Below are 123,209 nucleotides of genomic sequence, written 5' to 3'. Positions count from 1 at the left end.
GAGTTAAAGAAAATGTCTCAAAATATTTTTGTTAAAAAACTAGAAGCCTTTTTATTGGGTATAGTGGGTGAAGAGATACCAAGGGAAGATAAAAGACTGTTTATGTACGCAACAACTGCGGCAAGAATTCTCTTAGCCCCAAAATGGAAACAACAAGAAATACCAGTGAAAGAAGAATGGCAGGTGAAGATGATGGACTTTGCAGAACTGGCGAAGCTGACAGGAAAAATCCGAAACCAGCAAGATCAAGCATTCCAAAAGGACGAGTAAATTCATATGATATCTGAAAGATTATTGTAAGCAATTAACATCACTAGCAGGGGTGTCTGAAGACTTGCAATGAGAAATTTTCTACCTTTCTATATTTATTTAAAGTTTGAGTTATTTTGTCATGAGTGTAATTAGAATTGGAAAATATACAAAATGCAATGATATAAAGGTTAATTTTGAAAGCCATGAGGTGGGAGGGAAGGAAGTTGATAGGCTCTAAAGAGCCAGGGTGTGTGTGTGAGAGAGCGGGCAAATTGATGGAGGAGAGAGCTATTAATGGCTGCTAGTCATGATTGGCTAGGCTCTTTCTCCATAGTCAGAAGCAGGAATGTTTCTGCATGGCAGTTGCTGGATACCACAGGAGGGCCTTGCTTGCTGTTTTTCCACTGGCACATGTTTGACCACTGTGAGAAGAGGATGCTGGATTAGATGGGCCATTGGCCTGATTCAGCTAGGGCTCTCCTTATACTGTATTCTGACAAATGCCAGTTCCTTCGGCCTGAAAAGCAAGATAAGCGCCACGCCCCATCGTCCCCTCTGACTGGACTTAACCGTCCAGGGGTCCTTTACCTTTACCTTACCTATGTTCTTAATTCTGGCAGCATAACCAAAGGGCCTGCCATCCTACTGTACACTTCCTACAGAGCAGGGATTACTTTGTTTAAATAGAAGAAATCAACAGCATTGCCAGCAAGGGAGGATTGGGGTCAAAGGTTCAGGGCCCCAAATGCAGCAGAGCTGGTTTACCGTACTTTGAAGTGAACTAGGAAACATCTTGAAAAGGCAAGGATGGGAGTCCAAGATTACCCAGCAGCAACACAGGAAATCAAGTAGCAGCAGCTTTTCTGATAAGATATGGTTTCAGACTGGAGCTAAGGGATTGTATATCTGAGTGTTTTCCCTGTGCATATGCCTGAATCCACACACACTCGCATAAAATACTCTGTACATGGAGAAATCTAGCACATAACGGTGAGGGTTTCTATGCTAGCTTTCTGTGTGCATGAAGCTTTGTTTCTGGAGGGCTACATCCCAGCCCCTCGCTTGCAATTTCCTGACTTGTTACCCTTATCCGAGAAAAGTTTATCAGTCAATTCTGTTGAGTCAACCAGGTGTGTATGTCTCTCAGAGCTCTACCTTAGTAAACCTGTTTAGCAGACTGCGTTGACGGTGTTGATAAAGCGTGTGCTGCTGAGTCTGTACAGAGTGCACTCCTGCAACCACCGGGATGAAAAGTCGCCCTCTCCAGTCGGGCTCACGTTCCCCAAGCAGGTGAAAATGCATGCTGCAGCCAATCCCAGGCGAGAGTCGCCTGCTCCAACCCAACTTCTGAACCATGCTAGCAACCATCTGCCAAAGGGCAGGCAGCTGCCCAGCCACTCGCAGCATAATACTGTACAGAGTGTACTACAGCACCCGCCCCAAAGGGAGACGAACCTGCTCAGTCCAGCATGTTGGCAGACAACTGTCCAAGTGCACGGAGCCTTTGAGCATGTGCAAAGTGCACTCCGGCAGCTACCCCCAAGGGAGTGTGACCTGCTCAGTCCAGCTCCACTTCTGAGCGTGCAGGCAAGCCGGCTGCCCAGGATCGCCCAGCCTCTGAGCATGTGCAGAGTTCCAGCATAGCTTTCTGGCCACCCCGCCCCTTTGCTTTTTGCACTGCATGGCACCTCGCCAGGCTAAGGCGCTCGCGGGGAGGAACAGGTGGGAGAGCGGGAGCCTTAGAATGCAGAGAGCGAAGCATGATCGACGGGGGAACGCCCGCCCAATCAGGAACGAGATATTGGTCCCGCCTCCCGCGGCGCGACACTGGCCAATCGCCTGCAGGGACCGGGCCGACGCTCCCGCCCTTTGCTCTCGGCACTTCGGCGGCGGCCAACGACAACCGAGCGAAGGTGCCTCCCTCCCTCCAATGGGAGGCGCCCGTGTTAGTAACGGCACCACCAATGGTAGCGAGAGTCGGAGTCCCTGGTAACGGAGCCGGGACTGCGCCCGGCTGCCTCCAAAACATGTGGAGCTGCGGGGGGCGCCGGCGGCGGCGTCTCTTCGCGGGCGCCTTCCTGGCGGTGTTGGCCATCGTCGTGCTGAGCAGGTGAGGAGGAGCTGCTGAGGAGAAAGGGGCGGGGCCTGGACGCGGTATGCTAATCTGGCCCCGCCTCCTGTCGACCGAGCCCCGCCCTTCTCCGAGGAGGGCTCCGCCCATGCCCATATATGGTCAAAAAGACTCCCCCCATTCCATCCACCCTTTGGAGCGCCCATGGACCCTTCATTCCTCTTCCTCCCAGCCCCATTCTAGTGGGAGGGGGTTAAATCCAGGATTCTCCTCTTTTACTCCTAGGGTGCCCCCCCCCACCTTTAATGGAACATGTTTTCACCATGGTCCTCTGCCCCCCATTTTTGCCTCCCCCCACCTTTCCAAATTTTATACAGCATAAGGTTGCTTTAGGTATAAAGAGTGTGAAATGTTTTTAAGCAGGACTTTTAGCAAATCCCCCCTCAGCCACAAATCCCATTGGGTGATTTTGGGTCCGCCACCAGTTCTCAGACCTAATCTACCTCGCAAGGTTGTTCATAGAATCATAGAATTGGACAAGTTGGAATGGAACCAGGGGGTCATCTAGTCCAGCCCCTGCACAACTAGATCATCCATGAGAGATGGCCATGCAACCTCTGCTTAAAAACCTTTCAGTGAAGGGGAGGCTGCCACCTCCAAAGGGAGTCTGTTTGTTCCACCATCGAACAGCTCTTCCCGCCAGAAAGTTCTTCCTGATGTTTAGTGGGAATCTCCTTTCTTGTAACTTGAAGCCATTGGTTCAGGTCCTACCCTTCGGAGCCGGAGAAAACAAGCTAGCTCCATCTTCCATGTGACAGCCCTTTAGGTATTTGAAGATGGCTATCATGAAGCTTTTCCTGTTCACATGATCTGTCTCTGCAAATCAAACTGCTCTAATGATCTTAGAGATAGGGGGGGGGGAAATAGCACCCCAAGTTGCAGGGCCTGTTTTGTAGAACTCCTCTAAGGAGATATGCAAGTCTAGTTCCCCTCAGAATTGTACACAACCATATTAATTGACAGGTACGTTTCTCAACTGACTAGAAATGACCAGCTGGTTGGTTCAAAAATCAGCAGTTCTCTCCAATGGTCCCTATTCAACAGAGACTGAAGGGTTAGGTCAGTCAGTAGAGCAGCAGACTCTTAATCTCAGGGTTGTTGGTTTGAGTGCCAGGTTGGCCAAATATATTACATTTGCCCATGCCAGCTAGGTCAGTGGTGAAGAACAATGGGAGTTGATTTTACAGGTGACTTATTAAAAACATGGTATACTAAACTGCATTTTAAAAAATGTCTGAGAAGGTCCATTTGCAATTTTTCAAGCTTGCTGCCTGCACCCTGGTCTCTAAACATTAAATCTTTGAACTGGGGCATGTGTCGTCACTCCAGGGCACATACATAGACAGGAAGGTGCTCTTTTTGAGAATCATAGGAGAGAGAACTCAAGCTTTCTAGTAGTATATCTTTAACCAAAATGAGAAACTTCCTCCGTCCTCTTAAATCTGAGTCAGATGGGCAGTTCCAAGGTAAACAAGTTCAGAGAGGAAGAAGGAACTCTTAGCAATATGCAGAAGGGTGGGTGAGTGTTAACAATACGAGTGTGTCCCTGTTCTCATCTGAAATATTGGAACATTTGCAAGCAGCCTGGCTTGATTGATTGATTGATTGTGCCTTTCTAGGCAGTTTGCCCCTGATTGTGCTTTTCTAGGCAGTTTGCCCCTGCAGCCCTCCATCAAAGATTCACATTACCTCTCTCCTTAGCTCAAAACCAAGGCACTTAAAGCACATCCCAACCCCCAAGCAATCCTGGGAACTGTAGTTTCTTAAGGGTGCTGGCAAGTTGTAGTACTGTGAAGGGTAAGCTGCATTTCCCAGGATTTTTGGGGTGGGTGAGGGATGTGCTTTAAATGTACAGCATGTACACAGCTCAAGAGTTTACAGGACACAAATTCAGTCTTAAGAACTCTGAGAAGTTGTAAATCATTCTAACAGGAAGATAGTGAGCCATGTTTACACATGACACATGTACAGCACTGAACATATGAGGGAGTCTGGGATTGTGCCCACTGGCCAAGCAAGAAAGGGTCTTATGCATACACAGCTCTTCCTTGTGTTCAGTCAAGAAACAACCTGACTGCCCAAAGGCTCTTGGCGTGCATGGATGTAGGAAGAGCCTTTTCTCTCTAATGCTATTTGGGTGAGTTCCTCCCAGTTCCTCACTTAGATTACTACCAATGCAATTCTTGATTTTAAAAAAAGTTTTCCAGTAACCTCCCACTTTTACAAGGTGCAAGACCCTTATGCAGCCTTGAAAGGAAACCCACAAAAGTTACTAGCCATATATATATATTCACTAGCCTGAGAAGAGACTAATAGCCTGCATTTCCATAGAAAAGGGGAAGCACATTCATACCTTCTGAGGCTAGCATGGAAATGTAGACTAGTGGCTTCTTAGGTAAAGGTAAAGGGACCCCTGACCATTAGGTCCAGTCGTGACCGACTCTGGGGTTGCGTGCTCATCTCGCATTATTGGCCGAGGGAGCCGGCGTATAGCTTCCAGGTCATGTGGCCAGCATGACAAAGCCGCTTCTGGCAAACCAGAGCAGCACATGGAAACGCCGTTTACCTTCCCCGCTGTAGCGGTTCCTATTTATCTACTTGCATTTTGACGTGCTTTTGAACTGCTAGGTTGGCAGGAGCTGGGACCAAGCAACGGGAGCTCACCCCGTCACAGGGATTCGAACCGCCGACCTTCTGATCAGCAAGCCCTAGGCTCAGTGGTTTAACCACAGCGCCACCTGGGTCCCCAGTGGCTTCTTAGCAAGCTAGTAAAAACATTGCCTTCTAAGCAGACTGGCCTTCAGAGAACTCCTTGTCACCTATGGCTATCAGGTTCATTGTTAGATAAAAGGCTGGCTTTCATTGTTACGAGACACTTGCTTCCATACAGCAACCTGGAGTTGCCACAGTGCAGCCCAGAGATCCTGTTGCTTTTAAACATTAAAGGCGGTGCTCAACTAATTAGCTGTGCATTTGCAAGAATCACCATTACCGTAGTTCAATTAGACTTCCCTTGTCTCTCCCTCCCTGTCCCAGCATTACCCCTGCATGTCCCCTCCACCCAGATCTGCTATCCAGGGCTGGGGGAAACTCATAATAGATTCAGGCCTAGGGAAGAGAGAGGGGGAATGTTCTGTTGTGCACTGAGAAATCCTAGCATTGATGAAACCAACAACTTAGTGCTACTTTTGGCTACAACCCCCAGAACATAAGAAGAATCTTGCTGGATCAGGTCAGTGGCTGATATTGTCCGGCATCCTTTTCTAACAGTGACCAACCAGATGCCTGTGGGAAACCTGAATAACAACAGCACTCTTCCTACTGGTGATTCCCAACAATGTATTTAGAAGCATACTGTCTCCGACAGTGGAGGTAGAACATAGCTTTTGTGAGGCTAGTAGACATTGATAGCCATTATACTCCATGAATTTATCCAATCCTCTTTGGTCTCTAATCTCCTCTTTTGACTACAGTATATTCCTCACATTGATCCTGCACTGGCCTTTTATCCCACTCTCCTCTCCTGTCTGGTGTAACAAGTACCGGTAGGACTTCAGTTCTATCAACAGTAGGCAGGGAAGGAAGGTGAGCAAAGGGACTGGTGAAAGGTTCCGCATCTCAGCAGGTTTATATCCTTCCGGTGCATCAGCATGTTTAAAGAGACAAGCAATATTTCTCAAGTGGTTGTCTGGCAGCCAATGAGAGGAAATGTACTGGTTTATTGTACCTGAATGCATTTTTCTTTTTAGGTCATGAATAACTGCATTTTGGGGTTTACACGATCACTTACTGTGCCACTATAAAACTTGCAGCACAAACCTAAACATGTTTACTTAGCACAGTGGTGGGGAACCTGTGGCTGTCGATGCGCTGTTGGACTCTGACTCCCATCCTTCGCCTTGTTGACTGAGGCTAAGGGGAATTGGGGACCAAGAACATCCGGACGACCACAGGTTCCCCATGCGTGAGGTTCGAGAAATGGAGCTTACACTTCAAGTGTGTCTAGGATTGCAGCTTTGGTCAGCTTTAACCCAAGCCAAACCTAGAAAAATTCCACAGAAGCAAGACATATACAATTCAGGCTGATTTTCTAGAAACTGCCAACTAGGTACTGCAAGCAGTCAGTTTCTCCTGGTGTGTGTCTCAAATTAAATACACTTCAAATGTTACTGCTGTTCCATTTTGATGATCACAGTGGGGAATAGGAGAGGATTTCCCCTTCCCTCTCTTTCAGATCATGCTTATAGAGTGTGACTCTAAGCAACATTATTAGGTTATGGTGGTAGGTATTCTGCCTTAAATTAACCTGAAGGATGTGATTGTGTATGTGGCTCCAAAGAGACAGCCCCCCCCATTACCATTTTGGCTGTGGGAGAAAAGACTGCTGATTGAGGGGTGTATTTGCTTGCCTAATGATCTGATAGTTTATGCTCATTTGTTGTTTTATGTGGGCACACAATGTTCAGTGCTAGCAGTGAACCAACATGGTCGAGATTTTATAACTTTCCAGGTAGCAGAGGTGATAGAAACAAATCTGTGTACTGAAAGACTGCTGCTTGCTCTTTATTTTGAAACATTGGTATACTGGGGCCCTGTGTCATCCGGTTTTTTCTGGTATCCTTTCAGTAGTGCCCCCCCCCCGCCTCCCCATGATGTCCCTTTCACCTGCTGTTGCTTGACAGACACAAACAATCTTTTTTGTATGACTTGGCGTCTGGTTTTACAAAATGCCAAAACTAAAGTGTAATTCAGTCCTTGGATAAAGCTATGGACAGTTGGAGAATGCTTGTAAGCTTTCTGTTTCCTTTGGGATACTGTTCACAGGACAAGCAAGCTATGGTTTATACTGAAGACACAGTTGGATGGATTGGCATGTGACACATCCCTTTGGGTTTCCCATAATATATCCCATTTCCCTTCCTTGTTTTATACATGTTCTGCCAGATGAACAATTCTATGTGATTTATAAAACTTTCATTTTAAAATAAGTAACAGCCTTGTAAATGGGACCACAAATTATCTTGCTAAGAGACGGGTAGCTTGTGTTGGCAACCAGCATAGAAAGGCAGCATCTTAGCAGGCTCTTAAACAATGTGTCTTCTACCGAAAGGATGGATAGAGGAGGGATGGAATGACCTGTCCCTCCTGCACCAGCCCACTCAGTCACCCTATGTGGAATTTCTGGTCACCTGCAGATGAGTTGCTAAATAGGAGGCTGGTCCACTACAAAGTAGAGGCTAGTATTGTTCTTTGGAGCTCTGACTCTGGCAGATTTGGTGCTGTTCAGGACCCACATGTTTTAATTACTCTCCCAGCCACCATCAAAAGCCTAGCAAGAGAAGTGGTAATGTAATGTCTTTAATTTGTTATCGCTTTGTGATGTACAAACAAAGCACTACCTTCTCCACCAAGGTGTAGACAATATCTATCATTGACCCTGCACAGTGCAAACAAAGCAACAAAGCAAGCATGAAGGAATCTAGGAAACAGGGCATGCACAAAGAAACAAAGAGCTATTCTAAAACAAACAATCCTGTGATTTTATGAAGTAGCAGATAGCCTTTCTAAACCTGCCATCTGCTACCAGAAAAGGGCAGAATTGAGCCTGAGGCAAAATAGGCTGATGCTGATTTAGTTCCATCAATGTAGATGGGGGTTTGCAAAGTGATAAAAGCAGAAAAAGTTAGGTTCCTGTCCATTACTCCAGCTTTCTGGGCTGCACAGTGTTGCCCTACCCTCATTTCTGGGTGAAAGCATTAAACTGCATTTATCCTTCCAGTTCTCCCCACCCCTTTTTATTAAAATAATTTGCTAGCTGTCTCCTGTTTTAAGACTTGGAGACTCATGGGACCTGGCTGCTGGCTAGAGAGGTTTATTGGTCACAAGCAGAATGGGAACATAGAGAGGGGCTGCTAGCAATCCAATCTAGCACATGGCATTTTCTGATCTACTGCGGTTTCCCCAAGAACTTTACATCAGTAGGATCTGTGCAAGATGCCATTGTGTGAGCACAGTAGTTGCTTGAGATCATTGGTGGGAATGCACATTTGAACTTTCATAAGAGTCTGCTTACCATTCAGAGCAATATAGCGTGGATGGGTCATATCCCAGGGTGGGGAACCTGTGTCTCTTCAGATGTCCCTGGTCTCCCAACTCCCACCAGCCTCTTCAGCCAGAATGATTGGTAGTCAAGGATGATGGGAGTTGTAGTCCAGCAACATCTGGAGGGCCACAAGTTCCTCACCAATGCTGCAACCTCATTCAGGTACATATGCAGAGGTGCACACCTGATTAATGCCTCCTGCTCCTGATTCAGCAAGGGATCTGTGAGCATAAATCTGCTTACGCAGATGCCCCTCCTTAGGGAGATTGGCTGGTGTGCGTGTGTACAAATATCAGCGCATATTTCTTCCTGCACGAGCCAGCTCTGTCCTGCTTCTTAATTCTTCCTCTTCCAGAATCACCTTCCAACCAGCTCAGATTCTTTCTTGTCTGCCTGTCGTCATCTATTGCTTGTAGATTCACTCTCCTCCAAAGAATGCTGTCACAGCTATTCTTACCTGTGACCTCCTGTTAAAGTTGAATAATAAACATAGCCCTGAGGTCAGTGGGGATATCATAGAATCATAGAATCATAGAATCATAGAGTTGGAAGAGACCACAAGGGCCTTCCAGTCCAACCCCCTGCCGAGCAGGAAACACCATCAAAGCATTCTTGACAGATGGCTGTCAAGCCTCTGCTTAAAGACCTCCAAAGAAGGAGACTCCACCACACTCCTTGGCAGCAAATTCCACTGCCGAACAGCTCTTACTGTCAGGAAGTTCTTCCTAATGTTTAGGTGGAATTTTCTTTCTTGTAGTTTGAATCCGTTGCTCCGTGTCCGCTTCTCTGGAGCAGCAGAAAACAACCGTTCTCCCTCCTCTATATGACATCCTTTTATATATTTGAACATGGTTATCATATCACCCCTTAACCTTCTCTTCTCCAGGCTAAACATACCCAGCTCCCTAAGCCGTTCCTCATAAGGCATCGTTTCCAGGCCTTTGACCATTTTGGTTGCCCTCTTCTGGACACGTTCCAGCTTGTCAGTATCCTTCTTGAACTGTGGTGCCCAGAACTGGACACAATACTCCAGGTGAGGTCTGACCAGAGCAGAATACAGTGGTACTATTACTTCCCTTGATCTAGATGCTATACTCCTATTGATGCAGCCCAGAATTGCATTGGCTTTTTTAGCTGCTGCATCACACTGCTGACTCATGTCAAGTTTGTGGTCAACCAAAACTCCTAGATCCTTTTCACATGTACTGCTCTCAAGACAGGTGTCTCCCATCCTGTATTTGTGCCTTTCATTTTTTTTGCCCAAGTGTAGTACTTTACATTTCTCCTTGTTAAAATTCATCTTGTTTGCTTTGGCCCAGTTGTCTAATCTGTTAAGGTCATTCTGAAGTGTGATCCTGTCCTCTGGGGTGTTAGCCACCCCTCCCAATTTGGTGTCATCTGCAAACTTGCTCAGGATTCCCTCAAGCCCATCATCCAAGTCATTGATAAAGATGTTGAACAAGACTGGGCCCAAGACAGAACCCTGTGGCACCCCACTAGTCACTACTCTCCAGGATGAGGAGGAGCCATTGATGAGCACCCTTTGGGTTCGGTCAGTAAGCCAGCTACAAATCCACTGAATGGTAGCATTGTCTAGCCCACATTTTACCAGCTTCTTTACAAGAATACCATGGGGCACTTTGTCAAAGGCCTTGCTGAAATCAAGATAGGCTACATCCACAGCGTTCCCTTCATCTACCAGGCTTGTAATTCTGTCAAAAAATGAGATCAGATTAGTCTGACATGACTTATTTTTCAGGAACCCATGCTGACTTTTAGTGATCACAGAGTTTCTTTCTAGGTGCTCACAGACTGTTTGCTTAATGATCTGCTCTAGAATCTTTCCTGGTATTGATGTCAGGCTGACTGGGCGGTAATTGTTTGGGTCCTCTCTTTTTTTTAAATAAGGCCTTTAAATGTAATGTATATTCTGGTCAAGATTTACCAGAGTTTAAGTAAGAATTAATCTGTGATGTTATGCCCCGGGGCCGGGTGTGTGTGTGTGTGTGTGTGGATCCACTGCAGAGTATTAGGGCCCATCCATATCTTAGCTCAATGTGGCTTGTGAACCCCTCAAAGTCCCCTTCAATTCATCCCCACCTATGTGACATTCTGCTCCTACTGCTGTCACACACTTTCCCCTCTTCCTATCCTTTTAAACTCCGAAAATCCGATTGCATGCCACATTACTCACTATCAGGCCAACCTACCCCACAGGGTTGTCATGAGGATAGAATGGGGAGGAGGAGAACTATGTATGCTGTCTTGAGCTCTTTGGAGGAAAGGGAGGGATATCAACGCAATAGCATAAAAATAATAATCCATAAATACAGATTAAAGATGATATGGGAGAGATGACAAGAGACTGGTTTGGGGATGTTCATATGTCTCTGAGGGTGTTTTACCCAGTAAGAGCTGAGATCTCATAGCACAGAAACAAAGAAAAAGCCAGAATTTTGCTGAGGCAGTCACTGCCAGGGGAAATTTTTCCCAAGCAGGCTTCAAGCGGGGTGGCTGCAGCAGTTGGGGGGGGGGGCTTACTGGAGAGTGATGCCATATCTAGCGGGATATGATTTAAAGGCTTTAAAATAAGCGTTACACATAATACAACCACTCCTTGTCTATCATAAAAAGTAATGTGCAAGGAAAGATGGATCGCCAGAGCTATAAATCAGTTCCTGTGTCAGGCTAATAGTAGCTCATATCAGCCTTGGTGCTGGTAGTGTGTTGGGTGGGGGATTGTTTTGCTTTTAGATATATATCCATCAAAGCTCTGATGGATGACAAGCCTGTCCCCATAACTCATTCTGGATCCTGGATCCCACCTGACTTTGAAGCCTGTCTTTGCAGGTGTATCTTTTTAGCTCTCCTGTGGGTGTTTCATCTCTGCAGGGATTTTTGGGTGTCTGTTCTTATGGGGCTCAGAATATTTGGGAAACTTTAACTCTTATAACAGTGGGAAAACCATATTGCCCCCCCCCCCGGCTTCCAAACACTTGCAATATGTGTGTGTGTGTGTGTGTGTGTGTGTGATGTGATATATATATATATATATATATATATATATATATATATATATATATATATGGTTTGATGTGCTTTAATTGTGCTGAGATTCTGCTGCTTCATGTTTATTTTTGCTCTGTGTCTCCTGGAAGGTGAGCAGAAGCCTTTATAAAACCCACATTTCTGCTAAATGCTCCCTCACGTAAGTAGAAAGCAGAAGTCAGTCGCTTTAGAGGATACAGAGAGTTTCTTGTTCATAGTAACAATTGATTAAGTTTATATCTGTGCTGTGTGGTTCTTCCCTTTGCATTGTACACAGTGGGAGTGGCCTGCTGAGGGTAGGCGTGGTCCTATAAAAGGGATACCCCATTAGACCTGTTCATATTTTTGGAAACAGACTTGCCCTGCCTGACTTTTTTTAAAACAAGTGTTCAAAGCACTTGTTTGAACAGTGGGCAGTTTGTTCTGACCACAACCTTGATTAAAACTCAGCTAGGACCACTTGGTAGATCTTGGATCCAGTCTGCAAGCTGCTATTTGACCATCCCAGCTTAAAATCTGCTGTATATTTTGGAAAGTTGCTTGCATGTTCCGTATGCATCCATATACCTCTTAAAGATACTATAACCAACTTTTCAATGATGGTTCTTGGGACTGAGGAGCAGGTTCGCATCTTTGTTTGGATACAACTAGAGGCCATTTTGAATCAAGATGGTGGGCTCAGCCTTTCCAAACTGCACTGAGTTTTACCCCGGATGTCAAAACCTCACTGATTCTTTTTGTTTGTTTCTGAAAATTCCCAAACAATACCAGGTAGGAGGTTGCTAATAGTAGTACAAGAACAAAACAGCACCACCAAACCAGGTTGCTGCCCCAGGGAACTTCAAATCTAAAAGTTTTCAAAAGACAGTAGAAAGAGAGTAAAATAGGATAGGAAAGGCTAACTATTACATTTATTTCAGCTGGGGGCAGTTCTAAATCAGGCAATATAGTGCGCAAAACAGAAGGGGATAAGGAAATTTTTTAACAAAAAACAAATTAGACTAGTGGTGTTGCTTTGTGGCTATATGATCAGCTTATTTTTTGTACATCTGACTTAAATGATTTTTCCTCATGCCCTGCTTGCATAGCAATCACGTCTTGTCCAATGAAACATTATGGAGAATGGGACTTAAGTGCCATTTATTTCCGTGCATCTCCTCTAAACATGACTAAGTTTGGATCCAGCCCATTGTTTCTAATGCTTTGGCAGAGGCCCCAGCCTGAACTTGAACTGGCAAACTTATTTAGTTATTTATTTGTTTATTTAATATAGTCCGTGGGCTGTTTTTCTGCACGTGCACCCTCTGGCATTTTTGGTAAAACAAATCGGTTAGGAACGGCAGCCAGACAATCAATAAAACCAACACTGAAAGGCAGCAGCAGGGTGAGTGGCGAGGCAAATGCATTAAAACGACAAAATGCCTGTGTACATAAAAGCATTTCGACAGCTTCTCTGCAAATGCATCAAGAAGGTGTCTGCTGAATGCATCAAGAAGGTGTCTGCTGCACCACCGATGAAACAATCCCCTTTAAAAGGAAAGCCGCAAAATCTGTAGCACTGGGAATGCTGGACTTTAAAATTATCACCGGGGAATGCTAGCTTGTCATTTCTTGCTGGACCTCCCAATTCAGACATGCCATATTTAATGAGAACTTCTTTTTCCAGGTATATCCCCTGCCTGCCTGTTGTTTCGGTGGCCTGCAGGGATGAGGAGGTTCAGAGGTACTATCCCTGCTATCTGTGTGGTCAGGATTTCCAGTTTCAGATTTAGTTTCATTGATGCTGTGTTGTAGTTCAGAACTCATATCCCTTCCTCAACCAAAGGCTTCTTTTTTACTGTTTGCTAGTCTCCTTTCGCTAGACTGTGCCAGCAAGAGAGAGGCTTCTTCCCCTTTACCCTGAATTGTGACCCCATGTGTTTAGCCTAGAAACGGTATTTATATATCGCCCAGGGTCTAGCACTGTATGGTGTAGTAGCTTGTTCCTGTTGTGGGTGTTCAACTTGAGATCCTGAGATTTAAGAGGCCAGATAAAGCTTTATGTGTAGGTCTTCCTTTCCCTCTGTCTGGAAAGAGGATCCCAACCCATGCAGTCACCACTGTAAATAATCCCTCTATGGCTTCTCCTACAACTGGTGGGAAAGCATTTTGGAATCTGTCCAATTCAGTTTTCATTTGCCCTTTGTAGTAGAGTTGGGGACGTTGTTGGACTCCAACTCCCATAATATCTGACTCTTGGCCATGCTTGCTGGGGCTGACCGGAGTTGGAGTTCAAAAACATCTGGAGGGCCACAGGTTCCCCATACCTGGCTTATAGTCAGCAAGCATGCTTGACGATGCTTCCCACCATCACTTGGGAGGTAACATTCAAGGAACTAAACTGTGAGTGGAGAGGAGTGGGAAACCCACACAAGCAGTCCAGTTATGAAGGGGGCTCTGTGATTTCCATTGATCTCAGTGAGGGTTGGGTGGTAGGAAGCCCCTGGTTCAAATCTCAGCTCCACCACAAACATAAATTTCTTCACTGTGGGGAGAATCTGAATGCCCTACTTTGTTGTAGGGCATTGTGAGGACTCCCAGTGAGAATCCACTGCATACTTAAGGAAAGTGCTTGTATAAACACCTTGAGCTGCATTGGATGGCAATCTGGTGGGTTCTCTCAGAAGATATTTTCCAGAGAGCATCTGATGCTGTGGTATCATACAGGGAAGCCTGTATGGAGCCCTCAGGATCCCTGCTTAGCTATACTATTACAGCTAGGCAGTTTTTTTGTTTCAATATCCAAGTTCTTTCTTAGCTATCTAATATTGTCTCATGAAGTAGGTGTGAGGAGAAGCAAACTTTTCAGTTGTATGAACATTGCAGAACTCAAACTCCTGCCACCCACTCTGTATTTTCATGGGTTGGCAGTGCTAGATTCTTGACCTACAGTGGTACCTCTACTTACGAATTTAATGCATTCCGAACGCAGATTCGTAAGTCGGAAAAAATTGTAAGTAGAATCCCATAGGAATGCATTGGGAGAAAAAATTCGTAAGTCGAAGCAACCCTATCTAAAAATCCGTAAGTAAAAAATATCCTATCTAAACCGCATCCAAGATGGCGGACGGAGCTCCATTCGTAAGTAGAAACATTCGTAAGTAGAGATATTCGTAAGTAGAGGAACCACTGTATGTAGATCACTGAAACATCTGGGGTCCGAAAACAATGTTCCCATTAACCTGCTTGAAAAGGCCTGTCATTTTGAAAACTGTCTTCCTGTTCCATGGGCTGCAAGTTGCCTTTCTCAATGTTTCTGGAGCCTGGATAGATGGTACTCCTACAACTGCAAGCTGCCTTTTATTATTATTATTACAGCTTGGAGATGATGGTCTTCTGACCTGGTGGGAGTTGCAGCCAAAACCAGCTGGAGGGCACTATGTTTGGGAAATGCTTTCATAGGCTGTATCATAAAAAGTTGTTTTCTAGTTAGTAATGAGTGCACAGCGAAAAATAAAACAAAGGTTCCTTGCATCTATGAAATGGGAAGAAGGTGACGGGCAAGATGGGAGAAACTGGGCAACTTGCTTCGTGAACTGGGAGGCCAGTGGGCAGGGTGGCATGGATAAGATGTGGGCAGATAAGGCAAATAAGAAGGCAAAAAGGAAAGCAGGTGAGCAGTGACCAAAGTGGTGAGAAAACATTGTGGCCATGGTCAAACCATGCATTTAAAGCATTCAGAAATTCTGGTATTCGCCCAATAATCCTGGGAACTATAGTTTGTTAAGCATGCTGAGAGTTTTTAGGGGACCTCTTTATTCCCTTCGTAGAGCTACCAAGAGTCAGTGTGGTTTAACAATCAGTCCCTCTTTCCAAGAAACTCTGGGAGTTGTAGCTCTTGAAGTAGTAGCTCTAGGAGGAGCCTGGAGGGCCTTCTAACAACTCACATCACACTTAATAAACTGTACCTCCCAGAATTCTTTGTGGGTAGCCATGATTGTTTAAAGTGGTATCACAGTGCTTTAAATACATGGTGTGAATGTGACCTGTGTGAGGAATTCTCATGCCAATTTAACTAGTCCTCAGCCAGCCAGGGTCATTGTTAGGGGGTTTGCAACAGGCCCTCCTGCACCTGTTTTCACACTTTAATAAACCAACAACTGCAAAAATGTTGCTTTTATGGCTACTGGGTGTGCTGCAAAAGACCACTCTAGTGAGATGCCAGCCACCCATCATCTTAATTTCCCAGAGGCATATTTACATATAAATTTGCATTTATGCCAATTTGTATCATGGAGTGACCCGAGTCCTTTAATTTATCTTGCAACGCCCATGTCCTCAGAAGTCCCCCCACCCCTGTTGCATAGAGCCCATCTCTTCTATGTAGCAAGGACTCTGCACATCTTTGTTCTGCTGAGTAATACTAGAGTATCTCCTGCTTGAGGCAGTATAGGTGCACACAACTGCATTATGCTCTGTGATGCCGTGCCCATTAAATCTACCTGCATTTAAGAGTAATAAGCCACACTGCCTAATTAGACCACCAGGTTACATAAGTAATACCGCCACCCCAAAGCTGGACACCATTCACTAAGGGTTCAGAAAAGCTTCTATTTTGGATTCTTGAAAAGATGGGGAGGGGTGTGTGTGTCCAGCCCTTGGTGGACCAGTGTTGTACCATGTTAGATGCTTCCTTAGCTATGGAACCCACTGGGTTACCTATGGCCAGACACTATCTTTCACTGTAATGTAGTTCACAGGATTGTCAGGATAAGGCAGGGTCACTGCCATAACCTTTTTGGAGGAACATGTGGGTAACAATCTGACTGACTGATGGGTCACAGATTGTTCAAACTTAGACTTGGGTGCTTCTTCTTCTTCTTCTTCTTCTTCTTCTTCTTCTTCTTCTTCTTCTTCTTCTTCTTCTTCTTCTTCTTCTTCTTCTTCTTCTTCTTCTTCTTCATACAACAGGGTTGGTGAACCCATGACACACACCCCAGATGTAGCTATCCAAGGCACTTACAGCCTGCCCAATTCTAGCAAAATCTCCCTCTGCAAAGGCACCTCTTCTCCCTCTGCTCTTAGACTTCCTAGCAATGGTGTCTCCCTAGGGAGAAGAGGACCCTTACAGAGTGGATTGGGCTTTCCTCTCCATTGCAGCACTGAGATGGCAGGAACCTTTTCCTTCTGCTTCATTTTTGCTTTCATCGCAGTGCTGAGATAGGAGAAGGGGGAAAACCCAGTACTGCGCTTTGGGGCAAATGCAGCAGAGAGTGTGGTTTCCCTTCCCAGTTCTGGACTAGGAGGTGAGAAACCTCTCTTCCCAGCCCAGTGTTGCCGTGGGGAGGAAACTTTTCCACTCATCTGCTGATTGGCTGTCTAAGTGTGTGTGTGTGTGTGTGTGTGTGTGTGTGTGTGTGTGTTTGCCTGTCTGTATATATCTTGGCCACACACCTTGCTGGCATTCCATCCTTGGAGGTCTAACTATCTATGTGAGCCTTGGACCAAAGGTTTAGCCAGCCCCACCTGCCATACTGTATAATTATTTATACATAGAAAACCAGCATATAAGGGACAAGTGTTATTTCCTGATCTTTCTGAAGAGCTAGTTTTTAAACATGCAGTTCAAAGTAGCATGGCCCAGGCACAGCCTTGCCATATCAGTAAGAACTATACTGAAGAGTGCCTAAAAGACCCACACTACCCCTCTCTGTTATCTGACTCGGTAGTGTTCCCCAGCTCACTTTGACAAGAAGTCAAACTGGCTGTCACTTTCCAGGAAGTCTCCATTTCTTGACTTTGACCCCTGAACTTATTTCCCCATTCTAGGTTTAACTGGAGTGGCCTGGTCCCCATGCGCTTGCGGGGCAGGATCCATGGCTTGCAGGCCAGGAATTCTAAGTTCTTGCTGGAGGGCAAGGAGTTTCGTATCTTTGGAGGCTCGATGCACTATTTCCGCATCCCCCGTGAATACTGGAAAGACCGCTTGGTTAAGATGAAGGCCTGCGGCTTGAACACCCTCACGACGTAAGTTGCCCTTGCAGTCCAGTTTGTAGCTGCTGACTTCATGGGAACATGATAGGCAGCTGCCTTAACACAGAAGGGGATGGTTAAACAATCCAATCTTTGTGAATTCCAAAACAAAACAGTTCATAGTTTTTTAACTGATCAGAGATGAGCTGTCCGTTGGAGTTTGCACTTCTCCAAATGTTGTGATGCTGTTCTTGGCAGTTATACAAAAAGTATGTATTTTAACAGGTATTCTGAAAGAAATATGCCTACAAACATGTACTGAATACATACTTTGAGAGGATTCAAAAAATACCAACATACTACAGAGTTATGGGTAAAAATCTGCAACACAGAGTAGAAATGGATAGATTCACTCATCATTCTTCAGTGATAAATATTATTTGCCTGTTAAGCCTTCCTTGGGGACAAATGATTTATGAACTTGGGGCTAATAAGTCATTCTGTGTGCACCTTTTGACATTTCCCTTGTCTTGATTTCCATACTAAAAGTTGATGTCACCTGGTGTTAAGGACATAACAGCTTCTTCAAGTGGGTTGCGTGTATATTGCATATAAAATTCATAGGAGAGTAATGTTTATGTTTCTTACAACTTTATCACTGGTTTTCTTTTCCAAATGAGCCAAACTGTTGGCAAACTTTTTACCACACTTTATTATTATTATTATTATTATTATTATTATTATTATTATTACTATTACTATTTGCAAAGACTCCAGCAGCCAGATAAAATTGCTTTGGGGCCCCCAATCCACCTCAAACACCATCAGTTGGCTATTGTTGCTCTAAAAGATTTATGGGATGAGAAGTGGGGGTAGTCAGCTGATTTCCTTGCTTTGTCATCTTGACCCCCGAAACCAGCGTTGAAACGGGCTAATACATTCTGTCTTCCAGGTATGTAGCATGGAATCTTCACGAGGAAGTAAGAGGGAAATTTGACTTCCACGGAAACCTGGATCTGAGGTACCTATCCAGATCTGAAGTATGGATCTCATGGTCCATGGCTGAAACAAACCCACACACAAGTAAATTCTGCAACCTGAGAAATAAAATTTATTGTAAACAAATAATGTTATTCAGTTGGGACAATTTCTCTGGCTTTAGTTGCCCCCGGCTGCAGAATATTGGAGCAGGGTTGGTAGTTTACAGAACATTAGACATTTGGGGGGGGAGTGTTGTTTGGGTTAGTAATGCTAGAAGAAGATCGGGGGGGGGGAGAGAGACTGGGAGGGAGCTGTGCTCTATCCCTTTAGAAGAGGAAATTTTTCAAAGCTCAATTTGTGAAGACACAAATTAAGCTGAGAGGGAGGATCTTCAGGGAGCAGTATTAATAGTTTCCCTCAAGCTCTATGAGTTAAAGATGAGTTAATAAGGAGATTCTTGCCCTGCAATTCTGCAGGCTTATGCCCTGCATAGCAATCTTTTGTTTCTCTACTCCATTTGACAATAAAGCTTGTTCAGAGTCTGCCAACCCTATCCATAAGGGACTGAGTAAGAGGAAGAAAGATATGGTGAGTCAGCAATTGCTAATAACAGGTGCTGAATTGTCTCTGTGCCGGATAAAGCCTGCTTAAGACTCAGTGTTCATTCCTTTCCAGCTCAGACCAAAGCTCCGTCTATCTCAATTCTTTTTACATTTTTTAAAATTAACTTAATTTTCTTTACAATCACAAATAATAAATTATAATTTAATGCTTTTTAAAAGCTCCTATTCATTCCCATGTGTAATATCTAGCAGTAGTCATAGAATATCCAGCAGTATTAATAGAGTATTACTCTTACTCTTAAGTAACATGAGCCCACCATTGTTAGTGGAATGTGACTTGGTTGGATATTACTGTGTATTTTCCAAATCATAATCTGTACAATTTCATATAGTTTTGCAACATTTCAGTTAAGTACAGTGGTACCTTGGTTGTCGAATGGCTTGGCTTCCGAACAAATCGGCTCCCGAACGGCGCAAACCTGGAAGTAAGTCTTCTGGTTTGCGAACGTTTTTTGGAACGTTCCCCCACTGAGTGCGGGAAGCTCCTGCAACCAACCGGAAGCTGCGCTTTGGTTTTCAAACGGTTCCGGGAGTCAAACAGACTCCCGAAACGGCTTAAGTTTGACAACCAAGGTACCACTGTATCTATAGTTGTGCAATGGAACTTCCCTCTCCTTCTGCTGCTTCTTTCCCCCGCCCTGCCATGCATTCTGTGACCTCCCCAAATCTTCTGCAAAGTGTTGGGGAAAACCCAACAGATTTAGGGGGCATACTGGGGAAGGAAAAAATCCTTGTGCTAACAGAGAAACATATCTGGGGCTACTTTGGATAGAAGCCCAAGAATAGAATGCTTGAGTCCTCATTATTTCCAGTTTCTGTCAGTCTGAAATTTTGATTGCATCCTTGGCAAGAGCATGTCCACATTTCTGACGATTGATACTCCCAACTTTGAGTGACTGTAGGCTGAACTGAGTTCATGGTGTATAGCCTGTACCATTGTTTTGCAGTTGGCCCAAATCACAGGTGATGTTCTAGGGGATGTGACTTTCCATCACATCAATGGCACCAGACCTGGGATGTGTTTGTGGTGGTGTGATAAAAAACAACAACTGGGGAGGAACAGAGATTTGAGCATGCGGTTAAAGTGTGACAAAGCCATTGGATGGCTGTTGTTGTTGTTGTTGTTTAGTCGTTTAGTCGTGTCCGACTCTTCGTGACCCCATGGACCAAAGCATGCCAGGCACTCCTGTCTTCCACTGCTTCCCGCAGTTTGGTCAGATTCATGTTGGTAGCTTCTAGAACACTATCCAACCATCTCGTCCTCTGTTGTCTCCTTCTTCTAGTGCCCTCAATCTTTCCCAACATCAGGGTCTTTTCCAGGGAGTCTTCTCTTCTCATGAGGTGGCCAAAGTATTGGAGCCTCAGCTTCAGGATTTGTCCTTCCAGTGAGCACTCAGGGCTGATTTCCTTCAGAATGGATAGGTTTGATCTTCTTGCAGGCCATGGGACTCTCAAGAGTCTCCTCCAGCACCATAATTCAAAAGCATCAATTCTTCAGCTTTCTTTATGGTCCAGCTCTTACTTCCATACATCACTACTGGGAAAACCATAGCTTTAACTATACGGAGCTTTGTCGGCAAGCTGATGTCTCTGCTTTTTAAGATGCTGTCTAGCTTTGTCATTGCTTTTCTCCCAAGAAGCAGGCGTCTTTTAATTTCGTGACTGCTGTCACCATCTGCAGTGTTCATGGAACCCAAGAAAGTAAAATTTCTCACTGCCTCCATTTCTTCCCCTTCTATTTGCCAGGAGGTGACGGGACCAGTGGCCATGATCTTGGTTTTTTTTTATGTTGAGCTTCAGACCATATTTTGCGCTCTCCTCTTTTATCCTCATTAAAAGGTTCTTTAATTCCTCCTCACTTTCTGCCATCAGGGTTGTGACATCAGCATAATGGTGCAAGTACAGCATTGGATGGCTGTACTTGCACCATATTTCCTGCCCACTTAGTTGTTTCCTTACCAAGTGTTTGGGAAAAGGGTCTTCTCTTGCATCTGAGCTCCCAAGGCATTTGTCTGGTATTTGTCTGGCCTCTTCTAGAGGCAGAATGCAAAACATATGGGCTCATCTGATGGTTGATGTCCAGAGAGGATAAACTGCTGCTGTTCATTTGCAGTTTAACTACATTTTAATGTGCTACGCATCTAAGGGATTTTGTGGTAGTAGTGAAGCCTTGGGCTGTAATTGGCTGAGATGCTCCAATGTCACAGACAAACTGGCCAGTGGGAAGAGAGGCAAAGACAAGCATGAAGTTTTGAAATGTAGTGGGCTAGCAGATGGGAGAAGCGGAAGTAGTCATTAGAAAGAAGGGGAAGAAGAAAAAGTAAAGGTGAGAGCGGAATGGGAGAGAGAACATGTAGAGAAGGGAGTCGGTGTTGCAGAAACATGGAGTGACATTCTCACATATTGATTTGAAGCATCCAGTTTTATCACTGGCTCTGCTTGCTCTTAGTACTGCATTATGGCCATTCCTCCCCCCCCCCCCCATTGCCAATGCTTTTATCACTACAGCTTGTGGGATCTTTCTAGATCAATGTTCTCCAGATCTGTAAGCTTTGCTAGTAGCTGTTCCTTACAACATCTCCTGACAGCTTTGCAGTTCCCTCACTCTGCCTAACACTGTTTCCTTCTCCAGGGCTTTCCTTAGGACAGCCGAAGAAGTTGGGCTGTGGGTGATTCTGCGTCCAGGACCTTATATTTGCTCCGAGTGGGACCTTGGTGGTCTGCCCAGGTAAGTTTAGATAGTTTTGGTTGTCTTTTAGAATGGCAGTCAACCTTAGCTCTGTGGCTCTTTATTCCTACTGCCCACCAGGACGTCAGGGAACAGACCCTTAATTAGGAGAATGCAGAAAGGCTGGTGATTCTGAAATGGCTAGTTGTGGTCCAAAATACAGGGCAGCTGGTTGCTGAATGCTGGCATAGAATGCACACTTCCCTCCTGTACTTCCTTTGTTGGCCCTGGGAAACTGGGTTTCTACCGCTTATTTTTGAACACCGTTTGAATATTAAGAATAATAATAAAGATGGGTAGGAACAATTTCATGTAAAGGTAAAGGGACCCCTGACCGTTAGGTCCAGTTGCGGACGACTTTGGGGTTGCACCGCTCATCTCGCTCTATAGGCCGAGGGAGCCGGCGTACAGCTTCTGGGTCATGTGGCGAGCACGACAAAGCTGCTTCTGGCGAACCAGAGCACTGCACGGGAACGCCGTTTATCTTCCCGCTGGAGTGGTACCTATTTATCTACTTGCACTTTGATGTGCTTTTGAACTGCTAGGTTGGCAGGAGCAGGGACCAAACAACAGGAGCTCACCCCAACACGGTGATTCGAACATCCAACCTTCTGATTGGCTAGCTCTAGGCTCAGTGGTTTAACCCACAGCGCCACCCGCGCCCCCACTTTCATGTAGTTACTTCAAATATAGTTTGGTTTTGCATATTTGATCTGAAGAGCTTTGCTTCAACTGAATCTGTAAGCTGTGTCAGACAGCAGGAGAGACAGGGTACACAAATATTTTAAATAAATAAAAGATGCAGCAGCATCAAAATGGACAGAAATGTCTCATGACGGTTTACCACAAAGGGGGAGAGAAGGCGTGAGATCAGAATGAAGATTGGCTACCCAAAAGTTTCTCTCCGGAGGCTAAACCTCTGGTGGGAAAGATGACTGGAGGAAATAAATAGGTGGGGACCGGTTTGTGCCAGCAGCTCCCTCGAGATCTGGTAACCAGGAGAGGATCCCAGCGGCTATGCTGCGCTCTTGAAACCTCTCATTTATGGTCCCGTTTGCATCAACAGGAGGTTCCCACGGGGTGAGGTAGGAGATGAAGAAAGTCCACATGCAAAGCAAACCTAGAAAACAGCCCGAGGATGTTGGAGATTAGCTCCTGCACATGGGGAGGCTGAGAGAGGCACCTTGAGGCTAAAGCAGGGCCCAGGGTAAAGTCAGCCCAGGGTTCCTTGCTGAATTCCCTGACTTAGTACATGGCAATATTCCTACACGGATGGTATTTTACATAGGAAACAGAAACAGAGTCGGAAGGACCTTCAAAGGTCAACTCGTCCAACCCCCTTCCAATGCAGAAAATCTGAACAGTGACGGGGATTTCATGCATCAGCAGCAGGGTGAATGGACTAGCTGATTTTAAAATAAATACTATTATTATATTTAAATAAAATCTTTCCTCCACAGAGTTCAGGGCACTGTGTACGGTTCTCCTCTTCCTCACCCTCAACTAGGACATTCATAATAAAGCATGCAGGATTATGCCAAAAACCCACAAAGTGTCATATGTGTGGCAATTATTGCTTTGCACCCTTTATTATTTTGCAGAGAAGAGAGGAGGAAAACGCTTAGTGTTCAGAGCAAGGCATTTTTTTCTTTCCTCTTTTTGATGCAAAGTGTGAACAAATGTGCCTTGTTTGCGCTGCTTCCTCTTATGGGTGCCTATACCCATTTTCTCTGGAATGCTATCAACTGCTTTTGTGCATAATGCTGGGGGGGGGTTGCAAATTCTTTCCCTGTGAATAACTGAAACCAGAAGACTCCACAAACAAATGTTCCTTTTATTCCTGGTGGTGACAGAAACACTCTGACATTAGACTCCTTCTTACTGACTCCACTCTGCATCAGCTTATCTACTGTCGCATCCCCGTTCTCGCCCCCTGCCCAGTCCCATTGCCTCGTCCACTACTAATTCTTGTCTCCATGACTCTCATTATGTCTCTAACAATACCTGTGACAACCTTTCCTTCTCCATTCCTCATACCCACCTCCTCTACATTCTAAAAGGTTTTGTAAGGAGGAGGAACCTCCAAACTGCCTTTCATAAGGAAGCCTTTCCCCAACCCGGTGCCCTTTGGATGTTGTTGGACTACAACTCCCATCATCCCTTACCCTTGGCCATGCAGGCTGGGGCTGATGGGAATTGGAGTCTGACAACATCCAAAGGGCACCAGGATAGGGCTGGGAATCCTTACCATCCCTAGCCCCTCTCCCCTGAACTACCAACCCCAGGGCTCAGTGGGGAGAGAAGATATCTGTTAAACCCATTTAGATTCTGCAAAACACCTTAAGCCATGGGAAGGCTAGCAGTTTTCAAATATTATTCTTAATTTCCCCCACTTGGACCTGCTCCACTCATTCCCTGTCAGGGAAAAAGGCAGGATATAAGTAAATATTAAATAGTAATAATTTAAATACTTATCCATCCCTTTGTGCTCTGTCCTACCTGCATGTGATCCTCCCCTGCATGCCACCTCCTGCTCCCAACAGGCCTTGCCACTTGTGCTCTCCATCCTTAAGTTTAACAACTTGTCCCTCTTCTGCGCTCTAGGTTGTAGAGCAGAGGTGGGGAAACCTTAAGCCTGGGGGCCAAATGTGGCCTATCCTGCTTTTGGGCTTCCCAAAGATACCTGATTGGCTATGGGGAAGAACAGATGTTCCTTTGGTCTGTTCCAGCACGGCTCTTCTTACCTTCTCACAAGCTCTGGTCCTTTTCCCTCCTTAGCTGGTTGCTCCAAGACCCCGAAATGCAACTGAGGACAACATACAAAGGCTTCACAGAGGCTGTGGATGAATACTTTGATCGCCTGATGCGTGAGATAGTCCATCTTCAGGTAAATCAGATCATGGGTCATGCTGCTGCTGCTGCTGCTAAGCCACTTGCATTTTTAGACCAGGGTTACCAGGGTTGGTGCCAAGTCAGAGATAGCCCTTGTGGGGTGGGCTGACCTGGAAACAGTGATTGGGGTCTGGGAAGCTCCCTCTGCCATTCTGATTTTCTGGCCATGCTTGGGAACAGCCTTCCCTAACCTGGTGTGCTCCAGACCTTTTGGACTGGAACTCCCAACAGCATCAACAAACACAGCCAGTGGTCAAGGATGATGGAAGTTGTAGTCTAACAGCCTCTGACTAGCACCAGTTTGGTAAAGGCTGCTCTGGGGTGATGCTGTGTCAGGCACTATGGGGTATTGTGCAGAGATCAAAAGGCAGGTGCGTCCCAGCTGCTTCCACCATAATAAGCCATGGGAGCAAACAGCATAAGCAAGGTTGTCCTAAAGTTCTGTGCTGTTTTGTGCTTGAAACGCCTTTGCAATCAATGAAACTGTGCTACCTATAAGTTTAATATTGTTCAATAACTTCTAAATGTGCAATGCTCTGATGCTTTTAATTTTCTTCATAACCTGCCTAACTCACACTTGGAGAACCTTGGCTGGGGGAATATGATTTTTCCAAAGCTACTGTAAGTGTTCATAGCTGAGCTGAGCTACTTTTGCTGTAGCTGTCTTTGCTTGCTATTCATGTGAAGTAGGTAGTTAATTCATGGACATCTAGAGGCAGGGCCCATGCAACTTACCCTGTGCCGACAGGGTTGGGACAAGAGCATAGTTCCATTCCCAGATAATCACCTGATGCCCTTTTCACACAAGTAAGATGAGGTGAAACAGGCTCTGTAGAAGCTTCAGTTGTGTGAGACTTTCATTTCTTCATTCTCACAACAAGCCTGGGAGGTAGCCAAGCACTTTGTACTCCTCTGTGCATTAAACTCAGCAGCCCAGCAGGGGAGACTGTTAAGGGAGTCTCATTCAATTGCAGATAGGGAACCAAGGCAGAGATACAGTTGATCAGTCCACAACCATCTTATCATTCATGGCAGAGAGCCAGCTTACACATTCAGGAAAGGCATGTAGTGCAGCTCTTCTGTGACACACCACTTGAGCATGGCATGTTTGGATTTTTCCCATGTCTAAAGTTCTTTGCATGTAGAAGGATAATACAGAGAGGATGCACTTCTCTGGGATGTGCTAGGTGTGTGTGTGTGTGTGTGTGTGTGTGTGTTCGTTCAAGGAGGGTTTTTTTGAGACTTAAGGGGTGTTCAGATATGCATTTTCCTCCTCTAATCTGGTTTGAAGTTCCAGTTCAGAGCCAATCTAGCCAGTGGACCAAACCGATAAGCAAGGTCCTTAACAGTTATCTGCAGACCAACACGGCTAACTACCTGTAACTAGAACTATGGAACTAGAACTATGGAAGGCACCACATTGAGCCGCATGAAATGGAAGTCCATCGTATCTGAAGAAGTGCGCATGCACACGAAAGCTCATACCAAAATATAAACTTAGTTGGTCTTTAAGGTGCTACTGAAGGAATTTTTTTATTTAGTTATCTGCAAGTTCTCTTTCTCAATAAATCTTTATAGTTGGATTAGACCCACCAGAGACAGATGGATACCTTAGGAGTAGCAAACATGATGCCCTCCAGATGCTGTTGGACTCCACTTCCTGTCAGCTCCAGCCAGGATGACCAGTAGTCAGGGATGATGGGAGTTGTGGTCAAAGAACATCTGGAGCACACCATGTTGGCTACCTCTGTCTTATGTGTTCTCTCCTCCTCCTCCTCTCTTTTGGTAGTACAAGAATGGAGGACCAATCATTGCCTTCCAAGTAGAGAATGAATATGGCTCCTACGCTGTAGACCCAGATTACATGAAGTACGTCAAACAGGTAAAGTGCTCCCTCTGCCTCATTTTTATGTGTATTTTTGATGTTCCTGCCTGTACTGTGAACCACCCTGAGATCTACAGGTACATAGGGCGGTATACAAAATTTTAATAACAACAACAACACATAATAAATAGTAATACATTGTACCTTCTCCCCTCCCTCCCTCCCTCCCTCCTTTCTTCCTCTGTGCTTTGCAAGCATGAGCTGAAAAATTAGAAGCTTTGGCTATAGATTCCCCATCTCTGCCATTAGTCCTGCCTGATTCACTTCAATCCTTTCCTTTATCATCTTTCCTCCTAAATAAGTGATACAGGGTTGCAGCTGTATTGCTATACACCAGGGGTCACACCCTTCAGTGGATCTGCTTTGAACCCTGAATGAACTTGCCTGGCTGGAGTGTGGCCCTGAACTTTGATAATGCCTCTTGCTTGTCTGGTTGGAGGGTAGAGAGGAGTGTGGGACTTGCCCACCACTGCCATCTGGCCCTCGCAATATGCCTAGAAGGGAATGTGGCCACCCAGCGGGTGGCACTGTGGGTTAAACCACAGAGCCTAAGGCTTGCTGATCAGAAGGTCGGCGGTTCGAATCCCCGCAACGGGGTGAGCTCCCGTTGCTCGGTCCCTGCTCCTGCCAACCTAGCAGTTCAAAAGCATGTCAAAGTGCAAGTATATAACTAGGTACCACTCCAGCGGGAAGGTAAACGGCGTTTCTGTGCGCTGCTCTGGTTCGCCATAAGTGGCTTAGTCATGCTGGCCACATAACCTGGAAGCTGTACGCCGGCTCCTTCGGGCAATAAAGCAAGATGAGTGCCGCAACCCCAGAGTCATCAACGACTGGACCTAAAGGTCAGGGGTCCCTTTACCTTTACCTTTGCTATATCCACTTATCTGTTGAACTTACTTCTGAGTAAGCACGGATAAGGTTTCACTGTGAACTTGCATTGGAGCAAAGGAGGGTGGGGAGTCCTGTGGCCTTCCAAGTGTTAATAGAAGTATTTGCATTGAAAATAATACATTTTCTAAACAAATAGTGATATTGTGTTGAATAAAATCAGGGTGTCTTTTAAATCAAACAGAATTATTTGTTTTTAGTGACTAAACTATCCAACTGTGTTGTACCCCCCAAAATAACAGAGCTAATTTTATTTTTAAAATGTCTGTGCTGCCTCTCTATCAGTTTGAGATGGGTCACAGCTATCCATTTTAAATGCAGTGCTAATACAGTCAATACAATTGAACAATTCAAACACTGTGTGTGTGTGTGGCCAGGGGAAGCTGCTGTAGCACAAGGCATTCCCTGCCCCCTTTCATTTATCCTAGTTGGTATCTGTACTGGATTTGAATCAATTTTACATATGTGTTATTGATGTTTTTGTAGATGTGTGTAACAACTTGTGTATATATAAAACGTGTGCATGTTGGGACCAGTTTACCTATGAAATCGCCTACCCCATATGTGCCCACTTGACTGCTTCAGTTAGTGGAATTGGAACCTCTGGAGGTGCCTAATTATACTCCTTCCACATTTGTAAGAACTCCGTCATTTAGTCCAGCAGCAGCTGCACTTTGGAACTCCCTGCCCATTGAGATCAAGCAGGCTCCTTCACTGCACTCTTTTCTACACCTGCTAAAAGCATTCCTGTTTAGACAAGTCTACTCAGATGCTTAAAATTTTTATTTTGTTTAGTGTTTTAACTTGTATGTTTTAAAGCAGGGGTGTGAATTTTTCTTGGATTTTCTTGTTTTAATCTTTTTGTAAACCGCTTTGAGGTTTCTTACAGTTGGGTGGGGTATAAACTTTATGAAACAAATGAAGCACACGCACATACACGTGCCTTAGGTGTTTTTCAATATGCAATTGTTCTGTATATGTTTTTATTGCACTTTAAATTGCTTTGGGATCTCTCATGGGACGTGATTTATAAATGGAAATAAATGATAATAGTACTGAAAGTTAGAACGTGGGGAGCTCACAAAGTCCAAGTGAAACAAAATTAAAAGGGGTGGATAAGCCCCTTATTTAAGAGGCTTTGTATAGTGGATGCACCCCCCCCCCACTTCCCTTCCTGAGAGCAGAAAGCAGTGAAATGAGCGTTTGGCACTGTGGACAAATTTAGGGCTTTTCCTTGCAAGAGATTATTTTGCCTGTCAGACCTAGACTGCTTTGTAAACCCCTGTAATCTGAAGCTCAGCCCAGGGCAGGCTAATTTTACTAATGCTTCCCTCTGTTGCCTCGTCCAGCACGGATCTTTCCACAGGCCCTGCCTGCAATCTGGGCAAGCACCGGAGTTGGCAGGCACCCAGAGAAGACCATTTTTAGCTTGGCAAATCCTCTCTGAGCCGCACCCAGCTTTCTCTCTTCGGCTGGCTCCGATGCAGCACCGCAGCAGAAGGTTAATTGCCAGAGGCCTTGTTAAGGTCACTGCCAGTTTTTTTATTTTATTTCTTTACCGAGCATTGTCTCAGGGAAACAATGGCTGCTTTGGGCGCGAGAGAGCTGCTCGAGGGAGCTGTCTGCTGAACATTCTGCCACTGTCGTAAGCAGAAGCAGCTTAGGCCTGTCTGATATTGTTACCCTGAGCGAGGTGGGATGAAGGCGGCTCGTTCCACCTCCTTCAGTTCCATAATCCATGGACAAAGACCACAAAAACCAAAAAAGGAAACACTGCTTAGCTCTAAGAAACTTGAATGCCAAAAAAAAGGGGGGTATGGCATAAGTCAATACAATGATGATAGTTTTCACATCAAAATACACTGAACCATAGCAATGCAATTACTTACGTATTGACAGCCAGTCCTAATCAGTTTTGACATCCCTTGTGTGTTTTGACTCTGATGGTCTTCCTCAGAGGTGTACTCAGCGGCAACCCTTTTGAGCAGGGATAGCCACCATGGTGCCCTCCAGATGTTGTTGAATGACAGCTCCTATCACCTCTGACCATCAGTCATGCTGGGTGGAGCTGATGGCAGTTGGAGTCCAACATCAGGAGGCCACCATGCTGGCTACTCCTGATTTTGTGTGACCACCTTTTCATTTTTAGACTTGCCAGCTGCCCCAAAGACACCTGTTATCTTTAAGAGATTCAACCTCTTGATACATGTTCCCGTTCCGGAGTCCCTTGGACCTCTGATACATCCCTCCTGTTCAGTGTCCCATTTAACAGTCTTTCCCCACATTTTGCAGGAGCGGATCCAGGTTTCCTGCTGCATCACATGTCAAAAGGCTGTTAAACTAGAACTCATCCTTGGAACAAGTGGGAGCCACAGCCAATCCTGGTCTCCTAATAAGTGCATGTACACACAGGTTCCACTATCCAAACACACGTTATACAAAAATTCACTTATCCAAACACAAGGAAATTGTACCTGCAGACCTCACAATACACGCCTCAGATTCAGTTACCCAAACAGCCAGACTTGCGTGTAGTGCTATAAACAAATAAGCAGTAAGCCTTACATTTTGTGTTTTGCTGGTCTGCTGCAGCTGTGGTAAAAGGGAGGGAGGAAGAAGGAGAGCTAGGATGAATAAGAGTGCATTTTTCCTTCCTTGTTTGCTTTTTGCAAGGTTTCAGATGGTTTTTCTGGGTTTTTTCAACATTTTCCAGCCAAAATTCCATAGTCAGGAATGCATTAGAAATCAAGGGAAATTGTCAGCTCCTTACGCGTGAACTGTTGCACACACACACACACACACACACACACACACACACACACACACACACAAATATGCAATGCATGAATCAGCCTTCACTGATTGAGCCTACCAAAATCCTGGGGTTTTAGTATCTTCCCTCCTGACCAGCTTAGGTGTCGTGACACTAAAAGGCCCCTGGACAATTAGATCTGGTTGAAATCACCTTCTCTCTCCCTCCCAACTAGACAGTCAAGGAGTCACGCAGCGAGGCTCCTAATCCTCTTTCTTGTAATTCCACCATGGTCTGACTGGGGAAAGTTGCATAGGAGGAGTGATGTGGCTCCCAATCTCTCCCACTCAGCATCAGATGCTGTTACATCCTATATCCTATTTTGTTCACTGCTGGAGAAAGGAGAGACCTTAACTGAGATGGCTCCTCTGCTGTAGAACTGCAGGCTGTTGTCTGTGGTTCATAGTTGAAGACTAGTGACCCAGCATGTAAATACTTTGCCTGAAATGACCACTCAAAGTATTTTTGGTGTTCATGGAGTTGTCTATCCCCGCCTTCTCTCTCTCTCTCTCTCTGCATGGAGCTAAATAGTGATGAAGGATCTGTCAGTTTTGGTTCTCTCAGTTTCTCATCCCCCCCCCCCAATTTTAAATTCAGTTCCCTGAATTTCTGTAGCAATTTGTTTGTGTATTATTATTATTTTAAAAAAGAAACATCCATGAAAATTCACCATTTTAATGCACATTTCTCTAAATAAACACATTTTTGTATGCGGTCTTTACTAACACACACATTTTTGCAAAGCATTTCCACTAATCTTACGCATTTTTGTGTTTATTTTCAGTAATATATCTTCATTTTCATGTGCTCATCCCCTAATACATGTATTTTTTGGCTGGAGAACTGCATCGTAACATTTGTACAAATGCAAATTTTGAAGGATGGCTGTGCTTTGGTTCTCAAACTATTTGCCTTTAAAACTTTTTGTAAACTGCTTTGAAGATTTTAACAATCAAGCATTATAGAAATTTTATGAAATAATTCAATTAGAATAAATGTGAACTAAACTGAGCTCCTCCCCCACTCCTCCCACATGGTGGGCCAAAGAGCATTCATCTGAACACAACAGCATGCTGTGTCTGCACCAGGTATTTTTCACATAATCTGGTCCTGATATTCTCGGTTTCTGGATCTCTTGGCCTCTCTCTAGCTGAGATCTCTTGCTGCCACCTACACCTTGCAGAAGATATGCGAGCAAGCATTCAAATCAACTTCCCAATAGGTTGATTAGAGCTTGCACACACCTGGACCCTCTTGCCTGTTCCTATTTTTGTTTTCCTTGCATCGCCTTGCAAGCCAAGTATGTGTTGAAGCCTACAGTTCTTTACTCCCGATAATGACATGAATACAGCACTCCTGTGTGTTAATGCTTCACTTCTTTTAACTAATAGAATTTGCTCATGGCTATATCTTATTGTGAGCCCTGCAAGACCTGCTCACTGCTGATCTGGTCCATGCCTACCTGGCCTGAGAGAGCAGGGCCCTTGGCTGACTCCAGCGACAAGGGATGCTTCTGCAGTTCAGGATGTCTAGAGACCATCAAGAATGGGATATTGCTTAGAGGTTATTGCTTGGAGTCAGAATTTATTCTTGGAGTTGCATCTATTTCGCTATTCATCTAGACGTATGTTCTTGCATTTGTATTGTTAGACTTTTATTACAGTTATCAGCAGATTGTTTAATTTTGCTGTGCATTTATTCGCGTGAAATGTTTTTAAAAATTTATTGTTTATACGACTAATTAAATTTTGCTGGGTCTTTTAATTGAAAACGTAAAACTTTTTGATGTGAGCCCCCTTGAGCAGGGCTTACTATATCTCACTTTAGCCTCATAATAACAACCCTGTGAGGTGGGCCTGGCTCAGGTAGCAGCCCGCTTCACATGTCACATTAAACTATAGTGTAAAACAAACTATGGTTTAATGTGTATGAGCAGTGTGGCGCTCAGAAGTTCCAGTGCCATTCCACCCCCACTTCTGCTGCGGCTGCAGTGCAGTGCAGTGAAAACAAAACAGAGCCTGGCTTGTACTGTCTGAACTTGGCCTTGTGGTTTGTTTTGGTCAAACCACAAGTGTTATCTATGGTTTGTTATTAGGCAAAGCAAACGATCAGGTTCAGGAATGTGAACCTAAGCTTGTCAAGCCAATGGCCACCTTGCTAACTACAATGTTATGATGTGGCTTTCAGTTGAGTCTGATAGATTGGATATTATGCTGTGTATGTGCTCAACACAGCTGTCTGCATTTTTGGACTCTCCTAGGGGCTGTGACTATGAGGACCACCATTACAACCTCTAGCACCAAGACTTACCACTCCACCATTGGCTGTACCTCTGTGGTTTCCAGTCTGTGTTCCAAGAGGCCCAGCTAGCTGCAAACCCCTCACCATAGATCATTTTACGGCACAGCCTTATGCAAGCCTACTTGGACATACGTCCCACTGAGTGCAAAGGGTTGCATACAGCATTAGTTTCTCACCCCCTCTTTCAACTACATTCCCCTAGCAGATGAGGGTAGAAAGATTCTGTCTCTCTCTTGCCTCCCCCTGTGTTAAATGCCCCTGATGGGCCATGTTACTATTTAGGAGATTTAATAGCTTGGTCAACCTGTCTCAACAACCATGGGTTCCATGATCCTTGCGAGATGACGCGGAGGTGTTTGCTCACTAATGCACCCCCTCAGCCATTTCTTTCCTTGGACCAAAGTGGTGCAATGCAGCAAATATGCAAAGGACTCCTCCCGTGGCAGCAGGTGGATGCTTCGCTTGATTTTAAGCCTGGAGGCTGAGTGGTGTGCAATATAAGCTGCTCGGATGAGGTGGGAAGAGCCTGGCGTTTTAACACAGAGCCAGCAGCTCTTGTCGTGACTTTGCATTGTCTGATGCTCTCACTCTCATACCTGCAGAAAATAATAATGAACTGGAGTGTCAGGTTGCCCAGAACTTTATTGAAAGTGTGGGCGGATAAATTTGGTAAAAATCAGTGGTTGGTAGCAGCCTTCCCCAGCCTGGCAATCTCTAGAAGCGGTCTACAACATCATCAGCCAGCTGGGGCTGATGAGTTTGCACTTCGACAGCATCTGGAGGGCACTAGGTTCGGGAAGGCTGGTTTATAGGCAGCCGTATAATTGTCACCTGTTAGGATAACAATGGTGTCTGGTTGCACAGGAGCAGATTATTCTTTAGAAGTTGCAGATAACATCTTGACTCAATATGTTGTAATCCCCTAGTGAAAATTAAAATCTATACTAATCCTGTATCAGCTGTCTGGTGTTAGCAAGTTTTCTTTTTATATTCTTTTGTTAAGTATGTGTGTATTTGCTTTTGTAAGTAAATAAGAAGGTGGCACTGAAGGTGGGTGTATGTGTGAGCAATATCAGCACCAGCCATTGACACAATTTGCAGGGCGAGGTATCAGTATCTCTTGGTCAACAGAGAATGCCCTGCCTGCTGCAATGTTGGCTGGGGCCAATGGGGCATCCTGGCAGAAGCTCAGAAGGAATATCTGATCCTGACACTTGTTAAGAAACTTATCAAATGTCAAAGAATCTTATCTTGTGTTTATGCACATCTGGGCAAAATGTGACACACTCGCTCAGTTTAGAGCTGCAGGTTTAAGCAAGTGTAAGAAGTGATTGGGTAAAAGTCATACGTTTTTTCTTAAATGAGATTTGGTCATATGAAAGAGTTTAAAATGGTCATAAAAATAAACAGAAATATATATATATATATATATATATATATATATATATATATATATATATATTCAGATGCCCAGAAGATTTGGCTATGCTGATCCACTGATAATATAAACCACTTGGTCTTTTTAATGCCTTTTCCCCTATATCATTTACTACTACTGTACTACTACTACTACTACTACTACTATGGCTTGGGTCATCAAAAGCAGGAATTGGCCCTGGCATCTCAGGATCTCTGGTGAGCACCTGCCACCTACAGCAACTAACCCCAACTAACCTACAGCAACTAACCCCAAGGACTTCAAATCGGAGTCCCGTTCAGCTCCAGGGTCAGGAACACCAAGAGCCCTGGCCTGCCCGCCAAGCTGAGCTCAGAAGAAACCCTGCTGGATCTGACCAAAGGCCTACCTAGTCCAGCATTCTGTTCACAAACAGATGCCCATGGGAAGCTCAGAGCCCTCTCCTGCTGTTGTTCCCCAGTGAATGGTATCCGGAAGCATACCGTCTCTGATACTGGAAGGGCTATACAGTCATTGCTGCCTTATCCATCATGAAAGCTCCCTTCTGTACATCAGTGTTGACTCCCAACATAATGTGTGTGTTTTCTTCCTCTCCATGTGCAGGCCATGTTAAAAAGGAAGATTGTGGAGCTGTTGATGACCTCTGACAATAAAGATGGGCTGGCCTCTGGCGCTGTGTCAGGAGGTACGTGGCTTTGTGGTGTGTTGGAATGGGTAGACTAGAGCACACCAGGGGGGGGGGGCTCAAATGGGCAGTGTATGTTGTGTCAACTGAATCTTTAGCAGGGTCTCCTTCCCACCCCTCATCCCCAGCCATAGGTAATAGAGCAAGTTCTGCAAATAGGGAATGGGAATCAGATCAAGCTTTCTCTGTCTGTTGGTGTGTGTTATTAGCAGCTGGGCAGCACTTAGCTGTCAATTGCACTTGAGTAGGGGGAATGACTTCAGGTGTTACTTTATTCTAGGAACGGGCAACTTTGTGGGGAGAAAAGTCGCAATGGCAAGATAGAGAGGCCTGCATTTATCGTCCTCTTTGGGGTTGGACTGTGTATTGCACATTATAATGATAATAATAATTTATTATTTATACCCCGCCCATCTGGACGGGTCTCCCCCGCCACAAAATACATTAAAATATCACAGACTAAAACTTCCCTAAACAGGGCTGCCTTTAGGTATTTCTAAATGTCAGGTAGTTGTGGCCTGGGAGTGCTTTGGATTTTTAGCTCTTTGTGGGGGGCGGGGAGCATGTTTTGAGAGTGATGGCCTGTTGCACCTCTTGCTTCAAGGCTATCTAATCCCCGCACTCGATATCTCTTGAATTCCACTTTGGCTCATTTTCCAGCTTCCTTCCCCAGCTCTGGACTGCTCGGATACCTCTCTGGTCCTCTCCATCTTCTTCAGCCTCCAGTTCTTAGTGTATCGTGCCTCCTAACTTTGCTTTTTCATACTGACTGCAAACTCTGTGGTTTTTATTGTTTTACCTCTCATGGCCATCAGTCTCCTTCACAGTTTCAGCTTTGCTGAATTTCAGAGATCTTCAGTGGGACAGTGCATGTTCCATAAACTTGAGTCTGGTGAGCTGGTGAGAATCAGCTGACACAGCCTTTCTTGCTTCCCGCTTTTGTGGGAATAGGGTGAGGGTGTGTGTAAATGCTAGCTCTCTAGAATCCCAATGGTGTGGCCTAGACATTTGTATAGCTGAGCTCACATTATATGAAGGAACGTGACAGGTTTTTATGGAGTTCTTAAGTTTTGTTTTTGTCAAAGACAGTGTCTAGTCCTCATTGTGGTAGAAGAGGCTTGCAAGCCTCAAGACCCAAGTCAGTGTAAGGCAGGCATCCATCCCCAAACTTCGGCCCTCCAGATGTTTTGGACTACAATTCCCATCATCCCTGACCACTGGTCCGGTTAGCTAGGGATCATGGGAGTTGTAGGCCAAAACATCTGGAGGGCCGCAGTTTGGGGGTGCCTGGTGTAAGGCTTAAAAGGCAGAGAGAATTTGCGTATAGCTATTAGGGCCCAAATCCTCAGCTAGTGGACTGTGAGCCCCATCCTGCCATCTCAATGCTATGTGCATTGCCTGCTGCCCCCAGTGGCTTCTGACCCTACATTCCCACTGCTCATCTTTCCTTAGATTAATGTGCATGTGTATGAAAGCTGAACATATCATTTATATTTTCCGGCTCCATAATGTGGGCTTCCATTTTTTAAAAAGGTAGTTATTTATTAAATGTACTTCTCTCCATTAGCATGCTCACGGCACCTAACTCAATCAGAATTGCAGAAACCACTTAACACTAAATCAAATCAAAACGCTAAACATCTTATGATAACGAGTCATGGCAGTCTGATACAAGGTTGAGAGCCTCTGTCAACAGCTGGCGGTTGCTGATGTTGAGTGGCAGGGCAGGTCCAATGGGAGGCTGTGCTCGGCCCCCTCTGAGGGCATTGGCTTGGCAGTATCACTGTGCCAAAGTGTGTCTCAGAGGTAGCCATATTGGAGGCCTCCAGGTGTCATTGACCTTCAGCTCCAATTATCCTGAGCCAACTTAGCCAGTGGTTCGGAATGATGGTTGTCATAGGACATCTGAAGGCCGCCACTTTGGCTATCCCTGGTGTAACACTTCTGTATGTTTTGTCAGCCATTGCATGCCTATGATTTGGACAACTTATTTCTGCTTAAAACAGGGGTGGGAAACCTGTGGCCCTTGAGACTACTGGCCAGGCTGGCTGGGGCTGATGGGAGTTTGGACTTCATCAACATCTGGAGGGCTGCAAGTTCTCTATCCCTTACCCTTTGGGGAGGAAGCCATTTGAATCATTCAACCATATAGAATAAGGCCTAAGGTTATTGCTGCTCCCCATTCATGCCCCCTTGGAAACTGAGGATCAAGGTGGGTGGGAATGCTGGGAGTCACTGAATGGCTGGAGCATATTGGCATTCACCGCCACAGTCTTGTGATTGGCCTAGAAGAATCAGATGGAGGAACAGAGACATTTTTTTTCAGTGGGGAGCGGGGGGCGGGATAAGCTATAAGCTACAGTTTCCAGAATTCTTTGGGAGGGGAGCACCATGCTTTGAATGTGTAGTGTGGTACACAACCCTAGCCATGTCATTTGGGCATCCTGGTATTGGGATTCTGGGAAAGCGGAAGGGCATTTTAAGGGGAGTGAAGTGTCTAGTTTTATGAGGACACATTGGGGACAAGGGGGATTAAATTAGATAGACTATTTTGGAACACAAATACTTTTATTATACTGTTATGTTTCAGATAACAAACTATGGTGTGCATGTGTTTTTTAAAAGTATTTTAATGTTGTCTTATCCAAACACAAGCTGTATCTGCATCTCATGCTAATTCTTAGTGGTGCAACCAAAGTACTCAAAGCCTCTCAGGATTAAGTTTAATGGGCTGAAATGGCTTTTTGTATTTTAAAATCAAAACTGTTTTCCTCATGTACAAGCCACTTAGCTGGTTCCCCCTGTTTCCTTTTTTGTAACAACTCAGTGCACCCTTTCAATATTAAATTGAAGCTTATAAACCAGAAGGCTTAATTAAAGTTGTGCAAGCAAATTGCAGGTCAACCCCCCCCCCCCCCGTTTTAAATGGCGTTTAAAGTGAAGGCAGAATGCCACTAGGACAGCAAAAGAGGGAAGGTCATTCATAGAGGTGGAGTTGTAAGTTTTTGACTTCCCTCTTGGAAAAGGGCTTGATCCAGTTGTTTATGGTGAGCAGGATAACATCCTGTGGCCCCCAGCACATTACCCCCAAGGAAGTGTGTCCCTCAACACATGAAAGGTTCTAATTAGGGCTGTCCACAGGTCCCCGGCTCTGATCTGTGGTCCAACCCAAATGCTTCAGAGGGGCTCTGCTCCATGACTGCTCCTGATCCAGGCCCTAAACTGATTTGGATTTTTTTGGGGGGGGGAGAAGGAGGAGATGGAAACATGACCTTTCTCCCTGTTGCCCCTTGACCATATATTTAAGCAGGGTTTTAACTCCTAATTAAACATGTGGTTTGGTGGATAGAGAAGGAAATACACAAGGGTGTGTGCGTGTTTCCTTCTCTGCACCCTCCTGTCAGAAGACACAACCCCCCCCCCCCCGACAACCTCAGGTTGCTCCAGGTGGACCAATCCAACCCAGGGCGATCTGGGGCTGCCTCAACGCGATCTGTCCAGATCCCAGGACTCAGATTGACCTGATTCAGTTTTGGGGGCACACCTCTAGTTCTAATTTTTTTTTTTTTTTGCGGATGTGAAGATGTGTTTGCTGCTCATTGATCTTTTGCAATTACTCTTTGCAACTCTTATTGGAGTACAGTATTTGCCCTTTTAAAATCCAGGTACATATAACCTTCATGCGATGTTATTTTTGTGGAAACTGTATTAAATTTTATTTAATTGTTTAAAAATACAAATACAAGTACAGGTGGCACAGCTTGTCCCTGGGAATTGGTTAGCATACTGTTGCATCCCATCCAGGCTTGACACCTTCTTGTTAAATGACAGAACTTCCCAGCCCTGTCCACACGGGGTCACTCTCTCCCTGCCAGTGGGAAATGGGGATCAGTGGTGTGTGTGTGTGTAAGGAAGGGGAGGGGGAGATCAGTTCAGCTTTGCTCTGCCTCCTGCGCAAATGTGTTTACTGCCTGAGAGCGCACTCGTTTCTCTTGTTTGGAGTTGTCTCCTCCATCGGGCTCATGTGACAAGCACGCCTTGATCCCAGCTCATGCTTCGGATGTCACAACAATCTGCTCATTAGAGTCAACATGTCAAGTAATCAGGAGTGCGGAATAACTAGGGCTCTGAGTGATGCGGCAGAGGCAAGGTGGCTGTGAGAACACACAAAGAGCAGCGGTAATAAAAAGCATGCTTGGAAGATGAAAGAAAAGGGGGGTGTCTGTCTCTGCTTGCCTGCAGGTGAAAAAAGGACCCTGGCTTTTCTGTCCTCCTGATGATTCCCATTGACACCGTAGAATTTGCAGACCAGACCATCTTCTGACAGAGTCCTGAGTTTTTGAACCATAGTTGTCCTAAAAAAGCAACTTTCTTAACAATCAGCATTTGCTTGTTTTTTGTTTTATTTAAAGAGCAAGCTGCTAGACCTTTGTAATTTACTTACCCAAGAAGACATTTGGTATATATGGAGATATTATCCTGGTTTGTGGATCAGACCTTTAGTTCATCTGGCTGAGTTGCTATCTATTTCAGCTGCCAGTGGTTTGCTCAGTTGGGCAGAGCATGATGAGACTCTTAATCTCTGAGCTATGGGTCCAAACCCCACCAAAATATTCCTGCATTGGAGGTGGTTGGACTAGACGATCCTCGTGGTCTCCTCCAACTCTATGATTCTTTTATCACCACCATAGTGCAAAAGCCCTCTGTGAGGGGGCAGAGCAGTTCTGATCAGGGGTGTAGCTGGAGGCAGGGCGTGTGACGAATACTGAGGGCCAGGCAGAGAGGTCTGGAGGGCTGCCCATACCTTAGCCCAGGGTGCCCCCCACCCTTGCGCCATAGTCTCTGCTCAGTTCTGTTTTTGCAGCCCTGTTAACATGGAATCTTTTCACTGACAATGTCAGCAATTGAACCTGGAACCCTTTTACATGCAAAACATGTGTCCTGTGATGGCCTCCTCCATGCATCACATCCCACCATAGCTGCCAAGTCTCCCGTATTCCCCAGGAAACCCCCATTTTTCCAGCTGAAAAAAAGGATTTTTTTGTTTTTTCCGGTTTATTCTGGCGCGGCGGCCATTTTGGAACTGGGCGGAGCATGCTCAGAAGCGACTTTTGATGCAGCTCTGCCCAGTTCCAAAATGGCTGCAGTGCGACTTCTGGGGCAGCAGCCATTTTGGAACTGGGCAAAGCAGCATCAAAAGTCGCTTCTGAGCATGCTCTGCCCAGTTCCAAAATGGCGGCAGCGCCACTTCCGGTCTGCTAATTCCGGTCCGGTCCCTTATTTCTCTGACAGGAACTTGGCAGGTATGCATCCCACACATCGTGCATGACTCATTCAAAGAGAAGCCGCACACCCTTCCATGAGCTGCTGCCATTGTGCAACCAATTTGTGGCTGTAAAGGAGATAACACTGGAATCCATTCCCACCAACTTGGATGGCTTTAAAAGAGGATTGGACTAAATTGTGGAGGATAAGGCCTATCAGTGGCTACTAGTCACGATGGCTATAGTCTGCCTCTGCTGCCAGAGGCAGGAATGCTTCTGAATGCCAGTTTCTGGAAACAGCAGGAGTGCAGAGTGCTGTTGAGTTTAGGTCCTGCTTGTGGGTTTCTGCTTGGTCACTGAGAACAGGATGCTGGACTAGATGGAACACTGGCCTGATCCAGCAGGCTCTTCTCGTTATGCATATGGGGCAAGGGCAGTCAAACATGCGATGAACCAATCCATTCTCTTTTTCTCCCCGCCCTCCCCTGTGCTTCTAGGGACTGTCACAATTATGTGGTGGGATTCAATCACATACCAGCAAATTCAGGTTGCGCAGTATTTGGTGCTCTTATGGAACAAACCAATTTCTCCACCCAAATTGAATGTTTCATGATAAGAAAAGAGATGGGGAAGTGCGGGGTTCTGCTTGCTTGATGCAAAGTCGTATAAGCTCCCTGCAGACCTGTCAGAATGAACACTCAGTAAGTGGCCATCTTCACCTGGCTTCCCCACACACACCGGTCAGGATGAATGCTCAACAAACGGGTCTCCTGGAAGCAACCTAGGAGAACTGGCCAGTTCATTCCTGTTCCAGTTTTCCATCTGCTTCCTGCTGCTGAGGCTAGGAAGGGCCTTGCCCTTGGAGACAGGCCTCGCAACGGGATGCAACTTCAAATGCTACTGGCGGCTTTGGTGTGCGGCCTTTTATCTCAGCACCCCTAATTGCTCTGCTAGTGCTAATTAAGCCTTGGGACATCCCCTTTTTTCTACAACCACCACCCGGTCTGTGAAGCGGGTGGGGTGGAGGTGGGGGTGTTGTAATAGTACAAGTGTTTGAAGCTAGAATTGTAAGGACTTTAATGAAAACTCAAAGCAGTTTAATAGTAATTTCCTTTCCATAAATGAACCCTGGGAAGAGTGTTGGGGGGGGGGGGAGAAGAGGAGGAATCTGTAACAGATTTGTCAGCACCTTCACCAATAAATTAATAAGATTAGGAGTGGGGCAGGAAGAGAGTAAACTGGATTAAACTGAATTTATTTGGGGCTTGTTTTTTTACACATGTATCCTGTAATTCTTCCACCTTGGTACCCAAGTCAGCCTACAGGTGGCTCTCAGGCAGTCTCCCATCCAGGCACTGACCAGATCCAAACCTGCTTAGCTTCACCAGGGCAGTGGCCTCTTTTGCCTTTTGACCATAAGTCCCATCTCTTAGGCAAAGCGCATTTCATTTTTGCTTAAAACTCTCCAGTGGGAAGTTCCTACAAGTATAGCATGAGGACTGGCAGCTTGTTGTGTGAGACTGGATACTGCTGGTGCTTGTTATCCCCTCAGGCCCAGTGATGGTTCCTGCTCCTGGTCAAACAAGTGCATAGTGGCCAAGTGATGCATGTGTGAACTGGATGTGGATGAAAATGAGCAGGACGCACCCAGGGCAGAATTCCATCCCGCGGTTCATGCCAACCCGAGTGTCTGTGCTAGGCTGGGAGGCAAGTTTTGAATCGAAGCCGCAATTTGAACCTACCTGAAATCTCCTTATCTTTTTCTGTCTCCCTCCTTGCTTAGCTCTGGCCACTGTTAACTTTCAGAGGATGGACCCGGGTATCCTGTCGTACCTTGACACAATGCAGGTAAGGAAGAAGCATCCAAAGAATAGACATGCTATTCTTCTGCCCTTGTATGTGGTGCTTCAGGGCTCTGAAAAAGAGTGCTGGAAAACCAGAGAGGAAGCCTCCTTGTCTGTGAAAACCTGGCTATTGAGTATACATTGGTACCTTGGTTGTCGAACTTAATCCGTTCCGGGAGTCCGTTTGACTCCCGGAACCATTTGAAAACCAAGGTGCGGCTTCCGATTGGCTGCAGGAGCTTCCTGCACTCAATCGGAAGCCGCCTAAGCCACGTCAGAAGTTCGGCTTCCGAAAAACGTTCACAAACCAGAACACTTAATTCCAGGTTTGTGGCTTTCAGTCAAGCTGTTCAGGAGTCAAGCCGTTCGACAACCAAGGTACCATTGTAATGCATTTGGAAGGGAAATAATACTTCTCCGGCACTCTTTAGGCACAGCCTGCTTGAGTTGGAATATTTTGAGTTGTGCCTAAGAGTTTCCTTGAAGAAGCTGGTTTTGTCCTTCAAAGCCTTTATACCAGGGGTAGGGAACCTTAAGTCCCAGGGGTTGAATGTGGTCCTCCCATCCTCTATCTGGCCCTCCAAACTATAGAGGTGTGTACACAGAAACTAGTATACTGCACAAAGGTAAAATTTGCATTTGTTGCTCCACCCACTTTTTCTTCTCACACCGCCCACCATCAGGATGTGGCCCCAAAAAGGCTGCCCAGAAGGGAATGTGGCTGAAGAAGACAGTCCCTCACTCCTGTCTTCAACAGTCTTTCTGCTTGTTGCTACCAAGACGCCATCAAGAACCTGATTTAAAAGCTGACTGGCCCAGCTTGTGAGTGTTGGACCTGGTGCTGGGATACTTCAGCTCAGATCCTATTTGCAGAGGATTCATTGGAACAAAACCAGAGCCCTCCCTTCCTCCTTTCCCTTCTCTCACCTCCATTTCTTCTCTATTAAAAAAAAGGAAGAGCCCCGCCTAACCCACACAGCAACTCTGTAAGCACACCAGACAAAGCGCTTTGCACACCAGAAAAACCGTAAAACCTTCAGTTGTAAAAGCCAGCTCCCATTATTCTATGCAACTTTCCCAACCAACTTTTTATCATGACCAAAAATCAGTGGTGGTTGCTGTAATAGTCGTGCGCTTGGGGTAAGGATAGGACCTACCTACTGCTGACACTCCTTTGTTTGGCTTTCACCAATGTGAGTTCCAGAAGTTCTGAGTATGTGAGTTTGTGTGGTTTTCCCCCCTCCTGCATGCATGAAATGTACCTCTAAGCCAGAGTTGCCAACCTGGTGCCATCCAAGTTTTCTGCAACTACAACTCCCATCTTCCCCAGCTAGCATGGGCAGTGGTCAAAAACAATGGCCGTTGTGGTGCAGCAACTCCTGCTCTAAGCACAAGTGTGTAAACACCCCCCCCCCCACACACACACCCTCAATTCCTATCATATGCAAGGTCGCTATCAGGTTGTTGTGCCCTGCAGACTAACGGTCCTGGTAGCAGCATGCACATTAGGGTGGCTCAGGCATGTGGGTCGTAAGTGTGTTCGGGCCCCTTCTGAGCAATTTGCACAGCAGGGAGAGGTTCGACCTAGTATGTCTGTCTCTCAGCGGTGCAGGGGGAACAGTAGGAATGCAGAGCGCCAACCTCTTCATGGTAGATTGGCATTGTCACAAAGCCACCAGCAAGGTGTGATTAAATCATTCCCCTCGCCTGAATCGGATCTGCAGCATGAGGTCTGTGCTTGTCTATCCTTTTTAGTGCCTAACATATCTGAATGGCTGGTAATTCCTTTTCTAATATTGAGCAATCGATTAAGCAATTAAAGGGAACAAGACTTGGCAGGAGGAGGCCAGGCAATGCGGTTTCCGTTTTCTGGCAGGTGGGTCCTTCCTAGCCTAGCTTGTTTATTTTGTGGGGTGGCAGGGGGATGTTCTGGGGGCAGGGAGGAGGCAGAGCGGGCCATTCCAAAGCCTGTCACTGGCAATCTTTCTCTTCTGCACTGGAGGCTGCAATTTAATTATTCCAGCCCCAGGTTTCTCCACTCCCATTATTCCTCCTGCTCGGCTCAGTTCATTGTCTTAGCCACAGACCATAACAGTCTTTGCCGTGATTGATCCACAGCCAGAGGAAAGCCACTGCAGTGCAGGAGATCTTGTTTATAAAATAAAACTAATAATTAAAAACAAAATTGCAAAGTACAACAAAAATACTTCATTGTAGATTGTGTTGGCTGCAAACAACAACCATTATTCTGCCGGTAAAGGCCTGAGTAAAAAGAGAGATGTCTAAAGCACATGGTCATAGGTGCTTGTCCATTTGGCAAGGGTGCAAGAGTTCTACAGTGTTGGTGCAGCCACAATGAAGGCCCTGTTGATGGTAGCCTACAGGCTGAACACATGGCACCATCAGTAATGCCTCATCAGCTCAGCACAGGGACTAGGCAGGGATCTAGTGGACAATGAGGTCTATAAGATAACCTAGTCTTGAGTTGTTTAGGGCTTTATAAACTAAGACCTTGGCCCAGTAAAAGTAAAGGTGGCTCAGTTGCACATATGCTAGCTGTATATTTGAGGTTGGTGGGGATCCCGGTAGCCAGGCAAGTTGGCAAGCCAGAGGCAGGTAGGGCAAGGAGCAGGCCCGATAAAAGTTGTGTTGGCTGGAGCTACCAAGGAAGAACCAGGTCACCTTCCCCAGCAACTAATGGGTCACACTTGAGGCAAGTCACCAGATCTACAAGGTTTTTTAAAAATATTTGGCAGACCCTGATTGGCCCTTAATCATCACCTGACTTCCCAGGCCCTGGGGATCACAGAATGGTTTCCACTTCACTTCACCAACCAGGAGCCTCAGTGGTGCGTTGAGCCAATGTTGAATCTTGCAGCAGGTGACACCCCATGTGTACTGAAGTCTCTGGCTGCTTGTAGCAGTTCTTGTAACCTGCCAGGGGGGCCTGTTCCAGCCTTCGCAGCAGGGACTCACCTTACCAAGATGAGGTGGCCACTAGCTTTCACGACTTTGCTGTGCGTGTGTGTCTGTGTGTGTGTGTCTGTGTGTGTGTGCAGGAATTAAAGTCATGAAGGATAAGTCTGTCCACTGCAGACATTAACTAAACAGCTAAGAAAAGCCTCTGTGCCGAGCAATCATAGAAGGCCACTGCCTTAATGCCTTTCTTATGAGCACCTGCGGGTATTTGACTGCTTACTGCTGGAGTTTGAACAGCAGACCTGCGTCTGATCCAGCAAGCCAGTTCTTCTGTTTTTACTGTGCACATGCATTACAGATTTGCGTTATTACCTTAGGTAGAAATAAGCTGCACATAACACACTATGGTTTTTCTCACTGCTAGCAAATTGTCTCTAGCTACTGCTTCTGGCTTGGTAGACCTGTAATTTGCTGCTTGCTTGCTCCCCTGGGATGAGGGCTTGGGTAGAGCACCTAAGTGACAAACAAAGCCGAAGCAGAGCTGCTGGTATACCTGGCCCAAGAGATCTGGGACTTAGCTGCCACCACGCCAGGCTGCACTCCACCTCTCTGTTTCTTTTTAGTCTTAAAGCAGGCCTAATGATCCATTGGCGGGGCTTAGTGAGCCCTGGTGGGCCACCAAATATGCAGCTTGGTGGTTCACGATCTGGGCAGGCCTGCCTGAAAAGCTTACTAGCTCCTCTGGGCTGGAGGAAGTCAGAGAGGGAAGCACACAGCCTGGGGTGACAGCAGTGTGGCAGTTCCCCCATCTTTTCCCTTGGGGATGGAGAAGAAATTGGCCGTGCATTCTTGGCCCCTGTTGCAGCAGGAGGGAGAGTGTGAGCATCATCTCTGCCAGCACCTCTCCTGAGCTTCCGCAAAGTGGCAGGCGGAAATTAGGAGGCTACATTCCAGCCACATAAAAGTCTGAGAGTTGCATGTACCCACCTCTCATTCCAAAGGCATCCCAGGTGCAGCCAGGTACAAATATTTGAGCAGAGCTGATGAGTGGTGTAGTCAGGGGAGAATTCCTAGAACTAACCAGACAGTCCCGGGCCTGAGGTCCCCACTCCTCATATAAACAATTATTGTAGGAAAACAGAGAGATCTCACCCATGAGGCATGTGTAGAAGAGGGTGGTGTGTGTGTGTGTGTGTGTGTGTGTGTGTGTGTGTGTGTGTGGTGTTCAAATTGGTATTCAATGATTTATGGGGCTTTAGGGCTAAATCCACCACATACTGACTTCCCCTCCCTCAAACCAGGCAAGAGTTGAGCTTCCTTTTGTTTGCTTGTTTTAGCCTTAGGTCTGGCTTAGTGCATTGAGTGTGCTTCTTGGATTGATGATTAGCAAAAGTAAAACCAGTAAAATACAATTGCATGTGGCAAGGAAGCCCTGAAATAAATGCAGCAGAGTCAGCAGCTAAAAACCAGTGAAAGGGTCTTAAATAATATTTTAAAATATTATTCTTCCATACTTCCATATGGCCGGGTGGCATCCTTGTTATCCTTTTAAAGGTAAAGGGACCCCTGACCATTAGGTCCAGTCGCGAACGACTCTGGGATTGCGGTGCTCATCTCGCTTTATTGGCCAAGGGAGCCAGCATACAGCTTCCGGGTCATGTGGCCAGCATGACTAAGCCGCTTCTGGTGAACCAGAGCAGCGCACGGAAACACCGTTTACCTTCCCACTGGAGTAGTACCTATTAATCTACTTGCACTTTGACATGTTTTCGAACTGCTAGGTGGGCAGGAGCAGGGACCGAGCAATGGGAGCTCACCCCGTCGTGGGCATTCGAACCGCCGACCTTCTGATCGGCAAGCCCTAGCTAGGCTCTGTGGTTTAACCCACAGTGCCACCCATCCTTTAGGTGGCAGCTAAACAGGAGCAGGGAGAGCATTTGACCATTTCAGTACCACCACAGAAAACAGCCTCCCACATACACACCACTTCTGCTTGCTTAACCTCCCAATGAGCACCCTATTTCATGCTGTATGTTTCAAGTAGTCAACTCCTTGAGATTAGCCACATGATGGATTCCATTGCAGAAAGTTCTTCAGATGAAAGTTGATATGGAACATTGGAGCATGGGAAGCTACCTTATACTGACCCAGACCAAGAGTCCATCTAGCTCTGTGTTGGTACCTGCTCTCCAGGATTTCAGACACTGCATTCTCAGACCTTGCTGGGAGACTGAACCTGGGATCTTCTGCATTCAAAGCAGGTGCTTTGCCCTGAGTTGCAGTCCTTCCCCATTTGCTGAAGAACGAGCAATGCTTGAAAACAACTTTGCCAAATTAGACATGTTTGTACACCCATGATTGGAGCAGAAGCTCAGTGCCAAAGTGTTCAGCAGGGGCCAGGTTCAGTCTTTAGCCTCTCTGCTTAATGCATCTTTGGTGGAACACGACGCTGCTTGAGACCCAGTAAAGCCATCACTAGCCTGAGCGGACAATCCTACACTAGGTGGTCCAGGGGTCTGACCTTGCTATAAGGTGGTCTCATAACCTGTTGTGCCTTATCCAGTTGTTGGGGTTTCCCCCCCCCCCTCAGGCAAGACAAATACGTACTACTTGGATTTGTTGTCAACTGCCTGTTTACCAAAAGGTTCCAGGGCAGCGTGTACAAACGTGTGACTAAAATCTAATTCAGCCACAACATATAAAATGCAGTTTAACACCACTAAACTAAACAAACAAATTGAAACTCAAAACAAATTAAAGGGCAAACGGGGATGCAGTAATGGTATACTGCTAAAATGCCTGCGCAAATGGGAAGGTCCCCTCCTGACACCCAAAAGTTGTCAGTGCCTCCCTGAGGGAAGGATCTAACCCATTCAATTTATTGTCCTTTTTTAACAGGACAAAATGCCCAAGATGGTGATGGAATACTGGACTGGATGGTTCGATAGCTGGGGAGGACCTCATAATGTGTTTGATGCAGATGGTGAGTTGCTGTTCTCCCTCATTTGCTCCACTTTCCTTTCTTCCCTTCCTCCTCCTCTTATTTATTCTTTTAGGGTCTGAATTGCTCATTGACACAGCTTGACCTCTCTCTTTACTTCTTTCATCCTCCTGAGATGAAATGGGTGGCACCCCAAGCAGGGGATGCTGCTTAATAGTTAGTTATCTCAGGGACAGGCCAACATGGTGCTCTCTGGGTGTTGTTGGACTCCCAACTCCCATAACACAGTCAGCAGTGAAGGATGCTGTTGAATTTCAGTCCACCACCAACATTTGGAAGGTCACTGGTTCCTCACCTCTGCCTTATCTCTTGGCCAGGCACTGAATCTGATGGTGTTTAGGCACCAGGTGAAAAGTACCTCCCTTCTTAATGGTTTGAATAGCTTTGTAATGACTCCTGTGGTTGTGCTGCTGCTTTTAAATTGTTACGTGCTATCATTTTAATTTCGTTCTCTTAGATTTTTCTACGTCCTAATGCAATGTTATCAGCTGCCTTGAGAATCTTGTGATGAAAGGTGTGTGTAAAATGCTTTAATAAGATTAGCATTTTGTTTTTTCTGGGGATGTTCAGGCTGAGTAGGGAAGGTTTTGGGGTTTTGGGTGGAGTGGGGAGGGGTATCAGGTTGTTGTTTTTTTGCTGCAGGGATTGTTTTTGCAAAGTAAGGACGAAGCACTCCTGTGCAAAATGAGTATTATTGCCAGGCATGAATTGAGCTTGCAAGGCAGCAGTGTCACATTGCAGAAGGGACTCCCCTGATCCCGATGTCTCCGTGGACGCTCGGTGTTTGTACTGCAGCAATACATCAAGGCAATTGCTAGCTCTGAGGCACTCTCAACCCTTTGCTTCCCTGCATAGAAATGATGGCAAACATTGAGAAAGCCATTAAAGTGGGGGCATCCATCAACCTCTACATGTTCCACGGAGGCACTAACTTTGGCTTCATGAATGGTGCTCTGCATTTTAACGAGTACAAGGCAACCATCACCAGCTACGGTAAGGTGTCATTGACAGTGCATAATTAAACTGTGGAACTCACTGCCGTGGGAGGTAATGCGCTGGCCACCAACCTGGATGGTTTCAAAAGAAGGCTTGGCAAATTCATAGAGGAGGAGGTTATCAATGGCTACTATCCACAAGGGCTATAGTATGTGCATCCATGGTCAAAGGAAGTAATGCTTCTGAGGACTAGTTTCTGGAAATCACAGGAGGAGGAGAGTGCTCTTATGCTCAGTCCTTCTTGTGGGTTTCCCATGGGAATCACAGTTGGCCACTGTGAGAACAGGATGCTGGACTAGCCAGTCCTGCAAGCCAGGGCTCAGTGGCAGAGTCTCTGCTTTCCTTGCAGAAGGGCTTCAGCTGAAAGGGCTGGTGAAAACCTCTAGCCCAAATCCTGCTCTGGCTAATAGCAGTTCTGCAAGGTTGTTGGCAAAGGGTTGCCCCTACCCTCCCGCTGCCGCCCATCACCTGTCACTTGTCCCTTTTAAGAGAGATGTCAGAGGAGTGAGCCTGGAACCATTTTGCATGCAAAGTGTGTTCTCCCTCCCACTCAGCTCCTGTGCCACTGAGCTCCATCCCTCCACAAGTGGGTTGTTGTTGTTTTGCACTCATGCAGTGATTTTACTGATATGCAGTGGGTGGAGGGGAAGCTTGCCGAAAATGGCTGTGCTATTTATTTACTTAAGGCCATTTCTGCACCACTTACTACAGGGAAGTGCTAAGAGGCAAGGGGGGGCGCTGGAGGTCACTGGATCAAGTTCATCAGTTTTGTTGAATTAGTTGAACTAAACAGTTTTAGTTGGATTCAGAATAAATGTGCAATTAATCATTACTGTTTTGAATTATATTGTGTTATTTGTCTTAGTGGATTGTGCAAACCACTGTTCTGAATAATGCTTTTTATAGGGCAGTGTAGGGCACTGGGGATGAGTTTATGGAACCAAGGGGGCGGTGGCTGGAAAAAGTTTGGCAACCACTGCTCTAATAGCTGGCCTCAAAGCTTAGGGAAGGATGGAGAAGCAGAAGCCTCTAGCTTCCACCAGCCAGTCCTATTTCGCTTGGAGTAAAGATGCAAGGAGTATTCATTCAGGAGGAATGAGCTTTCCTGGTTAAGTAAGGCGGCCTGGCATTTCCCCTAAGCCAGGCGTTCTTCCTAACTTTGACTACTGACCCTGCCTTTCCCCCCAGACTATGATGCCGTGCTGACCGAGTCTGGAGACTACACCTCCAAGTTTTTCAAACTGCGTGAGCTTTTCACGGGCCTTGCAGGTAATTTTGGGAATGCCATGTGATTGTGGGCGGGAGGAGGCGTGGCGTCTCTGCTGCCTCTTAAGTGCCAGCCAGTGCCACAGGAATGGAGCTTGGAAATTGGCTCCCCGACATGTGTGTGCCAGTCTCCCGCTGCTCCCCATGTAGCTACATCCTGTCGATTAGTCAGGAGCACTTTCCGAAGCACGAGGAGAGACAAGGGGGGGGGGGAGCATCTTGTTATGGAAATGGCCCTTTCAGCCGGCTTCACAGCAGCGGGGAGAGTGCGGCCGCTAATAGCAGCGCCTGCCTGCCAGGGGAATGTTCCACGCCAGGGAACTTAAATGCAAATTGGAAAGAGGGAAAGTGTTCAAATCTCCTCTCCACCCCCCCCTTTTTATTTTTGGGATTTCCGTCAGCAAGTTGATGTACCGCTCTTAAGGCTTGTCACGCTTCTGCTTGTACGGTGCCTAGAAAGCAGGGGTCCAAGTGGTTTTCCACCCGTCCCACACTTTCTAAGCATGTGCCCGAGCGGTTTTCCCCTTGCCCCGCTCTTTTTCCAGGAGAAGTCCACTCTTTAGCTCTAAATCAGAGCAAACGTCAGTCTGGAGAAAACCCCAGTTGCCATTTGCTCCATTTGAAACAGCGTGCAGAACAAGAGGAAGTGTGGATAAGCCCTTCATTTCTCCAACAGTCACAGTCCTGTGTCAGGCATTGTCTTTGAATAGGCTGACTCAAGGCACAGTTGTGGGCAAAAGATGGGCTCTGAGACGGTACGGAGCCAAAAGTGCATATTTAACTAGATGTTCATTTTTGCGAGTGTCTTCATTTTATTAAAATTGCCTCCTGTTTCTTGCATATATTTCCCCCTTCTTGTGAATGGAGGCTGTTTAGCACCTTTTGTTCCCTTGGCAGGACTGTCGCTCCTGCTCCTGTTGTTGCTGCTTCTTGAAGTTACAGTATTTTCATCTTTCTTCATTTCCAACCTCCGTGTTTTCTGCCTCATTTGCCCTCACTGACCATTAACGCTTTTGATTGTGGTGATCCATGCACGGACTTTTGTCAGTGATGCTGAACAACAAGTTCTGAGTCTGAGATTAGGTAACCCCAGTTGCCCATAAACAAAACCATTTGGGGTCACCACAGCCTATTAGATTAAATCACGGTGAGGACAGGTGAGGCCAGGGAGACTAAGGACAATGAAGAAGAAGGATAGTGAGAAGATACAGTAAAAAAATGTAAACAAAGTGGAATTGAACCACACTGGGAAATCACAAATGTTTGGAGAGATGGTTGGGGGTTTCCCCCTCAGAGGGGTGTTAGTTCAGATGTGGCGAATGTACTACTTGAGAAGTCACTTGAGGCACTTGAGAAGTCACTTTTTGTTTCTTTTTAAAAAAGATATGCCTCGTCCTCTACCTCCTATAATCATAAGCAAGGCATCGTATGGGGCGATCCTGATGCAGCAGTATATCACCCTGTGGGAGGTGCTGCTGTCTCTGGGAGAGGTATGTACTTATTTTCATTTTCTTTTTTTTTCATTTTCTTTTTGCGGTGGGACCCAGGTCTACAGCCTATAAGAAGGAACGCCACATGAGTCCATGGCCACTTCTGGCTTTCAAGGCTAGCCTTGTCGCACAATGTGCTGCTTATAGCTCAAAACAGTGTGGCAAAGACAACTTCCAAACAGGAAGAGGGTTTGTGATGAGTTCCCAACATCCGTGCTTAAAGCTTGTCAACTGCAATATCTTTTGACTGCTTGCATGCAAATATAATGTGTACGTGTCTCCAATATATACTAGACACTACAATTAGCAAAGCGTAAACATGCAGGTGTGAGCCAGTCCTAAAACCCTTTTATTGTCGGAATTGAGCTCTTCCTTTCCACACAATCGGAACTAAGCACACAAAAGCAGCGTAAGCTAATGGCTAGGGATGTTTCAAGCCTTTCATTAACGGACTGGCCAAGAGCATGGTCAGGGTAAGCAGAGTTCTGTTTACAGCCTGCTGTAAGTGGGGCTGTGCTCTCCCTGATCCTGTGGCCCATTGCCCGTCACTTCCCCTGATTAAGGGTCCCCAGAAACTTAGGTACACCCAGTCCCCTTTGGAGCATTTCCTCCCCAACAGGTCTTGGACTAGGACTTCTGGTCTCATCACCATCAGTGTGAAATGGCTTTTATTTGTTTGTTTGTTTATTGAATTTATATTCTGCCCTATACCTGGAGGTCTCAGGACGGCTCACAGAACAACACCAGAATGCAAAACCACAAAATATATAATCAAAATAAAAACAACCCAATAACCGTCCCCCAACCACATTTTGAAAGGGCATAGGATGTCAATCAGATCAACCAAAGGCCTGGTTAAAAAGGAACGTTTTTGCATGGTGCCTAAAGGTGTGTAATGGAGGCGCCAGCCGAACTTCCCTGGGGAAAGCATTCCACAGACAGGGAGCTGCTGCAGAGAAGACCTGTTCTTGTGTTGCCACCCTCCAGACCTCTCATGTATGTCTGATTCACACTGGGGAGAAGGCCCCCGGCAATTCATTTTCCTGCTAAGGAATCTGGGACTTGTAGTCATGGTCAAGTGAGGAAAGTCTCTGCCGGAGACGGAGAAATTGGCACCTCTGCCTTCCCTTTGTTGCAATATAAGGGAGTTTAATCTGACAAATATAAGAGCCAAGAAACCCAGATGCAATCTTCTGGACTCAAGTTAAGATTCTTTCTGCTCACCCCAGGGATGTGGAGGTGATCATAAAGCTGTTTTACTGTGCACACAGAGAGAGAGAGTACCATTGAACTGCATGGAACATATTCCTGAGTTAAGACATGCTTAGGATTTTGTTGAAAGTTTGCAATTTCTGCTTTGCAGCCCTTGAAATCCGAGCATCCCATTAACATGGAGAACCTCCCGGTGAACAATGGGAACGGGCAAGCTTTTGGATATATCCTGTACGAGACTGTCATACCTGGCGGAGGAGAGCTCCATTCACATGACCATGTCCGGGACAGAGCACAGGTGGAAATTGTAGTTGGGTTAGGTCAACAGCCTCTGCTGGGGGTCTGGGGTGGGTGGGGAATATGTTAATGTTACTTTAATTAACTGAGTGACCATAATGCAACCTTGTAAATAAGAGCATGAACATTAACTAGTGTGCAGAAAAATATATAGGTTGGAATAGGAAAGGTGGAGAACTCTGTCCCTCCTGCAGTATCCAGTTTCATTTTTATGCTGGACGTAGAAGGGAGGGCTGTCCTCTTGACATCCTGCTTGGTTTCTGTGCTGGGTACAGAAGAGGGTTTCAAGCAAGAAGTCTCTCCCAGCCCTACCTGGAGATACCAGGGATGGAACCTGGGGCCTTCTGCCTGCAGAGCAGATGTTGAGCCGAGCTACAGCCCTCCCCTATGCCGGCTGGGGGTGATGAAAGTTGGAATCCAACAACACCTTGAGGGCTGCAGCAGGTGAGCCACTCCTGGCTTAAGCGCAAGGCTATTGTAAGGCTATTCTCGGAGGGAAGAAGTGTTGAATCCCTGATGTCTCACTAGCTTTCCACACACCACTCCCTCCCATTCTCTGTGGAACCTACGGTAAGTGTTTTTAGACATGCTGCACTTAAAGCTAGGGATGTTTCCAGGCTGCGTCCATTTTGCGTGCGTGCCCATTCCCAAGTCTGTTATATGTCCCATTTTTGCATCGGTTTGTGATATAAAAAGAAAAATCAGTAGGAAGACTTGTATCCACTTAAGTATTTAAATAGGCATTTTATCTCAGTGTGTGCACTTCTAAACATATTTTATCCTAAAATAAGTATTTTTTTAAATGCACTTTTGGGAACCTTTTTCAGGCTGAGAACTGTATTGTAAAGATTCAGAGAAGGGAGGGAGTCTTCCCATTTGAGGAATAGGCACAGAGTTGGCGGCTTTCATGGGTCCCCATCCCTGTGATTTTGAAGATGGAGGAACTACCAAGAGGGCCCCTTCTGCTGATATTTACACCCGAGAGGCTCTGTGGGGAAGAAGGTGGTCCTTCGGATACTTATTTTTTTATTGCATAGTGTACCAAGGGATCCAGGTGGCGCTGTGGTTAAACCACTGAGCCTAGGGCTTGCTGATCAGAAGGTCGGCAGTTCGAATCCCTGTGATGGGGTGAGCTCCCGTTGCTTGGTCCCAGCTCCTGTCAACCTAACAGTTCGAAAGCACGTCAAAATGCAAGTAGATAAATAGGAACCGCTACAGTGGGAAGGTAAACGCCGTTTCCATGTGCTGCTCTGGTTTGCCAGAAGCGGCTTTGTCATGCTGGCCACATGACCTGGAAGCTATACGCCAGCTCCCTCGGCCAATAATGTGAGATGAGCGCGCAACCCCAGAGTCGGTCACGACTGGACCTAATGGTCAGGGGTCCCTTTACCTTTACCTTTACCTCAGATAAAAGCATCCGATGAAGCACCTTGGTAGCAGATTGTAACTCGGAGGGAGGTTTATATGGGAAGAGGCATAGCGCCAGGTATCAGCCACCCAAACATATCTGTTGATCCTGCATAATCTGGATTCCTTAATAAATGTGTTTCCCCTACTCTTAAGTGCTGTTTAAATGATTATCATAATAAGCTTACAGTCAAAAGCTTGGAAGAGACCCCTGTTGCTGCTGGGCGAGGGGGAATTTCTGCTCCTCCCTCCAGCCCCTAAATCCCCTTCTAATCCTCTGGATTTTCACAACTGACAAATGAGGCTCTGGCTGTTTCTTTTCCCACAGGTGTTTGTTAATACTCTGCATATTGGCTACCTTGATTACGTCAAACAGCAATTGTCAGTTCCTGATGGGAAGGTAAGCAGTCGGGAGGATTAAGAGTGAGTTGCAGGGAACAAGTGCCATTTGTATCTCTTTCCCAGATGTTTTCTGGTGGGCGCCCTCGCCCCACTTTCAGCTAGCATGCCGGGCAAGTTGAATCCAGCAAGTTGAATCTTAATTTCAGCGGGTCTGCTCTCGGGGCTCATCCAGACTTCCTTTTGTGCTGCGTTTCTAGGCACAAGTCCAACCTTTAAAGCTCCATGTCTGAACCATTTGATTATTATTATTTTGTCCCACCATTTAAAAAAACCCCCACGTTTCCCCCCTGAATTGGAGCAAACCGCAGTCAGGTTTTACATGGATTGCCATTTCCTCCAAATCAGTGGTACAACGTGTTTTCCTGGAAAAAGTTCCAGGACAAAAAAACAACAACCTTGCTCAGACATGGAGTTTTATAGCACAATGGAAAAGGAAATCTGGATGAGCCCCAAGAGTAGATGCACTAAAACGTACTCTCCAACAACAGTATTTAGGTTTGCAGGCTGAACCTTCAACTCTACTGGCTGAACTTTCCCTGTAGCCAATTAAAATTGCCCCCAGCTAGAGGTTTTAATGATAAATCTACTGATTAAACCCACTGAAGCTTGCTGCCTGAGTGTTTAAGCATACAATGTCTGCTGCTGATTTTATTTCCCAAGTTTGAAGTCAGATGTACAGTGGTACCTCTACTTACGAATTTAATGCGTTCCGAACGCACATTTGTAAATAGAAAAAAATTGTAAGTCGAATCCCATAGGAATGCATTGGGAGAAAAAATTCGTAAGTAGAAAAAATCCTATCTAAAAATTCGTAAGAAAAAATCCTATCTAAACCACATCCAAGATGGCGGACGGAGCTCCATTCGTAAGTAGAAACATTCGTAAGTAGAGGTACCACTGTAATAGAAAAAGGAAGCTCCCAGTATGACCCACAGCCCACTTTTGCAAGAGATTAAATGACCAGTGTGTTGATCCCTTCATTTGATTTTTTAAAAGCCCCAACCACCTGATAAGTGTTTTCTTTTGTTTTTTTAAGTGTGAAACTTCACAAGTAGGAGATTGCCAGAGATTTCTTGGTGACAAGCCAATAAGTGCTGCGCCAAAGCAGCTTCCGCTTTAACTTGCAACCTTTTAGAGCTCAGCCCTAGAGAGGAATAAGTGTGCTGGGCTAAGACAGATGGAGCATTTTTACCTACTCAGGGCAAAGACAGATGCAACATTATTAGAGCAGTGAGGCTGCTCCAGAAATGCTGAGAGCAATCCAATATTAAATCTGTCTTCACCCTAAGAGGCAGAGCAAGTTCTTTTCCTGCCCATATTTCTGCATTTCTCTGTATCTCCTTGTTTTTAGATTAGGAACTGTCCTTAATTGTTCCTTACAGGGATACAGGCTACTCCGGCTCCTTGTCGAGAATTGTGGGCGAGTCAACTATGGGCGCAATCTGAACAACCAGCGGAAAGGTGGGCTGGGCTACCCCCCCTTTTACATTAATGCTAAAGAATCATGTTTTTAGTGGGTTGCTTCACCATTCTTTTCTTTTTTTCATTCTGAAGATACAATAAGCAGGACTCTATTTAACACTGTGCTTTTTTTTAAAAAAAAATACCCCCGTCATCTCCAAATTTTTGTGCCAACAGAAACTGAATTCTGTAACCTGTTTATAGGAAACACATAATTTATGCAAATCTTGCATAGTTGCTCTTACTTTGCATAATTTATTCTGCTACTAGTTGCGGGGAACAGCAGGGAATATTTCAAAATCCTGCCCCAAGCCATTGATACCTGAATCTATCTGGCTCCTGAGGTTTCAACAGGTGGTGCTCATGCACTTCTGAGTGTATCTTTGCAGTCAAAAGGACTAGAAACTTGCTTTTAAAAAAGAAACTAAAATCCTTAGCAAGCTGGATTCTGTGGCAAATATGACATTGTGTGTTTTTTCTTCGTTCCCTAAGAATGCTAGCCCATACTAGCCCTGTTCATAATTATCTGAGAGTGACGGGATCACTGCCTTGTTGTGGCTTGTGTGGTAGGCCACACTGCTTTACTGACAAAGAACTGAGACATAGGAGTTATGACACCCACTGCCACAGTTGGTAGCCAGGGTTATGGAGTCTTTTCCTATTGAATTTCCCTCCACGATAGGTTTTTAAGCAGGGAAGTTGGATGAACAGGTTCTCTAGTAGTAGATTTCCTGCACTAACAGGGTGTTGGATTAGATTGCCCTTGAGGAGTCTTCCAACTCCTGTGGATGTCTGTGCAATACAGAAAAATAGCATTTAAAACAAATGATCTCCAAGGAAACATACTCACCAAGTTGACCAAACACAACCCACAGCCGCCACAAAACTAGCAATAGAATTAACATCAAAACCAATTACGAAAGACCCATTAAACAGAGCTGACTTTGTTTGGAATCTAATGGTTAACAAAAAAGGTGCCAGGCAAATCTTTAATGGGAGGGAGTTCCTTGACAAGGTTGTGCATAAATGGCCCATTAAAGGTACCGGTATATTTCTTACCTGAACAATTGTTTGGCGTTTCGCCTGCTATTCATTTCAGAGCCTTGTTAGTGCTTCCGAATCTTTGATTTGGCAGGCATAACACACTTGCTCTTTCACTCCTTTGCTTTCATCACCTTAATGCTTGGTCAGTTGCAGCCAGCTACGGAAACTGATGCATGGGAGATAGGAAAATGGCCAGCCGCATGGAGCCTCTCGCTCGGGGAGTTTGGTACAGCTTGTGTTGCGGTGCCCAGTTTGGTGTGATCTAATGTGCCAGGTTGCTTGTGAGTCTTCTCGAGTGCATTTCTGGAATATCCTTTGCCTGAGTCTGCTTTGGGCACAAATACCCCCTGGCTGGCTGTCCTCTCTCTTTGCCTCTCTTTGTTGTGATCATGTGGGGTTTGCTGTGGAGCAGGGAGCTGATCCTTGGAAGATCCATTTGCACAGTACAGTACATCATCAGCCAATTCTACTGCAGCTTGAAAAGCCAGGGGATTAGAGGATTTTTTTGCCTCATTGCCACAGCCTTTTATGGGAAATCTTTTAATTTATTTATTCTCTTGAGCAACATGCAGCCTACTTTCCCATTCTATTTGCGGCCAAGCCCCTCACCCCTATCCTTTGTGGGAAGGCTTGTAGCTCTGCTTTGCATGCAGAAGGTCCCAGATTCATCCCCCAGCATCTCCAGGTAGGGGGAGAGAGACTTGGGTCTGACACCCTGGAGATCTGATGCCCATCATTGTCAAGAAAACTAAGCTAGATAGGCAAAGATAGATGGTATGAGGCAGCTTCCTAATGTCCTTTGTGTTCACCTCAGTTACTCCACACCTGCTCTCATCCCTGGGATGCCTTCTGAGACATATGTAACCTATAGTCTGAAGACTCCCGGCAAGCGTGCAACACCCAGGAATCAAGGTTCAAGTAGCTGCAGAACTAACTCCTTGCCGCAAAGGGAAAATTGGATGTGTGTTTCTTGAGCAGCTGCCTCTCGCTCTCCCAGTGCTGCCTGGCAAACAGCTTTGGAAATGAAAACAGAGTTTGTGTTTTGAGAGGCGATGCAGCAATCTTCCAGTTAAAGTGTCAGGGGGCTGGATCAATAATCCCCGCTAGGTGTGTTCAGTCCTTTGGGCTAAAGGAGCTCTGTGGACGGTAGCAATGATTCAGTGACTGGAATCTCGGGAAGCCATTGCAACAAGTGGAATGACTTCTGCCGACACAGTGGAACTTCCCCTCTCTTCGATACCAGCAGGGGCCTTACGGACCCTGATCCTCCTGCAGAGGACAGCCGCCGCTGAGCACAGCTTGCTCATTCCCTCTGCTTCCAGAGTTGATTCATCAGCCTCACTGCTCAGTTCGGCATTTACTCTTGTCTCTCTTGCAGGCTTAATTGGTGATATCTATCTCAACAAAACCGCTTTGAGGAACTTGAAGATTTACAGCCTGGACATGAAACCCAGCTTCATAGAAAGGTTTGTGCAGATACTCAACACCCGTATACCCCGTTGTCACTACTTGTTTCCCTCTTTCCCTTATTTACAGCAAATGCATTTGGCAGAGGGACAAGACCTAGTTAGCAACTCCACCTGCCAGGCAAGCCGGCATCTGGTCCTGGAGTGAGCTGGCAAATCACGACCAGGTAGCTCTCGAAAACACGCAGAGCACTGCAGCAGCCCTTCCTTATTGATGCCTATATTTCAGGCCTCTTCCAATTTCTGCTCAAGCCCAGCAGCTCAGCTTTGCTCAGTGGTCCCATCAAAACTATGTAATGTTTGGATGGGTAAAACCAGGGGCCTAGTGCTGCTTGTGTGCGCATGTGCACCAGGCATGGGCAGAGTGCACTCTCCCATAGGTGGGGGTGGAGCGTGCTTGCCCAGTCCTCACCATTGTTGTGTTTTGTGGTAGCCAGCAAAGGAGGGATTCTGTGGAGGGGAGTTGCACAACCTAATTATGCCTTGCCTGAAGAAGTCCATTCTTTCCATTTAAAAGGAGGGAAAGAGAAAGCTGAAATTTCCGCGGTGCTGAATTCTGTACATGGGACCATGCTAGGCTCCAGGACCAGGAAGAAGCCTTGCTAGTCATGGCACAGGCAGCGGCCAGCAAAGCTGGGCAACAGCAAATCCTTTTCTGCCACTAGGCTTCCTTTCTCAAGCTTTGTGCCTTCCAGATAGTTTGGACTACAAATCCCATAAGTGCCCCCCCCCCAATTCTGGCACTAAACCAGCTATTCCATTTTTTAAAAGTGAGATCCCAGGTCAAAGCATTTACAAAATGCAGCTGGTTTCTTGGCTAAAATCCGAGGGTTGTTTTGGTGGGGAGGGTCTTCCTTTCTCTTTTTTGACCCTAAGGAACTTTGGCGACTGAGTCACAAAGCTCTCCAGAAAGAGATCCTTTCCCTTGCCACGTTGCAGGTTGTTTAGCTGCAGCTCTCTCTTCTTTTTTTCTGCTGTGAAGGCACTTGCATTTCCAGGGCCAGCTCCATCAGCCTCCTCTCCCCGCTAGAGTCCTTTGCAGTGGCAAGTTCCCAGCAAAAAGGGGACGGGGCATGAGGGGAGAGAGGTGTTGCGCAGCAAGGAAAACAAGATCAGCAAGCTGCGCCATCACTGAACAGGTGTTGACTCTTCAGAAAGGATAAGAAGAAGGTGGAAATCTCTTTGTGGGGTGCCAGACCATGCAGCACTGAACCGTGGTTGTCCTGAGCTTATCTCAGATAATGCCACCGCTGTTCCTGTGACTGTTCCAGGCCAGTAATTCCCCCCTCATCAAAAGGGGCTTATCATCCTATGCAGACTGATAGCATCCTCTAGAGAGGCTTTGTGACCGTGTATTGTTTCTGAAAATCAGTTGCTGTCCCCACGCTCCCCGACTGCTGGCGTGACCCGTTTCCAATGATTGCGCCCAAGGAAGCACATCCCTAGGCAGAAAACGTCTCCCTGCCCCTGAGTGAAGAGGGAGTGATTGCCAAAGATCCCCTCTGGCTGAGTGGGAATTTGAGTCTAGTCTATTTCATCCTAGTTCAGTGCTCTAACCACTGCACAGCACTGCATTTACCTCCCTTTTTTTCAATGCAGAAAATGGTCTTTACTTCAAAAGAAAATAAAATTTAATAGAGAGAGAGAGAGATAGACCTTTATTGATATTTTAAATGTTTTATTGCACACAGAGTATATCCTTACCACTGTTGTATTGCATAGAACACAACAGTGTTATTGCTTAGTACGTACAGGCTTCACCTTGCTGCCTGGGGCTGATGGGAGTTGTAGTTCACAGCATTTGGAGGGCACCAGGTGGGCAAAGCCTGGCTTAGTAGATAAAAATAAAACATCATTGTTTTAAAACAAACAAACACACACACACCGGTCCTTAGAGAGTTGCACAGGATCAATGCTGACTGTTCTTCCCGGAAAATAGCTCTTACTCAGAGAAGTCCTACTCACCCATGCAGCACGTGTGGATCATCCTGAACAGAGCTCAGGCACCAGTTGATTTTCTTCTCTCCAGAACTATGCTAGATGATCCATTAACCATTTAAAACCTGTTTGCCTTGCGGACGTACAAGGCAGAGGCGTAAATTCCGCTGAGCCAGCGATCTCACCTCTCGCAGAGCATCTCCCAGTTTGCTGCCACCGCCGACTTAGCGCATCTGAAGGAAGCCCCTTTATTGGATTAGGGCTCTGGAGTTTATTACAGCGCTGTTGCCTCCGGGCATGTAAAAGGGGCCTTTTAATAAGAAAATATACACAGCCCCGGGGAGCTGAAAGGGATTAGATGGAATGCAAACTGGCATTCCCCGTCCCTCTGTAGACGTGCAGCCATCTCGCCTGCCGTCCTTGAGGTTGGGATTTCTGGTTGGTGAGAAGAGGGAGGTGGAGTTGCCTATCTTGAAAGACTGCTCATCTCATCTCTTGAGCGGTCACACTGGGGCTGCTCTTGATATCAAGGTGGCAAACCTGGAGGTGTGAGCCGGAGGGAATCAGAAATGGGAAAGGTAAAGAGAAAAAAACAAAACAAAACTGGTGAGGGTTTGTTTTTCCCAGGGTATACGAATCAGCTGAATATTCCTTGTGCAAAGAGGGATGCAGGCGATCATTTTTCATAGCTGTCCTGCTCTGCCAGTGCAACAGTGCCTAGAAACCCTAACAGGTTAGATGAGGATTGAAAGCTGCTGCCTTCCTCGGAGGCAGGTGGTGGGGAGTTGCCACATCATGGAAATGCCAGTTGTTGAAACCTTCTCCGAACACCCCCCTTCCTGCAGCTCTTACTCAGCAATTAGCCCTCACTGCAACAGAAGGAGCAAATGGAACCTGTGGCAGGATGTTGCAGTGTGTTCCGAGCTCTTAAAAGGAGCTCTCTTCCTGTTCAGGATTGCAGCCAGCTTTCAAACAGGAGCCTTTTCGTCCTATTCAAGCACATCCCCACCCCCACCCCCCGATTCCCACCCTTGGAGACTTTTTCCAGCTATGGTGTTGGTGTTATTTATTAAATTTAATAGTTGCTGGTTTTTGCCACAGCAAAGTGATTTACAATATCTTAAGCAAAACCAAACAAACAAACAAACACAAACATATGTTAAAAGCAGCATCAAGTAAACCCTGTATTTAAGCATCCCACCCACACAAAACGGCCACAGATAGTTAAAAGCCAAAGGCCTGATTAAAAGGAATGTTTCTGCCTGGCACCTAAAGATATGTAATGTTGGCGGCAGGCAAGTCTCCCTGAGGAGAGCATTCCACAAGCGAGGAGCCACCACTGAAAAGGCCTGGCCTCATGTTCTCACGCTACAGACCTCTGCAGATGGGGCACACAAAGAAGGGTCCCAGGTGACAATTGCAGGGTCCAGTTGCTTGATGTGGGGAGAGGCGATTACCTTGAGTTATTGGTTTTTAAAGTGTTAACAGGTGATGGGAAAGGCATGTACCTAAACCAGGGGGTGCTTCTGCCAGTCATAGTGGGCAGTACTGGGCTATATGGAAACATACTTTGACCTGGTATAATAAGATGGCATCTTTATCTTGCTATAATCCTTGAGGGCTCATGTTTGACACTGTCCGCCTTGAATGTGAGCATTTTATAGCAGTTGTGGTTGAGGTCCCTTTTCCATTCTGCCCTCCTGAAATTTCCCCGTACAGTGCAAGGAAGAGCAATTTTAACCTTGAAGAACACATCATCCCCCAATTCTTGCTCCCCCAGATACTTAGCATAAGCTCTTGGGGGCTTGAATAGGCTAATTCTATATTTTTTTGCTGCTGTGAGCCAAATGAGAGCACAGTTCACACAACTGTGGAAAAGTTGATATTCCATTACTTTCTTTTAGTGTGCTGGGGGGTGACTGGGGCAGGGTGGAGAAGAGGATGTGTGTGACCTTTGATGCGTGGCTGGATCTCAGCTTCCCAAAGTGGACTTGAACCAGGATGCAGCCTCAAAGCGTTCACAAGGGAAAATTGCCAACCAGTAAGGCTCTCCCTGCATCAAAACTGGTCCCCGAAATTCTCCATCCTGGGATGCAGCTTCTTCTTTTCTTCTTATCGCCTGCTTTCTCCCTGCAGCGTACGTGGGACCACTCCTTGGAGCGCCGTCCCTGACAGTGCAATGGGCCCAGCGTTCTTCCGAGGGACCCTTGAGGTGCAACATATGCCTCAGGACACTTTCTTGAAGCTAGAGGTGAGTTGCTGGATCAGAGGCCTTAAGAAGAGATGGTGGAGAGAAGGCCCTTTGTTGATGAGCTGTTGGGCTTCTTTTTAGACAACAGGGTTCTTGGCAGCAAGAATTGTGTATCCACTACAGCTAGAGGTGTGCAGAATCTGTTCCTTTTATGCCTTCATGTTTCGCCTTCCACACTGTCATCACATTGTTGGAAATCTATGCATTCTTTGTGATGCACGTCCAAGCCATTGCTGTGCACTGATTATAACATTATTAGCTGCAGCTGGTTGGATTGTACACCGTGAGCCTCATTCAAAGGAACAGACAACTGAATTTGTTGTGCATTCCACATGAAATCATCTTGTGAGACCTAGTCACCACATTTTTTTGAGGGATCTGGGAGTGAGGTGCAGGGAGAATCTAGTATTCACATTCTAAACTCCTTAAGTTGGTATTTTTGCTCCACAGTATACTTAAAAGAAAATTGATCTAGGTTTGATTTGATGATAAATCTTCTAAAAGCTTCCACTTTCCTAGGACACTTTCTGAAACATGCATATGCATTTTTATTTATTCTTGCAGCGGGAATAGGAAAGTGTGGCACCAGTCATGCCCCAAGTGGTCTTGGTGCTTGGCTGAGTCTTGTAGGCACCCTTATAACTATTTCCTTTTCCCTTTTTTACTTACTTACTGCATTAATATCCCACCTTTCTCTCACGGAGCTCAAGGTGGCATGCAGGACTCTCCCCCTCCTCGTTTACTCGCCACAACAGCCCTGCAAGGTAGGTTAGGCTGAGTGGCAATGACTGGCCACCCAGTGAGCTTTGTGGCTTAGTGAGGATTTGAACCACGGTGTACCGGTTCCTAGTCTGGTGCGCTAACCACTACACCACACCGGCTCTTTTATGGCAGCATCAAGTCTGGAGAAAGAGGTGGTGAAGTTAGCAGCATTCTAGAATGCCCACATATTCTGCTACTGCACTCATGACCCATCTCTGTTTCCTAGGGTTGGACCAAGGGTGTCGTCTTTGTCAATGGGCAGAACCTCGGTCGCTACTGGAAAATTGGTCCTCAAGGGACACTCTACCTCCCAGCCTCATGGCTCCAGCAAGGGCACAATGAGGTGAGTTGCCCGACTGGCAGGGGGGGGGGAGGAGTTTCCTCCTCTGCATCTGCCTAAGCATAACTGGGAGCCCACAAAGCCTGTAAAAACCTACCTTGGCAGATTCCATGGGTAGGTCAATGCCCCACCCTCCCGATGTTGTCGGACTGCAGCTCATATCAGCCCTACCAAAATGGCTGATGGTCAGGTATCATGTATTTGTTTAGCAATATTTTGTATACCGCTTCATTGAAAAGTATCTCTAGTATAGAATATATTCATTAAAACAGCAACAAATGCAGGACTTTAAAACTTGTGGACATAGTCATAGTGATCAAAATGCAGATTAAAAAAAACAGCTTTAAAGGGGAAGTGTGTGTGATTAAAAAAACAGCTCCGAGTTAAGCTGCTCACATTTATAAAAATATATCTATGGCATGCGATTTAGCATTTGCACAAAAGGTTGATCCTTTATTGTTGAAGCAGCAGAGGAGCACGGAAGGCTAGGAGTGGACTCTTAATTAGGGGATAAGAATTATGAACTTTTTTTAGTTCATGTGGTTGTTTATGTTTTATGCTTCTGGATGTAAATCTGAGAAATGTGCCCTATAACATAAAGGATGTATGCAAACAACACAAAAGAAAGCTGGTTTCTTTTATTGCATTTATATCCCACGTTCCCTCTAAGGAGCTCAACCCTCACATCAACCCTTTGAGGGAAGTTAAGCTGCAAGACTATGACTAGCCCAAGGTCCCTCAGTGAGCTTAATGGCGGAGTGAAGTTTTGAACCCAGCCTTTCAAAGCCTAGGCACCTGAATTAGATCTGCAGAAGTACTTTTCCCTTATGTGTGATCAATGCCCTAGAGAGAAGCCAATTCCCTCCAGGTTTATTGCTTCTAGGGCATGGATGGAGTTTGATCAGTGAAGACTTGCAAGGAATGATGGGAGGAGGAGAACACTGGCCTGTCCACGCCTCACCATGACTTCACTGTCCCTGAGGAAAACGTGGGGAATGTGCTTGTGATAGTTTAGAAGTACATGAACCACATGGAAGTATTCTAGCTCTTACTAATCCCAGCAGATACGCCCTTTCATTTGTCAGATGCCAACGGCAACTACTATTTTGTATGAATGCAGAGTCAAGGGTATTCCGTTACTTGTGTCAAACTGTTCATTTTCTTTCCATTTCCTTCTCAGATCATTATTTTTGAAGAGCGTGCTGCAGGGCGGATCATCCAGTCCACAGACTTCCCTTTCCTCGGACGGAGCCATTATGTGGGCTGAACCAGGACAGGGGGTGGGGGGCTTATCCCTGACTGCTTCACCCCCCACCCCAACTGGTTCATTTGAGGGTATGCGTCTGAAATGGATTCGTGGGAGGGAGGCAGGGAGGGCTTGGATGCAGGGAAGGCTCCACTTCCTCCAAATCTTTGTGAAAGGTTTGTCCCCCGTCTCCATCGATGAATTTCCAGGGCATGGGTGGAGTCTGGTTGCCGAATGCTCACACTGTCGATGAATTTAAGAGGCTGACTTCAAACACTGCAAGTAGGGAGGAAATTGAACGTATCTAGGAGTCCTTCCCTTGAGGAGTTCAGCTCTGCTGCTGGTTCTCTTGGCCTGGATGGAACAAAAAATGCGGAGAATCTCTCTGCGGGATCAGTGTGCAAAGCCTGTCAGGGATCCACTGGATTCAAGAAGCTGATCCACAAACAATTCGGCTTGAGTTGGACATCTTTTTGTTCTCTTTGACACCTGCAAGTAGCCGACCTCTCCGCTCGTCTGCTGGGATTTTCAGACAATTGAAGACCTCCTTACTGTGAAGAAAAGGGAATCTTTTTATTACTATTCCATTTTTAGTCTCCCAGCGTGGTCGTTTGGCTGGGTAGGACGGCACTTTTCACAATTTTTGCATTAGTCTAAGAGTTCAAGCCAAGGCATCTTTTAATGTTAACCGGAAAGGTACCAGACTAGTTGCTTTCAGTTTGGCCCTTTAAATGCCAGCCATGGGTGGGGAGTCCCGTGAAAGCCATATTGAAGTGGTTGAAGGTCCCACATTTGCAGCATGCTGTGGGCTTGCACACTTTCAGTTGCAGTTTGAACAAGGGTGCCAAGAACTCTTGCTGCTGGGGGCATGGAGCACCTAACACTTGCTGTAACTCCAGGGGCCCCTACCGAGCTGGAGATCCCTGCCATTGCACTGACAACCTCTACAGCCCTGCGACAAATTCCTGCAGCCACCGACAAGCATGGGTGTGTGGGGCTTTTCCCCACACCCCCAGTTGCTGGCATCCCTTAGAAACACAGCACCGAGTCATTGCCATGGGGTACCCCCCGCGCAATGGTGAATGTAATGCAATTGGCAGATCTTGCAGAGCCCAAAAAGGAGACTGAGGAAAAGAAGAGGGGGATGTTTTATTGCACCCAGTAAAATCAAAGTCCGCACATGCAGTCTTGGGAACTAGTGCAGCGATCCTGTAGTTTTAGCATTCTGCGGGTGGGATTTATATCAACTGTTGCTCTCTCCTTAGGCAGCTGTGGGAAGAGCCCATCTAGACTGTACCACCTCAGAATTCAGGGGTCTGTGTGTGCTTGCCATATTTTTTTGAACAATCTCCCTGCATGTGGTAAACTTGGGCAGCTGGGAATAGCTAGCTTAGCCATTCTCTTCTTTACCAAATTGCAGACATTTGCCACGCAGAGAAGCCTTCTGAAATATCAACCACCACCACCCTAGACACAGGATGGAGTGGTGCAGCCCAGAATTATACTACCTTGGATGGTTGGGGAGAATTTGTGGTCCACCAGACATGGCTGGACAACAGCTCCCACCATCCCTTGCCACTGGGGCCGGTTGGGAGCTCAACACCGTGCAGAAGGCCACAGCTTCCCCATCCCTGTCGCAGTGCCGAAGCTGTAGACAGGACTGCTTTCTGCAAAGTCCTCAGGGTTGTCTCCTGCACCATGGGAGTGAGAGCCTGTGTTTCTTTGCAACCAGAATACCTCTCTGGCTCCTGTTGGCACCAGTGTGGGGCTCTAGCAGCACTGGACATCTGGAGAGTCAACTTGAAAGAGCGGATGCTTCATCTTTGCAGCACAGTGTCCGTTCCCCACCCCCCTGTTTCCAAATGTTTAGCTTGAGAAGGCAATGCAAGGGAGAGGCAGGCTGCATTTGCAGCCGGAACACCAGGCATTTTTGCATTTTGTAGCTGGAACACTGGCCTTAAAACAAAAATTTAAAGGGAAGACTCTGAAAAGGTGTAAATGCTTCATCCACACTCTTTTTTGGAGGCCTGCTTCTCTCCCCACCCTTTTCAAAAACCGCCCAAAAGCTTCTCAGTCTCATCTTTCATGGTACATAGCTAAACACTGCAGCAGCCGCAACCAGGAACCCATATTAGTGACCGTTTGGAGAGTATTCCCTTCTGCTCGGATGACATCTCCAATAACTCTTCTCGGTAGCCTGCGACAGCCTGCATTTTCCAAGCTGCTTCTCCCCTGCTCCAAATTGGGGAAAAAGGAGGGAATTTGGCACCCAACCTCCCAGCTGCTGCTTAAGAAAAAAATGGGATTTGGCACCTGATCTCCCAGCTGCTGGTTGGGTCAGGCCTTTTCAGGAAGCCATTTAACCACAGCCCCCCGGCTCCGCTTCCCTTCATAAGCATTGCCTCCCCAGCGACCGCAGGCGTGAGAGATTTCAAGGGGCTTCCGGCTGTTAAAAACCATATTTAATTTTATTTAAGAAATTAAATACAGTTGGATTAAAATTTGAACAGACAGTGCACCTGTAAAAAAAGAAAATAAAAAGAAGAACAAAACCAAACCCAGCATCCTCCATCTAGACCTCTTGCTGCTCACTCAAAGTACCAGCCACCATCCCAGCCCTCAGAGCCAACGTGCCCCTGTTTGCATCTGTGTCCAAGGCCTGAGCCCTCCCACTGTCAACAAAGAGCAACTTCGCAAGAAACAAGCTAAAAGGATGGGAGTTCCTTGGGATGCATCCTGTTGATTCCTTTATTTATTTTCTCCATGATTTGCTGCAGCCTGGCAGGGTTATTGTTTTGCCGCAAATAAAACAAGACACATGCAAATAGGAGAGGACAGCCATTGGAAACAACTCCTGCGTTGTAAAATCTAAAATCTGCTGGGGTTTTTTTTAAAAAAATTTTAATTAAGCAAAATGCCTCTCGATTCCTCCTCACCCACCCTCGCCCTTCTTTTGTAAGCTAGATCTGGGCTGTGTTTTAATTTTATGAAGGCTAGGGGCTCCTCATCACAGAGGGGAAGCCTACATGAGCAGTTCTGCTGGACGTTCAGATTTCGCAACTGTTGAGTTCAGGATTTTAGTAAAATTAAAAAAAATTAAAAAGGGAGAGTTTTTCATAGTTGGAAACAAAAGAGCCTTCTTGGTTTAAAGGCTTGTTTGTTGTTTTCCCCCCAGTTGACTGTTTTGATAAATAGTGCCATAAATGGAAAAAACCCTAAACTTGCCTTTTCATTTATTATTATTTTAAATATCAGGAACTGTATAGAAATCTGTCATTAGTCCAAAGAGGGGTTTGATTCCACACTGTCTATGAATCTTAGCTACTTAGGGTTAAGGGTTTAAAAAAGTGCATTTTCCTGTACAGGATTACTTTCCTTTAGCTGACAGATACCATTGTGCTTTTGAAGTAGATCAAATACCATCACAAAATTACCATTTTGACCATTATTATTATTATTAGGAAAGTGAAGAGACAGTGAGGGCACTTTGTATGTGAATGTATATATAAAGAAAATTTGAAGAGGACAGGCAGAATGGGTGGGTCTTTCTTTGGTCTTTTAAATTTTCAGGGGATTAGCACAGTCTGTATCCACAGGAAAATGCATTTCAGCTGCAGATAACTTTCCATACAGCCCCTCCTACTCTCATCACTCAACTCTTCCCCACCCCTTAGTATGGATGGCTATTTGACCATTCATAAATAGGGCTGCACCGAGTCATGGGAATCTGCCTCTGTAATGCAGGAAGTGGAACTCTTAGCACCAATACGAACTGGCTGTAGATCATATGGTCAAGTTGTTCCTGGACTGTGCCAATTTAGAAAGCAGGGGCATGAATCTGGTTGGTTGTCATTCCCACATAACAGCCATACAGACGTTCCCCAAATACGTACACTCCACATACGGTAGAAAATCAGATGTTCAGGACGAGGCCAGTTTTCTTTGTGCAGGGGTTTTGTGTGTGTTTGGTGGCTGAGCCCTACCTCATTTTCAGTTTGACATGGTCTATAGTCCAGGGCCATGGGCTCTGCTGTGTTTGGAGTCCAGCAGTCGCTACTGATCTTTGGGCAATGCAGGAGCAGCGGTGTTGAACCGGCTTCATCTGAGCAGATTCAAAGAGAGGCATAGTCAGAGGACAAACGTGTTGTGTTCCCCCCACTTGTTTCTCTCTAAAAGCAATAGTTGCACATAACCAAAAATCAGCCCACCACCCCAGTGCAGATCAGGACACCCTTGATTTATCAGTACATTTCCATGATTCTTGATTCACTCTGACCTCTGACACTGGCTCCAACAGGCAGAATGAAGAGACCCAAGGAACAAAAAAACTTGCCACTCATTTCTCACATTAATTGCTTGGGGATTCTGCTGGCCTTCATGGCATGAAAGTTAGAAACAAATTAAGAAAGGTAATTGTTTTTCAGTGGACCAACCAGCTGATCTGTCTTAAAAATAAAGTGCTGTTCTTCTAACTCTCATTGCATGAGATAGGCAAAGGAACACATATGTCCATTGAGATTTGGCCAACTTTCCTTCATATAAGGGCCACACAGAAATATAGCCTCCTGGTTAAGCAAAAGCAAGACTCTGTGCTGCAAAAATGCCCATTTTTGAGCAATGGTAACAAGTACGTTTTGAAACAGAGTGTTCTACATTAGTGCCACAGGGCACCACAGTTTGATGTTTGTTCTTTCCTATTTCCAGAGCATTTTTTTTAAAAAAAATCTATGGAACTCTGTACTGTAACACTTCAGAATAGAGGTATGTTGGTATGGTTGAGTAGTCCTCTACATAATACTGTCCCTGCATGTAGGACATTAAAACACACGAGATAAAAATTCAGTGTAGCCGACTTGCCAATGTGCCAGCTTGCCAAATGCAGGGAGGTTTTTGTTTTGTTTTGTATTGGGGAATGTTTAGGGTCCCACACCTCTAAATCAAAAGTGGTGCAGACCTGAGTTGGCATGCCTTGAAAGGTGTTTGCACCAACCCTGCCCCACAAAACATGCATATTTGCACTGAAGTTGTCAGGATTAACAAAGTAAATATTTGTCATTGGCCTGTGTCTTTCTGGCCCTCATTTGCCTTTTGACTTGATGACCAACATATCTAGGCCAGAAATCCAGCGGCAAGTTGGTCCAAAGGGTTATGCGATCATTGTGCAATGGCCAGAACATAAATACAGGTTTCCTTTTGTCTGATCAAATGAGGGGTGAGCTGAAATAGCCTCCCCAATCTGCCACCCCTTTTCACAAGGTCAGCCAGATCAGAGGTTTTCAAAGCATCACAAATGGCTTTGGGCAGCGTTGACTGATGCCCATTGAGACTGTTAGGGAGAAAGGCAGGGAGGCCAGCAATAAGTGGAGCCAGAGTCATTGTCGGGCAGAGCCATCCCTACTCCGGCTGCCTGTGGGCAGACATGTTGGTAGGGCAGTGTCTCATTTTTCCTAATGGAGCAGCTTCAACATCACAAAGTTGGAAAACAGACTGGAGGATGCACCCAAAATCAGTGCCATATGTTCTGAAGACCCTTGGCGAGAAACTAGTGATATGAAGAAACCTGCTCCCATTTTTCTCTCTACACCCTAGAAAGTTACAAGTGGGATCAAAACAGTATTTTCAGCCCATTGCAGTGGGAAAGATCTGCTGTACGGTTTGTTGCTGGGGACGTGGTGGTGGTGGTGGGACGTCAGCTCACAAGCCTTATCCTAACCCGCTTGAGGTTGACACGGATATGGGGAAAACCTGATGCCTTGAGTGATGTGTGCAGTAAGATAGACCCAGCTTTGAAGGGTCAGGCAAATGATCCATAAAGGAAGTTGGTCAGAGATGCCTTGATCCAAGTCAGTGGTTCCCAATTAGGGGTTCAGGGGTCCGTGGAACGCACCCAGGGGGTCCGTGGCCACGGCCCCATCCCTTGCCTCCCCCCAACTAAATTTATGTTGTTTTTGCATGGTAATACCACAAATTTTATGGTCCGTTTTAGAGCTGTGCGTTTTTTCAATATATTGGTCAAAATCCATTTTGAAATCACACCGCGATAACAATTTTTGCCCAGAAATACGCAAGATATATCGCTCCTCACATTAGAGAGAGCAGGGCAACCAATTTCAAGGCACTGCCAATATCGCACGATGATCTCAGCCGATAACACTGCCGATCTGAGCTGCCTTCTCTCACGCTGGGGGAAACCGGGGCAGTGGATTGCGAGGCGCTGCTTTCCCCACATGTTGACCGGACAGCTGATCGCCCCCACTTCAAGGCACCGTGGCACTACCTTCCCCTGGCAATTAGGCAGAGCAGCTTTTCTCAGTCAGCGGGGAAAAGGCAGTAGCCGCAGTGGATGTGCATCTTCGCTGGTGCCACTGCTGGCTGTCCCACTGAGGGCAGCTTGATACACCCCCATCCTCATCCCCCCCCAAGCCATGTGGTGGAGGTGACTCCGCTTCCTCTCCTCCCTTCATCCGATCTCCATGACTGCTCCTTCCCTCATCCCCATGCCTGATCTCCAATTTCAGATATCATGATATATTAGAATATTGCAATGTTTAGCTTCTGATATATCGCAATGTTGAAAAACGGAGATCTCTAGCCTGTTTCTTAGTATACCTAAAATCCTCTGCGCAATTTGTTCAAGAAATTGCTTTGCAGAGGTATCAATTTATCACAGAGTTATCAAAAAATTCAAAAGTAGGGGGTCTGTGGCTTGGCTTTTGAAAAATAAGGGGTCCTCAGTAATTAGCTAATTGGGAAGCACTGTTCTAGGTTGTGTACTGTAGCATTAGCCAGGACCGGGAGGTGGGTGGGTGGGAGGACACAACCTCTTCAATCCTCTTGGAGCAGGGGAGAGAGGTACGAATTGCAGGAAAGGGGCCCAGATGGTTATTTGCTAGTTTAAAATTAGCATTCTTTTTTCTACTTCCCTTTTCCCCACATCATGGCCAAACGCTGCCATCTTTTACAGCATAATAAATATAATTTAAGAGCAAAGGTGACACTGCCAGAGGCACTGTTCCCCTCAAAGTAGAGATCTGTTTTCCCTGGTTGTGCCCAAGTATGTAGTTCATGCCTGCTAGGATGGGGACGGGAGAGAGGAATCCATCAAGGGTGAAAATGGCAACCATTGTCCTTATCAATATCCTTTGGCAGTCCGCCCATTGGTCTGATCCTTGACTCCTGAAGGGAGCTTCCCCGGGCAGGCTTTCTTTTGCCTTCATCGTCCTTGCCTTCCACCCGCACAACCTGCGAGGCTCTGCACTTTGGACCAAAAGTGATGCCAACTCCATGACTTCTGTGCTTTTTCTTTAAAACAAAAAACAAAACTGGTTTGTCTCCAGAGGGTCAGTTGTGTTGTTTTCCTTCTTCATTCAAGAGTCTACGAGGAAGTTCAGGTAAGTCTGAGCTGTTTCGGTCAGTTTGAGAGTAACTGAGCTGAATAGCCAGTCTATTCGACGTATCCAGGCTGTTCTTGGAGGCTGGCTGGCTGGCTGGCTCAAGGACTTCGCGAGAGGGAAGAGGCTGCGGATTAAAACATCAGCTTGAATGTCACAGATTTGCCTCTCGAGGGCAAGATGCTGTTCTTTTGCTTCTGACCAAACCTTATATTTAAGTATTGTTTTATCAAGTCTTTGGCTAGAATGACACCTCAACTGAACATTGATGTTTCTAATGAAAATGGGAGCTTTTTGCCATATTCTAACTCTCTCTTCTATAACAATTCGTACCACCATAATGTCACTTTGCTATGCATTTCCCTCCCTGCCCTCACCAACCAGCAAATGGGAAAACACATCACTGTGGCCGAATGAGTATAAGGCAACTTCCTATGAACCACCATGCTCAAGTTAGGTTCTAGAAGTTGTTGAACCTTTTGCGACCCCCTAACTCTCATGTAGTTACAGTGTTAACATCAGCAAGTTGTTCGCAAGGTATAAAAAGAAAAGCCATAGAGTATATATATGCTTTGAAAGCTCAAGGTCAATCTTAACACAATCCATACGTTGAGTGTTAAGGTTCTTTGTTTCAGAAACTTGACTGCCAGGTAGCCAACCAACAGAGTTTTGCCTTCCCCTGGGTTTCCATTCCTCACTTGCCTCAGTCAGAATGTCTTCCAATACCCATACTGCTAGTAGACCACACAGTTCCTACTACCTGCTTCCTACTTGAAAGATCTACATTGGCTCCCAGTACGTTTCCGAGCACAATTCAAAGTGTTGGTGCTGACCTTTAAAGCCCTAAATGGCCTCGGTCCAGTATACCTCCATCATTCTGCCCGGACACTGAGGTCTAGTACCGAGGGCCTTCTGGCGGTTCCCTCGTTGCGAGAAGCCAAGTTGCAGGGAACCAGGCAGAGGGCCTTCTCGGTGGTGGTGCCCGCCCTGTGGAACGCCCTCCCATCAGATTTCAAAGAAAAAAACAGCTACCAGATTTTTAGAAGACATCTGAAGGCAGCCCTGTTTAGGGAGGCTTTTAATGTTTAATAGATTATTTTATTTCATTTTTCTATTGTAAGCCGCCCAGAGTGGCTGGGGAAACCCAGCCAGATGGGCAGGGTATGAATAATTTATTATTATTATTATTATTATTATTATTATTATTATTATTAATGTGTTTTTAAAAATGTGTACCCTGCTTTCCCCCATGTGTCTCAAAGCAGCTTGCAGGGTGAAAAACATACACCTTTTTAAAACTAAGTTGTGCTAAACATTACAAAGGAGATGCAGAAACTGAGACCCACAGCCAATGGTTTGTGACCATAGTGATGTGAATGTAGAAATTCTAAAAAACGATACCTGCTATTTGTTTTCTCTCTTTTTGCAACACAATGTCAGATTTCCACGTTTGGATCTGTGAAGCCTTTTTTCCCCTCGTTCACCAGCACGGGTTTCTCCGTCCTTGTGTGCCAGACAAGGATCTGCATGAGAGGAAGCGAGGAAAGAAGTTAGATCTCTATCACCTGAACATTAGCAAACCAGCAGCACAGCTAACCAGATTCCCCAGAGGCTAAGTCTCAAATTCCCCAAGTCTCAAAACCTTGGAGTAGGTTGGTGAAAAGCCTTATGGGATTCTTTTTCTCCTTCCTCTTCTGTTTCTTGTGAGCCAATAAGACAGGGAAATGGAGCATGGGCAGAAATGACCAATTTTATGGCATCGTGTTTCAGGGCATTAACCCCATCCTTCGGTGCACTTGTCTTATCAGCAGTCACAATCCTTGGGCTTATCCATCCTTTTGCCAGTCCTTACATTTTCCTGTGACGTGTGATTTGCTGTAGAGACACCAGCTACCTTTTCAGTGGAGGTACGAGAAAATACCCTTCTTGAACCCCTTCCCATGTAAGCTTGCCCAAAGGCTAGGTGAGATCTGTGCAACTGGTGACCCAATGAGCCAGATGTGCTGCTAGCCATGATTTGGAGCCTGACAGATGCTTGGCAAATTGCTCTCCCCATGTTTTTTCTCAATTTCAGATGTGGAGCAAAAAAAAGGGGGAGCCTCTGAGGGCTGAACTGAGTGACTGAGTCACCAGCTGCCGATCTCTCCTGTACCTGAATCACTTGTGCAATTTGACAGATCAGGTTGACACGATCCATCTCTAGTGGAGTTTTAATTGTGCTCAGACCTGCTGGTCTCTAGCATTAGATGCCGTCACTCCAAGTGCAAGAGCTGTTGTAACCCATTATTGTATTCAAGTGACCAGATTGAGGCTCACAGTCATCTCTCCACCAGATTGCTGCTTCTGAATCTTTTCTGAGCTGCTAAGATTGTCCGTGTTCTGCAGTGCAGACCAGCCCAGTTACCTGTGTCCAAGTAATGGCTGAGAAAATTGGTGCAAGTTTCCCTAAAGCGGCAGACTTATCGACAAGATCTGCTCCAGAAACAAAGAGTTTGATTGGCAGTGTGTCTATCATTAAAAATAAAATGGACTAATTTCATAGTCTCTTGCGAAAATGAATTGGAATGTTGCGCACATAGGGAGGAATGTATTTCCGTATTATTTCTCTCTCTCATATAGCAGGAGTGGGAACCTCTGGCCTGGGGGCAGAATACAACCCTCCAGGTCCCTTTGCTTGGCTCTCTGAACTCTTCCACAGGCTGAAAAGGATTTGTCGCCCCCTGTTGTACATCATGCTGGCTGCAGGTGTATGAGCAGCAGATGTCAGGTATACCAAATGTTGCTTTCTGCCAAGCAGGAGCGTAACCTCCCTGGGCCCCATTCTCAAACTCCCTCCCTAAGCAAACACCTGTGCCCAGTGACCCCTTTGTTTACAGGTTCCCTCTCCCCCTGCTCTTTCTTTCTGTCTGTCTGCTGCCAGAGCTGCCAGCGTGGCCCTTTGGAGAGACACCCCCCCCCCGTTCCCCTTCAGCTCTTCTTCTTGATGCTCCTCACCTCGTCCTGTTGCCATGACAATGAACTGCATGTTCAATCGATCCTGTTTTATGCTCAAAGCTGTAGGCTCCTTTTACTGCCTGGCAAGAAAGATGGTCTGGCTGTCTGGAAATGGGAGTCGGGGCTGCTTACGGAAGATGAAAGGATTTCTGCCGGCTTGTGGGGCAGACCCTCCTCCTTCCCCCTTTCCCAGTTTTTGATACAGGGTCCCCCCCACCCCTTCTCAATTAAAATGGGAGGTGCACTTCTCTCTGCAAGAGAGAGGTGTTCTCAACTGGCCTGTGGAACAGAGGGCAGGCCTCCCTCCTTCCAGTCACATACACTATGGTTCATAAACATGGGTTTTTGCCCTTGTCTCATGGCTTAGGCTCAGGCGCAGGCTGTGCTGCAAACTGCAAAAAGACCAAAGGCTCTTGATAATTTGTTTTGTTTGGTTTGTGGCCTTTGGGACCACATGAAAGCATATCAGCGGTCCCCCAAACCAGAGCTGAATAGCCACCTGTGGAAGTCCACCAAAATAGAAGCACAAGTCTGGAGTAGTTTGCTTCCTCCAGAGGAGACCTTGGGTAAAGAAGCCCCAACAGTTCTGGATGCAGAACATCTGGAAGGAAAATGGTACCTTAGTGCAATTGGCAGCTTTTGGCTCGAGGTCGTTCAGGGTCACCAGCTCCCGGAGCAAGCTACTCTCTTGGTACCCGCCCTTCACTCCTCGCAGTTTGAAGTAAGCCTGAGGTCGCTGGAGGATGAGCCTGAGGTTCACAGCAAAGCCTGCCATGTCAATGGCAAAAGGCCGGTGGGGGTCAAATACAGTCTTCCACCCGTAGACCTTCCCGGCAGCATTCACTTTGGGCGACTCGTAGCGCAAGCCACCCACAAAGGCCACCGGCCAGACCGACACTTTCCTGGTAGTCCGCATCTGGAATTGAGGAAAGAGAGAGAAAGAGTAGGCATCGAAAGAAAGGCTCTTTTCAGTCTTCTGTATGAAGTTGTACAGTTGGCTCTACCATCTCAGGTCTTCACCACTTCATTCCCACTGCATTTTTTCTGCTGGTGCAGAACAGGTCATAAAACAGATGAAATGGTGGGTGTATACATCTTCCTTAATCACCAAAATCCCTGCATTTGAAAAGCTATCACACACAAGGGAGAAAACCTTTCCCTGGTGGGCTAGTTGTCTGAATGGAGGGGAGGGTTGTTGTTGTTGTTGTTGTTGTTGTTGTTGTTGTTGTTGTTGTTGTTGCTGTTTAAAAAGCAAGATGTACCATTGAGACACACACAGCCAGAAGTGGCACAGGCCCACTACGAATGTACCACGATAATCAAAATGTGCCAGGTCTGCCGAGTCTCTTTATGGAAAACCCCTTATCAAGTTGCCCCAAGTCTTGATGCGGGAAAACAAAGGTTTAATCCCCAACATCTCTGAATAGGGCCGGGATAGAATCTTGTTTGAATCCCTGATGAGGCACTGCCATTCAGTGTAGACAGAACTGAGCTAGAATGACCAATGATCTGGTTCAGTAGAATGAAGCTTCCTATGATACCGGTAGGTAGGGCAGTAACTCAATGACAGACCATCTGCTCTGCATGCAGAAGGTCCCAGGTTCACTCCCTGGCATCTCCTGGTGGGGCTGAGAGATTCCGCCTGCCTGAAATCCTGGGAAACCACTGCCAATCAGTGTAGACAATACTGAGCTCAATGGAGCAGGGGTCAGACTCAACATAAGGCAACTTCCTATGTCCCTAAGTGACATGAAAACTGTTCCCGATGGGGGAGGGCAGGGCATTTGCGTGAAGTTGTAGCACTTCAGATTCCCCAAAGAGCTTCTGCAGAATTCTCCACAGCTTCTAAAAACGGCTCGCTCTTCCTTCTTCCACACCAGAGGGCCACAGGTGGGAGCTGTCTCTCCGCCAAAGCTGCGGCTGCTGGCTTAACTTGCTTGGTGCTCCACGAGGCTCCGTCTCCCCGATCTTTCATCAAGTCTCTCGTCACTGCTAATTACAGCAAGAGAGCCCGGAGGAGTCCAATGCACTTAGCCTCTTGCATTATACACTTGCTAAGAGCTCAAGCCACCCACGGGGTCAGCAGGAGAGAGAGACACCAATAAAAGGTTTGCTCTGCTGGCTTCCAGTCTGTCTCCCCCCGCCACCCGCCGCCACATGCAGCTGAGCATTTGCAGGAAAGGGAGACGGAGATGCCACAAAACGCAGCCACCAGCTTTTCAGAGGGTCTGCAAAATGGCTTTCCTCAAACACGAGCATCTGTTGGCAGCAACAGCAAAAACAGAAGCAAAGCCTGATAAACATCCTGCCCCCCCAAAAGGGGGGGGAGTTCCGCATTGCACGTGCAGCTTCTAAACTGCACCCACTGTGTACTGAATTATATTTCCCCTCCTGGGTGTGTCCACATTCAGTGCCCACTTTCTGTCATCCCCCTTCAACAACTTTCACCAACCTGCTGCCCCCAAAATGTTGCTTAATGATGACTCCCATCAGCTGTTTGCTGCAAACCTGCCCTCTTCCAAGTCTGCTGTTACCCTGAGCTCTCCCCCCCCCCAAAAAAATCCAGCTTTCTGAAGCCTTCCTTGGACAACCTGCTTGTCCAATATTTCATCCTGGTTTGCTTATACAAAGCTAACACGGAAATCAGACAATAGCCAGTCTTTATTTCAATTTGTTTGCAGGGTGGTTAGACGACAACGAGCATTTACCCTGATTTGCTTGCAGGGTGGGTTCATAGTCTTTCCACTAATCATTCATTTGCCCCATCAGTGCATTTCCTCACCACAAAAAAAAAAAAAAAAATTAAGAGTATTTTATTTGTGCAAATCTAAATTTATGGTATGTTCTTGAGTTCCTCCTGCAAAATATATAACACTTGGGATGCACCCTCTTAAAGGCATTCCTATTAACCCAGTTATATGTTCCTCCAGAGTTGTCCTCAAAATCGACCTTGTTCATGGCGCTTTGGGCTTCAGGTTGGTCCACACGTGCCACAAATTAAGATGGGAGACTCTGGGGCAAGGGGGCAGGTGGGAGAGGAAGGACTGTGTGGCGTCTTCAGGAGGTAGGTAGGTGGTAGGTATCATTTGCCCTGTGACCTTTAAAGGGTAAAGGGGACCCCTGACCATTAGGTCCAGTCACAGACGACTCTGGGGTTGCAGTGCTCATGTCGCTTTACTGGCCGAGGGAGCCGGCATACAGCTTCCAGGTCATGACTAAGCTGCTTCTGGCGAACCAGAGCAGCGCACGGAAACACTGTTTACCTTCCCGCCGGAGCGGTACCTATTTATCTACTTGCACTTTGACATGCTTTCGAACTGCTAGGTTGGCAGGAGCTGGGACCCAACAACAGGAGCTCACCCCGTCGTGGGGATTCGAACCACCGACCTTCTGATCGACAAGCCCTAGGCTCTGTGGTTTAACCCACAGCACCACCCACGTCCCAGCAACCCACAGTGCCACCCGCACCCCAGCCCTGTGACATTTAGGTAAATACTAACACCAATTCCCTGTAAGTAGCAAGTTGCTCTGTCCTAGCTCCTTGCTGTCCTACACAGTCTACATAGAAGGTAGGTAGCCGTGTTGGTCTGAGTCGAAGCAAAATAAAAAAATTCCTTCAGTAGCACCTTAAAGACCAACTAAGTTTATATTTTGAGTTACCAAAATATAAACTTAGTTGGTCTTTAAGGTGCTACTGAAGGAATTTTTTTATTTTGCTTCGACTCAGACCAACACGGCTACCTACCTGTACATAGAAGGTGTTTTCTTTAAGTGCAAAATGAGCATTCAGGGACGGTACATCTGATCTGCTTCTTTGAAGATCTGTGGCACTGTCTGCTCTACCACCCCAGGACTCTTGCCATCTTGCTTCCACGTCTCTCAGTGCATCATAAAGTCATACATTTTTAGTACTTGTTCCCCCACTGAATCAAAAGCTAAGTAAATAAAACAGATTTTACTTTTCTTTGATCTTTTTTTTTAATGCCCACCTCATTTCTTTTGTCTACCCCCACCCTCACCCCCACCCACCAAGACTGTTTAAAATTAGATGACAAAGTTCCCGGAGAAAGGACATGTGTATTGTTTATGCTACTACAAGCATCATGGGTACAGATGGTGCTAGATAAACTATAAAGTGCTGGATAAACAATAGTGAAAACCCCAAAAGACTGAAGAGAGACAAAGGAATCTAGGGTTGGCCTTTCAAATGAATTGGTGGTGAATTTAGTAGTGCAAGAGCTTATCATGACCATCCCCATAGCCTCTGCCGCAAGGAGGGTCCAAAAATGTAGGAAGCACTTGGACAAACGCCAGAGAACATAAAACGCAAAATATTAGGAGCAGCATGGTTGCAATCCTGTGTGTTCTTGGGAGAAATCTTTGAACTCACAGGTGCCTGATGTGACTGTTCACCTTGTAAAACACACTCAGCCCCAGCAAAAGATGTTTGACCAACTGGGATGCAACTGTTAGCTTTTAATTAAGAATGCAAACAATATTGCATAGATGTGTTGCTGTTTAGAGGGCTGGCATGGCATGGGGATGCTAATGAAGGAAAGGAAAGTCGGGTCCAGTCTCTGCTTGATTCTCTTCCTCATTCTCTGACTTCCTCATCCGTCACAAACAAAGCTGGAAACTCCTTTGTTGGCCCATTCATTTGCTGTAGCAAGAAGGTGGTGGTAGGTAGCCTGAAGTGCCTGAAGATGACATCATGGCCCAGGCATCCCCAAACTCGGCCCTCCAGATGTTTTGGGACTACAATTCCCATCATCCCTAGCTACGTAACAGGACCAGTGGTCAGGGATGATGGGAGTTGTAGTCCCAAAACATCTGGAGGGCCGAGTTTGGGGATGCCTGTCCTAGCCCCTGCTCTGTACAAGTCCCAGAACTGTACTCCCTTGGTGTTTCTGCTCCACTCTACCCCTGGGCCTGCCGTTCCACACTGTGGCCTGGGCCTGTGGATCACCTGGTGCCCTCTAATATTTGACCAGGGAAACAACAGGCTCGTGAAAGGGCAAGAAGGGTCAAAGCTCTATGACAGAAGGCATGATTTGGGTGCAGAAAGTCCATGCCCTCCAAGTGTCCCATTTTAAGTGGGACAGCTCAGGTGGTCAGAAGCCACCCCGGCTTCTGATCCCAATCCAGGTTGTCCCATTTGGGCTCCCGTGCTCTGGTCACACCAGTCAGTTGGCTCACACCAGAGCGCAGGACCAAAGCTTACCTTGACCCTGCCATTCTTCCTCCTCCTTTTGTCGTGGGCACTTTTAGAAGCTGGCTTCCAGAAGTACACCTGCGGTGCTGGCAAAAGAGGAGGGGGCAGAGGCCACACCAGCTGTGCTGCCTGGTGCAGCATCCTCTGATGCCGCATGGGTAAGTATTGCCTTATCCTATTATCCCACAATGCCCACCTCTGAGCGAGCAATATGTGAAACCTGGTAAGATGGATGGACCTTACTTTGAGCACAAGAACACGGGAAGAGCCTCCTGGATCAGGCCAGTGGCCTATCTAGTGCAGCATTGTGTTCTCGCAGTGGCCAACCAGCGCTGTGTCATGGGAAACCTCAAGCAGGATCTGACCACAACTTCCACAAGAGCACTTTTGCCTTGTGTGATTCAGAAGCACCACTGCCTATGACTGTGGAGGCAGAACATAGTTATCATGGCTAGTAGACACGGATAGCCTCGTCTTCCACGAATCTGTTCAATCCTCTTTTAGAGTCATGCACCTTAGTGACCACCCCTGCCTCCTGTGGATGTGAGTTCCATAGTTTAACTACGCACTGCATGAAGAACTGCTTTATTTTTTAATCTGTCCTGAATCTTCCAAGATTCAGCTTCAATGGATGCCCACAAATTCTAGTGTTATGAGAGACGGAGAAAAACTTTTCTCTATCCACTTTCTCTGTGTCATGCATAATTGTATACACTTCTGTCACGTCATGTTTTACTCGCCTTCTCTCAAAAGCCCCAAATGCTGCAGCCTTTCCCCATAGGAGCATCTCTCCACCCCCTCAATCATTTAAATTGCCCTTTCCTGAACCTTTTCCAACTCTACAATAACCTTTTCAAGGTGAGGCAACCAGAACTACACACAGTATTCCAAATGCGGTCGCACCATAGATGTGTATAATGGCAGCTTTATTTTCAATTCCTTTCCTAATGATCCCTAGCATGGAATCCCCCCCCCCCAATGACCATTGCACACTGGGGCGACATCTTCATCAATCTATCTGCTATGACCACAAGGTCTCGCTCCTGGCCAGTCATTGACAGTTCAGACCCCGTGAACATATATGTGGAATTAAGAATTTTTATGCCGATACGCATCGCTTTACACTGCATTTGCCATGTTAATGCCTGTTCCCTCCTTTCGGAGAGGTCCTGTTGGAGCTCTTCGCAATCTCTCATTGCTCAAATGACCCTGGACAACTTAGCAACATCAGCAAACTTGCCCTGATGGATGCCCCAAGCCCACAGACAGCAGCCTCTAGGTTCTTGACAGGCAGTGGCTGCAGAAAGGAATGTGGGGGCAGAAGAAAGCACCAAATAAAAATGCTCACCAGAGAGAAAACAATGGAGAAGAATGAGAGAGCTGTAGCATCCATGCCACACAATTACAGCTAGAAGAGAGAGGGGTGTTCTTTTTTCTATCCTTGGGTCCTCTTGGGAAACTCACCAAACTGACTGTACCTGGAACTGGAGGTGGAGAGAGCAGCTGGCTGCTGAATGGGACATTGCTGTGGCAGCCTGAAGGAACTCCATCTGCCTTGGGCTTGCCCATAGAAATCAAGCCTACAGAGACTAGGGCAGGCATAGGCAAACTCAGCCCTCCAGATGTTTTGGGACTACAACTCCCATCATCCCTAGCTAACAGGACCAGTGGTCAGGGATGATGGGAGTTGCAGTCCCAAAACATCTGAAGGGCCGAGTTTGCCTATGCCTGGACTAGGGTGATGTCAGCCGTAACCCTTTGCTTTGTGAGATATTTACAGGGGAATTGAGAGTTTGTTTGGACCCTGAGTGAGAGCCAGGAGGTGTGTCCAAAGGTGACAGAACTGATATTGGTTTATGTCTATAAGTAATTTTGTATTACTGTGTGTTTTTGTAATATTTGTTGTTTAAATTGTCTGCTTTTGTTTTCTATACATCGCTTAGAGATATATTATTTTATATTTTAAGTGGTACAGAAATGGTGTAAATAAATATTTTCCCCAAAGAATTCTGGGACTTTGCTCTAGTCCTTTGCTAAGGGTGCTGAGAGTGGTTAGGAGACCCCGCTCACAGAGGTATGCTTCCCAGCACTCTTAACAAACCGCAGTTCCCTGGATTCTTTGAGGGGAAGTACCATAGGTGCCAAGTTCCGGATTGTAAAATCCGGGATCAGCAGCGCCGTGGCACCGGAAGTCGCTTCTACGCACTTCCGGAAATGCGTAGAAGCGACTTCCAATGCCGCTATGCCCATTTCCAAAATGTCCGCAGCACCAGAAGTCGCTTGTGCACAGCGGCATCGGAAGTCGCTTCTACGCATGTCCGGAAGTGTGTAGAAGTGACTTCCGTTGCGGCCCCAGAAGAACATGGCCGCTGGCAGGAGCTCCGTAATCCGGGGGAATCCGGGGTATTTTGCCATTCGGGACACCTGCGGGAAACGGTAAGAAAATAAGGGGGTTTCCTGGGGAAAACGGGGTACTTGGCAGCTATGGGAAGTACAGTGGTACCTTGGTTGTTAAACTTAACTCGTTAGAGGGGAAGAGCAACCCAGTGGCAGAGCACCTGAAAAGGCATGATGACCCGTTAGGAAGAAAAGAGAAGGGAAACAGAGCTGGGGTGTGTAAATCCCGCCAATTTCAATCACATGACTTCCCCCAAAGAATCATGGGAACTGTACTTTATCTCTCACAAAGCACCAATTCCCAGCACCTTTAGCAAATGACAGCTCCCAGCATCCTTTGTGGGAAGCCATGTGCTTTACATGTGTAGTGTGCATGCAGCCTCCATTGCAGAACATCTGGATGAATAAGCTATCAAAATAAGTCGATAGCTTCCTGAAACTGGTTCTCCAAAACTCTCCTTTCCATTCTAATGTGCCATGCCTCTTTCCTTTCAATTATAAGCCTCTAAGGCTTAGACCAGGCACCCCCAAACTGCGGCCCTCCAGATGTTTTGGCCTACAACTCCCATGATCCCTAGCTAACAGGACCAGTGGTCGGGGAAGATAGGAATTGTAGTCCAAAACATCTGGAGGGCCGAAGTTTGGGGATGCCTGGCTTAGACTATTTCTGTTTTATTTATTTTTTACAGTGCTTAGCAACTTTAGGTACTTTTATAACTAATGAACAAGCAAGGATATTAACAGAGTTGGTAAGGACTACAGACCAGCAGGAGAGGGCATATTTTTCATGCAGCAGGTCTCAGGCTTAGCCCCAACACCTCCAGCTAAGGTGGTCAAAGACCCCTAGAGAACCACTGACAGTTGGTGAGAGGCAGAGGTGGGATTCTGGGATCTACTCTGGGTCCCCCTTCAAACTGGTGCCATTCAGATACTGGACTACATCTCCTGCCATACCTGACCATTAGTCATGCTGGCTGGGGCTGATGGAAACAGGACCCCAGAGTGGGTTTATCCACACTTAGGGTTGCCGCCTTTGTTTTTGGCAAAATGCAGGACAGGGTGGGGGTGATTCGGGGTGTGTGTGTGATATATATATATTTTCATCTGGTGCTGAAGTGACTTCAAAACAATCCATTACAATCTATTGCAGCCTATCAGGATGGCCCCTCTGGAATTTGTCACACACATACATGAATTTGTAAATTTGTCTGCGCTTGGCTACCCAGAGCTTGATAATATGACCTTTCACACACATGTGTTTGGAGAGGATCCCTAACTTCACACACAGAGAGAGACAGTGACACACAGAGAGAAGTCCTGAAATACAGGACAAAACTGTATCAATACAGGATGTAGCATTTCACACTGAAATATGGGACAATCCTATATTATACATGACAGGTGCAATACCTTTCCACACTTCCTTTTGTGCCGCTACTTTCTCCCAGGGAAAACCGCCCTTTAGAGCTCAGCAATAGCAAACAGCAATTCAGATGTTCCCTGGATTGCCATTTGTTCTGATCTATCACTAAAGAGTGGGTTTTCCCTCGGAAAGGAGCGAGACAAGGGGGGAAATGCTCAGACCTGTGCTTTCCAGGCGTAGTATAAGCAGAAATGTGGACAAGCCCCATCTGTCTTCGTAGGGCACTCTGAGAATTGTAGCTCTGGGAGGCAAATAGGGGCCTCCTATCAACTCTCAGCTTCCTTAACAAACTACAGCTCCCACAATTCTTTGGGAGAAGCCATGACTGTTTCAAGTGACATCATAGAGCATTGAAAGTACAGTGTGAATGTGGTCAAGGACAGCTTGACCTGCACACAGGAATAACCTGAAGGAACTCCTGTTTGTTTGGGTTGTGTTCTATTTCCTGTTGCTAAGTCGAAGGTTGGTTCATGGCTTGTTACAAACCTATCAGTCAGTTTCTTTTTTTCTTTTTCTCATATCCTCCTGCAATTTTCAGCCTGCCTGCTGGTCTTTGCCAATTTTATTTAGCTTGGACTCCGTGCCTAGGCAATGGGCAATGTTTAATTTGCCTGCGTTTAAATTAATTAACATTATGATGTCGTCGAAAATTACTTCATTTCTAAATCCTCGGGGGAAGCAGCGTGTCATTTCTCTGTTCTCTAACAGCTCCTACGCACTGCCGGCAATGAATCAGAGTTAATACCCTTTCGCTGCAGGAGTGAGTATGCAGATGAGCCAAGATTGTGTGTGTGTGTGTGTGTGTGTGTGTGTGTGTGTGTGTGTGTGTGCTGCTGTTTCACCTCCCAGAAGATTTTTTTCTTTTAACAACAACCTTGCCCTCAGTGCTACAGTCAATGAGTATGCATCATTTTAGGAGATGCCAGTAAGCTGTCTTCCTCTTCTGTATGAGAGGTGGCAGCCTTATTCGTAAGAAACACAGTGTGGTGTAGTGGTTAGAGTGTCAAGCTAGGACAGGCATGGCCAAACTTGGCCCTCCAGATGTTTTGGGACTACAGTTCCCATCACCTCTGACTCCTGGTCCTGTTAGCTAGGGATGATGGGATTTGTAGTCCCAAAACATCTGGAGGGCCAAATTTGGCCATGCCTGGACTAGGACCAATGGAGGCTAGTCCATGAGGGTGAATAGGGTACGGCCCCACCAACCTCAGTCTGCCCTTAGCCCTCCCCCCTTACCTACTTACAGCTAGTCCTGGTTCCTCCTCCATAGTGTCAGGGTACAGTCAAATGAAGGAGATCTTGCGTTAGTTGTTTCCTAATTATGCCAGTGCTTCAGTCCTGTTTTCTAACATTCTCTTCAAACTGCAGTACCTGTTGTGTTATGGTACTTTGGCTTTTTGACCGATATGCAGGCGCATGGCACTAAATTTCATTCACACTGGTGGGTGTGTTGGGGTGACGTCACTGGAACATGTCACTATTCCCCCACCCTTTCCGCACATGCCTGTTTCTATGCCCCCATGATTCCCCCATGAACACATTGGGGAAATAACTGCATGCTAGCATACTGCCCCCAATTTTGTCACTTTACTCCCTCCATTTTCTGGGTTGAGGGGCTTGCAAACAGGTCCCCACCCCCCTTCCTGGAATCAGAAAACACAGAATGGAGTGCTAAACATGCACTAAATTCCATAGGTTTTCCAGAACTGATTTTTATGCCATGTGGAAAGCTCAGCCGTGGTGCAGAAAATAACCTCAGGGAAACGGAATAACCAACTGTGTGAATACAGGCTCAGTGTTGCCACTGTAGAATTCAACAAGGAGGAGGGCAAAAGTGGAATTTGTGGGGGTTGGCCTGTAACTGACCTCCATGCTTCCCACCCCACCAATCCCAATGGACATCAACCACCACTGTCTAGGACGTGGGAGACATGGGTTCAACTGAGCTCTGAAATAGTGTTTGCAAATTATGTAAGAAACAAATAAAACTGATGACTAAGATGACCAAGGTTCTGGAAAGCAAGCCGTATGATGAGTTGTTGAGGGAGCTGGGTGTGTTTAGCTTGGAGAAGAGGAGACTGAGACGAGATATGATAGCCATCTTCAAATATCTAAAAGACTGTCACATAGAAGATTGGGCAAGCTTGTTTTCTTCTGCTGCAGAGGGCAGGACCCAAAACAATGGATTCACGTTACAAGGACATTAGGAAGAACTTTCTGATGGTAAGATACTGTGTAAGATATAATGAGTATGATCTAGTTTCTTTGAAAACAAGCGGAAGTCTATTTTAGGTCTTTTTATGTTTGTTTGTTTGTTTTAATTTTCTTTTTTCTAGTATGGGATGGGATACAAACTGTAATATAGTACTGTAGATTGTTGTATAAATTTGTGAAATATGTTCAATAAAGATGTGTGTGTGTGTGTGTGTGTGTGTGTGTATATATATATATATATATATATATATATATATATATATATATATATATAGGTTTAAGGTTGTCTAAATGAATATCTTGAAATGCAAACTAGAAAATTTAATAAAAAAAACCATTAAAAAGAAAAGAAAACCAACATCAAAAAGGACACATGTACAGACACACAACAGCATGGGCTGTCATATTCAGCACTGGCTGAAGCCTCTGAACATACATGGAGTGCTGTGATGATAAAATGGGCAAGAGACTTTGGGTATAATATTGAATATGACACGTGGTTGAAACTGTGGAGTGAAACATTGAAATTTACTGCATGTACCGCTTTGAAAGAAAATGTAATGAAAATGATGTATAGATGGTACCTAACACCAGTAAAATTAGCTAAAATGTATAGAACAAGTAGTAAATTGTGCTGGAAATGTAAAGATAAAGATGGTGAATTTTATCATATGTGGTGGACATGCGAAAAAGTTAAAATATTTTGGGAAATGATATATAATGAACTGAAAAAGATGTTTAGGTATACCTTTCCCAAAAAACCGGAAGCTTTTCTACTGGGACTAATAGGAGAGGAATTAGTAAAAAGAGATCAGAGACTATTTATGTATGCTATAACTGCGGCAAGGACTTTATTAGCCCCAAAGTGGAAATCACAAGAGATACCGACGATTGAGGAGTGGCAGACGAAAATGATTGACTATGCAGAGTTAGCAAAGTTGACCTGCGGGATCTGTGACTAGGGAGAGACAAAGTACCTAAGGGAATGGAGTAAATTCATTGACTATATGGAGAAGAACTGTAGGAGTTTAAAGACACTTGCAGGACTGAAATAAATCCTAAAAAACTGGTCTAAAATGTGGGTAAAAAGGAATTGCGAGATACGAGTGAGAAATAAAGCCGAATGACGGGAGGGAGGGAAGTCAGAACTCGGCAGAGCGAAATGAAATGAGATGGGTGAACATAAGATGAATTGCATAAAAAAAATTGTTTTTGGTTTTTATTTTGTTTGTTTATTTGGAAAATGGAATAAAAAATTATTATTATTTTTTAAAAAGTACATACACGGAGTGCTGCAGTACTCACTCACCTTCCATCCGTTCTGTACCACATTGGTGGAGATGCCTACTAAGCTCAATAATGGAGGCGTCTTTTTTGAAGGTCAGGAGTGGCAACCTAACCCAGAGGGCAAGACCACCCCTTGGCAGCTTACCTCCTCAAAGAGTTCCAGGCTGTAGGTGTTATCATCATCCGCAAAGTAAACAATCCCCGGCTGGCTGTTGTTCTTGTTAAAGGTCTCTCGCAGCCACCGTAGGGCCAGGTTCCTCTGCATTGTCCCCCGGGGGATGCGGGGGTCCCTCATGTCCCCCCTCAGCTTGTAGTTGCGTGGGGTTTCCACGTTGAGGTGGGTGTAGTTCAACCCCGTGTCCCTCAGGAGCCGGGTGACAAGAGGGGTCCTCCGCTGGGAGTCCTCCACTAGGATCCAGTGCAAGTTCATCACGTGCAAAAAAGTGTTGGCCAACCGCGTCAACTCTGCCTTCTGGACCGGCCGGCTGTAGGTGGGCGTGACGACATGGATGGTGGGCAAGGCGTCCGACCAGGGAGGTGGTCGGGTGTAGACATACTCTGTCCTAACTACCTCCACGATGTCGCGGTCGGACAGGCAGTACTCCTTGGAGTCTGAGCCTTGGACAAAGTCACGGCGGGCATCTCCACCATCTTCTGCAGCAGAGCATGGGAAGGAGAAGGGCAGAGAAGGAACAACTGGTTAGTCTCCCTGGAGAAAGCTGAGAAGGCCGCTCAGAAGCAAGAAACTCTTCCAGTTTGGATTGTCGGGAGCAGAGACCAAACACTAGCAGGAAAGGATGGAGAGGGGACAAACTCAAGACACATCTGCATTACAGGAAGTTGACCGGATGATGCTTTGGCTCCCTTCCAACTCTGCGATTTTATGATCTACACAGCTCTGCACCAAGACAATCTGGATTTTCCAATCCGCAACCATAATAACCATGCCTTCTCCTACATGCCCTCTCACTCCTCTCTCATATCCACTATGCTGGCTTTTAGATTGGAAGCTCCTTGGGACAGAGTCCTATAGTCTGGAAAATTGATGGTACTGTATAATTATCACCATCTATTTTTCACTTTTTTTTAAAAAAAGAAAGAAAATAGAAAATGAAGACACATAACACGCGATGCAGGCCCAAATCTATCAATTTTTGTTTCTCTTAGTTTCTTGCTTTCCCAATCTTAAATTCAATTAGCCACATTTCCAAATCAGTATTTTTAAGTCCTCGTGATAATTCATCAGCATTTTAATGTGTGCTTCTCTGAACCTACACATTTTAAACACACATTTTTGCCTAATTACACATTTTTGTCAGCAGTCTCCTGTGTATATACAATATATATATAGAGAGAGAGAAGGGGGGGAGAGTATACATTTGGTGTGCTGTTTTCATTGATATCTATATTTTTACACATACTTCCCTCTAACATAGACATTTTTGTACCTTTTTTTGGTTGGGGAACTGCATCACAGCATTCGGAAAAAAGTGAATTTCTAGGAGAAATGTGTTTTGGTTCATGTGATGTTTCAGAAGGGGTGACTTAGGTAGGTCTGCATTAAAATGCAAATGCTGAACCAAAATTCTAATGTTTAGAATTTTGTTTAGCCATTAATTTCCACAGCAGAAAAAAATGTGGCATTTTGAAGAATACAATAGTCAACCAATACCTCCAAGAGAGCTGTGGAGAAGCCAAATGGAACCAGCCAGATTTGGGCAAAACAATGACTCTACTCTTAGGGCTACTGGCTGATTATTACTTTGTGAGGCCAACAGCACATGGCAGCCTGTTGATGTTTCACCCATGAGAGCTAATGGCAGCAGATGATCTTTTGATACTTCTAGAGAAGTTTTTGAGTGTTTCCTCTTAAAATAAATATAGTAGGAGCTTGGAGGACCTCCTGTTTCTTTCTGTTTATGCCGTGCTTGCCTTTTTGTAAATGAAAGCAAAATGTTACACAGTCACCATAAGTGCTCTCTTCTGTCCAAAGGAAACCAAACTAGCTTGGAACTTCTCAGTAAATGGGGTAGCAAGGGGTGTGCAACAATATACTGTATACCAAAACACGGTGGTGACTGCCAACAGTTTATGGATGCTCATCATACTATCTCATTAGATTCCTGCAGCATCTTCTCTTTTGGTGTAGACTACAGATTATACCAAGTGAACAACAGGATCGCTAAATAGGGGCTACAGTTCAACCTGCTGTATCAGCAGGGGCTGCCCATTCTTGTCAATGGATTGTGGCTTCGGCAGAGGGCTCAATCCACATACAGTGCCCTTGCCCCAGAAAATCCTGTTCACACCATTGTTGGAAATATTAAAAAAAAATGTCCAGTAGCACCTTAGAGACCAACTAAGTTTGTTCTTGGTATAAGCTTTCGTGTTTTCTCCAGGGAAACCTGAACATTGTAGTTCTTGGAGACATGCGCGCTTAGGTGCCAGAGGTGGATACCGGGAACAGGTCACCAATAACTCACATGGCTTCAGTTAAGTTAACTATTTACTCAAAGAAACAAGACGAGCCCAGGAGGCCAGGTCTAGTGAGCACAGCCATTCTTCCTGGCAAAGTTTGCTCCTATGAGACAGTTGCAAGGACTGAAGGTTCCCACCTCCCCACAGTCTGCACCCTTGGTTAATTCCCAAGCAATCTGAGGCTCCGTCGTCTTGCCTGTATTTTATCAATCTGCATTTGCTCTCCTCTCCTCCCCTGCCCCTGGTTCTGGACTGCTCTCTGCCTTAGCCTCTTCCTGCTCACTAAAACCTGTTCTCTCTTCCGACACCTCCTCCTCCCTCCTCCCAGTCTGCTACCACATCTCCCTCTGACCACTCATCATCCCACCATCAATTCCCTGGCTCTAAGCCTCCTTCAGTTGGGGGTTCCTGTGAAGGTTCCCCCGCTGGTGCCTCCCACCACTTTTCTGCCTCCAGCCAGTACATGGCATTAGGCATCTCTGGAAAAGAATTCTCAGCACCGTCACCCAACTGCATTTCTCAAGATCCTTTTGAGGAAACCATGACAGTTCAAGCAATGCAAAGCCAAAGTTCCTAATCCAGATGTGGAAGTTGGAAGGAGCTGTCGCTGGGCACACCCAGCCGCAAGGCACCTGAAAGAGCAATGCTTCGCAACACATTATGGTGGCAGTTCATGTTTCCTAGCAAGATGGTACGAATAAGAATGCATGGTCTATTTTAGATTGTAGGCTCCTTGTGGGTGGAAACCCATCTGTTCGCAGCCTTGTGAAATGTGTGAGGCAACATGTACACTTCTGGCACTGAACGAATACAACTGCAGCAGCATTAATGCTAAATAATAATAATAATGATAATAATAATAATAATTTCTGTTCGCAATTACTCGAGGTACAATTGGACATGCTCTCTTGTGGTTGCAAGAAATTAGCTGCATGGCCATTCCCCATACTTTAAGGTTATTCAGAAAGGACTGAAATATAATTTCCCCACCAGTCTATTTACCAGTTAAAGGTCAGGTGTTTTTTTACGCTTTCCAGGAATGGCTAGCTGATTCATGGAGCCGTTTCAGTCAGCATACCAACAGCTCAACCACATTTTAATCCTAATGTAGTGAAACACTTTGTCCATAGCTTCATCTAAAAGGTGAAGAAATTTGTTTAGAAGAGCACTCCTGGTTCAGACCAATGGTCCATTTAAGTCCAGCATCCTATTCTCAGTGTGACCAAGCAGATGCCTGTAGGAAGCCCGGAAACAGGACACGGGTGCAACAGCACTCTTCCTGCTTGTGATTCCTAGTGACAGAAGTCAGAGGCAAATTGCCTCTGGTTATGGAGGTAGCTCGTAGCTGTTAAGACTAGTAGCAGCCTTCTCTTCCAAGGATTTCTCCAAACCTCTTTTTAAAGCCATCCAACCTCCATTTAACAGCATTTGCCAAAAGGTTATGACTGAACAGTCCCACATTTAACGCTGCATCTCGCTTCCGAGTTTGTATGCCAAGAACTGTTTGCATCCACACGAGCCTGCCCATTTTCTATGGCAGAGGTGACTGAGGTGATGCCCTCCGTATCAGACTCCAATTCCCATCATCCATAGCTGTTGACCTTGTTGCCTGGGACTGATGGAAGTTGCTGTCCAAAATATCTGAAGTTGGAGAAGCCTGTTCTAGCTTATGCCCCCCCAAATGCATTTGAGAGAGATCTAAAGTAATTGACACCAGCCTTTAGAGTTTGCATTGTGGTTCACATCAAAAGCCCAGCATAATCCAGAGTATATTGGACTAAAACCCTGGATAAACTGGTAAGGATTTTCTTTGTCGATTCTTATTAGACCTCAGGGATTATCAGTTTAGGACAGGGGAGAACTTGTAGTCCATTAGATGTTGCTTGACTCTTAACTCCCATCATTAAAGGAGGAGGCGAGCCGTGTATACATCACCCATAACTCCTTAGAAGAAAAGTGTTGTAACTACAATAAACAAATGAGCTCCATAACTGTGGCCATACTAAACGGCACTAACTAAATTTTATTATTTATATTTATTTGTTATCAGTATTTTTATACCTCTCTCCAACCATATTCCCAGGATGGATTAAAAAACGTATTTTTAATGGGAAAAAAAAGAGGAAATACACCAAAATATAAAGTTAGCAGAAAATATACTTCCATGAATGAAGCATATACCAAAGGTTGTGTCATTGCATTCTACTTTATGGAAAGGTCAAAGAGCAGTAGCTCAGTGGCAACCACAAGGTTCCAGGTTTAGTCCTGAGCATCTCCAAGTGCAGCTGGGAAAGACTCTTCTCTGAAATGATGGGATTTTCCCTGTTAGTCAGTGTAGACAATGCTGAGCTCAGCTGACCAATGCTTAGGCTGGGCATAAGGCAACTTCTTGTTTCCACATGAGCCTGCCCTTTCACTGATATCATTTACTGCAGCTGTATATACCATGATTAGATGGGTGGTACCTGGAGATGATGCCTTTTTGGAGGAACACCTTCTTCAAGGATGTTCATCGAGACCAATGTTGTGGTTTATATAGGTGTCTGATAAAGACGGTCTCATTCTCCCCCCTGGCTTCTGCTTAGAAGCTGTCTGGTTGGGACGAGGTCTTAGCTCACGTGTATTGCACACAGAAGGTACCAGGGCCAACCCCTGACTTCCAGGTAGGGCTGGGGAAAATGCCTTGCATGAAACTCTGGAGAGTCCCTGCTGGCTGTGTAGACAACACTGAGCTGCATGGGTCAATGGTCTGACTTGACAAAAGGCAGCTTCCTTATCCTTACCAGTCCTGGGAAGTTTAGGAATGCTAGTCCTTAACCTGTCACAGGTCACACTGTATCCGGGCTGCTCTTCCTGAGTTCTCTAGCTGTTTCTCTTGGCTGGGGGGTGGGGGAGGTCTGTGTGTGTCCTGTAGCCTGTCCTGACCCATCTCAACTAGCCCTTAGGTGTGGTGGAGGGAACGTCAGGATCACCAGTGCTAAGTAAAGTGAGGTTTCTCTACCTGACTGAGGGAGGGAACATCTTGTCCCTCGCCTCCTGCAGCAAAACCAGCCCTGTTGCTCCCACAAGATGCTGTAATGGCCAGGAGTTTAGAGGGCTTTAAAAATGAAAGATCTGACAAGAGTCATGGAGGATAAACCTCGTCTCCGTGGCCACAAGCCAAGAGAGATAAACGGAGAAGGAAATATAACTCAGTGGCAGAGCTCGGACTTTGCTTGCAGAAGGAACCAGGTCCTTGGCATCTCCTAGGTAAAATGATCAAGCAACATGGCTGAAAAGGAGCCCAGAGAGCCACTGGTTGTTTGACTTGACCAAGGTGGGAAACATATGTCATCGAGCCCTAGTGGATGGAGGCTAACATCTTGTGTACACTGCTTCCTGAACACGAAAAGAGCCTTGTTGGATCAAGCCAAGGGGAGCCTACCTAGTCCAGCATCCTATTTTCAGTAGGAAAATGGCAAGCAGGATTTGAGCCTGCGAGGAACCCTCCCCTCCTGCAGTTTCGAGCAACTGGCATTCAGAAGCATTGCTGCCTCCGAGCGGAGGCTGTACTGGATGCAGAATAAATGAGAGTATGTACACAGTCTAAGTAAAACCAACCCATATAAACTCCAAAACCGTTTCCACCCTGCAAGAAGCTTGGAAGAACGCTGTGTGGCTGTGAGCTGCCCGAGGATGAAAATGATCAGGGTGGTGATGGAAGAACTGGGAATGAGCCATGGGGGGTGTTGGGTTGGCGGTGGTGGAAGCAAGAGGTGGGCACAGCTGGCCCAGGCCGGTGGCTTTCTCCTCACCCTTGTGCACGGCAAGCAGCGGAGCAATGGTGCTTTGGTGCCACACGGTGATGAGCAGTGTCCAGGGAAGAACTATCAGCACGATAGCCAGGATGTCTCGACGCTTCGGCATCTCCAAGGCTGAAGGGACCCACAGCTCCTCATTACCTGACAGCGAGAACCCCAGAGACAGAACAGCAGAGGACATGGAGAACAGAGATAAATGGACAAGAAGGAACAACGGCAGAGAGAGAGAGAGAGAGGAGAGGGCGGCAGAAGGTGGCACGGCTCGTCGGTCTTACCAGTACTCACAACCCACCCATTGCACAAGCAGGTTTGCAGGGACAGCTGCTGCCAGAAGAGGAGGAGGAGGAGGAAGGACAGGCCGCTGCAAGCGGGGGACGTTCCTCCAGGAGCCGCCAGCGAGGAGGATTTCAGGGTCCCGTTTGGACAGAGGCCTGCAAGGGAAAGCAGAAAGGAAGAGGCAGAAAGAAGTGCTTGAGGGTTGGGCGGGTTCAACGTTTCGCTTGCTAAAGCCTGCCTCGTGAGTTGCAGTATCAATCTGGGTCTTGACTTAGCCCTGGAACCTGTTAGTTAACAAGAGGGTGAAATCTTGCAAAGAGCCTTTCCTTTGCCACTGGGTATCTACAGCAGGGATGGGGAAGCTGAGGCCCCCCAGATGTTGTTTGGGACTCAGTCTGGTCAAGAGCCAGGGATAATGGGAGACAATTACTTTCATGAACACTGTTTCACTGTTTTTCTCTGCATTCAGTTTTTAAATGATTGTCAAGCTGCCTTGCGTTCTGGATTTCTAAGGCACTCCAGGACATCTTTTTAGGTGCAAAGCAATGAAGGAATGTAAATCATCACTGCCATCCAGCAACTTCCAGAGACCCATAGCTTCCCTGTCCCTGAACTACTGCCCTGCTGCTCTCACTGACTCATGGATGTGTCTGAGGCCTGATCCACACATGCCTCTTCCCCACTCTACACTGGTGACCCACAGCTTAGCAGCAGAGAAGGGAGTTGGGGAAATGGCACCAGGAAAGACGAGAAAAACTTGGGAGTTAGCCAGACATGGTGAGAGGACTTCGTGGTGGCTGCTGGGTCCTCCTGCGGTAAAAGAGGTTGCCTGAGTTATTTTTAATTTGACAAGTCATGTCAGGCCAAGTGCATCTAAGCACACACAGAGTGCTTGAGTGGGTGGAAGGAATGGCATGCAAATTGTGGGTGTGTACACAGTGTGCTTCCCATTTGGCTGTTGTTAAACTACACCGAGAACTTGTATATTTTGTCACCTGCTGTAAACACCACCACCCTGTCCCTGCTAAACATTCTTGGATAATTTCCTTCAGTCTAGGTCAGACACCCCCAAACTGCGGCCCTCCAGATGTTTTGGACTACAATTCCCATCATCCCTGACCACTGGTCCTCTTAGGTAGGGATCATGGGAGTTGTAGGCCAAAACATCTGGAGGGCTGCAGTTTGTGGATGCCTGGTCTAGGTCATTTGCTCTGTATTTTATAATTTTATGATGTTTTGACAATTTTTTTTGTATCCTCTCCCCCCCCCCCCAAATTGACAGATTATAACTGCTCTTATAATAAGTAAGTAAGTAAGTAAGTAAGTAAGTAAGTAAGTAAGTAAGTAAGTAAGTAGCAGAGTGCCCTTGAGCATGGGCAAAGGGTACCCTGTCAACCATGTTGTTATTTTATGCTCCTCTTTGTTTATATGCCACCTTTCAGCCAAAAAAAGTCTCCCTGCGGCCGCCGTGGCTCAAAGATTAAATGCAGGAAGGCAAATACAAACAATGCAAATGATAAAAATTTAAAACAAAACAACAAAACTGAAACCGACCCATTCACTCATCCCCATTCAAAGAGAGGCCAACTCTTTAACAACAGCTAATCAATAATAACTTCACAGGATATTGCTGAAGCAATACCTCATGTGCTTCTAGCTTGCACTCTTCATAAAGATTTGAGGGGTGATGTTATTACTCCTCTACTACTATCCATACCAGGTTGCTCAACCATTGCTACTGTGTCCTTTCTTCTAGCAGATCAAGATAACAAGGTGACAGCAAAAACTGCAAATTTTTTAGCAGGGGCAATTAGAATAAGACCTATTGTTTGATTATTGATTTAAACCTCCAGACTGTATTTTGTAGAGTTAAGTTTTTACCTCTATTTTCAGTACATTTTATTTTATTGCTATGGCTAGTGGCTGATGAAAATAAAGATTCTTCTGATTTTCATTATTCATGGGGAAGACATTATAATGGATTCTCCATCCCCCCTCCCATCCTCTAAGGATCTGGGAAATCCCATGACATTTTTTAAAAATTGAAAAATATCAACATGAGTCCACCTTTACACACCTCCGTCCCACAAGAAATCCCACATCAAGGGTAACCTACAAGGTGTCTTCCAGTTGCTTTATACCGCAACTGGCATCATGGCCCAATGGACTCCAGTCTCGTCCAGCATGGCCTTACAGGAAGTGATCCATCTAGCTCAGTATTGTCTACACTGATTGGCAGGGTTTCTCCAGGGTTTCAGGCAGGGAATTTCCCCCAGTCCTAAGCTGGACATGGAAACTGAATGCAAAGCAGATACTCTACCACTGGTCTTTCCCCCTATGGTGCTGGGGCTGGTGGGAGCTGTAGTCCAAAATATATGGAAGGCACCAGGTTGGGTAAGGTTTCCCTAGATTGTCCCCTGGTTTCACGCAGGCTCCTCTCCTGACTGCTTCCATTCCTCCACCGTGAAGCATCCAAGGCTAGAGTGCATTAAACTGCCACAGCAGCTTAACTCTGATGTGAACACAAATACGCGCAAGATTTAAGCAGGCTGTATTTTATTGAGGGGTTATCTTGGCAAGCGGCGTACATCACTTAGATGGCAACGTGCCGGGCCGCCAGTTTGCAAACAGGAAAGAGCAGCCGAGCTCACGTGTAGCTCTGGGACCAAGGAAGCGGGTATCAAAACACTGCACTGCTGCATTGCAGGCAGAGAAAGGCACCTGAGAGCAGTGGCTGGATCATCCAGATGTTGGGATAAAGCCACTTTGATTCAGGACAGAAGGGACAGACATTGCACAAGCACCTGTAACCATCAATGAACCACCCATCAAATCCAACACAGCCTTGTTTGGTCCTTATTTGCCAGGTAACTTTCTGGTTACCTGTCGTAGGAAACTGGTCTCTGCTGTCTAAGGCAGGCATCCCCAAACTGCGGCCCTCCAGATGTTTTGGCCTACAACTCCCATGATCCCTAGCTAACAGGATCAGTGGTTGGGGAAGATGGGAATTGTAGTCCAAAACATCTGGAGGGCCGAAGTTTGGGGATGTCTGGTCTAAGGTCAATGGTCTATCTAGATCAGACTGGCTGGCTGCAGCTGTTCGGGGTTCCAGGTGGGACCCTTTCCTAGCCCTACTTGGAAATGGTCAAGATGAAACCTGAGACTTTCTGCATGCAAAACAACTGTCCAACCAGTCAGGAATATATAGGGAACTGCTTTGTATCGAGTCATTGGCTTATCTACCTCAGTGCTGTCCACTTGCAAAGGCACTCCTGGATGTCAGGGCCAAATGTTACACAATTCACACTTCCCAAAGGAAGAGCATTAGGAAGCTGTGATGCCCCAATCCAGAATATGCTCCCGATCTGGATTGTGCCCCCCACTCAGTTACCCGATGAAAGCTCCTCCTAGTCTAGCTGCTGTTTGTATTTGAAGGTGCAAGTCTTGAGTTGCTGGACTGTTGTTGTTTTTCAGCCCAAAGGTGTTTATTCACGGATATGTTTTGGAATATCAAGTGTTTGTTCTGAGTTCAAATCTCATCTCAGTTCTGAACTTTCTCAGGAGGCCTTAGGAAAACTGCAGTGTCTTAGCCCTTGTCCCCCACCTGCTGTTTGGGGATAATAATAATCCTGCTGTACTTTAATGGGATTATCAACAGAGAAGTGCTTCCAGATGTCTAAATACTATTCTCATTGCAGCCTCTCCACTAGAGGATGCACCTGTACCAGCTTGTTCAGATCCTGTTATCTACAGGGGAGATTCATGAAAGTGCCCCTTCCAGGCATTGACATGTTGCAGCCAGCCAATAGCAGTCAAGCAGTGTGTGGAACACAGCCAGTGAGGTGTCTGACCTGGGGTGTGGCATGAGGACTAGATACAGAGGACTAGGAACCCTGGAGGGTTCCTTGCCCCTGGCCTAGAGGCTGTTGACCTGATCTGAGTGAACCAGCTCACAGAGATGCTTTTCTTAGATGGTGCTTTTTCCAAGGCTGATGCTTCTTACCCTAGCCTGGGCAAATGCTAGAATCCATGCAGCTTCCCGCAGGCAAAAGAGAAAGTGAGGGGAAATTCTCTCCTTGCTGTATGCAAGGGGGAGGGAGGGAGGCCTTGCTGTTTCTGCCTGGCCTCCTTCAGTATCGATTCCCTTTAATTGGGTCCAGAATGTTTAACTGCTCCCTTGTCAATCATCGGAAACTTCAGCTTTCCAGAAAGGAGGAGGAGGAAGATGCAGCCGCTCCTCTTGATTAAAACAAACACACACAGACCAGCCAGATCCAGGGATCTTGATTGTGTGTGTGTGTGCGCGTGTGTGTGTGTGCCTGAGAAAGTGATAGACTGCCACTTAGTATATCTGCAATGCAAATGGTTTGGCAGGCAGGGCAATGGCCTTTTCTAATTAATCCAAAGCCACGCTACAATTGCAAGCTAGATCATAGTTTACATTGTTAGGGAGCACAGAGTCAAGGTGGAGCACCCTGCATTGAAGGGGGTGGGTGTGGCACAGCAAGGAAGTAAATGTCCAGGTGTGGAATTCAATGTAGCACTAAAGAGAGCATTGTGTCCCCTCCCCTCCTCTTGTATGCTGTTCTGGGGGTTCTCCCGACCCTCCAGGGAGGATGTGTGTGTGTGTGTGTGTGTGTGTGTGTGTGTGTGTGTGTGTGTGCAGATATAAGGGAAATTTCTTTATTAGAAATGTAATAAAGATTACTTAATGTAAGAGGAAGGTAGAAACCACAAAGAGTTAGAGGGAAGTCAAAATAACATAAAAGGGATGCAAACTGGTCTAGGAGAACAGAAAGAACGTGACTGTAAAGAGAAAATGAGAGGAAAGTGGAAATATGAAGGCAACTTCTTTCTAAGAACCTAATGTATAGAATATGTACAGTATGGTTTGTACTCCTTAAATGAATTTATATAGAAGATAAATATTTTTCCCCCTCCTCTTCTTTCTTTTCCTTCTTTTTTCTCCTCCCCTTTCCTTTTCCCTTTCCCCCTTTTTCTTTTCCTCTTTTTATTTCAAGTTTTATTTGTTAGATTTTCTCTTTGTAATTAATTTGGATTGTTATCGTTGATTGTTTTTTATTTGCAAAATAAATAAAGCATTTAAAAAAGAAAAAAGAAAAAGAAGAGAGACCCAAGCCCTTTTGTTCAGTCTTTGCACTGGTTTCTAGTTGAACACAAGGGCTGCTATCCAACCAAGTGCTGCTTAGAGTAATGAAACTAATTTAGCACATTGGCTCTGCTATCATCTGCCAGGCCTCCCTATCCTGTCAGCTCCTTATGCTGAGGGAGCTGAAGAGTTCCAGGCCCTGTCTGTGCCATACATTTTAAGCACTATGATACCACTTTAAACTTTGGGTTTAGGAGACACCTATTCCCCTCAGAGACCTACAATTCTCATAGTAGCTTAACAACCAATCCTTCTTTCCAGGGAATTATGGGAAGTAATGGCTCTGTGTGGGGAATAGGAGTCTCCTGATGAGACTCTCAGGGCACTTAATAAACTACTGTTCCCAGGATTATTTGGGGGAAGCCATGGCTGTGGCGAGAAAGGCTGGACTGGATGAATCCCAAGCCGGAATTAAGATTGCCGGAAAAAATACCAACAACCTCAGATATGCTGATGACACAACCTTGATGGCAGAAAGTGAGGAGGAATTAAAGAACCTTTTAATGAGGGTGAAAGTGGAGAGCACAAAATATGATCTGAAGCTTAACATCAAAAAAACTAAGACCATGGCCACTGGTCCCATCACCTCCTGGCAAATAGAAGGGGAAGAAATGGAGGCAGTGAGAGATTTTACTTTCTTGGGTTCCATGATCACTGCAGATGGTGACAGCAGTCACGAAATTAAAAGACACCTGTTTCTTGGGAGAAAAGCAATGACAAAGCTAGACAGCATCTTAAAAAGTAGAGATATCACCTTGCAAACAAAGGTCCATAGAGTTAAAGCTATGCTTTTCCCAGTAGTGATGTATGGAAGTAAGAGCTGGACCATAAAGGAGGCTGATCGCCGAAGAATTGATGCTTTTGAATTATGGTGCTGGAGGAGACTCTTAAGAGTCCCATGGACTGCAAGAAGATCAAACCTATCCATCCTGAAGCAAATCAGCCCTGAGTGCTCACTGGAAGGACAGATCCTGAAGCTGAGGCTCCAATACTTTGGCCACCTCATGAGAAGAGAAGACTCCCTGGAAAAGACCCTGATGTTGGGAAAGATGGAGGGCACTAGGAGAAGGGGACGACAGAGGATGAGATGGTTGGATAGTGTTCTCGAAGCCACCAACATGAGTCTGACCAAACTGCGGGAGGCAGTGGAAGACAAGAGTGCCTGGCGTGCTCTGGTCCATGGGGTCACGAAGCATCGGACACGACTGAACGACTAAACAGCAACAACATGGCTGTGGTATGATAGTGCCCCATCACCAGCAATGAAGAAAGATTTAAGTGCCAAACCAGTTGGCTTCTGTGTGTGGAAAGCGGTAAGACTATCCTATTGCAGTGGTAGCAAACCTATGGCATGTGTGCCAGAGGGGGCACTCAGAGTCCTCTATGTGGGCACGTGCTCCATTGTGCCATCACCCCAGCACAGAGTTCACCAGAGGTTGTTACTAGAAAGCCAGGAATCGAGGCTCACCGTTGTGACACAGACACAGGGATAGATTTGTATTGGGGGTTTCATTTTTGTTAAAAAAATGTTGTGTTTTTCTAGACTCCAAGTCTGGAACACCCAAAAATGAATACAGGGGGGGAAGCAAGAAAGAGCGTGGAAGATCATTTCAAGAGTCATTTGGAGTGATTGAACGCAATGGGAAAGTGTCATGTCTTCTGTGCAATGAAAGTGTTGTGTGTCGCACATCAAGTGTCGGGCGGCACTTTGACACCAACCACAAAAGTGTTGCCCAACTTGGTGAAACTGAAAGAAAAGAGTTTCTTGAAGGGAAATTGAAGAAATATCACCCCCAGTATCTGAGTTTTTGCAACTATCTTTATAGAACAAATCATCTGACAGCTGCCAGTTTTCAAATTTCACTGTGCATAGCAAAACATGGTAAGCCCCTCTCTGATGGGGATATTATCAAAATGGGCATGTTGTCTGGGAGTAATTCCCCTTTTCATGATATCCCAAACAAGGATAAAATTATTCAACACATCTCTACACTTCAATGTCCTGAACAAACAACTATAAGATGTAGGGGAAACGGCAGCAAGGATGTTTTGTGATATCAAAACATTTGAGAGAAAACTGCAGGTTTTTGAAAGAGACCTTGAAAGTGGGCAGCTGAAATATTTTCCAAATCTAAAAATGCATTTAGCAAATTCTACAACACTTGTAAACAATCCTACAAGCCATTGGGAAATCTACAAGGAATTTCCTAGCATTGTAGCAGTTGTTTTTTTTTTCTAAACTAAGACCTCAGTTTTCAGGTTGAATTGCCATGTTGGCACTTGGTGATAAATAAGCAGGTTTGGGGGTGCAGTTTGGGCACTCAGTCTCTAAAAGGTTCGCCATCACTGCCCTATTGTATTTTACCTCAGGTGGCAAAATGAGCTGAGGCTTCCCCACTTTGATGAGATGATGAGGTGTTTCTATTTCAATTATGGTAATTATTTATAAGTGTAGAGCTATTGGGAAAATCCCCCATCCCATTTGTCTCAACGGCAACAGAACAATTTCTTTGGAAATGCTAAATGGTGGTACTTAGCTAGCCAGCCAAAGTCATTACCTTGACAAAGGAACTGGTTTGGCAAACTTCCTAATAATAATAATAATAATAATAATAATAATAATAATAATAAATTATTTATACCCCACCCATCTGGCTGGGTTTCCCCAGCTACTCTGGGCGGCTTCCAACAGAAATATTAAAATATAATAAACAGAAATATTAAAATCACAGCTAAAGGATTGCAGATTTGGAAGGGGACTTTTGGTTTCATCCAGACTGTCCCCCCACAACAGGGATGGCTGAAGACATTTTGGCCCCTGAGGTGAAACACAAAATGCCTCACCTTGCCTTATGTTTGGACCCAAGCTCATAATAATATGCGTGTGCGTGTGTGTGCACACACACTTTACCCAAGTATATGCATTTTTCTACATACTGCGTTGTTGGAAAACTGCTTTGCAAAATATGGAGAAGTGTGAGCTGGGAGGCTGACTGTGTCGTTGTACATGTAGAGTTTGGGAAAGTGTGAATTAGGTAAGTTTGCCTTTAAATGCAGTTTGAAACTGCCCCCCCCCCCCGCTTCCTAGTTCTTATACATGTAAATGAGCATATGCACACTTTATACAAATAGGTATCCTCTTTACTCTCTTTCATGGTGATGCCTTTTCTCCTTCCTTCCTTCCTTCCTTCCTTCCTTCCTTCCTTCCTTCCTTCCTTCCTTCCTTCCTTCCTTCCTTCCTTCCTTCCTTCCTTCCTTCCGTGAATGTGTAGGCTGCCCTTCAGAAAAATCTCGCCTTGGCAAATACTTCCACTGGACAGAAGGAGCATTTGCAGTCCATCAAGGACTGCATGGTTCTGATGCATGTTGAAGTTCATTCCCTGCACACTGAGGCCTGGATATTTCTTCCAGGGCAGGTATGACTGTAGCAAACGGGGGACACTAGGCATGTTTAGTTGATCATGAATGAGTCACTTGTCCACATTTAAGGAAGGGACGTAGTTCAGTGGTAGAACATCTGCTTTGCATGCAGAAGGTTCCAGGTTCAATCCATAGTGGCATCTCCAGGTAGGATTGAGAGAGAGACCCTTGTCTGAAACCCTGGAGAGGACCTGCCAGTCAGTGTAGCAAACGCTGAACTAGATGGACCAATAGCCTGACTAAGTATCAGGCATATCAGGCAGCTTTCTGTTTTCCATGAGAGAGATGGGAATGGATCCAGGAATTATCACTTGAAGGAGAGATGTTTCATCTGATTTCATAGTTTGGCAGAGGCGTCTTGCAGAAACTGAGGGAGGTGGGGGGGGAGAAGGGGGGGAAACCACCAAAAATAAAGGTAGCAATAAAGCCTCATGCCCATTAATTACTCGGTAAGCCATTACTGCCTCAAAATCCCATAACTTTAATGGAGGCTATTATAAAGTATAGCAGCAAAATTGCGAAACTAATTACTGTGCAGTTAGTACAGGGAAAGGAACGGTGATGCTTGCCTTGGAAAGGGAGCTGAACCAAAGTATACAGTAATAACTTTTCTGCCTGGCTTCATTCTTACCTCCCAGCAGGTGGAAGAGGACAGGTCCTCATTCCCTCTCGTATGTGAATATCTGCCATTCCGTTCTATGGGGAAAAGTTACAGTCTTCATTTTTCAAATTGCATTTATGGTGCCTGGTGAACCCTCCTTCCCGTGTTACAGGGCAGTAGCTTAGAGTTGGTCTACCTATACCACAGAATGAGGTGTACAAGGGGGTGGCTGTGTATGAATCACCTAAACAGAGGACACCAAGTTGCATATGTTAACTGATATGTGCATTGATGCAAATATAGAAACAATGGGCTGTATGCAAACTGCTCAGGGAATCTTGCATTAGCAGACGGGTGAGTTTTAATGTAATGCAACAGGAATCCAACACAACAGACGCATAGCAGATTGTGCGATGCATCACACAACAAAGTTATCAGCCACCTGCTTGTGCAAGCTTTTGTGCGTCAGTGTTTTGCTAGTGCAAAATATTTCACCACCAGAACTTAAGTGACTTTAACTTAGGCTGGATCTTCACACAGGAAAAAAACCATGTTATAAATAAGTCATAAATTAAATCGTTGTAACAAAAGGAAAAAAGCCTCTATGTAAAATCGCACAAAGTTTTGTGCTCTACAGCACCATCTGGTGCTGCATGTTTATAATGCAGTTAGAATGATATACAGTGGTAACTCGACTTACGAATGCCTCGACTTACGAAGGTTTTGACTTCTTAAGTCCGCAAACCCGGAAGTATTTTTGCTGTGTGCGTGGTCTGTGTGTGTGGTCTGCGCTTGCGCAAAGTGCAAATTCACGCTTTGCGCATGCGCAAAATGGATGCTTCGACTTACGAAGGATTCGACTTCCGAAGAGCGCCACGGAACGGATCGTCTTCGTAAGTCGAGGTACCACTGTAAGTGTCTGTGTGTAACTGAGTCCTTGGAGTTATGTTGGATACAACCTCAGGCTACAATTTATAGCTCTAACTAGTGAGACTTTTATTATCTATCTATTATCTATCTATCTATCTATCTATCTATCTATCTATCTATCTATCTATCTATCATCTATCTTCTATCATCTATCTCTATATTAAAAATATAAGAATGTCATCATGCAGCCCCCATTGGAGGATTTGTAGTGGTCATCAGTTTGCTGCCCAGGCGTTAGCTGTTGATGAGGAATACCAAGGTCCCCCCTGCTTTTCCTCCCTAGAGTTCTTTATCTTTGAACTGGACTTGGACCGGGCAACCCTTCAAATAGAGGGTTTCCTCTGTAACATAGGACACATGGCCACCCTTTCACACAATGAACCGCACTGACTTTAGGCTATGGTTGGAAGCTAACATTTTCAAATTCTCCCCTGTGGTAAAAAACTCCCTGCAAATAGAAAAGGAACACAGCAAACAAAGAGCTATGAACCTTTTCTTGCAGGTGCAGTCATACTATCACACACACTTTTAGAGGAGGAGGGAGAGACTGCAAGACCACCAGGAAAAAGGCTTCCATTCACTTTCGAGTTTCCATTTGGTTCTTGTCTAAGCATCAAAAATATATGGTTTGGTTTTTCAAACACCTAATGGCAATCACTTAGCCCTCTCTGTCTGGGATGGTAAGAGATCTTACTTGGCCACCTCATACTATATTACCCCTCAATGCATAGAACAGATGCTCCCGCCATCAATACTCAGCACGGCCAATGGTCGGAGATGATGGAAGTTGTGGTCTAGTGACTTCTGGAGAGCAGTGGTGTAGCGTGGGGAGGGGGACCCACGGGCCCCAGGCGCAAAATTGTAAGGGGCGCAAAATTTCAACACCCTGTGCTGCCTCAATACAGTTGTGTGCTTCTGTCACTGGACTCTGTTGAAAACAGTTTCTCCATGTGAACCAGGATGTGACCTCTTCAGACAATGGAACAACTATTCTTTTCTTATCTCTGTGGCTGTGATCTCCTAGGACCGGTGATGTGAATACTATTAGGCAGGTGAATAGGCATGCAAACTCCATCCATCCCCCCCCCCCCAGCCCCTCTGCATGGCCCTGGGCGTTGGCAGCCCATGCTACACCACTGCTGAAGAGCCACAGGTTAGTCCACCATGCCCTAGTTATTCTGAATGCTTCCACCTTGTAACAGCACATAGCATGAAGTGGAGCAGCTCTGCAATTCTGACCCCCTCATTTTGCTGTGCAGGCAGACCTTTAAGACTTGAAGAATATATGTTGGCTATGCTGAGGAGAACTGGCTGAGGGAGGCTCAGTGGTATTGAGTGAGGTAGCTCCATGCATCACAGTAAGATGTTATCTCTACCAGCTGATAAATAAATGGCAGAAAACGAGCCGGGTGGCAGGAAGGTTCAGTGTCAGCTCCTGATATCGCTGGGGATCAATGTGTCTAAGTGCGGACATGTCACATTATTCAGTCTTGGTCTTGGTCAGTAGAAACTGAGACTGGGTCTACCCACGCAGCATGATGAAGCAGTAGAAAAAAGTAGTTGTATACCGCTTCAGAATAGGGACACAGGAGCCGCCTTATACCAAGTCATACCATTGGGTCCATCTAGGTCAGTACACTGACTGGCAGTGGTTCCAGGCAGGAGAACATTTCCACTGCTACCTGGAGATGTTGAATATTGAAATGAGACCTTCTGCACAGAAAGCAGCTTCTCTGCCACTGAGGTGCAGCCCTTCCTTTAAAAACAAAGCAAGACTCCAGTCCTCATGATTCTGAATCAAGCAGTGATTTAAACAGGAACACAGGAAGCTGCCTTATACCCAATCAAATGTTGGTCCATCAAGCTCAGTATTGACTGGTATCTCTTCCCCCAGGTTTCAAATGGGGTCGTCCCCCCCTCCCTAGAGGTGCTGGGTATTGAATTTGGGGTCTCCTGCATGGAAAGCAGATGTTTTAACCACTGAGTTACGGCACATCACCTAAATAAGGGATGGTTAACATGTCTCAAGAGTGGGGTCACCTTCTAACAGAATGGCAAGCAGAGGGTGCAAGAGGATCAACAGAGTCTATACCCTGGTCAGGTCTGCTTCCCGTAATTTTATCTCCCAGATGGCCCTGCATTCTGTTCACTGTTCTCTGCCATCCTTGTAGTGCTTCATTCTCCCTCCCAATCTCTTTTTGCCTCCTGGTTTACAAGCGGGTAGGCAGAGGTCTCTGGAAGGGCCTAACTCCCTTACCCTCGCATTCATGCGCCATACATTGAAGGTCCTATTATACTACTTTAACAGTCATGGGAAATCTTGGAAACTGTAGTTTGTTAAGGGTGCTGATGAGCTCACAGACCTACAATTCCCAGAATTTACTGTGACTGTTAGTGCTTTAAATGTACTGTGTGGATGCGATCTGGGAATCTTACTCTCCTGGAGAAGCAGGATGTCTGCGCCCCCCCCCATCCCCACCCGTTGCCACCGCTGAAGCTTTCCTCAAACAGTTTTCCATAGCAGGTTGCTGTTAACAGCTGTTGTCATTTATTTTTAATTCTGGAGACTAAAAAGAAAGAAGAAGCAAGGAAAGCCCAACCCAACCAGCCCTCTCTCGGTCTATTTTAAACATTTATTAATAACTCGGCTGAATTAAAAATGTAAGGGATGTTAGTGAGAAAACAAGCATCAAGTGGCTGTAACCTGAAATCCCTTGAGGTTTGCTAAGATGGGATGCAGAATCATGTGGATGTTTGAGACAGAGAGGCTGTAGCTTAGCCTTGCAAGGTTCAATACACAGCATCTCCAGGTAGGGCTGGGAGAGAACCATTGCCCAAACCCTTGGAGATCCTCTGCCAGTCACTGTAGACAAGCCATAGCTTGATGCACCAGTGGTGTAACTCAGATTAAGGCTCATTTTCATAGCTGCCAAGTTATCCCTTTTTTACAGGGATTTTCCCTTATGCTGAATAGGCTTCCTCGCGAGAAAAGCGAAAACTTGGCAGCTATGCTCATTTTCTATGTTCCTTACACTGGAAATGGAAGTGTGGGCCAGTTAAGTTGAAAATATTGGAGAAGGACTTCCATAAAGCACAGCCCTCTGCAGAAGTGCTTTAAACTGACTTGAGCTGGATACACCAATGGTCTCACATGCTGTAAGGCACATTCTTATGCTCCTGTGTTTTAAGTGGCAGAGGATCAACTTTGCATTGCAGAAGGTCTGAGGTACAATCCTCAGCATCCGCAGGTAAGACTGGTAGAGATATTGGACTGATGCTTTAGGTCAGTGGTCATTCAGTCAGATGGGTGGTGTGTGTGTGTGTGTGTGTGTGTGTGTGTGTATGATTTTCCAGCTATCCTCTGAGATATTCTCTGAGATTTTCTGAGAAACTACAAGAAAGAAGATTCTACCTAAACATTAGGAAGAACTTCCTGACAGTAAGAGCTGTTCGGCAGTGGAATTTGCTACCAAGGAGTGTGGTGGAGTCTTCTTTGGAGGTCTTTAAGCAGAGGCTTGACAGGCATATGTCAAGAATGCTTTGATGGTGTTTGGTTGGACTGGATGGCCCTTGTGGTCTCTTCCAACTCTATGATTCTATAATGCATTTATGTTTATATTATCTTTCTGTTTATTGCCTTGAGTTAAAAGGTATTGTTATTATTAGAAATTTGCTGCAAATAAATCAATCCTTAAAGCATTTCCCACCAGCTCCATTGGCAGGGCTCTGTGCTCTGAAGAAAGGGCACTAACCTTTAAATAATAATAATAATAATGGAACTGCTACTGACGAAGAGCAGGGCAAGCTGGATTCCTCCGAGCAGTCCAAGGGCTAGGCAAACCGTGAACGAAAGTGATTGGAGCAGGTACAGGCACTTTGCCATAGCCTTATATGCTCTCGCAGTTGCAAAAATAAAAAGACTCAGGGATGCATTCCAAGAATGCTGTCAAAGCAGGTGGTGGTGATTGGGTTGAACTTCTAAAAGGAGAGGTGCCGGAAATAAGCTCTTATTTGTTCCGTTATTTGACACTTCCTTTAATACAAGGGTGGTGGTGGGCACATTTTCACCCCAAGGGCTATATTCTCTTTGGAGCGATCTTCCAGGGGCTGCAGGCTAGTGGTCCAGAAGCAAAAATAGGTGGAGCAATGGATCTAAATGTTGGACGTGCCCAGTTCTACACACACTCAACACACCACTGTGTATCCTCTATCCAGGTAAGCAACAGGCATTGACAGAGTTCAGAGACGCATTTTAAGCCAGGCACAAACACTCAAGGAAGCTGTGAAGCAGGGCTGGTGAGGGACATAGCCTGGGGTGAGCCCCGAGGGCCAGACAGAGGCTTGGAGCATCACAACCAACTCCTTGGCCTGATGTTCCCCATCCCTGCTACAATATCCAAAAGGGCAGTGTAGGTTGCAGTCCTAAGGCTGGCAGTGGGAAATCGGAAAGAGGTTCAACCACCACACTCAACAGGGCAGAAGTGAGGGCAGAGAAATGATCTCCCACTCCAGCTCCTGCTCTCCAACGCCATCTTCAAGCCTCCTGTTGCATATCTTCACAGCTCCTCCGTGTCCCTCCATCCCTGCTTTATTCAAACATCTGCTATTGTACCACCTTTGTAAAACATGGTTTCTCTGTTGTTCCCCTCCCCTGCCATGGCTTCATGCAAATCCAGGAATCTGATGCAGTGTGATGCAGCAGCTAAAAAAGCCAATGCAATTCTGGGCTGCATCAATAGGAGTATAGCATCTAGATCGAGGGAAGTAATAGTACCACTGTATTCTGCTCTGGTCAGACCTCACCTGGAATACTGTGTCCAGTTCTGGGCACCACAGTTCAAGAAGGATACTGACAAGCTGGAACATGTCCAGAGGAGGGCAACCAAAATGGTCAAAGGCCTGGAAATGATGCCTTATGAGGAACGGCTTAGGGAGCTGGGTATGTTTAGCCTGGAGAAGAGGAGGTTAAGGGGGTGATATGATAGCCATGTTCAAATATATAAAAGGATGTCATATAGAGGAGGGAGGAAGGTTGTTTTCTGCTGCTCCAGAGAAGCGGACACGGAACAATGGATTAAAACTACAAGAAAGAAGATTCCACCTAAACATTAGGAAGAACTTCCTGACAGTAAGAGCTGTTCGGCAGTGGAATTTGCTACCAAGGAGTGTGGTGGAGTCTCCTTCTTTGGAGGTCTTTAAGAAGAAGCTTGGCAGGCATATGTCAAGAATGCTTTGATGATATTTCCTGCTTGGCAGGGGGTTGGACTGGATGGCCCTTGTGGTCTCTTCCAACTCTATGATTCTATGATGAGGGACTACAAATCCTCCATTGGGGCCACATGAGGACAGCTTTACTTTCTTATGTATATAAGAATAAAAAGTATCACTATTCATGCTTTCCTTCCCATTGAAAACCATGGGAGAGAAAGGGGAAAGGGAATTTATATCAGAACCATGTCTAACTTTCTCCCCAGTGTGGGACATGTCATGGAAGTGGGATGGCGTTGGATCCATGTTGCTTCCTGTTCTGGGCATTATCCACAGCATCTCTCTATGTTTTGTGATGTAACATCTAACGTCCCCTCAAAGAAATCAGAATGAGTTCAGAATCAAGAGCCCAAATCATCTAACCTCCCTGCAGACTTTGTGCAAAACAAATCATACCAATTGCTTAATAAATAGCTTGCCTATAACAGGTATCGTCAACCTATTCAGACCCTGAAGACCAGTGATCTAGAGGAGGGCTGGGTGAATCTCTTTATCTTAAGTTCTGTTCTCCACAGTTCTACTCCAGTTTGTGATTTTTTAAAAAGAAAGTTCTCTTGAAAATTCACCAGCATTTCAGTGGGAATTTTTCAAAATATTTTTCTATGCAATTTTGTTTAAGGTGCACATTTCTGCAAAAATATTTTTCCAACTATAAAGCATTTTAATATGCCTTTAAATGCAAACTGATTCAAGAATCCCTACTCTGGAAACACTCTGATGCTTATTGGACACAGCTTGCTTCTGAGTAGACATGCACAGGCTTTCACTGTTAGGCTGGATCCAACCCATTTTGTTAAATACTACTGTTAGAGTAAAGGGAAAGTGCCCCCAGTCTCTAGCCAGATCCCCACTTGGATAAGAATTTCCCTCTTATGATAAGCTTTCAGCGTGTGCTGAACAAGTTGCTCCTAATTGGAAATTGCTGCGTATTCAATCACAATTCATAGTTTTCACAGGATGACTTTGGAAACTGCAGATATTAATATCGGCAGTCAGGTATTTGGTAACACAGAGGAGCTGTAGTAATTAATTGTGCACTGGCATAATGAGTTATGAAGAATAAATTGCCCATTCACAAAGCAACGCATTCCAATTGGGATCGTTGTGGGCATTATAATATATTGGCAGCAAAATTCACAGCTCTGTAAATTCACAAACATTGTCAAGTTGAAAGAGCATTTGATTCTATATGACCATGAGACCCTGTGGAATGGATATGAGAAAATCAACAAATAGAAGTTGTCCCTACTAAATTTCAACCTGTTGTTAAAGGCACAGGAGCCTGGCCAGGAAAAAAAATGTGGCAACCCCAGATTAGGAGCGAGTAATGTAACTGCTTTACACATGGTCAGGTTCTTTTTTGCTTTCAGCTCACATTGTGCTGCCTACAAGGGACTTGTTATCTCTGAATATGTCAATGCATTACTTGCAATACAAAGCGGAAGTGGTGTGAAAAATCACTTCACTTCGTGGCGAGCGATTCCATGGAGCTGTCCTCCATATGCACAATGCAGTTGGTCTGATGCTACATGAATCAGCCGTTATAACCCTTTGTCATAGCTGCCAAGTTTTCCCTTTTCTCACGAGGAAGCCTATTCAGCATAAGGGAAAATCCCTTAAAATAAGGGATAACTTGGCAGCTATGCCCTTTGTGTGAGTAGAAATATGACTTGATGGATTGTATGTGTGGAGAAATGGTTGACGGTTTAACGGCTTGCCCAGGTCAGCCCATGTCAAGAGACATTTGTGAGTGGATTGACAATTTGAGACAATTTGAGTGCATGATGGGCAATCAATATAAATCAACTCTACTACAAGCTTCTGTTGCAGAAGTCAACCAACATGATGCCGGGGTGTGCGCACAATGGCACCCTTGAGGTCATTCCTGGCACCAACAAAGCCTCTGAGCTCTCCCTCTCACTGTCCCTTAACCATGAGGTGGTGAGTGTGGTTGCCCCATTCGGCTTGGAAAAAACATAGAGATGAAGAAGGAAGCTGGAAGAGTGTCTCTCTTTCCCACTTCCTCTTTCATCTCTATGTGCTTTGTGAGGCTCAGATTAATTTGACTGGCTCGAACCTTTACCCAGAACTCTTTGGGTAAAAAAGTATACATACAGACTCTTTCTGTCTCTCTGGCAGATTTATACACCCCTACTCTCAACTTCTGTGATGCTCAGCTAAAACACTGGCTATTTAACCCATGTATCCATTTGCTTAGGAGAGTTAGGCTTTGCTCCTGGGCCTTTCTCCTTCAAACAAGGGGATGATGCACTTGAGGAGAAGATTGTAATGAGGTTTGAAAGACCCTGGAGGGAGAAGACATTTGCTTAACACCAGCCGGAGCAGAACGTCCGTCCCCCCGCCCCGCTCACAAGCACTATCTGCCCACCCTGCTAAATTACTGGGGGGGAGAATGGGAGAGTGTCAGATGTGTGATCTGCTTTATAAATTGCTAATGGGGCTCAGGGAGGACGATTGATTATTTCATGCTGTGGTAGGAAGGGGGGCGGGGCGGGAAGGCAGGCAGGCAGGCAGGAAACAGCTCAACAATAATTTATCGTCTTTCTCTGCAATCAATCTCAGCATGATCATCTTCTAGTCCATTACTGCGGACCCCTTTCTCACATGCTTGATGTGGGCAGCTATTGTTCTGCATGCCCCACGGAATGAGACATGTAAGCAAGGTGAAGTGACATTGGAAGAGTCTGCAGTTTTCTGAATGGCATGGCTCCATCTAGTTCGGTATCGTCCACACTGTAGCGGATCTGCAGGGTTTAAGCAGGGGGATGTTCCCAGCTCTACCTGAAGGTGCCACTGGGGATTGAACCTGAGATCTTCCATGCAAAGCAGATGCTCTGCCCCTGAGTTATGGTCCTTGAATTAGGGGAGTCTTCATTCCAATTTAACCAAATGGAATTTCTCCCCCGTCACTAGTAAGGGTTGTCTGGGTTGTCCTGCCTGTGATTTCATCTTACTTTCCCTCCAGCACACACTGCTCTAGGAGCCATAAGAAGAACAAAGGTCCCAAACAGGCAGTAGATCAGGCATAGGCAACTTTGGCTCTCCAGATGTTTTGGAACTACAACTCCCATGATCCCTGACCACTGGCCCTGTTAGCTAGGGATCATGGGAGTTGTAGTACCAAAACATCTGGAGGGCCAAGGTTGCCTATGCCTGCAGTAGATTCAACAAATTAACATCAGCTCTGCAGGAGAGAAATAAAGAGGAAACAAGGCAATTGCATGAAGATTCAAATTAAGCACGTGCGTGTGTGTGTGTGTGCGCGGCGGAGAGGTAGCAACATGTCCTTTAGAATCATAGAATTGTAGAGTTGGAAGGGACCATGAGGATCATTTAGTCCAACCCCAGCAATTCAGAGATCCTTTTGCCCAACGTGGGACTTGAACCCACAACCCCGAGATTAAGAGTCTCATGCATGGTCCACTGACTGAGCTATCGGTCATAAAAAGATTTGCCTTGTTTTATAAATATCGAGATGTTGTCATCAAAAGTTTTCTGATCTCCTCACTTGTTTGTTATTGGACTATGTATTTTCTGTTAAATAAATAAAGAGAAATATTAAAAATAAAATTCTGAGGGGGCGGGTAGTAGAACATTGATTGGATGTGCATCTGACTTACCTAGTGTGCAGCATGCAGCACAGTTGGGTCAGAAATGCAGTAGTATCTGCATTTGTGAGAACAGACTGCTGGGCTATCTCCTGGCAGCAGCCTTCACTCTATTATTATCAGCATCTGCTAAAGCATTTTTGTTTAGACAAGCCTGTCTATTTAGAACACTGATGCATGTTCTAATCTGTTTTTAGTTTATTGAATGTTTTAAATTATTATTATTTTATCTTTTTAGTAAACTGCTTTAAGTGTCCCACCCGGCAATCAAACAGTGTATAAGTGTATAAAACGAATGGACATTTGGCCTGATAGAGCATGGCTCTCCTTATATGCTTATCTTATGCTTACGTGGGTTCCATGATCACTGCAGATGGTGACAGCAGTCACGAAATTAAAAGACGCCTGCTTCTTGGGAGAAAAGCAATGACAAACCTAGACAGCATCTTAAAAAGCAGAGGCATCACCTTGTCAACAAAGGTTCGTATAGTTAAAGCTATGCTTTTCCCAGTAGTGATGTATGGAAGTGAGAGCTGGACCATAAAGAAGGCTGATCGCCGAAGAATTGATGCTTTTGAATTATGGTGCTGGAGGAGACTCTTGAGAGTCCCATGGACTGCTAGAAGATCAAACCTATCCATTCTTAAGGAAATCAGCTCTGAGTGCACTGCTCACTGGAAAGACAGATCCTGAAACTGAGGCTCCAGTACTTTGGCCACCTCATGAGAAGAGAAGACTCCCTGGAAAAGACCCTGATGTTGGGAAAGACTTAGGGCACAAGGAGAAGGGGACGGCAGAGGATGAGATGGTTGGACAGTGTTCTAGAAGCTACCAACATGAGTCTGACCAAACTGCGGGAGGCAATGGAAGACAGGAGTGCCTGGCGTGCTCCTGTCCATGGGGTCACGAAGAGTCGGACATGACTAAATCACTAAACAACAACAACGTGTTCTTATGATTCATACTGGAGAGAGATCTCTGCTTTTCAGTGGGGAACATGGTGTACTTTTAAATGGATTCTGGATGATAACGCGCACACACAAAGTGCAAACAGAATTTGGCTCTAGGTTGCCAGAGTTGCGCATCTGTTCCTGCAAGTTCCATATCCCAAATGCACTGATGCCTGTTTATGGGAAAGTGGGAATATCTGCAGAAATAAAGCAACAGCTTAGGTGGATTTTTGCAAACTGGAGACAGAGAGCTGGACTAAACAGACCCTTGATTTGATCTGATTCTGCAAAAAAGTCCTGATGGGTTTTTTTTTGTTGTTGTTCCTAAGGCAGGAGAGGTGCAATGAAAGAATTCTGAATGCATCAGATGCAGAGACCATCTGACAGCACAGCTGATAGACGGCAGTGAAGCAGATGAACTCCTGCAGGTTGCGCAGGGCACATGCCAACAAGATGAGCCCTTGCAGGGAGCTATAAATTACTGTAGACGATTGGTGTGCATGTGTACCCCCCCCTTTTTTCCCCTTTTGGTACAGGCTGCTGTAAGAATACTGTAATCATGCAGTAATTATGGCACATCTCAAATCAACCCAGCAAATTATATCGCTATTATTACAGCTGTCAATTATGATTCTGGCACAGGAGAGGGACGGGTCATTACCTCGGCACAGAGATACAAGGAGCGCAATCTAGAGGCTACAGCAGACTGAGGAAATGAACAGCACCCATCCCACCTCCCCGTAGGAAATTGTGGATTTGTTTTCAAGCGGATACGGGCATATTTAGAAAGGTTCCTCCTTTTGCTCCAGCGTTCCTTGCTCAGATTGCAGTTTCGAATGGCTTTCTTTTGGGAACTTCCCCCACCCAGAAAAGCTGGTGACAGTGCTTTTTAAAAATAAAAAAGTTAGTCATTCACTAATCTTTCTGATGCTTGTGCAACAAGTTTGCTGTTTCTCTCTTTCTCTGCTGCAACATTTTCCAGGGAAGTTGCTATGTAAAACTGCTGCAGGAAAAGCAGTTTCTGTCACTTGTGGCTGAATTGAGACAAGGGGTTGTTGTTGTTTTTTATAAAAAATATATGTGTGTATGTAAGTTGCCTAGAGACATTCTATATTAAGTGACAAATGAATCACCATCATTATCACCCTCACCTAGCTATTAATTAGCTGACTAAGGCCAGGAAGTTTGTGCTATTGAGATGATAGATAGATAGATAGATAGATAGATAGATAGATAGATAGATAGATAGATGATAGATAGATAGACAGATGATAGATAGATAGATGATAGATAGATAGATAGACAGACAGACCGATAGAGGTGTGTGTGTGTGTGTGTGTGTGTGTGTGTACTGTATCTCCCTTATACTGAATCAGACCATTGATCCATCTAGCTCAGTACTGTCTACACTGACTGGCAGCAGCTCTCCAGGGTTTCAAGCAGGGTTTTCTTCCAGCCCTACCTGGACTCTAGTCCCTCATCCAGATGCCAGCCTAACTAGGTTCCGTGGGCCAAAGGGGCTTTCGAATGCACATTATTGTTCTAAGTATTGTCAGCTGACCCCATCGCAGCCTCTTGCAGCCCTGAGTTGATGGCCAGGGAAGAAACTTTCCAGCTAGTCAGCTAAGTTGAGAAGACTTTGTCTTAAAGAGCATGTTTTGCCCTAAAACAGACTATCGAGGTCCGTTTGGAATTCCCCACTTAAGAGAAACATCTGAAGGCTTTTAATGGGTCAAGAAAATGTTCACAAAGGCAACTCTCTCCTGCCTGGTGCTTTGGTACTTTTCCCGTCAGCCCCCCCCCACACCCCACGCACAACTCTGGCATGAACTGTGATCAGGCATGATGGAAATTGTCTTCAGATAGAATTTGAAAGTCCCTTATCCCATCTAAAAGAAAGAATGCAGGGGGTTGGACTAGATGACTCTTGGGGTCCCTTCCAACAGGTAAAAATCAGCCTCTGTGGCAGGAATGAAGAAGTTGTGACCCTCCAGATGCCTTTGAACACCATTTCCCAGCAACTCTACCTCCCCCCTCCCCCAGCATAGCCAATGGTGAGGGATGGGCAGGGATGCAAACTTGAGTAAAAAATTGGGGGACCCAAGTAAGCCCCACCCCACATAATCAATCACATGATGCGGTGCACACACACCATTTGAATGGCAACACCCATCATCTTTAGGGCCTATGGCCCCCTCAAATATTTTATTGGGGGGCCGAAGACCCCCCGGCCCCTGGGAGTTGGCTCCTAAGAAGATGGGAGCTGAAGTCTAGCAATATCTACCAGGGCATTACAATGTGCTAAGATGAGTGAGGTTTCTCAGAGATGGGCTCTGGGATCTGCCTGCCCCCTGCTTCCAGCTGTGGCTTGCCGAATTCTTTGCAAACCTCCACGAAACAGGGATGATTCAGCCTGCACCATAAGTTATTAACTGCAGCAGACGGTGTCTCTTCCTATCAGAGCGCCGTCGCGCGAGGAAACTGGCCGAGACAAGAAAGGGGCTGACGGGCGGAGCACGAGCAGAGAGCAGCGCATGGAGCAGAGATGAAAAATAATGTTGGCAGTGTTATTAAAAGATAAATTGGCGGGGGAAGATGGGCTGAAGGGTTTAGAATGTTGTAACAAATCCGCGACCACCTAGGGCTTTGAGACTGTCAGGATGCGGCAGAGAAAGAGAGGATGAATCAACAGGGCTGGAAAACACCATCACACCAAATGTGTATACCTGGCTAGATGGGAAATTAGGAAAGCCCATTAGTTACGGGCATACGAAACTGCCTTAGGCTGAGTCAGATGATCGGTTCCCTCTAAGGTAAAGGTAAAGGACCCCTGGACGGTTAAGTCCAGTCAAAGGAGACTATGGGGTTGTGGCACTCGTCTCGCTTTCAGGCTGAGGGAGCCGGCATTTGTCCGCAGACAGTTTTCTGGGTCATGTGCCAGCATGACTTAACCACTTCTGGCACAACGGTACACCGTTGCGCATGGAAGCCAGAGTGCATGGAAACACCGTTTACCTTCCCATCGCAGCGGTACCTATTTATCTACTTGCACTGGTGTGCTTTCGAACTGCTAGGTTGGCAGGAGCTGGGACAGAGTAATGGGAGCTCACTCCATTGTGTGAATAAGAACTGCTGACCTGATTGGCAAGCCCAAATGGCTCAGTGGTTTAGACCACGGCGTCACCCACGTCCTTACCCTCTATCCCAATGCTGGTGGCAGATTTCCAGGGTCTCAAGCAGGAAAACAGGAAGCTGTCTTATACTGAGTCAGCTCAGCATTTTCAGCACTGAATGACAGCAGCTTTCCAGGATTTCCGGCAAAGATCTTTCCCAGTCCTGCCTGATGATGCCTGGGTGTAAGCCTGGGATCTCCTGTAACTGAGTTACAGCCTCCCCCAAAGTATTTTTCTCCCCACCAGCTGCAATGCAAAAAAAAGCAGCAATGAGGAACCTGTGGCCAGTGCTCTTTTTTCTAGAAAAACAGGTGCCAGAACTCAGCACGAACACTTTCCCTTGTTCTCTCATATAATGGCAATGGTGCCCACCTGAGAGGGACTGGAACTGAGTTCCGGCTGAAAAAAGCCTTGCCTGTGCCCTACAGACTTCAGAGTCCCATAATTCCTGACTTTAAATCCCAGCTCCTCTGGTTGGGAACTGATGGGAGTTGGAGTTCAACAGCCCCAAGAGGTTGAGAGATTCCTCATACCTGCTTTAGAAAAATGTCTGGTTTTTTTTTTGGGGGGGGGGAATTGCTTTCAATGTAACTAGTAAAAAATAAAGAACTAGGAGCAAAATGAAACCAAACCAAACCACAATAACTAAAAGAAAATAGCCATACACACAAAGAGATGTATGCACAGGTATATGCAAAACCTGTAAGTATAGAAAAAGGTTGTATAGCATAATCTAGGTCCATGAAACTAAGGGTCATGCAGGAAGAACACAAAAGGAGGTACAAAAGCTCAGGGCTGAGGTAAGTTGTCAGATCAAAAAGGCAAGCAGCAACTAAGGGGATGTCTAGTACATCCAGGTTGTGCAGGATAAGTCAAGATGGGCCACCATGTAATTCCATGTTTGTCAGATTTTATCAGTGCTCTGCTAAGCTTGCTTCGCTGGGTCAGTTTTTCTCATAACATCAAATTCTTAACTGTGCCCCATCGTTGCCCACAGAGAATGGTGAGCTATTTCCCTCTTAGCTGCTGCACTAAGGTTTAAAATCAAGTCTTGATGGGTTAAATGGTTCATGTTCCCTAAGTCTAGAGCAGTGTTTCCCAACCCTGGTTCTCCAGCTGTTTTGAGACTACAACTCCCATCATCCCTAGCTAGCAAGACCAGCAGATGATGGGAACTGTAGTCCAAAACCAGCTGGAGACCAAAGTTTGGGAAACACGGAAGAACAACCAGTTATCCTTGCCTAAGATCTTTTCAACGTGCAAGACCAAGGATTCAATCTGGGACCTTTTACATACAAAGTACGTTTGTTCCCTGTCATCGAAGAATTGGCCCTTTCATAACTTCCAGTCACCAGAGGAGAGATGGATGAGGCAGTCTAAGCACATCCCATCCTATTTCCGCTTGTCCTCAGAGTGAAGACTGCATGAAATTGAGATTTTGATTTCTTTGATGAGGCGGTCTGAATGAAGGTTGCCGTCAGTTTTTCCTTTCTTTTTCTTTAATCCTTGCTTAAGGTGGCTAAAAGGTGGCTGGCAGCTGCCACAGATACTCCCTAATAACCTAAGTATGCAATAAGAGCCTGCTGGATCAGGCCAACGGTCCATCTAGTCTAGCATCCTTTTCTCACAGTGGCCACCCAGATGACTGTGGGAAACCTTCAAGCAGGATTCAAACACAAGAGCCCTCTCCCCTCCTGCCATTTCCAGCAACTGGTATTCAGAAGCATTGCTGCCTCCAACGGTGGAGGCAGAGCACAGCCAATGTAGCAAGAGCTCTACCTCTCCACCCCATCCCAGAATATTTGTGGTATTAAGCATTTCAGGATTTCAGGGGAAGCTCTAGGACCTGCATCCATTGGAAATGAAGCTTTATGACCACCCTGAAATCTTTGCACATGCAAAACAAAAACAAAAACAACCACACACACATTGAAAGCAGGGTCATGTCTAACTGCCCCATTAGCATCCCAAGCACAAATCGCCATAAATGCACAATGAAAAGGACACCTGAGGGATCTAATCAGGGCTGCCAGTAACCATCTTTTGCTACCAACTGGCAGGATTGGTTCATCCGCTCCCCAAACCGGTCCCGGGAAAGGAAAAAGCACAACTGGCTCAAACACAGCACGGCTCCTTGCAACGTTGCAAAAGTTACGGCAGTTTTCATGCTGAAGTTCCTTTTGATGACAACTATGTTCCCTGCCCTGCTCTGGTCAATTGACAGCACTTTCCTTGCTTAGTTTTTGATCTTAGTGGCTGATTTTATGGCCGCAATACTGCGAGAGACAAGAATTAATCACCTCAGCAAACCTCTCCCTTATCATTTGGTTAATGTGCTTGAATAACAGCCACAGAGGCTGGTTCTTCACATGCACCACAAACTCTGGCCTCTCTCTTGGCCTCAATTTCACATAGTTCCTCCCTTTCTCCTATGTGCAAGACAAGGGGGAGGTGGCAGAGGATCACAGCACCATGCGCACATTTGACGCACATTTAAAACACATAGCTTCCCTCAGATAATCCCGGGGACAATAGTTTACCCCTTACAGAGCTACAATTCTCAGCACCTTTAACAAACTACAGTTCCCAGTATTGAATCATGCGTTCTCTCTCAGACGAACCTGCTGTACCTCAAAGGGTTGTTGCGAGGATTAAATGGGGAAGGGGGGAAAGTATGCCAGGAGTGGCCAGCATGGTGCTTTCAACAGCGGCAGTAATACTGCTTATCAGGATGGGGTGGGGTCAGCCAGAGACGTAGCAAGGTCAGGTGGTACCCGGTGCGGAAATTGTTTTGTCACCCCCCTGCCTGTGACTCCCAAGCCTACAGCGAGCCGAGGGAAGAGGGGGAGCTTCTGGCACTTTGCCCCTTTGCTTCACCACTTTGCTGGCGCCTCTGGCAGGCCGTCTGGGCCGCCGCTTGCTGTAGGCTTGGGAGTTGCGGGGCAGGGGGCGCGCTGAATGCCGCCCCCCCCTCAGGATGACACCCGGTGCAGCCTGCACTCACTGCACCCCCTTGCTCCGCCCCTGGGGGCAGCTCAAGGACATGGAGAGGTCAGGGCTGCTTGGGCATACTGGCAGGGCTGTCAAATTGGTACTGCCAGTGCACCTGCACAGGTGTCTTCTCATCCTGATCTGCTTCATCACAAAGCTAAGAGGGACAAATAGGCAACAGAACCTGGCTTTGCAGAATCTGTCACCCTTTCGTGTTGCACACTCCCCGCCCTCTAGGAACAGCACTCAGGGAAAGGCTCTCTCCTTGCCAAAGTTATGGGCCATGGTGACATCAGCAAGTAGACCAGCCACACCTCTCTGCTTTCTCCATTATTTAGGGCGTCATTCGCCATACAGTGAAAGTGCCATGATACCAGTTGAAACAGCCATGGCGTCCCCAAAGAATTCTGGGGGCTGTAGTTTGTTAAGGGTGCTGAGAGTTGTCAGAAGACCCCCTGTTCCCCTCCCTGAGCTACAGTTCCCCTGGTGGATTAGCAATCAATCTCTCTTCACCATAAGAGAGGTGGGGAGCAGACACCTCCTAATAATGCTCAGCCCTCTTAACAAACTACAGCTCCCAGAATTCTTTGGGGCAACCCATTACAATTGGTATCATTGTATTTTAAACGTGTGAACGGGGGCCTAAATGCCTGGAAACTCTGAGCTTCAGATGCCAAGCTGGCTGTTTCAAATATTTTTTTCTCGCTTTAGTGGCATTTCACTGATAAATAATAAAATACTGGATTTGCAGACTGACTTTCCCTGATCATATCAGAACTGCACCATTGCCTCTCTTCTTCATCAGTATAAGTTCCCTTTAGTTTCCTTGCCATATTTTGAGTAAATCAGAGAGAAAGTGGGGGAAATCTCCAAGAGGTCACTCTGGACACTTACATCCCCAAAGGCCTCTGCACCCCTGTTTCCGAAGCTGCTGGATCCTTCTGTAGAGGGTGAGTTGAGTCACCTCCTGTATTTTTAGCCTTGGCTCCAACAGGGTCACCTGTCTTTTGAATGACTTAAGTTTTGTGATGGCTTCTTTTCAGCTTTGGGATTTGCCAGCAGAAAGCAGATAGGGGTGGGGAGAGGGCAAAGGAGAAGTCCCAAGATTTTAGCCAAAGCACTGGAGTGCCAGGCTGGTATTTATAGCCCAGCCCTGGGCAAGGTAACCCAGGCGCAGTGCAGCTGTCACTTCTGGTTTTTCAGCAAGAGGCCGGAGAGTGTGCTGGAGTTTGCTCAGCACATCTACCTCTGCACCATCTAGCCCTCTGTCCATTGGCTAAGGGGCACACTGGGGAGCTCACGAGAGGCCTGGCAAGCACCCCCCTTCACAATGCAGTTGCACAGATGCAACCAAGGAGCATAGGAGAAGCGTGTTGTTGCAACCCTCCTTCCCTTGACAAAGGGTCCCGTGACATCCTAAAGACCGACACATTTATTGGGGCACAAGCAAAGGATGCCAAAGGAGAAAGGACTTCTTCATGCAGTGTGTGGATAAACTATGGAACTCATTCCTGCAGGAGAGAGTGATGGTCACCAACCTGGATGGCTTTCAAAGAGGGTTAGATAAATTCATGGAGGTGCAGGCTCCACAATGGTTATACTGTGTCTCCACAGTCAGGGGCAGCAATGCTTCTGAATACTAGTTGCTGGAAACCACAGGAGGGGAGAATGTTCTTGTGCTTGAGGTTTCCCCTTGCAAAAGACTTGCCTTTCTCAGAGCTGCCACACACTTGGTCGGCATCTTCATCAAGCTATCCACTGTGACCCCGAGGTCTCAATCACTGCCAGTTCAGACTCCACGAGCATATATATATGGCATTAAAATGTTTTGGTTTTTTGGGGTTTTTTTGCCCTGACATGTATCACTTTACATTGAATTTTTATGCCGTTTTACTGCCCATTCACAGTTTGGAGATGCCTGTCTGGAGAGGGAGATGCTGAAGCAGTTTCTCTCCCCCTCTTCCTTTCCCCACATTCCAGGAAATGCACTAGATTGTCAGCTTGTCTGCTGTAGTTTGAAGAGAGAGGATCGCCAGGCTCCCAGGAGAGAGCTGGACGACGACGTTTGATGCGAGAAGCAGAGAGCTCCGTGGATACCTGTTTATCTGCCAGGGTGGCCGGCCTATAATGGAGAAAGTTCCCCAATTAAAAACGTGAGGCAGCAAATTCCATTTTAAGACCTTCCAAAGGGCAGACCTATTAAACATTTATGGAGACAGTTCATTAAGAGCCCATTCTTGATGACCAGATTCTACTTCACATCATTTGGTTGTGGGAGGGTGGCAGGAGGTGGAATAGAAG

General features: G+C 45.9%; 2 protein-coding genes across 2 annotated transcripts; one reads left to right on the top strand and one right to left on the bottom strand.

Moving 5' to 3' along the window:
* Window positions 1-2,167: 2,167 nt before the first annotated feature.
* On the top strand, window positions 2,168-68,520 carry LOC118097065 (beta-galactosidase-1-like protein 2). Its single transcript, XM_035139649.3, is given in 21 exon segments — window positions 2,168-2,203; window positions 2,205-2,362; window positions 13,201-13,257; window positions 17,343-17,540; window positions 18,439-18,507; window positions 21,723-21,818; window positions 24,597-24,705; window positions 26,500-26,592; window positions 34,617-34,698; window positions 41,746-41,810; window positions 47,624-47,708; window positions 48,582-48,719; window positions 49,911-49,991; window positions 51,372-51,478; window positions 52,842-52,988; window positions 54,723-54,794; window positions 56,179-56,257; window positions 58,680-58,767; window positions 62,842-62,956; window positions 63,945-64,061; window positions 65,239-68,520. Coding segments are annotated over 21 exon segments (2,064 nt in total). The 5' UTR covers window positions 2,168-2,182; the 3' UTR covers window positions 65,326-68,520.
* Window positions 68,521-74,014: 5,494 nt separating this feature from the next.
* On the bottom strand, window positions 74,015-94,805 carry B3GAT1 (beta-1,3-glucuronyltransferase 1). The gene is made up of 4 exons (XM_035139644.3): window positions 94,495-94,805; window positions 88,368-88,876; window positions 76,309-76,605; window positions 74,015-74,218 (listed from the first exon to the last, which is right to left on the bottom strand). Exons 1-4 carry the CDS (start codon window positions 94,679-94,681, stop codon window positions 74,132-74,134), a joined length of 1,080 nt encoding a protein of 359 aa, XP_034995535.1. The 5' UTR covers window positions 94,682-94,805; the 3' UTR covers window positions 74,015-74,131.
* Between the last annotated feature and the right edge of the window lie 28,404 nt (window positions 94,806-123,209).

This window comes from Zootoca vivipara, chromosome 14 (genome assembly GCF_965207765.1).
Source record: "Zootoca vivipara chromosome 14, rZooViv2.hap1.1, whole genome shotgun sequence".
NCBI classification, from domain to species: Eukaryota; Metazoa; Chordata; class Lepidosauria; order Squamata; family Lacertidae; genus Zootoca; species Zootoca vivipara.
The sequence above is the reverse complement of the archived record's forward strand: the minus strand, read 5'-3'. Positions and strand labels throughout refer to the sequence as shown.

Excerpts from the sequence above, each read along its gene's own strand:
- B3GAT1 (XM_035139644.3), bottom strand. The coding sequence starts at position 94,681 with ATGTCCTCTGCTGTTCTGTCTCTGGGGTTCTCGCTGTCAGGTAATGAG. Across the intron at positions 76,606-88,367 it reads GCCTGGAACTCTTTGAGGAG|ATGCGGACTACCAGGAAAGT; the intron begins GTAAGCTGCCAA and ends CCTCAATTCCAG. Across the intron at positions 74,219-76,308 it reads AAGCTGCCAATTGCACTAAG|ATCCTTGTCTGGCACACAAG; the intron begins GTACCATTTTCC and ends CCTCTCATGCAG.